Consider the following 144,179-nt stretch of genomic DNA (forward strand, 5'->3'; position numbering starts at 1 on the left):
CTGTCATCAAGGCAAAGGGTTGCTACTTTGAAGAATCTCAAAAAATATATATATATTTTGATGAGTACTTCATCTGAAGTTCTCATCCATTTGATTAAAATCTATATGTCCCCAACCCCAAAGTGCACTGAAGTGGACTGACAGTCAGAAATATTGGACAAAGAGGTAATCTCCGTCTGATTGAGTCAGTATGGAATATGTTGTGATACATCTCTGTCAAGGTAAAGAAGATAAATGATTACATGGCCTTCCCCCTGTCTTTCACTCTTGTGTAGTTTTATTCCTCCCACTCTATTTCCCGCTCCCATTTTCTCTCTTTTTTCAGAGAATCTCATCCTCTCTCCCTCTCTCATCCTCTTATCTCCCCTCTTCCTCTTTCCCTAACCCCTCCTTCATCACCCTTCTCTCCCTCTCCCTCCCTCCTCTTTTAGTCCCTCACCTCACCCTCTCCCTATCGCTCTGCCTCTCTCACCCCCACCCCTTTATCCCTCCCGACCCTCTCTCCTACCTCTTTCACCTTGATGTTTGTCAGGTCACCTCCCAACACCCTCTGTGTCTGTCCTGTTTGAACTCTGTCTGGGATAGATGCACTCTCTCCTCTACCACACTGTACTGAGGCTCTGTTCCAAGTGGCAGTCTATTCCCTATAAAGTGCACTACTTTGGACCACAGGCCTATGGGCCCTGGTCAAAAGAACGGTACTCTAAAGGGAAAAGACTGCCATTTAGTACACAGCCAGAGGATCAATCCACTGAACTGTGTAGATTTAACATAGTGGGACATCAGCCAGGATGCTTCAACTGTCAAAAATATAGAGAACAAAACAAACTCCCGGTTGCATTTGATCTTTTAAAAAAATATATCAGGCCCGGAAACCTTTACATGGCTATATTCGGAATCAAAGACTCTGTTTCAAGGATTTTAGCCCCTTCAGATCTTTAGACTTTGCTGTCTGTTCTTTGAAAGCTAATGTATGTGTCATGAGTAGGAATAGATTGCAGAGAAGGGAGGGTGGATGTTTGTTTACTTTGAAGAACTTGAAGATGGTTTAGACCTACCTATCTAATTTCTGCCAATTATTTCCACGATCTTGGAAATGTTCTCATGCCCAGTACGACAAATGTAGAAAGGTGTAACTTCATTAGTGTAAAGAGCTGGGGATTCCACCCAACACCACAGACACTCACCTTTGAACCTAAGGTGAAATTAGGCCAGACACCACAAAAAAAAGACAGGCTTACACAGATCAAGTGAATTTGATCAGGTTTTCGACAGGTTCCAGGGTGAACTCAATTGAGTCATCTCTCCTGCACTATAAAGATGTAGGATCTTTATTGGAACACTCTTTTGTCGATGAAAATGTTCTTGCAAACATGTGTGTATTTGAGGTTTAAAATGTCTGCTAAAGTTTGTAATTTTCACTTTATAATGTACAACTTGATTTGCACTAACGAAAAATGTATTAACCCCTACAACAAATGTCCATAATCCACATAATTGTTCACATTGCCAGTTGCTGCAGGATTGTTTTCCTGCTTTAGCAAACTGGCTCAAATTAAGATGCTACATCTGTAGAAGATGACCACCCCTCTGAATCACAAGGCGCTTGCACTTGTGACTCTGTACTGATATGGTAAATAAATTATATTTAACTCTAGAATGTTCCTGTGTTCCCGTGTGGCAAACGCATTACACATACAAATATGAAATGCTATGTGTTTCTAATTCAACATACCTTCATTGCATTTGTGTATTTTTTAAAATGTATTTCATTCCGTCAGAGAATTCCTCCAGAACGCCATATTTGTTTATGCATATACCCATTAGCTTTTTCAGAGGCAGCAACTATTCTTCCTGGGGTCCACAAAAAACACAAAACATGACAAGTAACAAAACACTCATACACTGATAGACAAGGACAGTAACACAAATTTAAAATACAATAATACACAAACTATACAACAACAAAAATATAATGATAATAATAAAACAAACAAAAATGATGTGTGTCTGGGTGTGTGTGTTTCTTTGTGTGTCTCCTCACAGTCCATGCCGTTCCATGAGATGTTTAATCTTTTTTTTAAGGTAATTTTTCTGTTTGCTTAAGTAATTGGAGATAGAAGGGAGTTCCATGTTATCACGACTCTGCGTTGCCATGAATTAGTTTGTCACGCCCTAACCATAGAGAGCCTTTATTCTCTATGTTGGTTAGGTCCGGGTGTGATTTAAGGGTGGGTTATCTAGGTGCATTATATTTCTACATTGGCCAAGTATGGTTCCAAATCAGAGGCAGCTGTTTATCGTTGTCTCTGATTGGGGATCATATTTAGGTAGCCATTTTCCCATTGTGCTTTGTGGGATCTTGTCTATATATAGTTGCCTGTGAGCTTTATAGAAGCATCACGGTTTGTTTTTGTTGTTTTGTTCTTTCAAGATTTCTATTCCACAATAAAGGATGGAAACATACCACTCTGCATCTTGGTCCACTCCTTATAACGATCGTGACATAGTTTTGGACTTGGGGATTAAAGAGACCCCTGGTGGCATGTCTTGTGGTGTATGTATGGGTGTCTGAGCTGAATGTTCTTTGATTATGCAGAGAATCTGGAATTTTCATTATAGTAATGCTTCTCATTAAACTATATATTGTACTGTCATTTTGTGGCTCTTGTCTCTGCATGGTGGAAAGAACAATATGCAGTTTAAGACCGCACAACCTCATTTTAGTTATGTCACTCTTTTGGGCTTGTGTAAGTGCTGTTGTATTAATGTGTTCATTCGGACTAGGAGATCAAGTCTTCTTATTGTCACTTAGAAATGGGTTCAAATACTATTTGAAATCGATTTAAATATACTGCTCAAAAATATAAACGCAACAATTTCAAAGATTTTACTGAGTTATAGTTCATATGAGGCAATCGGTCAATTGAAATGAATTCATTAGGCCCTAATCTATGAATTTCACATGACTGGGAATGCAGATATGCATCTGTTGGTCAAAGACACCTTAAAAAAAATGGGCCTCACATTGGGCCTCCAGGATCTCTTCATTTGTGGTATCTCTGTGCATTCAAATTGATATAGATAAAATGCAATTGTGTTCGTTTACCGTAGCTTATGCCTACCCATACCGTAACCCCACCGCCACCATGGGGCACTCTGTTCACAACGTTGACATCAGCAAACCCCTCATCCATACGATGCCATACAAGTGGTCTGCGGTTGTGAGGCCGCTTGGATGTTCTGCCAATTTTTCCCTCAAAACTTGAGATATTTGTGGCATTGTGTTGTGTGAAAAAACTGCACATTTTAGAGTGGCCTTTTTATTGTCCCCAGCACAAGGGGAACCTGTGTAATAATCATGCTGTTTAGTCAGCTTCTTGATATGCCACACCTCTCAGGTGGGTGGATTATCTTGGCAAAGGAGAAATGCTCACTAACAGGGATGTAAACAAATGTGTGCACAACATTTTAGAGAAATAAGCTTTTTGTGCATATGGAACATTTTGGGAATCTTTTATTTCAGGTTATGAAACATGGGACCAACACTTTACATGTTGCATTTACATTTTTCTTCAGTGTACTTGTGCTGGGCTTGATTGAGCTTGCCTTGCACAATGGAACCAATAGAATTGTTGGAAAAGTGCAAAGCCCACCAATCTGGCACTGTAGGCAGGCTATACCAAACACTAAATGTATTTGAAAGATTTCCAGGTAGGTCATTATGGGGCACCCATCATCCTCTGTTTCAAGCTGTCTGTCTGCACTACCTCATAAAAGCATCTTCCTGCCTGGGAACGTTTTGACAGCGCTTGGCGGGATATGATCCCCTTGGGAAGATGCACTAACTACACTCCCCCTCACTGTCTTTCCCAACAAGATCCCTCCCTCTGATCTCGATCACAGGATGTGTTTCAGGATTTTCTTCCAACCGATGGCTGATACCTCTGATATCATTTCACCTTAGTTGTATGGACAGTACAAACATTTTACACATATTCATATCTGTTTGGTGATGTAGTGTAAATTGTGGATTGTACATTTTTCTGTGTTTGCAATCATTACATCACCAAACAGTTGTTCCCAATCATATCAGATGGGAGCTGGTTTGTTTTAGGCCTAGGAGGCAATATAAGTGTCTTTAAGTTTTAAATCCTCTTAGCACTACTGGCTGAGTGGTTTTGGTGTGATCGTGTAACTAACTCCATCGGATTAGTATATGTCTTCCTCTTTCATAGACCTCCAGTTGTTACTGTCTGATGATGTGACGCCGCGAAACAGACAAAGGTCGGATTGTCCATCCCGCTGCCCCTGGTGTGGCTTAGGGTGCCAAAAATAGGAATTCACTCATCAAATTTGAGGCTAGATTGCAACAAAATCCCCTTCTATCGCTAGACATTTCTGACAGATGTAGTATATAAAAAAAAAAGCTACCCTGGCATCCAATCCTCACCAGGACTGGGTTCAAATGCTATTTGAAATCTTTCAAATACTTTGAATGTTTGCTCTAGCCTGCTTAGAGTGCCAGATGGGCAGGGTTTACTGTTTTGAGACTATTCTATTGGTCCATTAAGCCAGACAAGTTCAATAAAGCACAAATAAAGTATTTTAAATTATTTCAAGTATTATTTCAACCCAGGTCTGATCCTCACTCAACCATTAAGACTCTCTATGTGTAACAGGACCTTTGCTATTTCTTCCCGAGTGCTTTGTTTCAAGAGGTAAGGAACCTCTAATGTCCTTACAGATTAGGCCTTGATACTTGCAATGGTTATTTGGCACAGTCTAAAGCCTCCTCATTCAAATGGGACACTTCAAAAAGAAAGAAAAAGATTGTTTCCACTTGAAGGGGATTTGGAGTGTCCACCTCAGAAGCAGCGTAATGTCTGTAGGTTCAAATACCTACCAACGACCCATCTACAACCTCTGTGGTGTGGGACCCCAGTAAGGTCAGATCTCAAAAGAACACTGAGACTTTGAATTGTAGACTCTCATGTTACTTGGCTTCTGTTTTTCCAAGAAGAACCATATTTCAAATGAGTTGTACATATGCACGATGATACTCGAGCCTGATAGATAACTAAGCGGATTTGTGCAAATCAAGTCGGTTATAACTACTTTAAATCTTCTCCTATTAAGTGGCCATAAGTCATTGCCTACTGTTGAGGGAAGCAATTAAGCATGGAAAAAACATTTGACCTCTTTAACCCTTCTTTAACCTTGTAACCACCTTCTCTTAGCGGCTATTTTGAACTGTCCCAATGTTTATTACTGCTAATATACACACTTCCTCTCTGGTTGAGTGGGCGTTCGTGAACAGAACACCTTTGACCCAACCAAGGTAAATATGTTGTTCAACATTTAGAAACTGTTCAAGAAACACACCACACACCAGCCGACACCACCACAGTGCTTATGTCTCAGGCTGGTCTCTGATTACACTAACAGCCGCCCATCAACCACCCTCCCAGCCCCCACATACACTCCCCGTGGGGATAGCCACCTGTCCCAGTTGACTCCAGGGATCCCAGGATCCCCACGGCCTAACAGAAAGCTCTTTGTGCTGAAGATAAAATCCTCTTAGCAGCCTGTTACCGATAGGACTCAGAGGGCCTCTTCTGTTCAAAGAGGAAGTACAACGCCGTTTGTTCAATCTGCTGTCGTGAGTTTCTATGGTTTGGTTTTTACTTAACAAATACATGCTTTTCGGGGGCAATGCATTAAGGAATTGAAGTTGCTCTTGCTTAGCTATCATTGCTACTCAGTTCCACTTGAATGAATTTCTACATTTATAAATAACGGTGAACTGAGGTTAAAGAGCCAGGAGTCATTTGAATCACTTGCAGTTAAAGCCATTGAACCTCCCCTATGCCTGATTACTTTACCAGACACATAAAGTAGCTGCACTTCAACCTACATCCTTACACTGCCTTGACCTATTTATCATTGGTCCTTACCACAAGGCCGGATTGGACAATTGCAACTTTAACATTTTATACAACACATTGTAAATGTGTTTGATTTCTTATTACCTGAGGACACTGACCAAGCTCTATGACAATTTACAATGACGTCATCTGAAATGCACGCCAGATAGACAATGTTTGCTTCCCGAATGGCACCCTATTCCCTACAAAGTGCACTATATAGGGAATGGAGTGCCATTCGGGACACAGTCATTGCTATTAATTACATGCTGACCTAGCTGGCTGTGCATTGCAGCGACCAACAGGTGAGGTAATTGCAGTCAGGCAATCAGCAGTGACTGTTAATGATTATCTCTAGGCAGGCTAATCATTATGCATCCCACTGGTGGGCCACTCACTGACAGGGAGCTTGCTTGTCTGTTCATTGAGATTGATGTCTAACCCTTGCCACAGTCCTCATTTACTGTTGTCATTGGATAGAGAGACACATTGTGCAGCTGCGAAGACGGATAAAGACAAATTAGTTGTCAGATATGACGATGGTCATTGACGTGTGAATGCGTACATTCTTGTGTAGGTCTATCATTTGAGAATTTCTCTCCTGTCCTCAGAGTCAAAGTCTGTTAAGTATACACTGGTGTTGAAATCAATGGCATGTTGTCCCAATTGAACCTTGTAGAAGTTTATTTAATGTTGGTGAAAAACATTTGAAAGTAGCTCTCTCAGCTTTCACTGTATTTCCTCATTTAAATGATCTCTTTGAAACATCTCTTGTTAGTGTCTTCAGACTATCCCAAAAGAATAGCCAGAATGGGATGTCAGAAATCACACTAAGATATTCCCTTAGTGTTACTCTGAAAAAGGAAGCCTTCTATTGCCTGACGAAAGAATGAAGAATGCTGCTCATTCTCTGTGGATATGGGGGTTTTTCAAATGGTGCCGGAAGTCTTCCCGTCTGTAGCAGAGTAAATGTTTGTACAAATAAAAGTAATTCTGGCATAAGCACAGATTAGTAGCTGACAGTAGCCATTTGCTGGTGATGACTGAAGGAGAAAAAAGGCATGGGAAATCTCTGAATCTTGGCTAGCGTTGTCACGTGGCAGGAATTCCTCTAAAGCCCACCAGTGAAAACAGTAGGAGGATAGATTCCCATAACTAACTGGTTGGCTGAGGGACCTGTTTGTGGTCAGAAAAGGGCTATTGTCGGTAGCATTCTGGCTAAAATGTTAGCATTTACTGTGTTAGCCTTTACTTATTCAAATTTAAGCATTTAGCATTTTAGTGGAATACACAGTTATATTTTCAACCTCAATATTTTTCACTAAGGACTAATGTCTAATGTACAGAGCAGGGCAGATACAGTGCCTTCAGAAAGTATCCAGACCCCCATTTTTACGTGACAGCCTTATTCTAAAATGTATGAAATATATATAGGTGTGTACCTTTCCAAATCATGTCCAATCAATTGAATTTACCAAAGGCAGACTCCAATCATGTTGGAGAAACAGCTCAAGGATGATCAATGCAAACAGGATGCACTTGAGCTCAATTTCGAGTCTCATAGCAAAGGGTCTGAATACTTATGTAAATAGGATATTTCTGTTTTTATTTTTAACACATTTGCAAAATTTCTTTAAAAAAAAAGTATTTTCGCTTCGTCATTATGGAGTATTGTATGTAGATTGCTGACATTTCTTAATTTTATTTTGTATTTTAGAATAAGGCTGTAATTTTACAAAATGTGTAAAACAGTCAAGGGGTCTGAATACTTTCCGAAGGCACCCTATGCCAACCAGATATACCAACCAGTAACTAGCCTATTAGCAAAACTGGAACATTAAGGTAGATGGTTGGTGATTGATAACCATCAAACATCTAGTTAGGAAGTCACACACGTTCAAAAGAGCTGACTGAAAGGGACATGTTCTCCTATTGTATCAGGCTGTTTCACCTTAGTGGATTGAAATGGCATTGGAATGACATCTATTAAAATGCAAACAAACCTAGCCCCCAAGCAATGTTCCCTCTACTTTTTGTGGGGCACTGAGCAAATTTTAAGTCTTGTGAGCAGAAATTTGAACATTATGATCATTTTGTGCAACTTCCGGCACGCATTTACAGTGAACGCTGACATTGTACCCTTACAGTTTTAGACAGTAGCCAAAAGAGACTACCAACAAAACCAATGGTGTGAATCCCATAACATTTTCTTCAAAGAGGTAGGAGGTGAAGATCTCCTGCACAAGGATTGCCTCTCTTGCTGCGTTGTTGGACCCCATCCTTGAAACATCCTGCAGAGCAGCAGACTATTCCTCTGACACACGGCGGCAAGCTGCAGATCCCATCCTGGTCCTCGTGTCCATTCTCATGAAGTTATGCAGGACACAGGTAGCCTTCACACACCTGAATTCCTCCAGGCTCTGGTCACCCAACCTTGCAGTGCCCTACACCGTAACTGTAGGCAATCGTTTTGAAAGAATCTCCAGTTACAAGGTATCTGTAGGAATATGGAAGATAATGTCATTATTAGACTTTTTCATCACCAGGTCATTGTGGATTACTGAAGTATAATATCCCGTATAACAAATCATGATACGACACAAGTACCTGACCTATCCAGAATAGCCTTGTCACACCCTGATCTGTTTCACCTGTCCTTGTGCTTGTCTCCACCCCTCTCCAGGTGTCGCCCATCTTACATTTACATTTACATTTAAGTCATTTAGCAGACGCTCTTATCCAGAGCGACTTACTCCCCACTTATCCCCTGGATATTTATACCTGTATTTTCTGTCTGTGGCACTTCGTCTAGTTTGCAAAGTCAACCAGCGGTTTTCTCTCAGCTCCTGTTTTTCCCAGTCTCTCTTTTTCTCGTCCTCCTGGTTTTGACCCTTGTCTGTCCTGACTCTGAGCCCGCCTGCCTGCCACCCTGTACTGTTATGGACTCTGCCCTGGCTATGAACGCTTGCCTGTCCCCGACCTGCCTTTTGTCTATCCCTTGGATTATAATAAATACCAAAGCTCAAACCATCTGCATCTGGGTCTCGCCTTGTGTCGTGATAAGCCTACTCTCTCACTGACAGTTGGGGCTGCTCTCCTTTCACTCTCCTCCATGGTTGTTAGCTAGCTACCTACAAATGCATTTGGAGTTTGTTTTTTTACAGTGATGAATACATCAAGATAGCTAGCTAAAATGAAGTTAGGTAGCTGGTGATACATAATTTACTTAGGTAGCTGGTGATACTTAATTCACTTAGTTAGCTATCGATACATTATGTAAAGTTGGCTAGATAGCTAGATACCCAACAAGCTTGCTCATTTAGCAGCTAATTTGAGTTAGACTGCACTGTAGCTCGCTAGCTATACTTTTTTATGACTTTTTTTTACATTTTCCAAATATATTTTTTCTGACTTGAATAGGTTATCCCACCAGAGCGTTTTAGAGCATATTACTATTGAACTGTTTACCAATTTAATAACCAGACCTTCATACAAACTTTCTATGCTGAATTCTTGATGCACAATCGAACATCCTGCCATTTGCTGCCAACGGGGCAATTTACCGCTTGCTACTGAACATGCCCCGTCATGCATCTCTGCGCAGCATGGCATTTCTTCTGAGCGGCGGTACTTCTGCGCAGCAGAGTGAGCGGACGCACTTCCATTCACAGAAAACAACACATGGGAGGATTACCCGTTAATTGAATCACATCACCATTAATCATGAACTACATTGGCGATTATTTTGTACATACAGATTTTGATCCAGGCAAGTGTGGCATGCTGTGATGTTCTGTGAAGTGCACCAAAAAAATACTTAATCTTTATACAGCCTTTCTGTGGAGTGGGTCTGGGCACTTTGTTTTCAACGCTCTCAAATGTCAAAACAAAAGCCTTGGAGTAGACATATGTAGACAAATGTGGGTAGTGCTAAGATCATGAGAAAGCTTATCGTATCGATACTGTGTGTTAGCATAGCCGTGCGGGGATTTCTGTCAACAGTTCACTGTCTATGCATGTCAACACACAATGTGCTGACTACAGATTTCACAACAGGGACACTTGGGTAATAATGGTGTTTAAGTGAGAGCTCAGAAACCCATGTAGACCTGGCAGATCTTCTACGGAATCTAATCTGGCTATAAAATAGATATGTCATATATAGTATGCTTGTGAATGATCATCTATCATTGTTTCTTTGATAATTGCCTGTAGGACAGTAGTTAACATGAGCTATGAGCACATGTCAAAGCTATCGTTCCAATGAACAGGTTCATACATGTTTGATGGTAAAATGAAGAACATTTCAGTGAATGAAGACGCTCCCTCAGCAGTGTAGGATGCTTAATGCAGCCAAGAAAGACCTATCGAAAACGATTACCACAGTTGGGGCATTGCAAACCAGTGTCTTGTTCAGTAGGTACCAAATGGCAAGAAAGGTTTTGATATACTCCCTGAGCTATCTTTCATTTTCTGGTTCAAAATAAAACTATAGGGTCAAACCGAGCCAAGCCAGGACAAGCTGTAAAAGAACCAGCACAGTACAGTCCGGGTTGGCCCTATAGTGGCATAAGTGCAATATTTTGAAAGTACTGAACTGACCACACTTCAAAACCTGAAGACCTTTGCCTCAACGAGTAATGATCTGTACTTTAGACAGACGTTTGTCTGAGTTTTGTCTATGTTTATGTGCTTTAATGTGCCATTAATTATATCCATGTTTTTTGACGCACCAAACTGGACATTTTCTGTGGCCAGTTGCGAGGTTTGTGGCATGTCTCACATGCTTGTTCAAACACTTTAGCCTCTAGCACCATGGCATGATCTAAAACAGACTAAGGGATCCACGGCGTGAATATATTTCTGCGGTAATTATCGCCTGGAGACATGCAACGGCACCGGGCGACATTCCTCTCCCCACGGTGCAAAGGTGAAAGACAGCATTTGTGTCACAAAATGGCCACCATGAAATCCACTTCCAAGAAGAGATCAACAGAGTATGCTATTCTTAATCAGCAGCAGTATGTAACCTATACCTTCAATGTTTACTTCTGTATTTGGCTAAGTACATAATAGATTGGTACAGTGGCTAGGGCTCTATAAAATCTGTTATATTTTTTTACATGTCGTTTCTTCCCAAATTCCATTTTCTCCATTTTGTTTCTCCAGGTTTTGTTTTTTCCCGTTTTTTTTTCTTTCAAAATCACTTTTTTTTAATAATAGAAAGATAATACAATTAAATGTTCTGAGTCCACAACAATGCTTAAACCACATCAGGAGACCACTTTTGAGGTCCGGGAAAAAGTCTATACAATTTCTATATTTGGGTATAGTTACCCTTTAATTCAACTGTGCAACAGCCAGAGCAACCCATTATTACAGCTTGTTGTGAAATAGACATGAATTGCTTCTTGGAAATTTGTGACAGGCGCGCAAAAACGTTTACACTTTTTGTGTGCGGTACATTATTTTGTACATAGTGCATTTCAATCACAGATATAGGCAGTAGGTTACTTAAGACAGAAACCATCGGCAGGAGGTTGGTCAAGGAGGATGGGTGGGCATATATGAATGTCTACCAACTTGAAAGTTGTGTGTTCAAATCTCATCCTGGACAATTGTAACACATTTTCAACTACTTTTTAGCTACTTTGCAACGAATGCACAGCCGACTTGTATTTAACATTTAAGTGAGAAGGTTTTTGGGAAAGTCTTTCCATCTACCAGAAAACTGTTTTAATTACGTTAGCATCATCGCTAATGGATACACAAAGGGGTAGACAAACATGCACACACAGACAGGGGCATTCCTGTGCTGTTGCCTCTTCAGAAAGTTGAAGAAAAATGCTAATCACTGATGCATTTTGTTAACATGTTATGATAATCTTAAGGAAATTAATGCATTTTTCGAATAAGAGCAGTACATTTACTTGATTTCCTACTAAGTACTATAAAACAATTATAATGTTGAATGCTATTTGAATGGCTGGATTCCGTGATTCCATCCGCCCACGTTCTCCGCAACGCAGATTCTATAAGTGACAAAGTAAAACAGTACATATTCTGTCTCATACCTGGACATAACCCACAACCCTCTGCACAATAATACAACAAACTAAACACTCAATACCAGTGAGTCATCAAAGCCAAATAGCAGCCAAGGTTTATGGGGCTACATATTTAACGGAATTTGATAGGGAGTTAACGCTCATCTGGCAATGGGAGTGTAAACACATTTTCATGCCCCGTTGAGGAGGTTATATTGCACGTCACCTCTGTTTTAAAGGCATATGGCAGCTCTTACTAGTATGCATCCTAAATGGCACCCTATTCTCTACATAGTGCATTTCTATTACCTAAGTAGTTCTAAGAATGGAAAAGGGTGCCATTTGGGACATAACGCTACTGCTACCCCTCCAGCTTATGCTCGTAAGTCAAATGGGGAAAACTTCATTTAAAGTACTGCACACGCACAGCTACTATGAAACGCTGGTAGGTCATCGTACGCCAATACACAGTACAGCATTAGGATACAGTAGACTATTGTTAGCAAAAAAGTCCCTGTGGTTTGACACAATTTATGACAATGGCATTCATTTCTGTGGCCTCCATTACATCTGTGTTATCATATTTCTTAAATCTCATTGGCATATAACATAAAGCCAGAGTCAATTGAACATGTGCAACACCTTTGAACTTAGAGAGACATACGTATATATTTCAATAACATGTATAGCTGCTCCTTTGGAGTGTGGGAACCAGTCTGTTGTGGGTTGTTTTGACGTTTTATAGGTCCTTCTGAGTGCCCAACCTTTCAAGAATGTCCTGGAATTCCAGTGTGACACCTCAATAATCTTCTCTCTTTACCTTCTTATAACCATCACTGGAACACTGCTCGGCTGATAAGACAATAATAGCATGCCGGAAACGCTGTAAAAAAGCTAATGAGGGGTTTTGTTTGGGAAGCAACATTAGAGAGACAGATTTTTAGGACTCTTGGATCAAGCTATTGTTATGATGACGCAATTATTACATATTACACCATAGGTTTCATCTGGGAACTCCTTCAAGACTGTTGTAAAAACATTCCAGGTGAAGCTGGTTGAGAGAGTGCCAAGAGTGTGCAAAACTGTCATCAAGGTGGCTACTTTGAAGAAACTCAAATATAAAATATATTTTGATGTTTAACACTTTTTTGGTTACTACATGATTCCATGTGTTATTTCATGGTTTTGATGTCTTCACTATTATTCTACAATGTAGAAAATAGTTTAAAAAAATAAAGAAAACCCTTGAATGAGTGGGTGTGTCCAAACTTTTGACTGGTCCTGTAATTGAACCTCATTACAAGATGAAAGACAATGGCTGTTTTGACTGCCGTTGACAAATGCCCTTGCAATGACTGACAATAACATGGAACGGCAATGGTTATATGTAGTTTTAATACTTGAAGTTACTAACCCTAAAAAACCTATTTGTCTATACAGTTAGGGTTGGTTCACACTTCTTTATGTAAGGGATTTGAGTGTTTACATATTGACAAAGAAGCCTGCCCAAGCTATACCTGAACAGATATGGATAGACATTTAGATCAAAGCTTGAAGAAACCTCCTTGACTCCTTGCGTGACATATTCCTCAGAAGATATATCGTACTTGATGACGATACATATTGTAGGACCTAATCTGAATCCGAGTGCATTTCTATGAAATGGTTCAAAACATGCATAGCTTGTTAAAACCAAGCCTATTCTTCTCACTCAATCAATGGACTAGATTTTTCTTTTACATCCATGGCAGAGACATTTCAGTCAATAATGCAGTAAGTCTATTAGCAATCTGAAACACAAACATATGATAGACCCTAATAATGGAGAAGCTTGCGTCACTAAGTTAGGTCCCTTATGTAACACAATGTTCTATCTTTGATAAAGGGATAGCTCACCCAAATTACACCATTATGTATGTGGTTACTTGCCTAATACGCAATTCACAGTATATGAACCAGGAGAGACTGCAATCTACGGATGTATTTTATTTACCTAGCCACTGCCACTAATGAATGACATTTAGCCATTGATTGTTGAAGAGTGTAAGTTATAAATGCCTCATGAGCTTAGTTCAACTGTTTGACCAATGATGTATATAAACCCTGGAATGCTGATGCTACGTATTGGCCATTGACAGGCCTTGAAGCCGCCTGTCAGCCATATTGACACTCCACAGTAGGAGCAGTCCTCCAATGGAATTCAACAGTATTTCAATCAAATGTTTCAAGGACAAAATTACATGTATTTAAATATTTAGTTGTTGTAGTGGGGACAGTAAGATGAGTCATCTGCAAAATGTATACTTTTAGGAAAAAATGTTTTCATATATTTTTTCATTTTATTTAGCTCACATAATATAATTAAAAAGTATGTATTAAGGGTGTCTGTAATGTAATACATGTGGCAGAAACCAATGTAGACATTAATAAATGCATTTCTATAGCTTCCAAAATATGTTTTACAATGGTGGAGGAGTGCCAAGATGGAAGGCACGATGGACTCAACACGGTGCTATTATCAGTCATCTAGTGTATATCAATAATGGTGTCTTACTCCGTCAGAACCCAAAATATATATTTTTTCCCTACATTGTTTGAAAACAATGTAATTGTAACCAAACATTGTATAGCTTCCAAACATGGTTAAAACTACCATTTTGATGTCAGCGATGGTCAGTCCTTGCATCCACAGCTCTGTCTCTGAATTTGAGAGTCCGAATGCACTTTTTCATCCAATTGAATTGAAAAGGATCCTCAAAAGGCTCTCTTTCTAAAATGTTGCTTGGACCACCATTTGTTCGTAATTCGTTCCAATAGTGGTCCTTCTGTGGCTAGTGGTCCTTCTGTGGCTCAGTTGGTAGAGCATGGCGCTTGTAACGCCAGGGTAGTGGGTTCGATTCCCAGGACCACCCATACGTAGAATGTATGTACACATGACTGTAAGTCGCTTTGGATAAAAGCGTCAGCTAAATGGCATATATTATTTTTTATTATTTTATTATTATCCCAGGTATCCTATCTCAACGTATCGGTTAAACCCTGTCAGGTTGAAAAATGGTCCTTTACCAAGGTTAAGCAGCACATGTCGATATTGTGCTTAGCCTTGTGGTTTCCCTAACTTCAGCTCTGCAAACATACCGGCACTCGCTGTGTCTTTGCGTCTCTTTGCACAGGGATCATAAAAGGTTGACTTATCAGGCCGGCCTGATGTGACAAAATAAGTTGGAAACTCTAGTTAGAAAGAAAACATACTGTACCAAAAGTAGCATACAATGTGTGTATTTAAAGATAAACCCACCCTCCCTTCCAAGGAATAGCTACCTGACAAACCTACACTCATGAAAATCAGGGACTCATAGTATATGAAAATCAGTGACACTCCATTTAGTATGATAGGTTATGTTTGGTATGGTATGTATTCATTTGTGGATTTCCATCATCCATTTCATATGATGTTACAAATTATATTTCATATGATATGTAACAAATTGCAATTCAAGTTTCAAGTTTTTATTGTCACGTGCCGTGAAATGGTTTTACTGCTTGCTCTTTCCCAATAATGTAGTAATCAAATCAGTAGTACTATAAATACACTTAAAAAAGTCAATTAGAATGTCATGCCCTGATCTGTTTCACCTGTCGTGTGCTTGTCTCCACCCCCATTCAGGTGTTGGACATCTTCCCCGTTATCCCCTGGGAACCTATACATGAGTTCTCCGTTTGTCTGTCTGTCTTGTTTCGTCAAGCCTTCCAGCATTTTCCCCCCCTGTTCCTGTCTCTTGTTTGTTCCCGGTATTGACCATTTCTGCCCGCCCTGACCCTGAGCCTGCCTGCCGTTTTATGCCTTTTCCCCCCTACTCTGGATTACCGATCTCTGCTTGACCTCACCCTGAGCCTGCCATCCGGTACCTTTTCCCCACTACTCTGGATTACCGATCTCTGCTTGACCTCCCCCTGAGCCTGCCATCCGGTACCTTTTCCCCACTACTCTGGATTACCGATCTCTGCTTGACCTCACCCTGAGCCTGCCATCCGGTACCTTTTCCCCACTACTCTGGATTACCGATCTCTGCTTGACCTCACCCTGAGCCTGCCATCCGGTACCTTTTCCCCACTACTCTGGATTACCGACCTCTGCCTGACCTGACCCTGAGAATGCCTGCTGTCCTGTACCTTTACCCCACCATTCTGGATTATCGACCCCTGCCCGCCTTGACCAGTTGTTTGCCTGCCCCTGTTGCTGTAATAAACATAGTTACTTCAACACAGTCTGCATCTGGGTCTTACCTGAACCGTGATAGGACGAACTGGCCATGACTGACCCAGCAGACTTGTACCAGCTCCGCAACGTCATCCCATACCGAGGTGCCACCATTGGTAGGCACAAGGAGTTGCTTCGCGGTCTGATGGAAGGGATGCAGGCCATGGATTAACGTCACAACCGAGCATTGGACGCAATCTGAGAGCAATTCTGTGGATTGCCTACTAAGCAGTCTACCACAATGGTAACCTCCCAGCCCCACAGTAACCCGGCTGGTAGCAGACACAAACACACCTGATTCAACTCAAAGGGTCTGATGATTGGTTGACGAGTTGAAATAGGTGTGTTTGTCCGGGGCAACAATAAACTGTACTGTTGGGGGTACTCGAGGACCAGAGTTGGGAACCATTAGCCTACAGTATGACAGCACTAGCCTTATGGACATTTGCAATGCACCCCTTGACATTGTGCATCTGAAGCAGAGAATAGCTTAACTCACACATAGTTGAACAATATGTAAACAATATGTTCTCAATTTTAAAACGATACCGGTAGACAATGTATTGGATGTACATGATCTAGATTTTGTACATGCCTTGTGCTGAAATGTCTGGAAGCAGAGAATGATGGGATCCTTCACATCAAACATACACACAACTACTACCACCAAGTTCAATGCCAGATACAGTACTTTTCTCCCAGAAGGTGTGATAATAAAGATGGTTTTCCTAAGACGACCACAACAATTACATTGTCTATGCTGAATGTGTTTATTTAAATTGTAAAATAAAGAAAATAGTTGGGCTATAAGAAATACTTATTATAATGGGAAATTAATGATTAATGGGTCAGAGACACAGGAGGAATTTCAGTCCGGGACTCATAGCTACATGTGGCAAGTTCTCATTGGTCCGAATTGTCTATATATTGAGCCTGAAACAGGATACTTGGTATTTGGCCATCGTCCCTGTTTTATTGCAAGGAATTCAAATTGGTCACAGGAGACAAAGGGCTGCGAGACAAGGGTTTAACTCTGGACACATGAAAGGTGGGATGTATACGAAGGCTACGGGGCAACAGAAGACGAACAGCAGAGGGGCTAATGATTTTGGAGATGGGAAACAGGCAGGTAAACCGGGGAGAGAGTTTGTGGGATTCCACCCGGAGGGGCAGATGTTAGGCGTTGGTAAGGCCAAAGGGCATGACCAGGTACTCATTGAAGGCAGTCTTCTACTCGTCCCCTTTCCGTATCCGCACCAGTTGGTTGAAGTTCCGTAGGTCCAGCTTGAAGAACACTAATGCCCACTGGGGGGGGGGGCTTGAAAGCAGAGGAAATGAGAGGTAGCGGTTCTTCACCGTGATGTCATTGAGACCTCGATAGTCAATGCATTGGCGGTGGAGGCAGAAGGACGGATGAACCAGCAGCTAGGGTATCCTCAATGTAGGTCTCCATAGCCTTGGCCTAAGGACCCGACAGAGAGTACAGTCGTCCCCGGGGCGGAGTGGTGCCTGGGAGAAGATCAATCCCATGGTCGGTGCGGTGGCAACAAAGTGGCCCAAGCCTTACTGAACACCTCCCGGAGGTCCTGGTACTCCGCGAGAATGGCACAGAGGTCCGGGGCAACTTCCGAGGCCCCAGGAAGACATCCCGGGACAGGCTGCGCTGACTTCAGGCAATGTGCGTGGCAGAATGGACTCCAGCCCATAGTGCCACCGGCAGACCAGTCAATGAGGGGATTGTGTCGCTGGAGCCAGGAGAATCCCAATACTACAGGAACCTGAGGAGTCAATGAGCAGGAACTGGATCATCTCGCTGTGGTTCCCTGACACAAGTAGGTTGATGGGGGTGGTATTGTAGGTGACCCAGCCTATAGAGCACCCATCCAGTGCTCCAACGTCGATGGGAATGGAGAGGGGCTGAGTGGGGATATCCAGCTTGGAAGCCAGGGTAGCATCCATAAAGCTCTCATTGGCCCCAGAGTCGATGAGGACCCGGAGAGATTTTGACTGGTTCACCCACAGCAACATGGCATAAAAAGGGATGTGATTAGCTGGAGACAGCCTAGCTCTGCCCAGTTGCATGGGCTCAGGAAGAGGTGAATCGGCAGCCTTGGGAGACTCTCGGGGAAACTTGGGTTCTTCTTGGCAACGGAGCCGTCGGGGACGAGGCAGGTGGAATCCTTGGACGGGCGAGTGAAATCGAATCTCCTCTCCTTCCTTTGATCCTGTAGTCGCCCATCGATCCTAATGGTCAAGGCGATGAGCGAGTCAAGATCCGTCGGTAGTTCCCGGGCAGCAATCTCATCCTTTACTTCCTCCGAAAGTCCATGCAGGACCATATCAAACAGTGGCTCCGAGTTCCAGGCACTCTCAGCTGCCAACGTGTGGAAATTCACTGTGTAGACTGCCACATTGCAAGAGCTTTGCTGAAGCAACTTCCGGGCAGCCTCTCTCCTGGACAATGGATTATCGAAAATCTTCTTTACCTCTGCCACGAACTCCTCCAGACTGGAGCATATAGCCGAGTCTTGTTCCCAAACAAGCATACCCACCCTCGTCACACCCTGACCTGACCAAAATAATACATAAAACATAGAAAACTAAGGTCAGGGCATGACAGTACCCCCCTAAAGGTGCGGACTCCCAACCGCACCTCAGGGCGAGTGCGAGGAGCAGGGACAGGGCGTACTGGACACTGGAGGCGCAATGGAGGCCTGGTGCGTGGGTCCGGAACTGGTGGTACCGGGCTGGGGACACGCACCTCAGGGTGAGTGCGGGAAGGAGACACAGGACGTACTGGACTTTGGAGGCGCACTGGAGGCCTGGTGCGTGGTGCCGGAACTGGTGGTACCAGGCTGAGGACACGCACCTCTGGGCGAGTGCGAGGAGGAGGAACTGGACACACCGGGTTGTGAAAGTACACTGGAGACCTGGTGTGTATAGCCGGCATCAATTGTTCCGAAACTTTAACACGTTTCAGGATGAGTACGAGGAACTGACACAGGTGGCATCGGACAGCTAACACGCTCCTCAGGGCGAATGCCGTGCATACTACGCCAAATCAACTGCTCTCTCTCTTCACTCTCCTCCAATTTAACCTATTGCTACGAGCAATCCCGTATCCGGGATCGTAAGTATAGCCTCAAGCTCATTAGCATAATGCAACGTTATCTATTCATGAAAATCGCAAATGAAAAAAATATATTGGCTCTCAAGCTTAGCCTTTTTGTTAACAACACCGTCATCTCAGATTTTCAAAATATGCTTTTCAACCATAGCTAAACAAGCATTTGTGTAAGAGTATTGATAGCTAGCATAGCATTAAGCCTAGCATTCAGCAGGCAACATTTTCACAAAAGCAAGAAAAGCATTCAAATAAAATAATTTACCTTTGAAGAACTTCAGATGTTTTCAATGAGGAGACTCTCAGTTAGACAGCAAATGTTCAGTTTTTCCAAAACGATTATTTGTGTAGGAGAAATCGCTCCGTTTTGTTCATCACGTTTGGCTAAGAAAAAAACCCGAAAATTCAGTCATTATAACGCAGAACTTTTTTCCAAATAAACTATTTATGAAAATCGCAAATTAAATAAAATAAATATATTGGCTCACTAGCTTAGCCTTTTGTTAACAACACTGTCATCTCAGATTTTCATAATATGCTTTTCAACCATAGCTAAACAAGCATTTGTGTAAGAGTATTGATAGCTAGCATAGCATTAAGCCTAGCATTCAGCAGGCAACATTTTCACAAAAACAAGAAAAGCATTCAAATAAAATAATTTACCTTTGAAGAACTTCAGATGTTTTCAATGAGGAGACTCTCAGTTAGACAGCAAATGTTCAGTTTTTCCAAAAATATTATTTGTGTCGGAGAAACCGCTTCGTTTTGTTCATCACGTTTAGCTAAGACGAAAAAACGAAAATTCAGTCATTATAACGTCAAACTTTTTTCCAAATTAACTCCATAATATCGACAGAAACATGGCAAACGTTGTTTAGAATCAATCCTCAAGGTGTTTTTCACATATCTATTCGATGATATATCATTCGTGGAAGTTTGGTTTCTCCTCTAAACCACATGGAAAAATGCATGCAGCTGGAGATTACGCAATAATTTTGACGGGGGACATCAAGCGGACGGACACCTAGTAAATGTAGTCTCTTATGGTCAATCTTCCAATGATATGCCTTCAAATACGTCACAATGCTGCAGACACCTTGGGGAAACGACAGAAAGTGTAGGCTCAGTCCTTGCGCATTCACAGCCATATAAGGAGACATTGGAACAAAGCGCATTCAAAATCTGGGACATTTCCTGTTTGAAATTTCATCTTGGTTTCGCCTGTAGCATCAGTTCTGTGGCACTCACAGATAATATCTTTGCAGATTTGGAAACGTCAGAGTTTTTTCTTTCCAAAGCTGTCAATTATATGCATAGTCGAGCATCTATTCGTGACAAAATATCTTGTTTAAAACGGGAACGTTTTTCATCCAAAAATTTTAATAGCGCCCCCTAATGCATAACTGGTTTTAATCAACAACTCCCCGAAGGTCTCATAATCTCCCCTCCGTTCACTTTCCTCCAATCTGTCCAATAACTCCTCGACAATCTCTGACTCACCCCTCAACTTCGCCGACTGCTCCATGTGCCGCCCCCCAAATGTTTTTATTGGGGTTTCTGTGGCCTACCTCCCGGACGTCGTTGCTGTCCTCTCTTGCTCCTAGGTGACTCCTCAGCCTGCATTCAGGGTCCTGCTCCGTCCAAAATTTCTGCCCAGGTCCATTCCTCCTTGGCTGCAATCCCAATACCGGGATCGATATGACAACTACCAGTGAACTACCAGACAACTACCAAATTCAAACCACAGAAATCTCATAATTACAATTCCTAAAACATACATGTGTTTCATATCATTTTAAAGGTAATCTTGTTTTTAATCCCACCAAAGTGTCCGATTTCAAATAGGCTTTTCAGCGAAAGCACTACAAACGATTATGTTAGGTCTCCACCAAACCACAATAAGCACAGCCAGTTTCCAGCAAAATATAGCATTCACAAAAAACACAAATAAACATAAAATTAATCACTAACCTTGAATTATCTTCATCAGATGACACTCATAGTACTTCATGTTACACAATAAATGCATGTTTTGTTTGATAAAGTTCATATTTATATTAAAAAATCAGAGTTTACTTTGGCTTACTAGATTCACTAGTTCCAAAAACATCAAGTGATTTTGCATAGCCACATCATTTCAACATAAATACTCATCATAAATGTAGATGATAATACAAGTTATACACATGGAATTATAGATATACCTCTCCTTAATGCAACCGCTGTGTCAGATTTCAAAAACAGTTTACGGAAAAAGCAACACATGCAATAATCTGAGATGGCGCTCAGAACAGAAGCCAAATTAGCCGCCATGTTGCAGTCAACAGAAACCAGAAAATACATGATAAATGTTTCCTTACCTTTGATGAACTTCATTAGAATGCAGTCCTAGGAATCCCAGGTCAACAATAATTGCTTGATTTGTTCGAAAAAGTCTGTTATTTATGTCCAATTAGCTACTTTGGTGAGCGCGTTTGGTAAACAATTACAAAGTCACAAAGCGCGTCCACTATAACGTGATGAAATGTCCAAAAGTTCTGTAACAGTCAGTAGAAACATGTCAAACGATGTACTGAATCAATCTTTAGAATGTTGTTTACATATATCTTGAATAACGTTCCAACCGGAGAATTAGAATGACTTCAGATGAGGGGTGGAATGCAAGTCCTTCCCCTGTGAACGCGCTTAGTGAAAGCATGGTCCACTCATGGCTGTGGTGACCATTTCCTGTGTCATTCGACCCCCCTTCACATTAGAGTCATCAGACAAAGTTCTATTGACTGCTGTCATCTAGTGGAAGGCGTAGGAAGTGAAAACTCATCCATATCTCGCTGTAATTTCAATGAGAGCTTGGTTGAAAATCTCTCAGGGTTTGGCCTGTTGTATGAGTTCTGTTATACTCACAGACATAATTCAAACAGTTTTAGAAACTTCAGAGTGTTTTCTATCCAATACTAATAATAATATGCAAATATTAGCAACTATGACTGAGGAGCTGGCCGTTTACAATGGGCACCTTTTCATCCAAGCTACTCAATACTGCCCCTGCAGCCATAAAAAGTTAACACGCTGCTTGGTCCTTTTATGGTTTGGTGGGTTATTGTCTATGTGTAGTTGCATGTCAGCACTCGTTGTATTAGCTTCACATTTGTTTTGTTATTTTGTTAGTTTGTTTAGTGTTCTTCGTTAATTAAAGAAGATGTTTTCATATCACGCTGCGCCTTGGTCTCCTCACTATGACGAACGTGACAGTAACATATCATACTAATTACAGCATTACGGATTTTTGTTTACTATGCTACGTTTAGTCTATGAAACCAGGCTGACCTGACAGTTATCAGTTGTGAAATGAGGGGCCCATGGGAATGGGAGACTGCAGCTACATGGGGATGGAGTGATATTAGTACCAACAGAAATTGAATCTGAATGTAATCCTTGTGAATTTGTATTAAGAAATTGAATTTTCTTGTATATGAACCAAAGCTGTACATGTTTAACTGAAGCAAGGGGTGTGTCATCACAGGAATGGATGTGTTGCTGTAGGTAATATGATCTTCAGACATCTTGCTAAAACAGTGAACCATTACTGACTGAATGGATGTGTCATTTGAGATCATCCTGGTGGATAACTATTTTTCAATAGCACAAACCGAAAAGGGAGATTGTATCTTATGAAAGTTGGCGGAGAAACAAACACATTTTTCCATCGCCTGTCTATTTCCTTAACTGACTAAATGTGTATGTATGACACATTCAAAAATATAAAGCACTGCTTGATATATAAAGTATATATCCTTAAGAAACATGAGATAATAACAAGGTACAAGTGTGTGTTATTTATGTTGAGCACAACATTACACTGTCTCTTACACCCCACACTCCCTGACACACATGCTACATTTTTGTAACCCAGCTTCTTTTTTTCTAAAGCCACCTGTCTATTTTTTTAAATGTAAAACATTTTTTTCTGTCCTCTTGTTGATAGACCCCCCATCAATGAGAGTACATATGTTCTAAAAAAATGGCTACCTTTGCTGCCTAGAGTTTGACCAATAAAACACTTCAAACAGATTTTGGGCCTAAAGTGGTTTTACTGTGATGGGGGCAACTGATTGCCATTTTATCTGACACTTTATTTGGTTAGTCCTTTGGTAGATGCTGTACAGACTATCTACAGACTATCAGTAATATTTCAACTATCTACTAACCCTAATCCTAACCTTACCCTTATCCCCACTCCAATTTGCCTACCACCCCAATAGGTCCACAGACGACACAATCGCAATCACACTGCACACTGCCCTAACCCATCTGGACAAGAGGAATACCTATGTACGAATGCTGTTGATCGACTACAGCTCAGACTACAGACTACAGCTCAACACCATAGTACCCTCCAAACTTGTCATTAAGCTCGAGACCCTGGGTCGTTAAAGATTGTTAAACAGCCATCACTAACATTGAGTGGCTGCAGCCAACATACTGACTCAATCTCTAACCACTTTAATAATAAAACATTGGATGTAATAAATGTATCACTAGTCACTTTAAACTATGCCACTTTATATAATGCTTACATACCTTAAATTACTCATCTCATATGTATATACTGTACTCTACACCATCAACTGCATCTTGTCTATGCCGTTCAGCCATCGCTGATCCATATATATTTTTAAATGTACATATTCTTATTAATTCCTTTACACTTGTATGTTTAAGGTAGTTGTTGTGAAATTGTTAGATTACTTGTTAGATGTTACTGCATGGTCGGAACTAGAAGCAAAAAGCATTTCGCTACACTCGCATTAACATCTGCTAACCATGTGTATGTGACAAATAAAATTTGATTTGATTTAACTCTTATCCTAATCCTAATCCTATCCCTAACCTTAACCCTTACCCTAACTCTTATTTTAAACCTAACCTTAACCGTAACCTTAGCAAGCAAGTGCTAATCAACAGATAGTTTGGGAAGAAGTAAGGTCACATTTTATTTGAATAGTCCATCTGTAGATGCTCCACAGATGGTCATACTGTCAACAAGGTCTCATCTGAATCAGTGTCATTACTAACAACGAGCTCACTTGTTAATCGTATTACCTGTTTGTGTTGTGTTAAAGATTTATTGTTTTTACCCAATAAGCACCTGCATAGGCCTGTGCATGTTTCCCATTTTCAAACAAACCCACTTTGATGTGTAATATATATGTTGTACACGTGGCATGTTTGAAGATTATTTTATAGGTAGAAATCCAGATTGAAATACTATTCATGTTGAAGACAGAGATTTCATGCAAACATTGGTCCTGTTGCAACATAATGCTTTGTCAACACCTTAATGAAACACTAACCATCTCAAACAGAACCTGCCCAGACAACTCAGTATTTGACACACATGCGCACACGCACGCACGCACGCACGCACGCACACACACACACACACACACACACACACACACACACACACACACACACACACACACACACACACACACACACACACACACACACACACCCCTTAGCATTGTATTATATAAGAAAAAATATATTAGTACACATGGGAGGACTTGGGAGGGCTTTGTCTTTCTAAACAAATTTCCTCCAACCCACTATGTTTAGTAAACATAGGTTAGGGGACAAGGCCACACAGTGATGTTGTGGTTCATTTGGTTACCTCCCATCTCTATTTAACAGGCAAGAGACGTACATCTAGCAGAGCTGAAAGGGGGAATCTGGGATTCAAACAAGCTAATCAAATTATAAGTACATTTTTCAAGAATCAATGGCTATTCTGTATATAAAAGTCAAAAAATGTATGTACCAATCCCAGATCACCCCTTTAAACCATATCCCAAGTAGGAATAAGCTTTTGTAAAATCATGAATCATAGCATTTAATGTCCTTGTCAAGTATGGCTTTCACAACTGTGTTTGTTTATAATGATGCCTCACTGAGCCTGAAACATATTATATCATCTATGTTATTAGAATCAAAAATTAGGACACAAAGAAAGTGTATTTTACTCCTCTTCTTTCTTCGCTCTGTCTGGGTCGAAATGTGACACCGGGGTGGGAAAATGAGGACATGAACCCATAAAGAACTGTTTTGCAGGTGTACTGTCATGTAGTGTTATTTAGCCAGTGTAATGGGGTTCAGTGTACTGCTAAGGATTTTGTACTGAAGAAGAAACCGCCAACTTGTTTACCAATGACAGTCAATGTAGGCAACAGAAATGATAAGTACTCATAAATCCTCATTGTCTGACTTTATTAGTCATTGAATACATTCATTAAACAATGTTGATACTTACCTTGTCAAAAGCTTATCAAAGCATGGTGTAATAGGTACGTATGTCATCCAAAATGACTAGGTTCATGCACCATATGTCAACAGTCGTCACCTGAACTGTACACAGTTAGTCCTTTGTGTTGAGTGAGCAAGACCTTTTAGATAAAAAAATGTATGCCGACTTCAACAATACGAAGGATTGTGCAAGCACGTGCCTCCACTAATCTCTGAGACGGTACTTCATTAAGAGCACTGAGTAATAAACCCACAGGCAATATATAGGCACCGCGTAGGAAGGACAAACGATTGCTTCACCAGACAGGACGGTTGTTCAATGAACATGAACTGGGACATTTTCAGCTTCCAGGAATCATGTACCGATCCTTGCGACATGGGGCCATGCATTATCATGCTGAAACATGAGGTGATGGCGGTGGATGAATGCCAAGACAATGGGCCTCATTATTGTATCTCTGTGCATTCAAATTGCTATCGATAAAATTAAATTGTGTTTGTTGTCCGTAGCTTATGCCTGCCCATACCATAACTCCACCGCAACCATGGGGCACTCTGTTCAAAAGGTTGACATCAGCAAACCACTCTACCATCTGACGTCATACATGTGACATAAATACTCCTCAATTAAATCATCTGTCCGGGTAGTTGGTCTCAGATGAAGGCAGGTAATCCAGATGTGGAGGTCCTGGGCTGGCTTGCTTACATTTGGTCTGCTGTTGTGAGGCCGATTGGATGTAGTGCCAAATTCTCTAAAGCGACGTTAGAGACAGCTTATAGTAAAGAAATTAACATTAAATTGTCTGGCAACAGCACTGGTGAACATTTCTGCAGTCAGCATGCCAATTGCACGCTCCCTCAGAACTTGAGACATCTGTGACATTGTGTTGTGTGACAAAACTGCACATTTTGGAGTGGCCTTTTATTGCCCCCAGCACAAGGTGCACCTGTGTAATGGTCATAATGTTTAATCAGGTTCTTGATATGCCAGACTTGTCAGGTGAATGGATTATCTTGGCAAAGGAGCAATGCTCACTAACAGGAATGTAAACAAATTTGTGCATAACATTTAAGAGAAGTAATCAAATAAAAATCAAATCAAATTCATTCATAAAGCCCTTTTTACATTAGCCGATGTAACAAAGTGCTATACAGAAAACATCCTAAAACCCCAAACAGCAAGCAATGCAGATGTAACAAACTCCCTAGAAAGGCTGGGACCTAGGAAGAAACCTAGAGAGGAACAAGGCTCTGAGGGGTGGCCAGTCCTCTTCTGGCTGTTCCGGGTGGAGATTATAACAGTACACGGCCAAGATGTTCAAACGTTCATAGATGACTAGCAAGGTAAAATAATAATAATAATCATAGTGGTTGTAGAGGGTGCAACAGGTCAGCACCTCAGGAGTAAATGTCAGTTGGCTTTTCATAGCCGATCATTCAGAGTTAGAGACAGCAAGGGCGGTAGAGAGTCGAAAAACACCAGGTCTGGGACAAGGTAGTACGTCCGGTGAACAGATCAGGGTTCCATAGCTGCAGGCAGAACAGTTGAAACTGGAGCAGCAGCACGACCAGGTGGACTGGGGACAGCAAGGAGTCATCAGGCCAGGTAGTCCTGAGGCATGGTCCTAGGGCTGAGGTCCTCCGAGAGAAGAGAGACAGAGACAGCGAGAGAGAGAGAGAGTTAGAGGGAGCATACTTAAATTCACACAGGACACTGGATAAGACAGGAGAAATACTCCAGATATAACAGACTGACCCTAGCCCCCCGACACATAAACTACTGCAGCATTAATACTGGAGGCTGAGTCAGGAGAGGTCGGGAGACACTGTGACCTCGTCCGACAATACCCCCGGACAGGGCCAAACAGAAAGGATATAACCCCACCCACTTTGCCAAAGCACAGCCCCCACACCACTAGAGGAATGTCTTCAAAACCACAAACTTACTACCCTGAGACAAGGCCGAGTATAGCCCACAAAGATCTCCCACACGGCATGAACCCGAGGGGGGCACCAACCCGGACAGGAAGACCACGTCAGTGACTCAACCCACTCAAGTGACGCACCCCTCCTAAGGATGGCATGGAAGAGCACCAGTAAGCCAGTGACTCAGCCCCCGTAATAGGGTTAGAGGCAGAGAATCCCAGTGGAGAGAGAGGAACTGGCCAGGCAGAGACAGCAAGGGTGGTTCGTCGCTCCAGTGCCTTTCCGTTCACCTTCACATCCCTGGGCCAAACTGCACTCAATCATAGGACCTACTGAAGAGATGAGTCTTCAATAAAGACTTAAAGGTTGAGACCGAAACTGCGTCCCTTACATGGATAGGGAGACCATTCCATAAAAATGGATCTCTATAGGAGAAAGCCCAGACTCCAGCTGTTTGCTTAAAATGTATAGGAACAATAAGGAGGCCTGTGTCTTGTGACCATAGCGTACGTGTAGGTATGTAAGGCAGGACCAAATCGGAAAGATTAGGTAGGAGCAAGCCCATGTAATGCTTTGTAGGTTAGCAGTAAAACCTTGAAATCATCCCTAGCCTTAACAGGAAGCCAATGTAGAGAGGCTAGCACTGGAGTAATATGATCACATTTTTTGGTTCTAGTCAAGATTCTAGCAGCCGTGTTTAGCACTAACTGGAGTTAATTTAGTGCTTTATCTGGGTAGCCTGAAAGTAGAACATTGCAGATGTCTAACCTAGAAGTGACAAAAGCATGCATATATTTCTCTGCATCGTTTTTGGACAGAAAGGTTTAGATTTTTGCAATGTTACGTAGATGGAAAAAAGCTGTCCTTGAAACAAAAGAGAGATCAGGGCCCAGAGTAACGCCGAGGTCCTTCTCAGTTTTATTTGAGACGACTGTACAACCATCAAGACTAATTGTCAGATCCAACAGAAGATCTCTTTGTTTCTTGGGACCTAGAACTAGTATCTCTGTTTTGTCCGAGTTAAAAGTAAAAAATGTGCCACCATCCAATTCCTTATGTCTGAAACACAAGCTTCATGGGAGGGCAATTTTGGGGCTTCGCTATGTTTCATCGAAATGTACAGCTGTGTATTGTCTGCATAGCAGTGAAAGTTAACATTATGCTTCCGAATGAAATCACCAAGAGGTAAAATATATAGTGAAAACAATAGTGGTCCTAAAACGGAACCTTGAGGAACACCAACATTTACAGGAGAACAAACCATCCACAGAGACAAACTGATATCTTCCTGACAGAAAATATCTAAACCAGGCCAGAACTTGTCCGTGTAGACCAATTTGTGTTTCCAATCTTTCCAAAAGAATGTGGTGATCGATGGTATCAAAAGCAGCACTAAGGTCTTGGAGCATGAGGACAGATGCAGAGCCTTGGTCTGACGCCATTAAAAGGTAATTTACCACCTTCACAATTGCAGTCTCGGTGCTATGATGCCGTCTAAAACCACACTGAAGCATTTCGTATACATCGTTTGTCTTCAGGAAGTCTGTGAGTTGCTGCGCAACAGCATTTTAAAAATATTTTGAGAGGAATGGGAGATTCGATATTGGCCAATAGTTTTTTATGTTTTCTGGGTCAAGGTTTGGCTTTTTCAAGAGAGGCTTTATAACTGCCACATTAGTGAGTTTGGTACACATCTGGTGGATAGGGAGCCGTTTATTATGTTCAAAATAGGAGGGCCAAGCACATTAAGCAGCTCTTTCAGTAGTTTAGTTGGAATAGGGTCAAGTATGCAGGCTTGAAGCTTAGAGGCCATGACTATTTTCATCAATGTGTCAAAGAGATATAGTGTTAAAAAACTTGAGTATCTCCCTTGATACTAGCAGTGAAGTCCAGACTCAGGACAATTGAGCTTTGGAGAAATACGCAGATTTAAAGAGACCGTAATTTGCTTTCTAATGATCATGATATAAATGTGGAAAAATAGGATGATCGAGCAGCAGTGAAGGCTCTTCGATACTGCACAGCAGTGTCTTTCCAAGCTAGTCGGAAAACTTTCAGTTTGGTGTAGCACCATTTCCAGTTTTCTGGAAGCTTGCTTCGGGCCTCTGGTATTTTCTGTATACCAGGGAGCTAGTTTCTTATGACAAATCTTTTTTTTGTTTTCAAGGGTGCGACTGCATCTAGGGTATTACACAAGGTTAAATTGAGTTCCTCAGTTAGGTTGGTTAACCGATTTTTATACTCTGACTTCCTTGTGTAGGTGGAGGGAGTCTGGAAGAGCATCTAGGAATCTTTGGGTTGTCCGAGAATTTATAGCACGGCTATTGATGGTCCTTGGTTGGGGTCTGAGCAGATTATTTGTTGCAATTGCAAACGTAATAAAATGGTGGTCCGATAGTCCAAGATTATGAGGAAAAACATTAAGATCCACAAAATGTATTCCACGGGACAAAACTAGGTCCAGAGTATGACTGTGGCAGTGAGTAGGTCCGGAGACATGTTGGACAAAACCCACTGAGTCGATGATGCCTCTGTCTGTGGACTTTTCCATGTTAATATTAAAGTCACCAAAAATGTGAATATTATCTGCCATGACTACAAGGTCCGATAGGAATTCAGGGAACTTAGTGAGGAATGCTGTATATGGCCCAGGAGGCCTATAAACAGTAGCTATAAAAAGTGATTGAACAGGCTGCATAGATTTCATGACTAGAAGCTCAAAAGACAAAAACACTTTTTGTATATATGGAACATTTCCGGAATCGTTTATTTCAGCTCATGAGACCAAAACCTTACATATTGCGTTTATATATTTTTTCTGTATATGTTCGTTAGTTTGTCTGTTCATATATTAGAATGAACTATGGCTCAGTAAGCGATGACCTTTGACCCTTTGAAAGTGTCAACCCAGGAAGGTGTAACTTGATCAACCGGTTGGTAGACTGTCTCCCTCAGTGTAGCCTACACAATAAGGCCTTTTATGTAATGTAGAAGTCAGATCCATGCACAAGATAGAAACCGCTTCCTTGTGCATGAGTGCGCCCATCGTTTAATCTTTTCACACCATGTTTAGGCATTTGTTCAATCATCCATGTTCCTGTGTGCAAACATGTATCAGTGTTCCGAGTGGCAGGTTTTTTTTATACGTTACGACATTTTTGAGATCACGCAGACATGAAAATGTGCTTTGTATCAGAGTGGTGACTAGGGAGCCAGCACACTTACGCTCAGGTTTCAATGAAATTAGTGTCTCACGCTCTGCAAAAGTTATTTGTCTATTGTAGCAGGCAAGTAGCACTTTACTTGAAGCATGGTATAAGTTCCTATAAGAACCAGCGAGTGTTGCAGTATGATTCCTAACAACCTTCAAGTATAGTGTTTCCAGAATACCATTATGACGACAACATTTTAAAGTGAGGAAATGACTACACTACAGGAAACGGTAGAGGCACCATTTGTTATGGAGCTAAAGTTAATTGCCCTCTTGATTCATTGTCTGTACTGGCTTTTTCAACAACTAAATGCCATCAATTAAAAACTTTGGCTGCTTGTCAGCATAGACTGTGCTGATCCACTGTCTACCCCATCCACTTATTGGTTAACCAGATCAAATGTTATGCCGTTTTATATTTCTGAATGATACATTTAGCTCTCAAACAGGACAAAACAAACATAAATCTTGCTATGTTTGTTGACATGCTGACTGCACACTGCTGATCTTGATTTAATGTAGCCTCTCCAAACATTGAATTTAGCAACTAACATCTATAAGGATAGTTTTTCATAAGACTAAACACCGGGTGTGAAAACAGATTTGAAAACTGAACAGTATGTCTTTGCAGTCAATAAGACGACGTGGATGTCATAGGTCAATACTTGCTACATGAATGACTACTGTGTCATGACAAAAAATATTCTATCATTATGTTAATGCTCCTGACAACCTTATGTGAAGGCACCCTTCAGCTACAGGGTTCCCATGAAATGATTGAATTCCATAACCAAACTGCTGTAGCAATGGAAAGCATAGTTCTTTGTTCTCTATCCATTCCACCATCCCACCGCATGCCCTCGGTATTCCAGCTATGCAAGGAAATACTCATTACGTGGCAATAAACTGAAATGTCATGAGAAGGGGTGATGTAGCGTGAGATACCCTACCTTGGCATGTTAGTTGAGTCATCATGAACCACTTGTTGGCAGTGGCTGCTGGTTTCTGTTTGCTTAACCTCTCAATGACCAACGCATAGTCACACCACAACATGATACTGTAGTAGGTGTTTGAACAACTGGCAAACCCTGGCTTCACAACCAAAGACTAAAGCCCAGGGGTGGAAGCATTAGCCAGGGGTTGACGATTCTCTGTTGGGGGATATGTGGAAGTGACTATTGTTGTCAAAACACATCTTGTTTATAGTTTTGACCCTATTGTACCCTTCTAACTTCATTCCAAATTCAAACTTTGTCTGACTTTTCTGGATCATAAGTGGTCTCATGTCGAGATAAGTCTAGCTTAATATTCACATTGTCTAATCCTCCCTATTCACTTCTTGATGACACTGGATCTACACAAAAGATAGCACAGGGCTTGTACTCCTCAAGATTAGAGGTCTGAAAACACCTGACAGAACTAACTAATGAAATCTGACCTTGCTCAGCTAAGCGTAACCTGGTCGCCCGCATCTGATCTCACTTCTCAGGAACTAGCCCAGACAAGCCAATCCTCTCGTCAGCCAGCTCATGTTTCTTGAGTCTGGAGCGGTTAGGTAACTAACACACAACCCCACAGGCAATTAAAACAGCAGGTGCTTGGGATAGCTCAGCTGTCTATTGCATGTGTCGGGTTCTTGAGTTGTGGCACTGGGCTAACAGCTGTAGGCTACAATACTAGCTAGCAATACAGCGAGGAAAGGTCCTAATCATGCTGCAAATTTACACGTTTACACTATTGTCGCTTTGACTATTGTAATGTCAATGTGATGTATTGCACGTTTGTGTGGTGGTAAAGGCGATTGTTGAGGCCTTCAAATGTTCCTCGGACCAATAGTCTGATAATGTTGACAATTGGTCAAACCAGCTACATACTATATATCCACAAGGTTAAAGTTTGACATGGTCAAAAATGGCTTTGATTTATCTTTAGGTTGAAAATGTGAAAAGTCAGTGATGAAATGACACAAGTCATTACTTCCAGTCAGAACCTCATATTCCAGAATTTCTGATGTAATTTTAAGGCAGCATTGTTCTTTTTTTATGGTGCTATCTTTGTTTATGATTCCAAGATACAGAAGAACAAAATTGACAATAAAATTATTTGGATAGCAAAAAAGGGAAGTTTTCCCACTTGGATAGAGGCAATTGGCGATTGGAGTATTTGTTTACATTTGGCTGTTTTGAAAAAGGAAACATGTCACTTGGTTTTGTAGGAGATTACTTAGTTCAGGGTGTCTTGGGGTGGTTCTCCCATTGAATTCTGAGTCAGTAAGCACAGACAATGCCTTAGCTTAGCAATAGCATGACAGCAAACAACACACACACACAGACATCAACATCCACACTCATCTCCCAGCTCTAGCCACAGTAACAAGTCACACTTTTTGACACTCCAACACTGAAGAGAAAAACCCAGCCAGAGACCTCTTACAAAGGTTTCATCAGGGGTGCAACTTTGGTTTTAGAAGTGGGGGGGACATAACCTGGCAGGCAGTCTGGGGGTCCTCCCTCAGAATTTTTTAATTCTAACAATCTAATATGACCTGTTTGGGGTCAATTTTGGGTCACTTATTATAAATTTACATTTACATTTAAGTCATTTAGCAGACGCTCTTATCCAGAGCGACTTACAAATAAATAAGAATATAATACGTTTCTAAACACTTCTACATGCATATGGATGCTACCATGATTATGGATTATGGATTGTGAATAATGATGAGTGAAAAAGTTATAGACGCACACATATACCCCCGCATAAAATGCTAACCTCCCCTGTTATTGTAATGGTGCAATGTTAGCATGTCTTGGGGGTATGACATTTGTCAATCTAACTTTCTCACTCATCATTATTCACGATTTATTCAGGATTATCTGTAAGTGTTTAGAAACTTATTCTATTCTTATTTACAATAAAAGTGATTCCTAAATGACAATACATTATTTACCATGAATTGTTATTGGGCAAAATAATCTGAAACACAACCAAAACAGACAGCAAATGCACCCAAAAAATGTCTTGAGTCACAATCTTGATGTAGTCATTGCGTGCTATGAATGTGGGACCAAATACTTAACTTTTTACTATTCTCATACACATACAAGTGAATTTGTCCCAATACTTTTGCACCCCTAAATGGTAAAATGGAGGGGGGGGGTTATGTACAAAAAGTGCTCTAAAATTCTAAACGGTTCCCCCAATATGGATTAAAAAAAACTTCAAATTAAAGCTGACTGTCTGCACTTTAACTTCATACTCATTGTTTGATTTCAAATCCAAACGTTGAGTATAGGGGCAAAAGAAGAAAAAAATGCTTCATTGACCGAATAATTAAAGAGGACACTGTAATTCCTATCATAGGCTTAATAGCAATGTAGATATATTTTTAGTTGCACACAATATAGCTGGATTGCCCCATCCTGCCCCTAGGGGTCCACCGCCCTGCAGCGCCCCAACCAAACACACCTCACTCATCTTTAGGATCTTAGTGAAACATTCATTATTGGTTTCAGGTGTGTTAGGCCATGGCCAGAGTGACAACCAACAGTACAGCAGACTCCCAGGGCCAGGACTGAGCAGCCCAGCAGCTAGAGATTGCCTAAATAGGTATATCCCCTGACATGAGCATGACTTCAATACAGACTCCATTTGTCATAAAGCATTCCATATAAGGCACCCAGACCATATGAAAGTTGCACAGTACACTTTTAACCTTGTAATAAATACAATTTTGTGATACATAACTTGACATTTCTGACATCAATTTTGACGTGGGAGGATAACCAACCCTCCAATTAATGGCAATGCATTTCTTAGCTGCTATAAATGCTAGGTTACAGTTTTTCCTGATAAGTCTCCAGTATCAACATTTCCAGGCAAAGAAAAACAGGGAGAAGGGAGAATCTGTAGACATGCTGAGAAAAGAACATACTCTTTGTCAGAATTCATCCAGCCTTTACAAGACCATAACAAATGAAAATATGTTCCCTTTTGTGTTTTACACCTCCAGCAGAGGAATACAATTTCTGAGTGCCTGATATTCAGTTTGACTGGCATATAGTACGTTCTATGGATGGTCTTAAACTGCAGTAATTTATGTCTGAGATGATATGAACGTGACTGGGCATTCTAATATATCTGTATCCATTCATCATCAAGTCTCCCAGGTCACGTTGGTGTTTTACATGTTTTGTGTCATTTGTGTCATCAGGAAAATCCTCCATCAACCCTTGATACAGTTTGGAAATCTACTTTAGAGGTTTGTCAGACTGCCTTAATAAAGTACAGTAGTTTCAATCTTGGACGCTTCTGGCTTGTCCAGTGTTTGCCGCACAGAAATAATAGTGTTGCATCTGCAAATGTTCACCGTAGCGCCATAACAGACTGGTCTTCCCTGGTTGCCTGACCCTGCTGAGATGCCTGCTACCATCTGATCCTGCTCAGATGAGGCATGACAAAGAATTACCTTGGTGTACATTTAAACATTAAATGATCCAAGAATAACATTAATGGTTCAATAATTGAAATGACCATTATTCCCAGATCCCAAACTGTAGCCCGGCCATCAACTCAAGAGGGAGCTTTGTATCCATTCACTGGTTGTTATAATATACTGCAAAATTCACCTGAGCTCCGTAGACTGGTCTTCCCTGGCTGTCTGACCCTGCTGGGACACTGGTCACAATCTGATCCTGCGAAGACATGATGAGCATAGTGTTGTGTACTGACTGTGCACCAGCACAGTGAAGCCTGTGGAGCTGTTGTCAGTGTGAAAAGTAGGGAATTAGCTAGTGAAACTGAAAGCGCAATAACTTTATATTGCTATACTGACTCTAATAAAAACATCAGAATATCAGTCTTCAATTTCATTGTTTGATTCAGATCTAGTGTGATTGAGGCAAAACTTATGGCTAAAACTCACTAATGTTAGCCAACTTTTGGCTAGATCTAATGGTACACCAACTGGTGAAAACGAGTTGCTTTTACAACTTGTACGCTCTGTGCAGGTGTATGTGTGTTCCTAAATCCAGCCAGCTCATTACACCAAACAGCCTACCTGACCGCTCTGAGGCGTCCGCATGGTCCAAAAGCACAGATTCCTCTTTTTGTATCACAGTGCAATTATGAAACTTGGGTGGACAAAAATGCAATTTCAGAACATGGAGGGGGGGGTGGGGGGTCACATCCCTCCCGTCCCCAGCGAAAGATGCTGCCCTGGGTTTCACCCTTTCAACCGGTCTGCTTGACTTCCCATGGTAATTGAACACTTCTGTTTTTTTCTTTAAACTACTGTAGCTTAAGAAAAGGATTTCATGTGTAGGACCTCCCACAGACCACATGCTATACTGTGAAACAGCTGTCTGTGTGGACATCCTACAGTAAATTTAAACAGAGATCCTTTCTCTACTCTCACTCTGCAAAAGCTCCATAGAACCTGGGTTTGTTCATTTGGGCTCTGATCCAAAAATCTTTACATTTTGCAACAGAAAAGGAACATTCGTTTCACATTGGAAAGGTCTAGGTAGTCAATTTTCTTCCATTTGGTGCCTAAACAACATGACTAAGGATGAAGTAACTGTATTATGTATGACATTACTATCCTTTTGATATCTAAGAAAGTATCAGATTTTATATACTGTACATTTTCTGCTTAGATGTGTGGGTTTGGAGCCATTCCTTTTAATCTTACAGTAGGTATAGCCTCTAGCTAATAATATATCGGCTGCATAAGCCACATTCGCACCTCACATCCTCATAAATCCTGAATCCACATGATATATTAGTCAGATGTGCAGGTCTTGTGTGACGCCGTAAGCTTCCAATAACAACTACCGCTTGGTGGATATTCTCAATAGAATTACCTGTTAACTGTTACAAAAACAGTTAGACACAGTAATGAAAAGCCTATGGACTCTATGACATTACTTAAATAAAACCAATCAATAACTGGGGCTTGAAAGTAACTTTTATTAATTCAGCCTCTGAACAACTCAATACTGTGCTTGATGTACTTAACTAGGTACACATGTATTGTAATATAGGATCTTAATTTGATCACCCTGTTGCTGGAGAACTATCCTGCAATGCAGGACATTTTAAACATGTTGTGTATTTGAGGTTTAAAAAGGCTTCTGAAGTCTGTTATTTCCACTTGGAATCCCCTACAAAAATGTCCATAATTATAATCCCACATAGTAATTCACACTTCTTGTTGCTGCAGGATTATTTTCCTGCTGTCGCAAACTGGCTCAAATTAAGACCCTACATCTGTAAGAGTGACTGACGCCATGTTAAAAAGGGGATTCATTGTTGTGAAACTAGAACATGGGGTATCTAGCTAATGGTTTGAAATGAATTAGGAAGCTCCAACTTCCTGGAGAGTGACCGGGTGTACAGGCTTTTGTTCCAGCCCAACACAATTGATTCGGCTAATTGTTGTCCATACTGAAAACGGTCAACGGTTGATTATGTGAAACAGCTGTGCTAGTGCTAGGTTTGAGTAAAAGGCTGCAATAACTCTCCAGGTTGGAGACAGCTGAGATGGACCATATAAACTGGTTTCCTTCACCGACTATCATATTATGATAAAGTATGGTCATGGCAGACAATGACCATAAAAATAGGTAATACTTGAACGGTAAAATACTGTGAAACAATACTTCACATCTGCATTAGTAAAACTACACTACGTCTCATAGGCACCCTCTCCTTTCCCTGAGTGTGTGACCATGTACACACACTTAGATACTTGGTCTGTAGAACTTCTGACCATGAAACCAAAGCTTTTAAGATCATTTCACTCCTGAAAAGGTGGTTTGCGTCACAAACAAAACGTTATTCAAATGTTATTCAGTCTAGAGTCTAGACTTAAATACGACAGTGACTTCACTATAGAAGAGGATGGACAGCAGTTTACAGTAGCATAAGCTTTAAATAATGGTCTTATTCTACCAATATTTTTCAGATATTGCTTAAAAGGGCCCTTAACCCTAAATATCATAATAACACAGTCCATGTCTGAGCATAGAAAACTAGAGTATAAAAGATCTGAGCCACATTGTCCAGTGAATATTTCAGTCTACCTGCAGTAGCTTCTTGTAAGTCTTCTTGCGAAGGTTGCAAAATAAATGTACACATACCTGGTATTCAATCAATGCACCCACCCTGCTTGCGCGCAACAGCTAGCGTCTGCGTGGCCAGGCGCTAAAATAGAAGTTGGTTCTATTTGTCAAGCTTAACGCGCTGCAAGTCCTGCCTCTTTATCCTACGGTGTTTAGGAGCATATACCCACGTGGGTGATTGAAGGATTAACTGAGGTCCTCACTCCAGTCGGTTGTAGTAATGCACCGTAAAGTTTTTTGATAGATATTTTCGTATTTTAATTTGTACCCCTTTTTCTCCTCAATTTCGTGGTATCCAATTGTTTTTAGTAGCTACCATCTTGTCTCATCGCCACAACTCCCGTTCGGGCTCGGGAGAGACAAAGGTTGAAAGTCATGTGTCCTCCGATACACAACCCAACCAAGCCGCACTGCTTCTTAACACAGCGCGCATCCAACCCGGAAGCGAGCCGCACCAATGTTTCAGAGGAAACACTGTGCACCTGGCAACCTTGGTTAGCGCGCACTGCGCCCGGCCCGCCACAGGAGTCGCTGGAATGCACCGTAAAGTTGGTTGCCAACCACCATTTAAAGTCCAAAGAAGAAAAAGAAGCCTGAAGAAAGGAAGAGAGATGACGAGAAACTAATTTGGTTTACCGTTTTATCTGTCGGAGTAGAGGACCTTGTGCATTTCAGGTAAAATAACAACCCAATGTTTATATCCCGGGACAAATGAACTAGCAAGCTAGCTAGCTAAATTGCCATAAATGTTTAATACTATTTGACCTGTCCACAAATTAACATAATTGGTTCAGAGTTTTGATATTTCAACCTGTGTGTCCTGATCGCTTCTGGTGTGGGTGAACAAAATCAACTTGCGCGCGTCCGGTTTGGTCAGCATGTTAGAGTTTAGGAATGGGTGTGTTCACATTTCAATACATATACAGTATATTAGGGTGAGTGTGTGTCTACACCAAGGTATGAGTCTTTGTCTATGCGTGTAAGGTGAGGTGTGTGTGTGTGTCTAGGAGAGCACAGTGAGGGCAATTGTTCCCTTGGTCCTCTTCAGGATGCCCACGGCCTCCTCGTGGGTGACCCCCTCCAGACTCTGTCCGTTAACAGCCATAATCTGATCCCCCCGCTTCAGACGCCCGTCCTCTGACGCTGCCCCCTGGAGAACGGACACGCCAGGTTACCACACAGGTTACCACAATTACAACTGTCATAAATGTACATTCAAAAGGAATATATTTAATCGATATAACATACTAATACTGACTTGCTCTATGAAACATCATTTAGCAAAGAAAATTATATTTCCCCTAACCTTCCCAAACACGGTTTTCACATAAATGGGCAGGTCTCCATGTGGGCTTCCAAAGCCACCAACAATGCTGAAGCCCAGGCCATCTGGGCCCCTGGCCAGGGTAATGGTCTTATATTGAGGAGGTCTGTAGAACGGAGAGAAATGTTTCTCAGGCCTTGTACGGGTTTGACAGAAACAACAGGTGTGTGTGCATGTACATACCCCAGGTCGTCGTGGAAGATGCTAGTAGCAGTAAGGCTGGAGACTGAGAGTCCAGCAGCTGTCTGCTCCTGAGACGGGCCGGTCACTGTGGTATCACGCCCTGCTACCACCTGTTGGGTTTTGTTGTTGCAAGACAAATGACACATGAAAAGGTAATTTAGTTTAGTTTGTTCAGTTCATCAGCTCATTTTCGAGCACTGCAATATAGAACAATTTCATCATCAACATTTACAGACAACATGACGTAGATGACAGCAAGCACATAAAAGAAAACAGAGCTTTTTACATGCTCAAGCTACCGATAATGGATAATATATCAATTAAGGGTATCTCAATCTCCACAGTACGCACCCTTGGATACAAGACTATACTGATCTTTTAGCAACAATGCATATACAACGTATATATGAAAACCTCTACTTCATCAGTATACCTGTATTCACAGTTATCACTGATGAAGTAGAGGTTTTCAGAAATACGTTGTACTGTAAATGCATTACTGCTAAAATACCAGTACAATCTTACTGTAGTTGGAAAATGACGTTAATTAGTCTTTCACAGACCTGCAGCTCGATGGTGCCGGTGGCATTCTTCAGCAGGGTGACGGCCTGGCTGTGGCTCATACCCTCAGTAGCGGTCCCACAGATACTGATGATCATGTCACCGATCTGGAGGGGTCACAGGGTTAGAGGTTACAGCATGTGCTAACCCCTTGGTCACAATGTTTGTAATAACGGTACATATGGGTTGGAGACAGCAACTAATACTAAATCAATCCCTTAATCGTTCCCCAACCCCATAGCTCCTAGGAATAATGTAACAAAGATAAGACATTGTATTGTAAACTAACAAAGATGTATTTAAGGCATTGTAGTGTAAACTAACAAAGACGTATTGAAGGCATTGTAGTGTAAACTAACAGACGTATTTAAGGCATTGTAGTGTAAACTATCAAAGACATATTTAGGGCATTGTAGTGTAAACTAACAAAGACGTATTTAAAGCATTGTAGTGTAAACTAACAAAGACGTATTGAAGGCATTGTAGTGTAAACTAACAGACGTATTGAAGGCATTGTAGTGTAAACTAACAAAGACGTATTTAAGGCATTGTAGTGTAAACTAACAGACGTATTTAAGGCATTGTAGTGTAAACTAACAAAGACGTATTGAAGGCATTGTAGTGTAAACTAACAGACGTATTTAAGGCATTGTAGTGTAAACTAACAGACGTATTTAAGGCATTGTAGTGTAAACTAACAAAGACATATTTAAGGCATTGTAGTGTAAACTAACAAAGACGTATTGAAGGCATTGTAGTGTAAACTAACAGACGTATTTAAGGCATTGTAGTGTAAACTAACAAAGACATATTTAGGGCATTGTAGTGTAAACTAACAGACGTATTTAAGGCATTGTAGTGTAAACTAACAAAGACATATTTAAGGCATTGTAGTGTAAACTAACAAAGACGTATTGAAGGCATTGTAGTGTAAACTAACAGACGTATTTAAGGCATTGTAGTGTAAACTAACAAAGACGTATTGAAGGCATTGTAGTGTAAACTAACAGACATATTTAAGGCATTGTAGTGTAAACTAACAAAGACGTATTGAAGGCATTGTAGTGTAAACTAACAAAGACATATTTAGGGCATTGTAGTGTAAACTAACAAAGACATATTTAGGGCATTGTAGTGTAAACTAACAAAGACATATTTAGGGCATTGTAGTGTAAACTAACAAAGACGTATTGAAGGCATTGTAGTGTAAACTAACAAAGACGTATTTAAGGCATTGTAGTGTAAACTAACAAAGACATATTTAAGGCATTGTAGTGTAAACTAACAGACGTATTGAAGGCATTGTAGTGTAAACTAACAAAGACATATTTAGGGCATTGTAGTGTAAACTAACAAAGACATATTTAGGGCATTGTAGTGTAAACTAACAAAGACATATTTAGGGCATTGTAGTGTAAACTAACAAAGACATATTTAAGGCATTGTAGTGTAAACTAACAAAGACATATTTAAGGCATTGTAGTGTAAACTAACAGACGTATTGAAGGCATTGTAGTGTAAACTAACAAAGACATATTTAGGGCATTGTAGTGTAAACTAACAAAGACATATTTAAGGCATTGTAGTGTAAACTAACAAAGACATATTTAGGGCATTGTAGTGTAAACTAACAAAGACATATTTAGGGCATTGTAGTGTAAACTAACAAAGACATATTTAGGGCATTGTAGTGTAAACTAACAAAGACATATTTAGGGCATTGTAGTGTAAACTAACAAAGACATATTTAGGGCATTGTAGTGTAAACTAACAAAGACATATTTAGGGCATTGTAGTGTAAACTAACAAAGACATATTTAGGGCATTGTAGTGTAAACTAACAAAGACATATTTAGGGCATTGTAGTGTAAACTAACAAAGACATATTTAGGGCATTGTAGTGTAAACTAACAAAGACATATTTAGGGCATTGTAGTGTAAACTAACAGACATATTTAAGGCATTGTAGTGTAAACTAACAAAGACATATTTAGGGCATTGTAGTGTAAACCAGCAGACATATTTAAGGCATTGTAGTGTAAACTAACAAAGACATATTTAGGGCATTGTAGTGTAAACTAACAAAGACATATTTAAGGCATTGTAGTGTAAACTAACAGACGTATTTAAGGCATTGTAGTCTAAACTAACAAAGACGTATTGAAGGCATTGTAGTGTAAACTAACAAAGACATATTTAGGGCATTGTAGTGTAAACTAACAAAGACGTATTTAAGGCATTGTAGTGTAAACTAACAAAGACATATTTAGGGCATTGTAGTGTAAACTAACAAAGACGTATTTAAGGCATTGTAGTGTAAACTAACAAAGACATATTTAGGGCATTGTAGTGTAAACTAACAAAGACGTATTTAAGGCATTGTAGTGTAAACTAACAAAGACGTATTGAAGGCATTGTAGTGTAAACTAACAAAGACATATTTAGGGCATTGTAGTGTAAACTAACAAAGACATATTTAGGGCATTGTAGTGTAAACTAACAAAGACATATTTTGAAGGCATTGTAGTGTAAACTAACAAAGACATATTTAGGGCATTGTAGTGTAAACTAACAAAGACATATTTAGGGCATTGTAGTAAACTAACAAAGACATAAAGGCATTGTAGTGTAAACTAAAGACATATTTAGGGCATTGTAGTGTTAACAAAGACATATTTAAGGCATTGTAGTGTAAACTAACAAAGACATTTACGGCATTTAGTGTAAACTAACAAAGACATATTTAGGGCATTGTAGTGTAAACTAACAAAGACATATTTAAGGCATTGTAGTGTAAACTAACAAAGACATATTTAGGGCATTGTAGTGTAAACTAAAACTAACAAAGTGTAAACTAACAAAGACATATTTAGGCATTGTAGTGTAAACTAACAAAGACATATTTAAGGCATTGTAGTGTAAACTAACAAAGACATATTTAGGCATTGTAGTGTAAACTAACAAAGACATATTTAGGGCATTGTAGTGTAAACTAACAGGGCAAGTAAACTAACAAAGACATATTTAAGGCATTGTAGTGTAAACTAACAAAGACATATTTAGGGCATTGTAGTTTAAGGCATTGTAGTGTAAACTAACAGACATATTTGGGCATTGTAGTGTAAACTAACAGACATATTTAAGGCATTGTAGTGTAAACTAACAAAGACATATTTAAGGCATTGTAGTGTAAACTAACAGACATATTTAAGGCATTGTAGTGTAAACTAACAAAGACATATTTAAGGCATTGTAGTGTAAACTAAACAGATATTTAGGGCATTGTAGTGTAAACTAACAAAGACATATTTAGTGGGCATTGTAGTGTAAACTAACAAAGACATATTTAGGGCATTGTAGTGTAAACTAACATATTTAGACATAAACTAAACTAACAGACATATTTAGGGCATTGTAGTGTAAACTAAGACATATTTAGGGCATTGTAGTGTAAACTAACAAAGACATATTTAGGGCATTGTAGTGTAAACTAACAAAGACATATTTAGGGCATTGTAGTGTAAACTAACAGACATATTTAGGGCATTGTAGTGTAAACTAACAAAGACATATTTAGGGCATTGTAGTGTAAACTAACAGACATATTTAGGGCATTGTAGTGTAAACTAACAGACATATTTAGGGCAATGTAGTGTAAACTAACAGACATATTTAGGGCATTGTAGTGTAAACTAACAGACATATTTAGGGCAATGTAGTGTAAACTAACATACATATTTAGGGCATTGTAGTGTAAACTAACATACATATTTAGGGCATTGTAGTGTAAACTAACAGACCTATTTAGGGCATTGTAGTGTAAACTAACAGACATATTTAGGGCATTGTAGTAAACTAACAGTATTTAGGGCATATTGTAGTGTAAACTAACAGACATATTTAGGGCATTGTAGTGTAAACTAACAGACATATTTAGGGCATTGTAGTGTAAACTAACAGACATATTTAGGGCATTGTAGTGTAAACTAACAAAGACATATTTAGGGCATTGTAGTGTAAACTACAGACAAAGGCATTGTAGTGTTAGACATATTTAGGGCAGTGTAAACTGACATATTTAGTGTAAACTAACAAAGACATATTTAAGGCATTGTAGTGTAAACTAACAAAGACGTATTTAAGGCATTGTAGTGTAAACTAACAGACATATTTGGGCATTGTAGTGTAAACTAACAGACATATTTAAGGCATTGTAGTGTAAACTAACAAAGACATATTTAGGGCATTGTAGTGTAAACTAACAAAGATGTATTTAAGGCATTGTAGTGTAAACTAACAAAGACGTATTTAAGGCATTGTAGTGTAAACTAACAAAGACATATTTACGGCATTGTAGTGTAAACTAACAAAGACATATTTAGGGCATTGTAGTGTAAACTAACAAAGACATATTTAGGGCATTGTAATGTAAACTAACAGACATATTTAGAGCATTGTAGTGTAAACTAAGACATATTTAGGGCATTGTAGTGTAAACTAACAAAGACATATTTAGGGCATTGTAGTGTAAACTAACAAAGACATATTTAGGGCATTGTAGTGTAAACTAACAGACATATTTAGGGCATTGTAGTGTAAACTAACAGACATATTTAGGGCATTGTAGTGTAAACTAACAGACATATTTACGGCATTGTAGTGTAAACTAACAGACATATTTAGGGCATTGTAGTGTAAACTAACAGACATATTTAGGGCATTGTAGTGTAAACTAACAGACATATTTAGGGCATTGTAGTGTAAAACATAACATTGTAGTGTAAACTAACAGACATATTTAGGGCATTGTAGTGTAAACTAACAGACATATTTAGGGCATTGTAGTGTAAACTAACAGACATATTTAGGGCATTGTAGTGTAAACTAACAGACATATTTAGGGCATTGTAGTGTAAACTAACAGACATATTTAGGGCATTGTAGTGTAAACTAACAGACATATTTAGGGCATTGTAGTGTAAACTAACAGACATATTTAGGGCATTGTAGTGTAAACTAACAGACATATTTAGGGCATTGTAGTGTAAACTAACATACATATTTAGGGCATTGTAGTGTAAACTAACAGTCATATTTAGGGCATTGTAGTGTAAACTAACAAAGACATATTTAGGGCATTGTAGTGTAAACTAACAGTCATATTTAGGGCATTGTAGTGTAAACTAACAAAGACATATTTAGGGCATTGTAGTGTATGCCACTAGCTATTATTATTACTACTATGTGTTTTACTTTTATATTATTTCTCCATTTTCTTTCTCTCTGCATTGCTGGGAAGGGCCCTTGAGTAAGCATTTCACTGTTAGTCCACACCTAAAATTTGATTTGAAGGGGTTAACGGAAGGAAGATAGTGGTTTGTGCTGATAGAGAATAATGATCATGCATTACCGCTCATCAGCTGGCCTTCAGCCAGGAATCATAAAGCAATATTTTATAATAATACTGACTTAGTAATGATAAAATAAGAAAACTACTGATAAAGTTAATGTAGGCTAAATCTAACACAAGCAAACCATATCCAGTATTTCTAAACCACTGTGTTTCGCCTGTTTTAGTTCACCCATTCGTCTTGTTCTTTTGAAGGGATACCAACATAGATATTCTATTCAAGACATCCACACAGTCCCTCTATTCTGTTACATTTTATGGGCTCAGTGCAGTATAACTAGATTGATGGTCTCCAATGGCTTACTGCTCTACTATTGTCTGCTGCCAGCCTGTCTGTGGGGGCTACAATGGTCAGTTTGTCTGTCCTTCTGCAGGAGGCCATTGCTTTCAGCTGTAAAGGCCCTCGACACTAATAGAACCAACCTACGTGATGACTTGAGACTGACTACAGGCAGTATTTAGACTTGAGATAACATTTTCACGCAAAGATTGACCAGAGTTACATGCACAAATCTGAATAGCCCACTGTCCAAAATGAACCAGACACAAATAAATGAGGCATACACTTACTGTAAGTGTAAATATTCTAAAGTTGACTTAAACCTGACGTTTGTGCTTGCATTTGGTGAATTTGTACGAACTTTCATCAATACGATAAAACTCCTTGCTGTTTGATTATATGTAGCTCAAAACAAATCTCTTTCTCTCGTTTGGGTGAACATTTAGTGAATAGATTCCATGTGATTAGCGGAGTCGGACTTTCCTTGAGGGTCCTTGAAGTCAACAAACAACATAACCCATATTCTCTTGATCAGGTCTCTACGGCTGATGCTGTACCAACCCACCTTGAGTTTGTGTGTCTGGGCAGCGAGGCCGGTAGGGTTCATCATGGCGATGAAGATGGGCACATCGCCCAGGGGACTGCCCACTCCACCCGCAATACTGATGCCCAATGAATCAGTGAGACCCTATGAGGAAAGACATCCAATAACAAAAGTACTTCAAATTCACTATAATCACTATAATCAGTTGTAGTAAGTTACCTCACAAAGACAAATAAAATACATATTTAAATAGTGTAAAGTTGTTGGAGCCGTGGGGGGGGGGGATTCTAAGCTGACATATGGGATTATTATAAAATGGTCATGCTATGGATAATTTCATTATTTGATTTGGAATTTTGTCTTTAGGTATCAAATCAATTGAAAGAATTATTCGCTAAAGTATTGAATTTGGCCTTTACTAATATAGCCCTGAGAAACACACTGAATAAAACATTCATAAATGCCCCAAAAAATAGTTTAAAAAAAATAATCATAAGAAACAAAGTTTTGAAGTGTTTGTCCTATCTATGAGATATAAGAAAGCTCAGGAAATATGTTGTGTTTTTTACACATTATTTAACCCTTTTTTGGGTAGGCACAAAACTACCTTCAAACTGTACTTTTATTCATTTTTGTAAACAGGTGCTGGTTACCTTCCGACGAGTCCCCGGACACTTGTGGCGGTCATATTGCAAAATGGAGACTACCTGTTCTGAGTCTCCCCTTTCCATTGTGGTCATAATAGTTTTGTAGGTCAAACTGTTCAGACGTGTTCGTGAGAAGACCGATTTTCGGGATGTCTCAAGGTCTGACAAACAGCGCTCTAGCTCTGCAGATGCGGAAGTGCGATATCGGCGGATCGAGACGCATCCAACGTAAAAACAGATTCCTCTAGCTTAAACTGACAGCTTTTGATGGGGATTTTTTTTATTATGTGACTTAGATTGACACAAAACGGCATGTTGCATCAAGCTTAATACAAGGACAAGCTAAAAACAGATTTGTTTTTCGATATAATTATAAATATTATAAAAGAAAGCTGACCTTTGTGAATTCAACAATTCTGATCTCCTGGTGGTCCAGTGCTTTATAAAAGAGTAAACAAGAGAAAACAAGAGTAAACAGCCAAAATGAATCGACTCAAATGAGACCACGACATGACGGCTAGCTTTAGCTTTCCAAACAGCTAGATGTTTATCAACTAAAAAAGGTCTTAGACTCCTGACTTGTATGTTGTACGCTGTCACAGTCCATCTGGAGGCTACCAGAGGAGGCTGACAGCGAGTGAGGGGTCACCTTGCAGCTGCCCGTTTCACTTATCTACCCAAACACAAGGAAAAAGAAACGTGAAATGAATGACAAATTGCTCTCCTTTATCTGAACTATATTTTAGGACTAAGGACTACCACTAGGATATAGAGGAAGGAAGAGATCTAGGGAGTATTCAGTGAGCTGAAATATATTCAGATAGAACTGTAATGAATAGAGCTTACAAGGTGTCTACATGGGTCCTATCTGAACATTCTGTAACATTGCTCTCCTGAACAAGGCCCCAGGATATAATTAAGGTTCAGAAAACAAAATGGCAGCATACCTGACTGCTCTGTGAGAACCTTCTCTCAGAGTGGAAGGGTCCGGCTTTAAATCTGCCCACCTCCATCACTATGGGTCCCACACCACACTGCAAACACAAACATGTAAACATATAAATAGCTTTTCAACTAAACAAACCATCCAAAGAAGAGATGCTTGTGATGTATTCCACACCAACTGGTCAGAAAAGAGCCAATACAGCACTCATTATACATTTCCTTTTTAAATACATAAATTATCTATCCATATCAACAATTTTAATTTGAGACAACAAAAATCCAGCCTTGTCCCAAATATATCAAGACGGCGACAAAAGATGTGGGACCAGGCTTTATTTGACCCTGCTTCCCATGGTTCACCTTCAGCAGTGCAGCCACTGACTCCTGGGTGGCGTTTCTGACATCCTCCTTGTTGACGGACAGGATCTGGTCTCCCTGCATCAGCCTCCCGTCACCCTCCACCACGCCCCCTTTCACTATGTCCGACACAAACACCCCTGTGTCGTTCCTGTTGTGGATAGAAACAACACACGAGTTAACCAGGGTTTATGTTGCGTTAGTGTGAGTGCTTGGTCTCTGTGCATGTGTCTGTCATTTGTGTGTGAGCATTTTGCAGTTAGGATTCGATAGCGAATCAAATAACGTATTTTAAGTGGATCTTTTTTTGTGTTGTTCTAAAACGTTGTATTTAACTAATAGGCTCTCTCTGAGGACAATAAGGTATCTATCAATCTATCTAACAATCTATTAGGTAAAAATGCAAATCAAATGCCTGCCTCCTGCTGTGGTTCAGGTGTGGCGGTTCAGGATCTAGAGATATGTTAAGGAAAAGCAGGTTCCAAAGCAGGTAGGATGACCGAAATACACTGAAGGCAGACCCAGGTAAAAACAATCCAGGGTATATCTACCTTGGTGTATGTGGGACTTATCTATACATCTATCTACTAGGGCAAGGGCTGGGTATCTTTGGGATTTGTTTCTTTTCCGATACCAGTTCCTGCTCAGACTCTTCAATTCGGTACCGGTTCTAGAAGGTTTCCTTTTCCGTTTCCTATGTTGAATGAAGAACACATTTACATCTTTAAATGCCTAATCTTCCTCATTATATTCTCTTCATTTTCTTACTAGAACAAGTGTATATTAAAACAAGTGTTGGCTCCCCCCTGTCACCATTGATTTAACTAGTTTCTTAGCAAGTATAGCAACTAGTCAATACAATGACCAATGTTAATCACTGAGATGGGAAAGGTCAAACACCTTGACCCCCAATGCTAAATAACCTGTGGCATGCACACACACACCAAACAATCCCCGTCATCACTGCAGGCCTGACTCCTCAAATGTCTAATTGGTTCAGGCAAACAGGAGAAGCATGTTTCACACACACACACACACACACACATTGGTGGTTGCCTGAGGTTTCTCTGCTGGGGCCATTCCTGTGCTGTCTGTCTCCAGTGAGTTAGAGGGGGGCTAGAGGTCACACACCTCTGACACAATGTGTTGAGAGACCCCGAAGGCGTGTGTTGTTATCTACTGGGATAACACACTGAGGATGGCTCAGCATGACCTTATGTGACTCTGAATGAGTCAACACATTATTTCAACTATGTCCAATAATCTAATTGTGGTCTAAATAAAAATAAATACAAATACAAGTTGATTACTTGAAACAAGTGTATTAGTGCTAGGCTGGAACAAAAATGTGTCCCCCTCCGTGAATGGGACTAAGAACCATTGCGCGCTAGTAGGGTCGTAGTTCATCTGATGGGTTGCTGCTCCTCCTATGCACATCCCCTCGGGGACATTCTCCCCCTGCATGGATATTTACCCTGATCCCACCCCCAATGGACATTTATCATTGTTACAGTTGTAAATATGTATATATTATTAGCATTACTTTTTTTAATAGTTTCATTCACTTCTCTTTTTGTCATGCCCTGACCATAGAGAGCCCTCGGGGTCCTCTATGGTGTAATAGGTCAGAGCGTGACTAGGGGGGTTTTCTAGTTATTTTAGTTCTATGTTGGTGTGTTTGTATGGTTCCAATTGGAGGCAGCTGAATATCGTTGCCTCTAAATTGGGGATCATACTTAGTGTGGTCCTTTTCCCACCTGCGATGTGGGATATTGTTTGTGTTTAGTGTTATGTGCGCTACGAACTGTACTCTAGTTTATTTGTTTGAAGTTTCACCTCAATAAATATGTGGAACTCTACTCATGCTGCGCTTTGGTCCACTCATTATAACGAACGTGACACTTTTTGACCTGCACTGTTGGAGCTCCAAGCTTAAGAATGTCACTGTACCCTGCAATTACATCTGCAACCCTGTGCATGTGACAAATAAACTCATCTAATCATCCTAGAGAGCTTCTCTCCAACATCTTTACGGTGTGTACATTTTAGGACCCCTGTTTATGGTGTACATTTGAGGACATCCAAATGTACGGTGTACATTTTAGGACATCCCTGTTTACAATGTACATTTGAGGACATCCACATTTACTGTGTACATTTTAGGACATCCCTGTTTACGATGTACATTTTAGGCCATCCCTTAAATGTTTTCAGTCAAACGTCCCTATAAGACTTCTCGGTTCGAGTACCTTCTCCCCACGATGCTGAGGCCCAGGCCCTGGCCGGGCTTCTTGTTCAGCTCCACGGTAAAGGCATCCCACAGGTCCTCCTCCTTGTACTGGGCCTCATCCCTGAACACGCTCAGACGCACCCGCTGAGGGGTCTGCCGTAGCACGTTGATAGCTTCGTCGTGAGTGGCCACGCGCAGGTCAATGCCATTCACCTACGGAGATGGGGAGGGAGAGGGATTAGAGGGGAAGGAGAGATGTAAGAGGAAGGGATAGTGAGAGAGAAACAAACAGATCTGTCAATATAAAATGTGGCAGCAAGGGTACAATGGGTAGCATGTTATATTGTTCCTATTTATAGAAACACTGTAGGCCCAAACACATGGACAAACATGAATATTAGTGAAGAGTGTGAATAATGTAACATACAGGGTCAACAGCTAGCATACATGTCATGTCATACTTTAGTATAATTATACCTGTATTTTGAAAACCTTTTCTTATAATAACACCACAATGCACTTAGTTTAGAGAGACCTGCAAACTATCTTAAAGTAATGCTAGAGGTTTTGTACAATTTCAGCCAGTAGTGTTGAAAGTAGAACACACGAGCCAAAACGGGTCCCCGAAGATTGTGCACAACGTCATCCAGTCATATTATATGTTATGTTGCAAGTTATTATTATTTTTTTAACCTGCAATTCGTATGATATGTTACGAATTCCAATTTGTACAATATGTTCAGAATTTGTAAGTGTTTAAGATCCCGTTCAACCTCTAAGGATCCATATCAATGGGAAATAGCCCATTAGCGCTAGCATAGCCATGTATGGCTTTTCTCATAGCAGACTGAAATGGGTCGCTAATGACGTTGGTTCTGCTTGAGCCACAGAATGGGTGGCCACTCTCTCACCCTCCCCCTGACCCTATCATGAGCAGTGTGAATACTACAGCTTAGCTGGGGGGCCCAAAGTGAATTACTGAGGTGGGGCAATTAAGTCATAAGAGTATGTGTATATGTGTTGGTGTGTGTGTGCGTGCATGTATTGAAAGGGGGTGAGTGAGGTGCTTCCAGCCCCATTGACTGAGTTGCCATGACTAACGGCCCCAGTCACACCCCTAGTCTATAACAAAGCAAAGGGTAAAAGGGTGGAGAGCTAGGCTGGCTATTAAGATGTCATTCTATATGACGTCATCTATACATATAATGACTATATATACCATTCGTTATCTATATTTATATAATTTTAGATGTAACATTTGAACAATTCTTCTTCAGATTCTATGAACCAAATCCTATCTTAAGAGTCACAGTGACATGAATGCAGTGTTATACTAGAGTGTGAAATACGGGTCTATATGATCTAGGATCAGTTTAGCCTTTTATTTCATGAGGATGATGGTTACAGGGATAGGAGGGTGGAACTGATCCTAGATGATGAATGCAGGCCCTGTTACATTCCATTACCTCCAGGATCTGGTCCCCAGCCCAAAGTCTCCCATCCTTGGAGGCAGCTCCCTCCTCATAGACCTCGTGAATGATGATGGTCCCCTGGAGAAGGAGAAGAGAAAGAAGAGTGTGAGAAAGGGGGAAAAACAAGTGCTAAAATACGAGAGGTGTGTGGCACGGTAGGAGGGAACAAGGAAAAGAGAGAAGTGAAAAAATAGAAGGCGGAGGGAGGAACCAAGGTGAAACAGAGATGTGGTCAAATAGAGAAATGAAGAGAATAAAATGACAACATGAAGGAGTTCAGGAATACAAGAGAGATTCGAGACAGAGTGGAACAGGTTGACACTAGCTAGAGTCTGTGTGTGTAGGTGTCTATGGGGGGGCTCATTCTCAGGTCAAGGGTCACATTCCAGGATATTGTGAGGACTGACTGAGCACATGGGGGGAGAGGAGGAGCGGGGTGTGTGCGTGTGTGACAGACTGCATTATTTCCTATAGTCCTTTGCCATTCCACTGCTTCCACAGCTATTTCAGACCTGGGATAATACTGCCAGCTCTAAAAGCACACAGAACCAAAGACTTCTAAGTGGGTGGCATATCTTTTAAGTTTGTATCATTGTGTAATTAGTATTGGGAATTGGTCTTCTCATAATGTTAGTGGTTGAACTTTTACTTGTTTTATGTATTGTTATAAAATATAGAATTGGACAAAATCCCAGTGTAAATTCTGATTTAAAGCTTCAGAAAAATCTATGGAAAACTAACCCATATTCTTTGTCAGTACATGTCAGTTTGGAATCTGTTAATTGAGATCCAGCAACCGTTCTGTCATAGATTATTCAAAAATACACATTTTGTTATTATTCTACAATACAGGGGGACACTTCAAAAACCCACAGTCATCACAGAGCTACCCCTGGCACTCTGACCTACCAATAGAGTGTCACAGCCCCCCACGATGCTGAGGCCCAGGCCCGTGTGGCCTTTGGAGATGTCTATGGTGGTCTCACAGCCGGGGATGATGGGACAGGTCACAGGGTCAGAGGAGGCCAGAGTGCCAGGGGTGGACGAGCGACTTGAGCCTGATGAGAGAGTGGGAAATTGTTATGAAAATATCGAAGAAATGTTTACATTCTAGCCTGGTCCCAGATCTTTATGCTTGTAGCCAATTCCTCAGATTATTATTGGCATGCTATTCAATAAGGCAATGACAAAAAATATTCAGAGGAGTTGGCTTAAGCACCTATTAATTTGATGGCAGGCTAAAATCAGACTTGAATATATTAAGTCACTATACAACTAGAGGCTATATTAATACTATATTCGTATACTGTATCTGTTTCATTCTTCATTGTGTAAATCAGCATAAACTTATTGACTAACAATCACAGACGTGATTGGTTTGCCAAGTGATTGGTAATTGAAGTTGGGGGCACTTGCCCTATAAGCATATCACTCTGCTCTACCTAACTGAGTGAATCATGCTTTGTTCAGATTTAGAGTTATAACTTGCACCAATATTTAAAATCTTCAGCTAAGTTGTTTATGTTCAATAAACCAAAATGCTAATAATGTATGGCATGTCCTCCTGTCAACACATGGCAAGCTGTTTACTCACTCCTGATTGGCTCTGACTCAGGCTGGCCCAGGTTAGCCATGTAGATGCAAGGGATGCTGGTGGCCTGGTCAGTATAGTAGGGGGGGAGGGGCAATGACTCATTCGCGCAGATTGTCAACTTCACAGAGCCTTTGGCGTTCCCCAGTAGAGAGTGGACCTGAAACGTAGGTTAAAAAATACACAATTGCATAGTTCCCAACAGATGGTCTATCAGAGATGGGCAGAACTTCTGTTACATGTATTTGAAATATGTATTTAAATTACTCCTGAATATTTTGTCATTTGAATTACACTGGGCTGAATATACTCCAATGCATTTTGTATTTTCAAAACACAAAATATTTTTCTATACCATTTTTAAAATAATTTTTTATATAGCGGTTTACAGTTTGCGGCTACCCTTTAACCCCTGCATTGGTATCAGAAGTCTGATCACACTATGGTGTGATAAAAGAGTCTGCTAAATGAAGTAAACATGAATATATATGTAAACAATTGCAATTGAGTATTATTCTACTGAGCTCAGCCCCAAAACAATACCCAGTGTGCTTTGCAGTTAATTTTGGCATGTTCATTTTCACATATTCATTTAGCACACGCAGAATGACTTGCTTAACCAAGGTAGTTAAACACAACATATAACAGCCAGAGCAAGTAACATGTTTCTGTAACCATTACTAAGAATGGTGTTGCTGTTCGGGCCAGCTACAAAAGTATTATTGTATCTTAATACAAGTTTAGTTTGATATATTGATCTTTATGGTATTTTGCACATGTATTCAGTACATTTTGCCCATCCCTGTGGTCTATAAATGTCAAATTAACACACAACAAACTATGTAAAAATGTATGCATATGTTACAACAACAAAAAAGTTCAAATAAAGTAATTTAATAAACACTCAACAAACTAATCAAATTACTATCCATTAACCCTGGCCATAGGGTGTGTCTAAAATGTGCTGCAGAGGCAGATCTTACCCTCTCCACAGTGTAGCCCACCACTGGTTCATCCTCCACAGCCAGGAGTTTATCTCCAGATTTGATGCTGCCGTCCTGCATAGAGTAATACAGGACTGGTGCTAGAGAATGTTTTTCATCTTAAAATATCTCCATCCAATTAGCATGACATGTAGGATGTCCAATATTATTTTCTGTCCAGCATTGTTCTTTAAAACTGCTCCCGGACAGCTACAGGTTGCGCATGCTTTTGTTCCAACCCAGCACTTTATTGATTGAACTAATCATGGTCCTCTTAGTTTAAGTTAGTAGTTTCAGGTGTGTTAGCACTAGACTGGAACAACACTAGAACACTAGACTGGAACAAAAGTCTGCTCACCTTGTGGGTCCCCAGGACCAGGATTGAAGAAGAGTGCTATACAGGACACCTGTTTCAACCAGGAGAGTAAGACATACCTTTCCTGCTGGTCCTTTTTCAGTTATACTCTGAATCACCACCCCGTTCGTGGGGTCTTCCTCACTGAAAGTGATGCCGAATCCACCCTCCTCCTATGAGTTCAAAAGAGATAATGTACTTGAATTTTCTTCAATGCCCCCCTGTCAACCATAATTATAGACACAGTGAATCATGCACAATGACACATTAAACATGAACAACTCGAGCCATTGATAACCCGATACGTCACAATGCAAGAACGGTTTGTTTTGTAAATTGTGAGGCAGTTTGGAACATTATGGTTCTAAACTCAGCAAAAAAAAGAAACGGCCCCTTTTCAGGACTCTGTCTATCAAAGATAATTCGTAAAAATCCAAATATCTTCACAGATCTTCATTGTAATGGGTTTAAACACTGTTTTCCATGCTTCTTCAATGAACCATAAACAATGAATGAACAAGGACCTGTAGAACGGTCGTTAAGACACTAACAGCTTACAGACGGTAGGCAATTATGAAAACCTAGGAACACTAAAGAGGCCTTTCTACTGACTCTGAAAAACACAAAAGAAAGATGCCCAGGGTCCATGCTCATCTGCGTGAACGTGCCTAAGGTATGCTGCAAGGAGGCATGAGGAGTGCAGATGTGGCCAGGGCAATAAATTGCAATGTCCGTACTGTGAGACGCCTAAGACAGCGCTACAGGGAGACAGGACGGACAGCTGATCGTCCTTGCAGTGGCAGACTATGTGTAACAACACCTGCATGGGATCGGTACATAACAAGTAGAGCATGGCAACAACAACTGCCCGAGTTACACAGAGGTCTGTACTCTGGAGCCAGGATCAATTTGAAGGTGGAGGGTCCGTCATGGCTTGCGGTGAGTCACAGCATCACACACACACACACACACACACACACAAAATGACTAAAACCAAATCGAAATTGTGTAGAGTTAATAATGGACCTACATTCATACAGTTTCATGACTGTGTCCAGCTTGCTAATAATCATTTAAATTAAAGCTAGACAGTCAGGGCGCATCAGGGAAAAAACAATGGCCAGGGGACTATCTTTTGCTAATTTTGATGGCAAGGAAATATAATCAATTTTCATTACGTCCCGCCGGACCTCATTGAAGACCGAATGCGGCCCCCGGGGCAATATAGAAACAGGGTGGTACTACCTGAACTTGACCAATAAGAAACACTCATTTTAGTTTTCCATTGCAAAACGGTTTGCTAGGGTGTGCCCTAATGAACATGGCCCAGTTCTACTCAGCATCTTGAAACGGCATGATCATTTGTTCCTGGGGACTGAGAGGATGTAACAGAAAAGTATGTGTCTGGTATGTGCCCATTCCAGATGTTGACTTCACACCGTGATCCTCTAATAGACTATTATATAATAAACCATGTGGACAGACAGCTAGGTTGAGACTCCCAACCAGGTGTTTGGCTTGTCAGAAGACCCATTAAACTAGAATAGGTTCACATCCTCTTTAGTCTCTGTCCATCCTGCTCTCTCTCAGTTCCTAGGGTATATTACTGTCCTCCCTCTCTCATTTTCTTCCCTCCCTCTTGTAGCAGCAGAGTCAATTAGAATAGAGAATAGACTCCTTTTTCTCCCTCTTTCCCTCCCTCTCCCCACGAAGAGGTCTGAGCCTATGTTAACTAATAGCAGAGCAGCATGTGAGAGTCTCAAGGTAACTCACCTTCGGCAGAATGACGTGCTGCACATACTTGAACATGTCGACATCGATCGCCGAGGGTGCAATGGAAGTACATGTTTCCAGCTGTGGGAAAATGATTAATAAAGATTGAAAGAGTAGAACATAGAGCATTTTCAGTCATTGAGCTGCTTCATACCCTAAGGCCTTTTTCAATCAGAGAAACTAGCTATACATAGACAGGATGGCAGGGAGACCGTTTGTGAGTATGTGTCTGTCCGTGTTCCTGTGTGAGAAGGGACATATCATGTGTGTATGCATGTGACACGTTTACCTCCGTCTGGGGCTCCAGGGTGTCTCCATGTTCCCTCACTGGTCCTACAGCCATCTGGTTCAGAGCATCTGTGTTCCTGTCCACCAGTCATAACTCAAGAGTAAATCACTAGTCACTGCTTCAGGACACATCTTTCTGTCTGCCTGAGACCCATAGCTCATGAGTGGGTCGCAAATGGAACCCTATTCCCTATACAGTGCACTACTTTGGTCAGAAATAGTGAACAATGTAGGGAATAGGGTGCCATTTTGGGACGTATCCCGAGTCTGTGAACCACACAGTCTAATTGAGGCTGTCAGTTGAGTTAAGTAGAGTGTTTTCCTGCCCGCCTTATTTTGGTCAGATTTCTTTTGGCCTGTCATGAGTAGCTGGACCATTGGTTTTCCATGATCATGTGACCTTACCAGGAATAACGCAGGATACAATGGAAGGAGACATCTTGGAGTATCACGTTGCCTGTCTCCACTGATATCAATTTAGATCAGTCTTTTGTAACACCACAGCTCCCTCTACTGGGCTTTGTATGGTGATGTTATTAGGCTTAAAATGGTCCTCTGCTATTGAAGGGGCTCAGCTACAGAATCTGTACATTTTCTTTGTCCTTGTAAAGAGTTGGGATGAGTGATTATATTGATTTATGCAAGGCCGAAATGAGTTGAACTTGGTGGATCAGTTGAAAATATAATTGGTGGGGGATGGGAATAAAGACTGGTGATATATTTCCTTCTTCTCGTACACTACCTGATGAAAATGATCTTGACCTTTGACGGAGCGCTTTTGATGATGGAGGAGGCATTCTGGTGACTCCGCCCATACAGAATCTGCCCGTTGATCTGATAGGGTGCAGAAATGAACAATATGGAATTTGTTACTACTGTCTAACATACCACATTATTCAATTCAGCAACTGGCATTCGTTTTGCTTCCTTCTTGCAAACCTGACATCATATTGTGGAGATTGGATATCAAATCAGAGAGGAATAGCTAAATCGAGACATAATGTGATTTAGTACATAAAACCCAGTAATACCCACTAGGCACCAACTCCTGGTTAAAAACCACCCATCTATAGTGTCGGTGACTACTAAGTTACTAATCCAAGCTCCTTACCTCCAACAGTTCATCTCCAACCACAATGCGACCATCTTTGACGGCGGCGCCACAGGGGTCAATCCCGACCACAAACACGCTCAGGCGAGAGCGGTCGCGGTTGCCAGCCAGACTAAGGCCCAGGCCGGTCTTCCCCTTCTCCAGCTCAATCATGTGCAGCAGCCCCGGAAGGCTGCCGTAGCGCTGAATGATGCTCTCTGAAGAGAATAGTGGATAGATTGAAATGAGTCGAACCACTGAAACATCATACTGATGAATGTGAAATGATTGACTATATAACTGAATAGCTTTCTATGTAGTGTATGGCATAGATTTGAGCTGGATAGCTTTTCTTGACTTGCTATACTCATACAACCAAGCCATGAATGGAAACAACTGAAATTAAACAACTTTTAACAGAAATCATAGTCAGTGGTTCTAAACTAAAGGATCACATCAAAATGCAAAGTCATACTCAACACATCTCGCAATAGAGTCAAATATGTCATAATTTCAACTTACAAAGACACTGCCAAACCTAGGTCCTGACAGACAGGCCTCTCTCTCTATCTCTCAGTGGAATGACTAGTATTCAGAGACCATGTTGTTCTGGGCTGTGTGCCACAGACTGTACTGTACCATCACTCCTGTACTAATCGCCCTGACTCACCTCATCAATCTGATCCCCACAGGGCACACACACACACACACACACCAGGGGCCCAGCAGGGACTATACTGTCCATAATCAGAAGTGCCTGAGGCCCCATCCAGAAATCACCCCATGCCCTATCCCCTAGGCACTGCATTTGGAATAATTGGTATTCTATGATTGTGCTAGCCTAGTTCACTTGCCTTGGGAGCCTAGCAGCAAGACTTAGTGCTTGAAGTAGACTGAAATAGGTGCCTGTACCTATTTTGGGTGTGTCGGTGTGTTCCGGCCCAATTCATGCACTGGCAAGACAACGATTGCACAGATCAGGTCATGTTCAAAATGCAACGTGGAGGCCCTCTAGTGGCCGCTAGGTGGTAGCACATGGGAGTAGGCAAGCAAAGAGGGAGTTGGCAGAATCCACGGAAACAAACCCTAGTGCCTACCCACTAGGCAGTGGTACTTGGTATGGTAGTAGCTGCACATTGCTCATGATGAATTTGTAAGACTTTCACCTATCATATATATTCAGTTCTATTCAAGTGCCTAGGGAGTAGGGGCTAGGAGTTGTTTCTGCACTGGGTCCATCCATGGTCTTGTTCATTGTATAATGATCCATAATAACAATATGAGAACCCAGATAACATAATTAGGTAGCCAACTTCGGTCTAATGAGTGACCTTTCATGAAGAAGGAGGAAGTTGCCCTTATTGGTCGGTTTTGAGTGCCCCTGCCTATTGTGGCCAATGGTTAGGATTAAGGGGAGGGTAACTGTCCCTAGATCTGTTCATAAGAGTCAAACTTACTCCAGCTGTAGCCAAACTCATCCTCGTCTTCCACCTGGGCCTGTCTGTCGGGAATCTCTGTCAGGGTATCGGTGTCTGTCTCTCCGACGTGGGGAACCACGGGAAGCGAGAGGTGAGGAGTGGTGGACGATGTCTTTCCCGCTTCCCTCTTTAGTGGCTGCCACATCACAGAAGTATCAGTACAATACATTTGTAGTGAGGCAAAATGGCAGATAATCATTTTGTTTCAGCGTAGCAGGTTTAGCTGACCACAACCCAAAGCCGTACTGTTGAGTCGGTAAAGTACGTTTTAGTCACTCATCTGCAGGTGGACATTTCAAAATGGCGTCACCCGACTTTTTAGGCATGTGTTTTTAGTTCATATGACTAAACTGTTATTTGACTAAACTGCTGCAAGCAAAGCATTCCATTGATTCAAGTCAGAAGTGGTGTATTTTTAGATTACCTCAATATTCAAGTTTAATAACAAAATGTTCCTTACTGATAGAATTCAATTCAATCATTGTCCATCTGATAACACATTCAAATGGACACTTACCTTATGGAGCAAGTGAAACACAATTTCAAAATGTTGATACATTTAGGCAAATTAAAATGCATTTTGATTCAGAATCAAAACATTGCATATTTTTGCATGAGATTAAAATGGGCAAGTTTGTTCTATTTGTAACCAACAAAACACAAAAAAGAGAAAGATACTCAGATAGGTTTAGTGGAAATGTGTTAGGGCATCGTGTATGCATGTAAGGCCTGTCCAATATATGAGTCTCCACATATATTCCATAACACAACCGTACGAGCATACACGGAAATAGAAGGGGAAAAGCACGACAACACAAAGACCCACAAACCTTAAACGGAGTAGGAGTGAAAGGGTTAGTTGGGGAGAGGCGTAGGAATAGTCTACTGTGACTCTCAACCTCCTACAGGGAACAGAGAAGAGTCAGAGACTTTCAGTGAGACAGACAACAAAGGACTAGGACAACATTGTGAAACAAAGGGCAGAAACTTCACTCTACTGCTATGATGGAGAGTGTGAGTAAAGTGCTCGGTCTACTAAAAATCCTCATTTGATAAACTAAATAAGATTTATCCCAGGTGTCTCAAACTCGATTCCTGAAGGGTCATGTGTATTCAGTCACACATTTGCTGGTCATGATGGGACATGAACTTGACAGGTGAATAGTATAATGTACATGGATGTAAATCATTTTGGCATAAAAAGGGTGGACACAAAGCCCTGCGGGAATTTGGGTTGAGACTTCTACGACAATACAACATCAAGTTACAGGCATTGTCCCCTAAGGTTACAAAACCAGGGCCCAAACACTTCAAAATACTTTCCTTTGGTTTCAGTACAGTGGAACCAATGAAATAGTCCCAAAAGTGCAAACGCTGTGCTAAATCCAGTGCACCTGAAGTATTTGACATAGGTCTAAAGGTTGCAGAGAGACACTGACCTTGTCACTATTGCGCCGTGCCATGGCCGCCGCTCTCTCCTCGTTGGTGTCCGTGGTTGAGGACTGTCGTGTACAAGAGGGATGGAAACAGGAGAAATACACTGCTAGGGCATTGCCATCAAATGTCATAATCAGCAACGGCTGATGAGGCATCATACTGTATTTAATTGGTGAGGCTTGCATGGGACAAGTAAAAGCATCCAAATATATGAACAAAAACGTTTGTTTGAACGTTACAGAAAAAGTAGCCTGAGCGAAACTTCAATCGTTATTGTTTTTCTTCATGAGTCGTGGTTGTATGGGCTACAACAGATTATGGATTGCCCTTGGTCAAGCTGGGTACTGTATACACATTGGGGAAACTAAAACGATGATGTGTTCAGTGAGGTAGGCAGCCCGTTATCAATATTCCACCCAGGCCTGACCACCTCTCACCCAGAAGCTGATTTAATATATTCTGCCTGCCAACTAGAAACCACCACAGCAGCATGCAGTGAACCTTGTGGTTTGGGGTACGTGACATATGAGCTATTGTGCTATTTTAGTTTTCCCTGTTCCTTGACTCTTCCTCAGTTCGCAAAACGTTATGAGCTGGTATCCCAGGCAAACACAATCTATTCCTGGACTCAAATGCACGTTCAATGGAGTTTCTCCACTGAGCATGCTCTTGAGTTCATTAGTAGAATTAATCTGGGTCTGGGAAACTGGGCCAAAGAGATAATATTCTATACAAAGAGTACATTATACACTGTAGGATTGAACCCGCCACAAAAAGCAAACATTGAGCAGCAAAAGAAAGCAGTCTGCATGAAGGAAGATTGGACACTGGGTCTCTCTCTCTCACACACACGCACGCACGCACACACACACACACACACACACACACACACACACACACACACACACACACACACACACACACACACACACACACACACACACACACACACACACACACACACACACACACACACACACACACACACACTCTCTCTCTCTCTAACCTGAAGCGGAGAGGCAGGGGATAATAAGCAGGCAGAGGTTTGATTAGTGGGTCGTGGGTTGGATCCGGGGTGGGTGTTTAGCCGCAGAAGAAAGGGTAGGGGCGCCTTCTAAAAGCAACACGGGGGATCAACAGCAAGTCAAGGATACAGAAGTTTAATGAAATGAAGTGTGGAGGCAGAGCCCTGACAAAAATGTTACCAGGTGTCCAGGAAACAAGGGAATAGACAAGAAAATGTTCAAAAGGAAAAACACCTCTGGAGTCAAATTATTCAAAAATGAGTGACTGGTAATGAATGTCCTCTAGGAGACCCATTTTTTTACTTCAAGAAAATCAAAGTGGTGCTCTTTCTTAGAACCAAACAATAAATGTTTTAGAGAATCCTCAAGGCTGCTTTTGGATTATTCACTACTGACACAGAAGAGTAGAAGGCCTTAAAGGAGAACTGCTAGGAAGCATCATTACGATCTGTAGGTAGGTCCCAGTGGCACCGTTTAAAAGAGCAAGAGCAATACATACCTGCCCGTAGCAGTTAACCTTTGTAGCATATAACGTTTGATCTCTTTTTTCCCCCTGGATGCACTCAGATTCCAATTTTTATTTGGGTCTCTTTTTGCATGTTTCTGTTGCATGCACATACAGTAGTAGCCTATTAGAGAGTCTGAAAACTTCTGGATGGAGAGATAAAGCAGCATAGACTCTACTGACGGGCATAGAGAGAGATAGAGAGAGGAAGAAAGTCTTAGAAATAAACAGAGAGAGCGAGACAGAGCAAGAGATTACCTGGCACATGTGATAAGGTACGCATTTTAAAGTGTTGTATTTCTCTATGACTGGTGACGAAGCAGGGCTACAGTGGGACTCGGGCTGAGGAAGAGGTGCATGCTGGACTGGTTAGTTGAAGGTTAGTGGAAGGTTTCGGAAAATGTCTGGAAAGCTTCTACCATGCATGAAACTGAATGATTGTAAGTCGGACATCAAGATATGTTGGCTATTGCAAAGCTGGTTGCAATTTCAGTAGGATAGTTTGTCATGCTTTTGGAGCCTAATGGCGCTTTCAAACCAATGAAGATGATGCAGAAAACATACAGTCAGTCAAATGTTTTGAAGTTTCCGTTGAACTTTTAGAGAAATGAATCGTGCCAAGGAGTCTATCAACGAACTGAATAATGAGATATAGATAGCTACTGTAGTCTTTGTTGGATACAGGATGGTTAAGTAGCTTTTTGAAGTTAATGTTGTGTTAAATGGGATAATTCATGGTTTGAGATGAGGAAATAAAGTATTGTTGTTGAAAGACATTAGCCACTTAGCTAGCATGCCAACACAGGGAGCTAGCGTGCCAACACAGAGAGCTAGCATGCCAACACAGAGAGCTAGCGTGCCAACACAGAGAGCTAGAAGGCTCACCCTGGGCCTGTGGACGATACTCTGCACGAGGAACACGACAGGGTTTCCTGCCCTGCGGATGGCCTCCACAGCCTGCTCGTGACTGGCATCTCTCAAGTCCACGCCGTCCACCTGATACATTCCAAAGAAACAAACAAGTAATTCATAGTTTTTTACTGTGCAATAACCATTTTGCCATGTCAAAGTAAATACATTCTACTGTGAAATACAATAAACATTTTTACGGACAGAAGTGATACAACCTGGAATCGAACCAGGGACTGTAGTGATGCCTCATGCACTGAAATGCAGTTCCTTAGACTGCTGCGCCACTCGGGAGCCCTAATATTGATGGGTGTACCTCAACAACCCTGTCTCCTGTCTTCAGGGTTCCGTCGCGGCCGGCGGGGCTGTCCTCCAGGATGTGTTTGATGAAGATGCCCCGCATCACCTCGCCGTTGCTGAGGCGACTGCCCATTCCTCTGCCCCCCACGATGCTGATGCCAAGGGACTTGCCAGCTTCTTTTTTGAGCTCCACCCTGAAAGACGACATGCATTAGAAAATATATTTTAAAAATGGGGTTCTTTATTGTACCACTTCTTGGGACACAGCTGGCCAACTCCTGTTCTGGGGTTCTAATTTGATTTATTTGTACACAAAGTAAAAATAAAATGTGACATTGAAGGAAGGAAATGGCTTGTGTAAGAACCTATTGAATACAAATTCCGGAGAGAGCAACGTTACAGAAGGTTCAACAATTTAGATTGTAAATGATTATCTGTTGCATAAAATAAACGGGGCATTGTGTTGGGTCGGTAAATTAGGTAGACCTGATATGATTCTCTGTCTTTTAGATTAGGGAACTGTGTCAGGTGGCTCCATTTCTATTTGTGACATTCTAAATGTTGCAGCCCATTGAATTAGCCACAGCTATTAATAATCCTGGAGGGCCACAGTGTTTGCTGATTTCCTCTTGATTGTCATTGATTGGACGGAGAGTGTCACACACACTTGCATTCCCTCGCCTAAATCAGTCACTGATTAGAATCAGTAGACAGTGCAGAGCACCTCTCGAGGACAGGAGGTGAGGACACCGGTTTTGAACAATATTACAATCACAAAGCAGAACACAGACAGTGGGTAATGTGTGCAGGGTCTAGCCCAGTTCCAAAGTGGTATAACTAATGCCATGAACCTTGGCTTGACGTCCAAATCCGTGCTTATTGCTTATTTACCTAATCAGATTTTGTTTCCTTAACATTAGAGATGGAAAGAGGATATGTCCCCTATCTTTGCCATGATACATGCTTACAATTAAAATGAGCTCTTAGGAAGTCACATCCAGTTGACTACTTTAAAATAGTGAAAGCCTTCAATGGCGCTGCCCATGCTAAAACAGGCGTTGTGGAAAGGTCACCCTCTATCCAACTCTATGTTCGGGACCAAGCCAAAGTCAAACTTCCTACTCACTTCCTGGGCTGGTTCCAGTTACTGAAGGTGGCACTCTGTAGCTCACTCTCCTCTCCCTCTCCTTCCTCCCTCTCTGGGAGTTCTGGGATTTCTCTTCTGCAAAGAGACAAACAGAAAACAGCTGCCTTTGTAAACCATAGCTGGTCTGACAGTAATCGACTTGTTTTAGTACTGTCTGGAGTACAACAAAATAGTATTGCGAAAGTTACGTCTATGCTTAAAATCAAAAGCATGAGTTTAGTGAGGGCATCGTCATGAAAATACCTTTCTATAATGTATTACTTCTGTAAAGTTGTATAACACTTGAGCTTACTTTGGGGCCTGAGGAGCATCAGAGAAGATGTCATCTTTAGGCTGCTCCAGGCTGGCCTTGTACTCCTCCAGATACTCCATGGGAACATAGGTGATGCTGATCACACACACACACGCACACACAGACAGACACACACACACACACACCAATGAGCTTCGGCACACTCCTGATAACAACCTGGCCAAGATTTGTCATCATCACTGCAAATACCCCCAAATATATAACCTACCCATAAACATATGACACGAGAGTTCAACCTTGTGTGCAAAAGCATGTCAATATTCATCATTAGGAATGACATGAACGTTTAACAAAGCATTAGTGTGGAAGTGCCTGCATTCATACGCCACCTGGTATGACAGAAAGGGCACTTTTACAAAAGGACTTTTATTTATTCATAGACGTCTAATCTACATGCAGGAGCGCACCTGTTTTTCCTCCCCGTCCAAATTAACTGTGCGGCACAAGATTGCAGGAGGGGAAGGAATTAACTCTACATTTCTCTGGCAATGCATTCTGCCGATCATGAGCCCAAGGTGAGCCGTCAATGAATAATGGAGCAGACGTCCCCGCATAACTATCCAAAACAGATGTTTCCGTCGTTCATAATTGTCTGGGCCAATAAAGTTGGCTCGAATTGAGTGGCAGAATTCTCTCCAAAATATGTCATGGAGGTTTGAAGGGAACATCAATCGGAACACCACATTTACTGGAATAGAGGAGCAACTTTCCAAAATATGAAGAATTTAACGAAAAGGAAGCAGCAAAGAGCATATATCTGCTTTGGTAGGCCCAGTTTCAAGTAATTCATCGTGATTAGTTGATTCTAAAGCACACACACTTACACATTTGAGTGAAGATGACAGATCTAACAACGACGGCTTAATTCGTACTTCAACATTAGGACATGCAGACACTGAGGTACTCGAATCCCTGTTCATTCACACAGCAGTCCAAAAACAGATGGGAGGAACAAGTGGATTAGTGTGTGATAGAGCAAAAGTTCAAAAAGTGCCAAATGAATCGTTATCGCCACACAAATGGACCTGCAAGCCCCAGAGTCCCAGAAAACAATGTCAATGGAGTGTTAAGGGTGACGTTTTAATGGTTAGTGGTGCAGTCCAGTGAGAGATTTATCCAGATACGTTGACTGTGTGTTCGACCTGCGTTAACTTGACTATCTGTGCGCATGGACACCAATAGAAGCTTAGCTGCCACACCAAAGAAAATGGTTTGGAGATATATCTGTGTTGGTATTTGACAATATAAAAAATAATGTATTTTATTTATTTTTTATCTGCAAAGCGGTGATTAGCTTCAGTCACTTTGCTGTATGGCGCCAATAAGATTATCTGATTTGGAGAATTTTAATGGCCACAGATTTCAACATCATTTTACAATATTTTCTATTATTAATGAGTAAGAAGTAACAGTGAATTTGAATAGTTTGATCCTTTTAAAAATGTAACTGGTCAGACTAAGGTTTGTGTATGGTAGATATAATGTTTGTGTATGGTAGATATACTGTATGGTTGATTTAAGGTTTGTGTGTGTAGATATAAGGTTTGTGTATGGTAGATATACTGTATGGTTGATTTAAGGTTTGTGCAAGTAGATATACAGTATGGTTGATATACTGCATGTGTTTTAACTTCTAGATCTGGATAAAACTTCCAACCATGGACAGGCGATGAGGCTCATATGAGAATGGTGAGGTAGAGTGGACAGTGAGGAAACATATTAAAATGGCAGATTATGGTTGCACACCCGTGGGAGTTAGCAATACTCACACATAAAAGGGGCACAGATCGTCCTCTGGTGCACAAGCAGATCTAGAAGGTGAAGAGGATTTTATGGGCTAACATACTGTACTGAGAAGTTTAGAGTAGAGCAAGCAGGACTTGAGATACTGAAAATAATGGTGCCCCACACTTTAATGTAGCTTCCCTTGAATACATGGAGAAAATACAATTTAGGAAAGTGAAGGGCATTAGCGAGTTGTTCAAATTTCACCATTGAGCATCTATGCTAGGACAGTCCAGATGCTGTAGTCCAAAAGCATTTCTATAGTACTGAAAATCCTACATTAATGTATCCTACATAATTCAATTGGTGTTCGTCAGAAATATTAAATGTACAGTACCAGACCAAAGTTTGGACACACCTACTTATTCACCTACTTATTAGTTTTTTCTGTATTTTTACTATTTTGTACATTGTAGAATAATAGTAAAGACATCACAACTATGCAATAACATATATAGAATCATGTAGTAACCAAAAAAGTTTTAAACAAATAAAAAATGATTTCATATTTTAGATTCTTCAAAGTAGCCACTCTTTGCCTTGATGACAGCTTTGCACACTCTCGGCATTCTCTCAACCAGCTTCACCTGGAATGCTTTTCCAACAGTCTTGAAGGAGTTCTCACATATGCTGAGACACCAGTCTCAACGTCAACAGTGAAGAGGCGACTCCGGGATGCTGGCCTTCTAGGTAGAGTTCATCTGTCCAGTGTGTGTGTTATTTTGCCCATCTTAATCTTTTCTTTTTATTGGCCAGTCTGAGATATGGCTTTTACTTTGCAACTCTGCCTAGAAGGCCAGCATCCCGGAGTCGCCTCTTCACTGTTGACGTTGAAACTGGTGTTTTGTGAGTACTATTTAATGAAGCTGCCAGTTGAGTTTAAGACTTGTGATGCGTCTGTTTCTCAAACTAGACACTTCAATGTACTTGTCCTCTTGCTCAGTTGTGCACCAGGGCCTCCCACCCCTCTTTCTATTCTGGTTAGAGCCAGTTTGCACTGTTCTGTGAAGGAAGTAGTACACAGAATTGTACGAGATCTTCTGTTTCTTGGAAATTTCTCGCATGGAATAGCCTTCATTTCTCAGAACAAGAATAGTCTGACGAGTTTCAGAAGAAATGTCTTTGTTTCTGGCCATTTTGAGCCTGTAATCAAACGATGATTCTCCAGACACTCAACTAGTCTAAAGAAGGCCAGTTTTATTGCTTCTTTAATAAGCACAAAATATTTCAGCTGTGCTAACATAATTGCAAAAGGGTATTCTAATGATCAATTAGCCTTTTAAAATTATAAACTTGGATTAGCTAACATGCCATTGGAACACAGGAGTGATGGTTGCTGATTAATGGGCCTCTGTACGCCTATGTAAAAATCTGCAGTTTCCAGCCACAATAGTCATTTACAACATTAACAATGTCTACACTGTATTTCTGATTTTCTGATCAATTGTTATGATGTTATTTTAAACGGACAAAAATGTGTTTTTCTTTCAAAAACAAGAACATTTCTAAGTGACCCCAAACTTTTGAACGGTAGTGTATATTGATTTGTTTAACACTTTTTTGGTTACTACATGATTCCATGTGTTATTTCATAGTTTTGATGTCTTCACTATTATTCTACAATGTAGAAAACAGTAAAAAAATAAAGAAAACCGCTTGAATGAGTAGGTGTCTGGATAAGAGCGTCTGCTAAACGACTTAAATGTAAATGTGTCTCCAAACTTTTTACCAGTACTGTATACAGATGTAGGATCTTAATTTGATCACCCTGTTGCAGGAGAACTTTTCTGCAAGGCAGAACATGTCAAACTTGTAGTTTATTTGAGGTTTAAAAGGGTGTCGGAGGTTTGCAATTTCAAATTTGAAATTTCAGAGTTGATTTTCCCTCACGAGAAATGTATCAACCCCTGCAAAAATGTCCATTAATTACAATCCACATAATAATTCATTTCCTGTAGCTGCAGGAGTATCTCCCTGCTGTAGCAAACTGGCTCAAATTAAGATCCTACATATGAACATTCTATCATGCTTTGCATGGCACAATTTTTAGTGATATTAAGGTGGTATATGACTCACAACACTGGATTACAATGACCTTTCCTACTATCGACAATAAGTGCATTGTTAAAATTAAACTGAACTCCTCAACGACTCCACTGCATTATAATGTTTACTACACATTCATTGTCAGGTGTTGTTTCTGAGGTATGCATCTCAATTCAGTTCAATTAAATGTGTATTTGAATGGCTTTGGTTAGCTGTTGTGTGGGAGATGTACTAGGAGAAGATAATATTTCTACGAGAGGCGCAGAACAAATTACATTAATGGGATCATTTGGCACAATTTACTCAAATGCAAAACACTACGAAGCTTAACTCAATGCTTGACTTGATCATAATTGTACACATAGGCTGTAGAAAAAGCCACCAAATAATTTACATAACAAAAAAATTAAATTCCACATTTGATCAAGAGGCATTTAGTGTGATGTCAGGCACCATTTATCTGATTGTATAATAGTGTGTCTATGTAAAAATCCTCTGACTTTTACATTGTAACATTAAAAAAAAGTGTGTGTACATGTGTAGGGAATCTAGGGATAATACATTTGAGGTGAAATCTGCCATGTATGTACAGTTGAAGTCGTAGGTTTACATACACCTTAGCCAAATAAATGTAAATTCAGTTTCACAATTCCTGACATTTAATCCTAGTAAAAAATCCATGTCTTTGGTCAGTTAGGATCACCACTTTATTTTAAGAATGTGAAATGACAGAATAATAGTAGAGAGAAAGATTTATTTCAGCTTTTATTTCTTTCATCACATTCCCAGTGGGTCAGAAGTTTACATACACCCAATTAGTATTTTGGTAGCATTGCCTTTAAATTGTTTAACTTGGGTAGACTTCCACAAACTTCCCACAATAAGTTGGGTGAATTTATGGCCCATTCCTCCTGACAGAGCTGGTGTAACTGAGTCAGGTTTGTAGGCCTCCTTGCTCGCACACACTTTTTCAGATCTGCCCACGCATTTTCTATGGGATTGAGGTCAGGGCTTTGTGATGGCCACTCCAATTCCTTGACTTTGTTGTCCTTAAGCCATTTTGCAACAACTTTGGAAGTATGCTTGAGGACATTGTCCATTTGGAAGACCCATTTGCAACCAAGCTTTAACTTCCTGACTGATGTCTTGAGATGTTGCTTCAATATATCCACATACATTTTCCTTCCTCATGAAGCCATCTATTTTGCGAAGTGCACCAATCCCTCCTGCAGCAAAGCACCCCCACAACATGATGCTGCCACCCCCGTGCTTCACGGTTGTGATGGTGTTCTTCGGCCTGCAAGCTTCCCCCTTTTGCCTGCAAACATAACGATGGTCATTATGGCCAAACAGTTCTATTTTTGTTTCATCAGACCAGAGGACATTTCTCCAAAAAGTACAATCTTTTTTCCCATGTGCAGTTGCAAACTGTAGTCTGGCTTTTTTATGACTTCTTCCTTGCTGAGTGGCCTTTCAGGTTATGTCGCTAGAGGACTAGTTTTACTGTGGATATAGATACTTTTGTACCCGTTTCCTCCAGCATCTTCACAAGGTCCTTTGCAGTTGTTCTGGGATTGATTTGCACTTTTCACACCAGAACGCATCTCCTTTCTGAGTGGTATGACGGCTGTGTGGTCCCATGGTGTTGATACTTGCGTACTATTGTTTGTACAGATGAATGTGGTACCTTCAGGCGTTTGGAAATTTCTCCCAAGGATGAACCAGACTTGTGGAGGTCTACAATAATTTTTTCTGAGGTCTTGGCTAATTTCTTTATATTTTTTCCCCATGATGTCAAGCAAAGAGGCACTGAGTTTGAAGGTAGGCCTTGAGATACATTCACAGGTACACCTCCAATTGACTCAAATGATGTCAATTAGCCTATCAGAAGCTTCTAAAGCCATGACATCATTTTCTGGAATTTTCCGAGCTGTTTAAAGGCACAGTCAACTTAGTGTATGCAAACTCCTGACCCACTGGAATTGTGATACAGTGAATTATAAGTGAAATAATCTGCCTGTAAACAATTGTTGGTAAAATTACTTGTGTCATGCACAAAGTAGAAGTCCTAACAGACTTGCCAAAACTGTGATTTTTTAACAAGAAATTTGTGGAGAGGTTGAAAAACGAGTGTAAGTGTATGTACATTTCTGACTTCAACTGTATATGCTGTAGTTGGGATATTTTAACGAAGGCCTATAGTGAAACCATATATAACAGGTCTCCAAGGACAAGGTTCCAAAACACTGAACATAGTGCATAGCCCGGGTCCTTACCCCATGTCTGGCCCGATGAGGGAGTGTCTCCGGAGCATGGCGCGGGCCTGTGTATTGGTCAGGTTGGCCGTGGGCTCGCCGTTGATGGCCAGGATGAGGTCCCCCACCCCCAGACGGCCGTCTCGGCTGATGGAGCCTCCGTGGATGATGCTGCGGATGTGCATCCCCAAGCCATCCTTGACGGCGCTCACCGTCATTCCTGTAAGGTAGACACAAAGACAACATTCTCAAAGACCTGGAACCTATACGCAATACATTCCCCCACATTTATGTGTAATGTGTACAATCTTTAATCATGTGTTAATAATGTTGATGCGCTGGAGATCCACATAGATAATATCATATTTAATATCCAACAACCTTAACAGACCGAAAGACCATAATGCAACAGATATTGCATTATTTACATACAATTTTGAGTTGTAAAGAGGAATGATTTATTAAAAAGTGAATGCTGTTCTCTTCACAGCAATTTCTCATCAGGGCTGACATTTAGAAAAAGAAATATAGGAATATACAGCATATTGCCAAAGTATTAATACAAACCGAGACTGGAGTTGCCCTTGACAACCGTGATTGTCCTTTCAAAATTACTCCCAGTGGTTCCAATCTTGTCCCCTTCCTCTTTGGACTGCTTTACAGATGGCTCATCCCCCTTGAGAATGACGATTCAATAACAAGTATTCATTAATCACATTTTCTAATGGTACAAAATCCAAAATTGTGACAGAATGACATTGAGTTTAAATTAGAAAATATTTTCTATGGAGGAAGTTTTGGTACAAAATGTAAATAAAATAATTGTGACAGAATAAAATAGAGTTAATCTAAACAACCAGGGAGGTTACGTGGGAACGATTAGTAAAGGCCAGGGAATCAAACATACAAGGTAAGGAAGGGATTTATCTTAATTTTTTTTCTGTTATGCCATTACCTTCGGCATGTAATACCTAGAAATTAGATTCTAGTAAAAAGTTGAATGTTTAAAACTGTTAGACAAAACATACTAGCCATTATTCTCGTAAATCCAATTAATTTCACATTGGCCTGTGAAGTGTTGTACTGCATTTCAACATTTGTTAAACATAACTTGTTGCATTTCAAGTTCCTGATGACCAATTTACACATGATTGTTTGATTATGAGGCACATTTAATGACATTTGATGGAAAACCGACAGATGGCACAGCTCTTTAGATGAAGGCTGGTTTACCTTCATTAAGCATTCCATCTCCCCTATGTCTGCAACGGCCATGGTGGGCTCCACCGGAAAACGAAGAGACTGCATTTGCTCCCCCAAATCATTCAAACCGGGCTCGGGGTCAGTGTACGGACTGCACGAGTTCGACAGATCCGACGGCTCCAATTGGGTTAATTGATGCGCCAGGTACTGATCGGAGATAGCTAGTGTGTTGTTGTCAATCATTAGGGTGTGACTTCCAATACTCCTGGGCAGGGGGAAAGCGATGGGCTTCTCCTCCGGGGAAAAGGGTTCAGTGTCGTCTGCGAGGCAGGACAACGTCACGAAGGGATGTTCGGTCAACAAGTCCAGACGAGCACTCCGCTATGTAGGTAAAACAAACCAGACGAGCCAAAATGGAGGTTACACCTCGTTAGTTTCACAATCACCCAACTGGGGGAGTTTTCGTCTACCTCGGTCGCCGTTCTGCACTCCTCGTAATGAGCCATTGAAAAGCCATCAGTGACAGATGGGGAATAGCGATAATTACAGATGATCCTGTTTTAGAGTGTGCGATGCACCAAATATCTCTTTATTATCATCCTAGATATATTTCATGAGGCCCGGACTGTGCTGCAATGAATCTCTTCAGCGATTCCTTAAGCATCTGAGATGGCAATATAAAACTTGGAAAAAGAAATCCCTGGGAGAGCAAACTATTTGGAAGAACTGTAACAAGCAGGAATGCTGAGAGCAGGACTGAAGCACGCAACAGACCATTTAATTCTAATAGGGTAGTCATATCTTGTTACGGTGTAGTGCAGTATATAGGTAGATACTAATCTAAAAAACACTCAACCATTCATCCATAAGGAGTCTGGGGCCAGTACTCCAAGACAAAGCTCAACAACAAAAACAGGCAACATACAGTACATGCAAAGGGGTTAACAACAAAATAAACTTGTATCACTTCAATATAGCCGCCCGTTTGAAGAAGGTAAACAACTATAGATAGAAGTACATTAGAAGTACTGTGCTAACTTATTTTGATTACGTGAGGAGTTTTCTTAGTGAAAAAGGCAGCAGTTTGCAATTGCTCCAATGAAATTCAAATCAATGACATGACCATACCGATACTGCTTTTGCTTAGAAACAAGCTTTCTAAAATTGCTGACTGTAATGGCTTTAAAATTGACTTAGCTAGCCACAGTGCAAGTTTGTTGGCCTACCTTGGGTGTGGAGGACTGCAAGATCATCTGGTAGGACAGGTCAGCGCTGCAGGTGCTGCCATGGAGGGCAATCATGGATGCCTGGAATGTGTCATCCTCCTCGCCAGAGAAGCGATGCGCCAACACCCTCTCGTCGGTCAGGTCTACCTCATTGGAGTCAATCTGCATTAAAGAATGTCAATGTAGTGAATTGGATGGGGAATATGTCTCTCTATGCCATGGATGAGCTATCCAATCACAGATAGCTGTGTGGGTGCCATCAGAGCCATTTCAAAAGGATACATTGTTTTTAGTTGCTCAAATTTGATTAGAGTTACGAATTAAATTAAATTCCCTTGATATTTTAAAGGACGCATTTTAGAAGTCACAATGGTTACCATGTGTCTAATTTTGATTGGTTGTTTTTTTCCCTTGTCCCTCAATTTCATTGATTCGTTTGACTTGTCCCCAACGGCAACTAACCAATGCAGGCTCTGCCCAGAAAAGGTGGCCCTCTGCTGGCTCCTCCTCGCTCTCTTTAACCAGCAGAGCGTTGAATATAAAATAACAGATTCCCGAGAATGACGACGGACTGCCCTCTTCATTGTATGGCTGTGGAGACAGGGCTGCAAATGGAAAATATCCGGAAATTCTCAGAAAGAAACACATAGGAAATTCCCATCATTGTCTACAAATTCCAAGCCAAATTTGATTGGAGTTGTTAAAAGATTTAGTTGAGGTTGTTAATAGCGAAAGGAGTGTGAGTTTTATTGGTTTGATTTGGTCTCCATGGTTTGGTCTCTACTTTTGTAATAGTTTGGTGACAAGTTGTACTTGGTTATTTGATTTCCAAAGGACTTCAAAAGAGATAATTTCTTGGAGTTTGCCACAGATTGCTTTAAATGGGCCGTTTAATCTTGATTGTATCTAGCGCAATGCCCGGCGAGCGAGAGATATAGAGAAAAGAGGGAAAGATTGGAGAAGCTATTAGAGGCTTATACCAGTCAAACTCAATTTTGAGAAGCAATACAACAAAAATACCACCCCCCTCTCACTCAAAAACAAATACACATTCCAGGAGCTGCAGGAAAGCTCGATAACTCCACGGAGGCTTCACAAAAACAATGTAATCCACTGGACATGCAACAACCTTGACATCAGAGCCAGAACTTACTGTATGTTCTCATCATAATCTAATGGCAAGCCCAATAGAGAAATATAACTCTGAAGCTGAAAGAATGCAACCACAATTTTCACAGAAAGACTAGACAAGCAATCCCTCAGGTGGTGAATATGTTTGTGGGAAAACCCTTATTTTGACAGCTGCCTCAATGCATTTATGTACACGGACTCCAAGGCGGCTCAAAATGCAATAATAAAGCAATATGACACAAAAGGCAGAGATATTTGTGCTGCCCTATGCTGTTGCCAGGGAGCTTAGAGGTGAGTATGTCAGCATTAGCATGTAGCCTAACTCTACTGTCTCAGCATGAAAAATTCAAGACATCTGTAAGATGAGCCCTCATTATTGGGTGGCCACACACCGGAGAGAAAACGCACACAAATACTGAGCGCCCACACACACACAAACGCTCATATACAGTGAGCTCCAAAAGTATTGGGACAGTGACATGTTTTGTTGTTGTGACTCTGTACTCCAGCACTTTGGATTTGAGATGATACAATGACTACGAGGTTAAAGTGCAGACTGTCAACTTTAATTTGAGGGTATTTTCATCCTTATCAGGTAAACGGTTTAGAAATTACTGCACTTTGTGTACATATTCCCCGCATTTTAGGGGACCAAAAGTATTGGGACTAATTCACTTGTGTGTATTAAAGTAGTCAAAAAGTTTAGTATTTGGTCCCACATTCCTGGCACGCAATAATGACTTTCGTTCCCCTAAAATGAAGGGACTATGTCCAAAAAGTGATGTAATTTTAAACGGTTCACATGATATGGATGAAAATACACAAAAATTCAATCTGACAGTCTGCACTTTAACCTCGTAGTCATTGCATCATTTCAAATCCAAAGTGCTGGAGTACATAGCCAAAACAAGAACGGTCACTGTCCCAATACTTCTGGAGCTCACTGTACATATAAAACACGGACGCACGCACACACACACACACCTCACTAGTCCTCTCCATAGGACAGACCTCACAATAGGGGTTCCTTACAGGTAGTGGTTTGGCCACCCCAATGTGGACCGTGCCGATGTTAGCCCCCTTCAATGCCTGGACAGCGTCCTCCAGACTGGCGTTGTCCAGGTTGGTGCTGTTGACGAACATGAGCCGGTCGCCTGGCAATAGCCTGCCATCCTGTTCTGCCACTCCTTCAGACACCAGAGAGCGAATCACAATCACCGTCTTGGCAGGATCCATTGGGTCCTACGACAAGATCTGTGTCAGTGATGTCAATGGATGCACTCAACAGATAATCCATTATACCAACAAGGACGAAAATGTAGCATTCACTTTTATTTGGAGGATTTGTTTATTCTGAATGTTCTGTAAATCACAAGTTATTACTTTGAACAAAAACAAGAGTAAGCAACTTAGTTTCAATCTACATGGGAAAAAAAACAGCGCACTGCAGTATATTTAGTCACTTATGCTATTTGTTGAACTTCATTTCCAGGTGGGCAACGGCCCTAAAGCTCACGTGACCACTTCCTCCCAAAGTAAGAAGACAGGAACAACCCACAACAAAAGCGTATCATTCCTATGATAATCATTCCCATAAATCCAAATCAGAAATCTCACCTGGTAGTCCAAGATGCTGAATCCCAGTCCGCTCGCACCCTTCTCCAGCTCAATGTCCTGTATCTCCGTCTCCCACATGGCCAAAGGAGCTCCGAGTGTCTCATCCGTTACATTTTCCCTCGTCGCCACCCCCTCGGAACCTTCGAAAACCAGGAAACTGTCGAGGTCTCCCTGTATCTGCAGAGATAAACCCTCGATATCATCCCAGTGCACGCATTCCTCACCAACTCCGAGCCCATAGGCTGCTGGTATTCCACGAGTACCTTTTCATAAGATCTTTGGCAGCACATTAAAGGGAATCTTTGAATGCTAAGCAGAAGTGCTGTATGTTTTATTGTTTTTCCCTGAACTGAGGCATCTGATGAGCTGAGGAGAATTCCAAAATTAAAATGCAGGTTTCCTTTGTGTCCCTGGCTACTATTGCCTTATCTCATGTATTGTCACAGTACCGGAGGTATTACTTTACATGGATTGGTGTTAATAAAGAGTCAGCGTCCTTCCTAATCCTAAATCTTAATCCGTCATCATTGCCAATCTGGAGGCCCGGCAGAGCATTGGACAGACTGTGTTAAACTAATGGATGAGGGTGGAGGAGTGAAGTAGGAGGACTTACTGATGTTGATTCCCAAACAGCCATTCAATAACAAGGGGTGTGGGAAAACAGTGTTTACTGTATGCTACTGTATGTCCAACACCGACCAATTTGTGAAGGACTTTCTGGCTTTACCTCCAGTTTTCAAATCACTTCCTAAACAATTCACTTGCTAAAATGAACAAAGAATATGACTGAATTGAAATCTGCATTGACCCCAAACATGCATTGACCCCAAACATGCATTGACCCCAAAACATGCATGTTATATTGCATTATGTTTAGGCTAGTAAGCATTGACTCTGCTATGACAGTTACTGGAACACTGACAGTTCAAAAAATACAGTATGTAATAATGGTAATGTCAACAGCATCTAAAATAAAGAAAACATAAACAAAGAAAACACTTGAGTAAATGAGGGATAGAAAGTATATTTAAAGCAGGTGCTTCCACACAAGTGTGGTTCCTGATTTAATTGAGTAATTAAAACATCCCATCAGGATCAGGGTCATATATACAAATGCCCAGTTGCCCATTATTTTGGCTACCACGGCTAGAAGAAGAGATCTCAATGACTTTGAAAGAATGGTCTCAAAGCTGCATAGGGGGTTTAAAGTGTCAAATCAAATTGTATTTGTCACATGCGCCAAATACAACAGGTATAGTAGACCTTACAGTGAAATGCTTACTTACAAGCTATTAACCAACAATGCAGTTTTAAGAAAAATAAGTGCTAAGAATGTATTTACACAAATAAATTGAACGTAGAAAATAAATATACAAAAAATAAATAATTAAAGAGCAACAATAACATGACAGTAGCGAGGCTATATACAGGGGGTGCCAGTACAGAGTCAATGTGCGGGGGGCAAAGGTTAGTCGAGGTAATTGAGGTAATATTTTTTCTTTTCTTTTTTTATTTCACCTTTACTTAACCAGGTAGGCTAGTTGAGAACAAGTTCTCATTTACAACTGCGACCTGGCCAAGATAAAGCATAGCAGTGTGAACAGACAACACAGAGTTACACATGGAGTAAACAATTAACATGGAGGTAGAGGTAAAGTGACTGTGCATAGATAATAAACAAAGAGGAGCAGCAGTGTGAAAATGCGGCTGGGGGGGGTGAATGCAAATAGTCCGGGTAGCCATTTGATTCCCTTTTCAGGAGTCATATGGCTTTTCAGGAGTCATATGGCTTTTCAGGAGTCATATGGCTTTTCAGGAGTCATATGGCTTTTCGGGAGTCATATGGCTTTTCGGGAGTCATATGGCTTTTCGGGAGTCATATGGCTTTTCGGGAGTCATATGGCTTTTCGGGAGTCATATGGCTTTTCAGGAGTCAAAGAAGCTGTTAAGAAGCATTATGGCCCTAGACTTGGCACTCCGGTACTGCTTGCTGTGCGGTAGCAGAGAGAATGGTCCATGACTAAGGTGGCTGGTGTAGACATTTTTAGGGCTACTAACAATTGGATACCACTGACACCGCCTGATATAGAGGTCCTGGATGGCAGGAAGCTTGGCCCCAGTGATGTACAGGGCCGTACGCACTACCCTCTGTATTGCCTTGCGGTCCAAGGCAGAGCAGTTGCCATACCAGGTGGTGATGCAACCAGTCAGGATGCTCTCGATGGTGCAGCTGTAGAACTTTTTGACAGAATAATAGTAGAGAGAAAGATTTCAGCTTTTATTTCTTTCATCACATTCCCAGTGGGTCAGAAGTTTACATACACCCAATTAGTATTTTGGTAGCATTGCCTTTAAATTGTTTAACTTGGGTCAAATGTTTCAGGTAGCCTTCCACAAGCTTCCCACAATAAGTTGGGTGAATTTTGGCCCATTCCTCCTGACAGAGCTGGTGTAACTGAGTCAGGTTTGTAGGCCTCCTTGCTCGTACATGCTTTTTCAGTTCTGCCCACAGATTCTCTATGGGATTGAGGTCAGGGCTTTGTGATGGCCACTCCAATTCCTTGACTTTGTTGTCCTTAAGCCATTTTGCCACAAGTTTGGAAGTATGCTTGGGGACATTGTCCATTTAGAAGACCCATTTGCGACCAAGCTTTAACTTCCTGATGATGTCTTGATATGTTGCTTCAATATATCCACATAATCTTCCTTCCTCGTGATGCCATCTATTTTGTGAAGTGCATCAGTCCCTTCTGCAGCAAAGCACCCCCACAAAATGATGCTGCCACCCCCGTGCTTCACAGTTGGGATTGCAAGCTTCCCCCTTTTTCCTTCAAACATAACAATGGTCATGATGCTAAACAGTTATATTTTTGTTTCATCAGACCAGAGGACATTTCTCCAAAAAGTACAATTTTTGTCCCCATGTGCAGTTGCAAACCATAGTCTGGCTTTTTCATGGTGGTTTTGGAGCAGTGGCTTCCTCCTTGCCGAGCGGCCTTTCAGGTTATGTCGATATAGGACTGTGGATAAAGATATTTCGTACCGGTTTCCTCCAGCATCTTCAAAAGGTCCTTTACTGTTGTTCTGGGATTGATTTGCACTTTTCGCATCAAAGTATGTTCATCTCTAGGAGACAGAACGCATCTCCTTCCTGAGTGGTATGACGACTGCGTGGTCCCATGGTGTTTATACTTGTGTACTATTGTTTGTACAGATGAACGTGGTACCTTCAGGCGTTTGGAAATTGTGCCCAAGGATGAACCAAACTTGTGGAGGTCTACAATCATTTTTTCTGAGGTCTTGGTTGATTTCCCCATGATGTCAAGCAAAGAGGCACTGAGTTTGAAGGTAGGCCTTGAAATACATCCACATGTACACCTCCAATTGACTCAAATTATGTCAATTAGCCTATCAGAAGCTTCTAAAGCCATGACATAATTTTCTGGAATTGTCCAAGCTGTTTGAAGGCACAGTCAACTTAGTACATGCAAACTTCTGACCCACTGGAATTGTGAATTACTGTGAATTACTGTGAATTATAAGTGAAATAATCTGTCTGTAAACAATTATTGGAAAAATTACTTTTGTCATGCACAAAGTAGATGTCCTAACTGACTTGCCAAAACTATAGTTTTGTTGAGAGGTTGAAAAACAAGTTCCAAATGACTCCAACCTAAGTGTATGTACATTTCCGACTTCAACTGTATGGGTGTCTGAGCTGTAGGTTATTTGATTATGCAAACAATCTGGAATTGTCTGCAGTTAATCTCTCGTCAACACTCAACCAGGAAAGACTGCCATGTATGTTGTTATTGTTAGTTCTGTATGTGCAGTTAAGGGGAAAGTGTGCTGCTCTGCTTGGAGCCAGCTACAGCTTTGCTAGGTCTTTCTTTGCTGCACTTTACTATATTACTGGACAGTAATCAAGATGGGACAAGACCAGAGCCTGAATAACTAGTACAGTGAAGTAAAATGACTTGACCATGATAATTGACCATTCAATGTTATACCTAGGAGTGTAGCTTCCTCAACTTGCTCAATGGTCACACCCTTTATGCACAACTCCAGTTGAGGTTTAGGTCTTAGAGAAAGTTTTGAACCATATACAATGCTTTTAGTTTTAGATGTAATTAAGACCAGTTTGCTATTAATGACCCATTCTGATACTGAACATAACTTCCGATTTAGAAGGTCAGTGAGCTCACTCCCTTTGGGTGCTGTCATGTAGAGTGTGGAATCATAAGCATACATATTAATTCCAGCTTCATGTAAGACCAGTGGCAAATTATTTGGAAAAATATAAAAGAGTGAAAGGCCCAAGGCAACTGCCCTGAGGGACATCACACTGTACACATCTGATGTTAGAAAAGCTTCCATTGAAGAACACTCTCTGGGTTCTACCGGATAAATAACTCTCCAACCATGCAATGGCAAATAATGTAAATCCATAGCAGGTGAGTTTTTTCACGAACAACTTATGATCAAGAACATCAAAGCAGAGTGGGGAAGTACCTTCATTATAGGTTCAGTAGCAAATTCATCCAACCCCGGTTGGCCAGAATCCCTGTCACTCTTCAGGAGAGGGGCGGGCCTACAGCAGGCCATGTAGACACAGACAGGCAGCTCCTTCAGAATGCTCACCACTTCCTTGTGGGTCTCACCAATCAGGGATATTCCATTAACCTGAGAGGGGTGGGCACACACATCCAATGGTCAACACTTATGTTGAGTCACTCATGCCAGGATTCAATCCGATTAAAGGTTATAGGGCATTGCTGTTTTTAAAGGCAGTGTTCCCACGCTCGCAGAGATCCTATTCACGGTAAACTCCACATATATCCAAGGAATTTAGGCACTTTCAAATTTGATATCAGTGGTTGAAGAATTTGTGCACTAAGTAAGTTCCAGGCTAACGGTTGTTCATAATGTTCTCACTATTGGCGGTGTCCCTTACTTCGAGCAGTTCGTCCCCACTGTAGAGTTTCCCACAGCGTCCCACTGGCCCCTCCGGCAGGACGGAGCGGATGTAGTGGTGCCCGCTGTTGGCATCCAGACTGATTCCCAGACCACTGCTCTCACTGAACTTCTCCACTTGGGCAACCTGTCATGGGCACAACAGGTGGGCACAACTCAGTTGGCACAAAAATACTATGAAGCTTTTTCATAGTAAAAAAAAAAAAATGATGCCTTGGCACATCTTATGAAATTATCCTATAATTATCCTATTTTTTTTTTAACAAACAATATTTTTTATTTACAACACATACAATAATGTTTTTATTCTGCAACCAGTGCTTTTCCATCTATACAACAGCAATATATATAATGTGTAAAACAGGAAAAAGTACAACCATGTATCATTTAGTAGAGACAGGCTATGTTTGGGTGGATGTTACTTCTGTTAACTCACCACTACTTCCTTGCTGGGGCCGAGAGTCTCCTGCCACTTCTTCTTCAGCTCTAACTCCTCATCCTCTGTTAGCTTTGCTTCTTAAAAACATCAACATACCATACAATCAATGTAAAAAACATTAGGAACATTAGCTCTTTCCAGTACAGACTGACCAGGTGAATCCAGGTGAAACCTTTGATCCCTTATTGATGTCACCTGTTAAATCCACTGCAATCAGTGTAGATGAAGGGAAGGAGAGCGGTTAAATTAGTATTTTTAAGCATTGATACAATTCAGATGAACCCTACCGTTCAAAGGTTTGGGGTCACTTAGAAATGTCCTTGTATTTGAAAGTGGGAGGCCCCGGTGCACAACTGAGCAAGAGGACAAGTACATTAGTGTGTCTAGTTTGAGAAACAGATGACTCCAAAGTCCTCAACTGGCAGCTTCATTAAATAGTACCTGCAAAACACCGGTCTCAATGTCTTCTAGGCAGAGTTGCAAAGAATAAGCCATATCTCAGACTGGTCAATAAAAATAAAAGATTAAGATGGGCAAAAGAACACAGACTCTGGACAGAGGAACTCTGCCTAGAAGGCCAGCATCCCGGAGTCGCCTCTTCAATGTTGACTTTGAGACTGGTGTTTTGCGGGTACTATTTAATGAAGCTGCCAGTTGAGAAATTGTGAGGCGTCTGTTTCTCAAACTAGACACACTAATGTACTTGTCCACTTGCTCAGTTGTGCACCGGGGCCTCCCACTCCTCTTTCTATTCTGGTTAAAGCCCGTTTGCACTGTTCTGTGAAGGAAGTAGTACACAGCGTTGTACGAGATCTTCAGTTTCTTGGACATTTCTCGCATGAAATAGCCTTCATTTCTCAGAACAAGAATAGACTGACGAGTTTCAGAAGAAAGGTCTTTGTTTCTGGCCATTTTGAGCCTGTAATTGAACCCACAAATGCTGATGCTCCAAATACTCAACTAGTCTAAAGAAAGACAGTTGTATTGCTTCTTTAAGCAGACAACAGTTGTTTTCAGCTGTGCTAACACATTTGCAAAAGGTTTTTCTAATGATCAATTAGCCTTTTAAAATGATAATCTTGGATTAGCTAACACAACGTGCCATACGAACACAGGAGTGATGGTTTCTGATAATGGGCCTCTGTACATCTATGTAGATATTCCATTAAAAATAAAGCAGCCATTTCCAGTTACAATAGTCAATTCCAACATTAACAATGTCTACACTGTATTTCTGATCAATTTTATGTTATTTTAATGGAGAAAAAAAGTGCTTTTCTTTAATAAACAAGGACAATTCTAAGTGACCCCAAACTTTTGTACAGAGGGTGAATGGGCAAGATAAAAGATTTCCAGCCAACTTGACACAACTGTGGGAAGCATTGGAGTCAAGGTGTCAAAAGCTTGTTGGCCATGCCCCGAATTGATGCTAATCTGAGTGCAAAAGGGAAGGTGTTCCTAATGTTTTGTACACTCAGTGTAGACTTAAATAGAATGACGTATAAAGTACATTCAACCAACTACTATGTCCCATCTGATTGATTCAGACTCAATGAGTCACAGCGGTAGGCTACAGTTAGACAACTCCAAACGCACTACTTGATAGAGTTTAGGCTTTACTTTAAGAAGCACTTCAAAGGATCTTTCATTTACCCTTTAATGTGAAGAAAATCTATATATATATATATATATATATATATATATATATATATATATATATATATATTATGGAGAAAACATACAGATTATTATGTTCTACATGCACATTATATTTGAAATGTGTGGTAACACTTCATTTGGATAGTCCATCTGTAGATGCTCAACAAACTTATCAACAGGCGATCAAACCCGCGTCAACAACATTTTTGCTGAATTACAACAGGGGAAACATCTATAGACATGCATTAATAGTTTGTTGAGCATCTACAGATGCATTGGTTCAATTCTTTTGAAATGCACAGTAGCCTAAAACCAGTCCTCACAACAATAGCATACTTTAAACAGATTCCAATTCATTAGTTATACTTAGTAAAGGACCCCAGATAACAGGGGAGTGGATTCACTTACCGTCTCTGGTCTTCTCAGTTAACTGATCCTTCACGTTGGTGACATCAGATTCCTCACTCAATGCCTGGTACTGTTTCTTACCTGCACCAGGGTACACAATATATACACATCAATACACACATACACACTTGCAGAGCTCTTGGTTAAGTCATCTTGCTCCCAGCCCGAACATGGTGGTTATGATGGCATGGGTTGTGCATCGTGTCTTGTATGGTAAAGACACAAACACATCAGAGGTCTGCTTTAGTTAGTCCTGGTTCCAGCTCCGAACATGTCGTCACGGGTTGTGTTATTATGGGTAGTGTGTGTGAGTGTGCGCAAGTGTGTGTGTGTGTGAGCATGCACATGTGCGTTTGTACTTTCAGATTTATGTGTATTGTTGTGCTATTTCAATACACCCGCAATAACATCTGCTAAATATGTGTATGCGACCAATAAAATGTGACTTGATTTTGCAGTGCATTTTCCTACGCATATGTTTACTGGGGTTCGTATGAGGCTGGCCCAATTACAGGTTAAAGGAGTTCAGGGTTTCCTAAAGCAGGGCGGAGCGCACAGCCTTCTAAATCTGGAGCTGTGGTTGTGGTGAGAAGATACAAGTAGAGAGAAGCTTCACCATCCTTACGGAGATGGAGGCCATTAAAGTTAGGGCAATGTTTTGGTTATGTGTACTGTCCTCAAGTAGGCATAGCCCTGCAGCGTCACCAGGGATGTGATCACGGGCTGTATGTTTCAAGCTTCTCAGAATAGCAGTACTGATCTAAAATCAGTTCCTCTGTCCAGAGTCTGTGTTCTTTTGCCCATCTTAATATTTTATTTTTATTGACCAGTCTGAGATTTGGCTTTTTCTTTGCAACTCTGCCTAGAAGGCCAGCATTCCGGAGTTGCCTCTTCACAGATGACGTTAAGACTGGTGTTTTGCAGGTACTATTTAATGAAGCTGCCAGTTGAGGAATTGTGAGGTGTTGGTTTCTCAAACTAGACGCTAATGTACTTGTCCTCTTGCTCAGTTGTGCACAGGGGCCTCCCACTCCTCTTTCTATTCTGGTTAAAGCCAGTTTGCACTGTTCTGTGAAGGGAGTAGTACACAGCGTTGTACGAGATCTTCAGTTTCTTGGCAATTTCTCACCTGGAATAGCCTTCATTTCTCAGAACAATAATAGACTGACGAGTTTCAGAAGAAAAGTCTTTGTTTCTGGCCATTTTGAGCCTATAATCGAACTCACAAATGCTGATGCTCCAGATACTCAACTAGTCTAAATAAGGGCAGTTTTATTGCTTCTATAATCAGAACAACAGTTTTCAGCTGTGCTAACATAATTGCCAAAGAGTTTTCTAATGATCAGTTGGCCTTTTAAAATTATAAACTTGGATTAGCTAACACAACGTGCCATTGGAACACAGGAGTGATGGTTGCTGATAATGGGCCTCTGTACACCTATGTAGATGATCCATAAAAAATCTGCTGTTTCCAGCTACAATAGTCATTTACAACATTAACAATGTCTGCATTGTATTTCTGATCAATTTGATGTTATTTTTAAAAACAAGGACATTTCTAAGTGACCCAAAACTTTTGAACGGTAGTGTATATATGCACTGTGTTTTGCTTGAATATAGACCACTGTGATTGGAGGTATATGTGACTGTCAATCAAATATGCAGTTGTCATAGTCATGTTCATTAGGGCACGCCAAAACATTTTAAAACGCTTTGCAGCGGAAAACCCAATAGAGTGTGTTTTTTTTAATGGGACAAATCCAGGAAGTCCCTCCCTGTTTAAGTCAGTTTTCTTCCATTTCCTGCCTAATTTTTTTATTTTACCTTTATTTAACTAGGCAAGTCAGTTAAGAACAAATTCTTATTTTCAATGACGGCCTAGGAACAGTGGGTTAACTGCCTGTTCAGGGGCAGAACGACAGATTTGTACCTTGTCAGCTCGGGGGGGATCAAGAGGACAGCTCAGGGATTTGTACTTGCAACCTTCCGGTTACTAGTCCAACGCTCTAACCACTAGGCTACCCTGCCGCCCCTAATGAACTACAGGTACCTTGAGTGGTGGCGTCCACAACATCCGTCCTCTCCAGTGTCGTGTCTCTGCCCCCTGGGGTTGGTGAGACTACGATCACACTGGGCACCACAGCGGGTGGGATATCCTCTGGACGGAAGCCTCGCCTGATCAGCTTCAGGTGAACTGTCTGGCTCGTGTGTCTCAGCACCTCCACGGCCTGCTGGTTGGTGTAGCCCTGGATGTTAATACCGTCCACCTGCAGGGGGCGATCATTCATGTCATGATTATGGATACATCATGGAGTTGAATAGAGTGCTTAGAGTGCTCTCTGCATCTTTGTCATGTTGGCTTCTGTGACAGCATGGAAAGCGTCAATGAGATCTTTCTCCATACTTAAACAGCCTTTGTGGCACGTGAGTCATCTATCCAAGTCTATGGGATAAATTCTCAGGACAACACACAAATAGGAAAGCAAGATCACAGGCACACCCATACCAGGCACACCCATACACACAGAAATAGTACCACCCAATAGACAAACCTACATCACAACAAGAAAATAAATCATGATGGAAAATTTGCTCATGCTTCAAATCCATTAATTTATTCCGGATGTAACACAGAAAGGGTTTTGCATTAATAGTAAATGCTCAATTTAGGGTCATGACTAGAGTTGTGACGGTGATGACATTATGTCAGCTGGTGATTGTCAAGAAAATAACTGCCGGTCTCACGGTAATTGACTGTTAATGAATATGAAAAAAATGTTGCATTTCCTGTCTACAAGCCACTCATTCTTACCTTTGAAACATCAACATTTTTAAAAAGTATAATAAATCAATGTAATATAGCCTATACCATCCCAATAAATCCATAATATACTTTAGACAGGTCTAAAGAAACATGATATAAAGAAAATCTAGGGTCTAGGGTGGCAAAGGGTGGCTACCTTGAATAATTTTAAATATTAAATATACGTTGATTTGTTTAACACTTTTTTGGTTACTACATGATTCCATATGTGTTATTTCATGGTGTTGATGTCTTCACTATTATTCTACAATGTAGAATTTTTTTTAAATAAAGAAAAACCCTGGAATGAGTAGGTGTGCCCAATCTTTTGACTGGTACTGTATGTGTGAAATTTGTTTTGATTTAGAACGGACCGTTTTCATGCACCCGTCTCGAAAATAGCGAATGGAGGACGCTTTTCCTGTGGTTCATTTTCAATGCCAGCCATGTAAGCTATATTCCTGTTGTAAAGAGAAGCAATGTGCTTACATTTAGAAAAGTTGAGAAATAAATATAGTATGCCTAGCCTATAGAAAGCTGATGGGATAATACTATTTTTAATAGAGGCCATCACTCTGTTTTCTCACTCAATTGCATAGCCTATAGAAATGTTGCGCAACATGAGCTAATGGGCTCTCATTAAGTATTTGATTAGATTTTTGATTACATTTGCATTGATGTCAGAGTGATTAGAGGTACAATAGAACGTTGAGTACCAGGCAGTTATCAAGTTTGGTCGACTACTAATGACCATCAGCAGCATCAGAGCTTGGAGAAGCCTAATTACCGTGACTAAATGGTCACATGGAATTTGACTAAATTTACAATAACCAAAAAATACAACAACAAAACAAAAAGTTGAGGATGGTCTAAGACACTTACGGCTATGATCTGGTCCCCAACATGGATCCGGCCGTCTTGCTCCACCGCACTGTCTTTAGTTATACTTTTCACAAAAATACCAGAGGGCTCTGAAAATGTCAAAATAGACACAATGACCATGTGTGGATAACGTTCTTAAAACAAGCAGTATCCTTTATACAGTACAAGAGACACCCTTTAACTGTATCTGCAGTTTGAGTGTTCTAGAGAAGTCAGATTTCCCTAGAAGAGGCAGTGTCACTACATAGATCTTTGCTCCAGACATTCTATGGGACTCTTTAAAGTAAATTCCTTCCCACAAGTGGTTTCATTCCATCCCAAGCAGAGTGAATAAGTTAGAAAATAAATAAAACCAAACTATTTCCAGTAGTAAACAATGCTGCCAAGTCTTACCAGAATGTTTGTCCCCCACATAGCCGGCGATGGTGATTCCCAGACCCTGGGCGTTCTTGGTCAGCCCAACGTCAAACGCTTCGGCCTCCTCTTCCTCGTATCCCTGTGAAGAGACAGAGGAAGAGTGAGTCAGCTTCTACATTCTACAAAATGGCTGACAGAGAGCACAGTGGAGGGGGCGAGTCGCGGGTGCCGAATTCCCCCAATTCCACGTGCTGTTACCAATTTACCAAGAAGCATTCCTCACCTATGCATCAACTCTGTCAGCCAGATGAGTTATGTTATTTATTTGATGAATGTCAACTAAAAATTAATCAAGCAATGGGGTACTGATACTGTGTACAGAGAAGAATATACAATCTAGTTTGGGAGTGTGAGTCATGGAATGTTGATAAGGTTCATGGTTAATACTGCTTGATAATGGACAGCGAATTCCAGTTGTTAGCCTTTTGGAACATTGTGACCTCTGAGGCTGAGTCACAGATGATGTTACGTGTCACAAATTATTCTCATCGGATACCTATCTCTGAGGGGAAGAGAGCTGGAACAAAAGAGAGACAGAACCACATGCCCTTTATCCTAGTCATTAGTAAATATAACATTTTAAGGAAACAAACCTAATAAAACCACCTCATCTCTCCCCTACCCATCCACCCAAACAACCACCCACACAATTGTCATGTCGTACCTGTTGCTCTGTGACCGTGGGCAACACCATTGGGACGATGGCGTTCTCCTCTGGAGGGCCTCTGGTGATGACCAACTTCACTCGGTTACCACACTGCCTCAGGACCTGGACCAATCACAATACAACTGAGACCAGCATTTCACACTAAATACTGTACTTGTCACTTAGGGCTATACTGTATAGAACCATAGAAAAAGCAGGACAATGGGGATAAAATTGAGAAGTTTTTGTCAAGACTCAGTCAAATCTCAATGTTGTATGTCTAAAAGTCTCAGACAAGTCTCATTATCAGTAGTCAATTCAATACAAAACTCAGTACCTGAGCCACCTGCTCACTTCCCATGCCATATAGGTCAGTGTCCCCAATCTTGAGGATGTGGTCCCCACTGCGCAGATGCCCATCCTAAGTACAAGGTAGGAAAGTTGGTTATTACTAGTAGGTATGGCTTACAAAAACCAAGCTTCCTCACTGGGCACAGATGCCAGTTCAACATTGATTTTTTTATACAAATTTGGTTGAGATGTCAAGTAACGTGAATTCAACCAAACATGTCACCCTGACATTGGATTTAGGGAAATCCTTACGTTCAGGACGTTTTGCAAATCCAATCAGTTTTCCACGTTAATTCAACATCATCACATGGATTTTTGTTGTTGTTGTTGTTGAAATAACGTGTAACAAACATTGATTCAAACCATTTTTGACCCAGTTGGTTCCTGCTTGCAAATCCTCTAAATACCAATGTGTGGTGCATCCATGACATTGAAGTCACCTGATCAGCGATGCCTCCAGGCAGGATGGTTTTGACAATGACACCGGTGGTCTTTCCTCCCACAATGCCAAAGCCCAGGCCTGTCCCGTCGTTGACCAGCTCCATGGTCTCCACATGATTCCAGTGGGCCTAAGGAGGGACACAGAGAGCGCAGCGTCAGATACGGATCTCAAAACATTCACTACAGGACGGTTACTATATATAGGGTGTAACCCTCAGGGTAAAAGAGAGGTATGCCGTCCAAGGAGAACAACTAGGACTAATGAGGAAATGAAGAAACATCATTCCAGGAACCACCTGGGAGGATGTCAAGAAAACTACACATAACAGGGTGATAGAGATACATCGTTGAGGCTCTTTGTGCCACAAGGAGCGAGAAGGAATATGTTAAGTGCTCAAAGAAGGAATTTGAATATTGCTGTGTGTGTGCCCCAGTGAACTAACGTTATATAACCGTCTGTGTATAAGGGGTGCTTTTGTGTCTGTGTTCCTCATCACGCTAGAGAGGTCAGGCATTACGCTAGCTCCCCCAGGAATGTGAGACAATATAGTTTGTGTGTGTGTGTTTGTGTGTGTGTATACAGAATGTGAGTGTGCATGTGTGTGCTAATGTGTTTATATACGTGTATGCTTCCACAAGCTTCTGTGTGTGCACTCCCCTTACCGCACTGGAGTGGGCAGACAGGGTGCTGGCAGCGGAGGGGGTACGGGACACCACAGGGCTGGCCAGCTGAGGGATGGGTCCTCTGGCTATAGTGAGCTGCACGCACTCAGATGCTCTCTGCAGGATGCCTATGGCCTGCTGGTGGGTCACTGTCTGGTCCAGGGGTTGACCGTTGATGGCCAAGATCTGGTCTGACTCCTTCAGCTTCCCATCGCTGTGGGAACAGGAGGATTCTCGCGATAAAAAATATTCCCACAAGACATCAATTAAAGGGATAGTTCACCAAAATTACAGTATGGCATCCTGGTTGGTAAAATTCTAATAGTTCACTTAATTTCAGTTTATGTGACAAAACAAGCAAGTATAGTGTAGAGAATTATTGTAGCATCTAAACTGCTGTGAAATATATTTTCCATAATCACAAATAATGAAGCATAGATATAGCACAGATAGAACAGATCTACTGCTTCTTAAACTGTCTTTCAATGAGAATGAGAGATCTATAACAGACATTTGTAAGTGAATTAGGTCAGGTCGCTCAAAAAGTTACATATTGCAGCTGTAAGTGGTAACTTTTTAGTAGTTTTGTCCAATATGTAATTTTGGGTGAACTATCCCTTTAAATACTTATATTGTTAAGTTTTCATTGATGACTCGAGGTCAAACATAGTTCATTAGGACACGGCTTCAGTGCAACTAAATTCATTATTGAATAGTTGATTATCAAATGGGCTGTAAGGCTTAGAACTGAGGATAATCTCACAGTTGAAAAGATGCAGGTCGAAAAAGACAGTAGTCACCAACTATGGTCTTGGGGAGATGCAGGGTGGGCAGGCTTTTGTTCCAGACCAGTACTAACACATCAGATAATCAACTGTTGATTCAGCTGGAATGTGCAAAAACTGGGTTTCTGGTTTTAATGACTTCATTACAACCAGATTTGCCCAGCACAGGGTGGGCATGCATTTTGTTCCAGCCCATCACTAACACATTAGATAATCAACGGTTGACCCAGTAGGCAAAACTGGCGTTCTAGTTATAATGATGTCATTTCAACCAGATTTATCTGCTGGGGATGACCCTTGTTAACTTTCCCATACCAGTCGGCCACGCTCCCGGGCTGGATCTCCTGGATGAAGATGCCCAGCTCCCCGCGGTTCTCGCTCCTCAGGCCAACCACGCTGAAGCCCAGACCCCCAGACAGTGGCTTCACCAGCTCCATGCGCGTCACGTAGCGCCCCTAGAGACACACGCACGTACACACACACACACACACACAAATGTACCCATATAAATCACACACTCTCCACGTTAGCCCTCCTTCTTACCCCCCTCCCCCTCTCACAGCAGCAAAGTCACACACTCTCCCCTGAAGTCACTCAAGAGTGTACACTGAACACAGTGTACTGTAGTGTAGTGCGCACTTGTCTTTGAATGTCTTTGAATATTTAGCTAGATTGACCGGGAGTGTAACCAGACTTGCTTGTGATTATCAAGATACATTTCTGGAGATGTTTTACAGTCTAGGGATGTAGAGAAATAGTACCACCAACAACATATGAAACAAAAACAATCAACATTATAATGAAATATGTACCTCTTAATATATGTGAATCTATAAGAAAGTTACTTGTTGTGATGAAATAACGCAAAATGTATGAAATGCTTGCGTTTTATCCAAACGTGTCTTTACCTGAGCCATGGAGCGAATGATGTGCTCAAAATCCTCCGGCGATTGCTTCCCATTGACCTGCGTACTAGTGGAGGCTTCTGGGTAGGCAAGATGGCCACCATTGTCCTGGGCTGATGTGTAGCATTCACTCAGGTCATCGCAAAGTGTTGATGTGACACCACCCTGAAACCATCAATGGAAATACAGTCACGTGTTGCATTCAAGAATTCTAGGTTTTGCAACATATTGATATATTGTGTACTGTGTAAACTCAGTATTGTTTGTAAGAAAGAGCAGCTGCTAAAAGCTGTTGGCTGTTATAGTTTGAAGTGCTGTTTACTGAATTTGTTGCAGTTGTTCGATTGAAGTTAGAGAGACATGATCACAAACACTATAAGCAATTATTTGAAATCAAATGTATTCAATGTTGTGATGGTAGGAATTATACATCTTGCAAGAAACAGACTTAATCCACAAAATGACAGCTTTATTTTTGAATATATCAACACAAACCATGTTTACTCGTCACATTGTTACGCACATGCATTGAGTGAGTATCACTAATATCCCAAATAAGGCCACACAAGCCGATCCAATCAAGTTCTAACCAAAAACCTGCCATCACTGCTGTTAAAATAAACAAAGGCTAATTTTGTGAATTCCCTAAATCAAACTAAGTCTAGGAGCGGGGGAGGCAGGCCAGCTCGTTACCCAACCGTGATTAGCTGGATCTATAGCAGTCTAATCCTTCAGAGATAATAGCCTTTCAGCTGATCCAACAATGACTCTGCCACCAATGTAATATTTCCATCATAGCCATCTGGATGCCTTGATATGCTAGTCAATAACTGGGCTGCAACCACTGTGGTTTTGTGACTAATGGATTACATGAATTAGACAATGTGTAAAACTATGTTTTTGAATCTCATTTGCTTATTGGCTCTAATGTTTGTTTATGATTCGTTTGAATGTGATCCAAAAGGACTAGCGCATTGCTTCATGAGCACTTTGTTTGAAATATAGCATCCTCGGCTTCGGTTGCCCTTTTGAAATTGTGCTTGTGTGCTTAGCATATTGAAGAAGCATTTTTGACACTAGCTGACATATCATCCAGCCAGTAGCCTATGGTGAGGTTTTAGCCTTTGTAAAGAGAAAAACCCTGCAGGCTCGGCTAACTTAGCGTAGCGCTCAAGTTGCTGTCCCATACACAAGCTTTGTTAGCCAGCCGGGCTAAGAGGATTAAAGTTCCAGTTTGGTTCTTGCACATTTAAGAAATTGTTTCTGCCCCACTTCACACGGCGGCAGCCTCTCTCTTCTGCGAGCAGGCCCCGTCGCCATAGCGACACTGACAGTGCTAGGCTACTGGCAGGAGTAGACAGACAGACTATGTGTGGGTCTAGGCATTGACTGACAACAAAAACACCAACTACAGCTTTCCTACAAATTGGTTTCGCCTAAGGAAGCCAGAAAGTCTATTTGTATTGCAAAATCTCAGCTTAATCTTTGTTCCTCTAAATTTAATTTACATTATTTAATGTCTTCTTTGATTCGCTTTATCTATAAACATAGACTCCATTACTCATGTATTTTAGCTTAAAAACATTAGGTTGGAAGAGCAATAGTTTAGCATGCCAAACACACAGTTACCCATGCTATACGGTGTGGACTGGATTGCTACATTGTGCTAAGGAATGTGACACTGCTGAAATAAGCTATAAAGCACTGGCGCACAAAAAAATGCCTGCAAGGATTTTATAATCTGAATTCCTTTAGGGTTGAAAAAAAAAGAAGATGTAGCAGCCCCCCTGCCTCCCACTGCATAGCTCGCATATTTTCTGTCTCAAGCACTCACCCTGGCCCCTTCCCACAGTGACCTAACCAGAGCTCTTTCTTGGGCAAAAACAAATCTACATTTCTCATGGGCCCTGGATAAGCCGAGGAGGCCTTTTGGCTTTTCCTGGTATTGTCTGCTTATGGAACCTTATTAAAAGTGCCCAGATGAGCTCGGACTGCAATATGAGCACAGTAATACATGATTGGAGAGGGGGAAAAAAAGCTCAATCTGTCTGAAGCCCTAATAATTCAATTGGATTCAATGCAGACCAAATCAAGATTGAAATAGGTAGCAGTCATTTCTTTCATTCTAACTACCAGACATAATAATACTGTCGTATCAAAGACCATGCACGGTCAATCCTGAGTCTGAAGCTATGCCTTTAACACATGTATCTACAATGTGGACAAACACTTAAAGACACGTTAGGGAGTTGGGACCAGAGATGGGTTGAGGTTAAGTCTACGTTTACTTCATTGGGTCATGTTTATGACCCCCTGTAAGGGTTAGAGTGATGCCTATCCTAACCCTCATTCTGAAAGGGATAGTTTACTCAAAGTACAAACACAACCAAAGCATGGATTGCTGTCATACCTTGTCCATAGGCTGCTTAGAGGTTAATGCCAGACTCAGTAAGTGACAGTTTTGTCCTTTTGTTTAAATGTTATATTTTGTTTTGTCGGGTCAACAAACCAAAGCGAGGCAAGACGTCATAACATGCTCTAGATTCTAGGCTACCTGAGAGTTCATAAGCAGCTGCAGGGCCCTTTGATCCATATCAACCAGTAGGCCTATTTTAGTTACAAAGAGTATGTAGGCTGCTGTATAATAAAATAACAATTTACAAGTCAGCTATGAACGTAACAGCAGTAAAATTAAATTCTAATTTACATAGCTAGACAATATACTGCGGTGCAAGAACAGTGCCGGTATCGGCTTGATCGCATTCTTGCAGTGCAAAAACATTCCTGGAAAAGTCGACCCTTAGCAACTAGCTAGCCTATGTTTAATTGTAAAATACATTTGTAAACAAAACATCCAAGAGGAAAACAATTAGCCAGCTAACAACTCCAGCAAAGTTTGCAAGTGTAAAGTTTTTTTTTTAGTATGCAACTCCAGTGCAAATTTGGCCTTGTGTTTTAGCTTATTGTCATGCTGAAAGGTGAATTCATCTCTCAGCGTTTGATGGAAAGCAGGCTGAACCGAAAAAGTAAATTGCTGTGCCTGACACTTTTCACTCTGTCAATTAGATTAGTATTGTGGGATAACTACAATGTAGTTGATCCATCCTCAGTTTTCTCCTATTACAGCCATTACACTCTGTAGCTATTTTAATGTCACCATTGGCCTCATGGTGAAATCCCTGAGCAGTTTCCTTCCTCTGCGGCAGAGTTAGGAACGACGCCTGTATCTTTGAAGTGACTGGGTGTATTGATACACCATCCAAAGTGTAATTAATAACTTCACCAAGCTCAAAAGGGATATTCAATGTCTGCTTTTATTTTACCCATCTACCAATAGGTGCCCTTCTTTGTGAGGCATTGGAAAACCTCCCTGGAATTTGTGGTTGAATCTGTCCTTGAAAATCACTCAACTGAGGGACATTAAAGATAATTGTATGTGTGGGGTACAGAGATGAGGTAGTCATTCAAAAATCATGTTCAACACAATTAATACACACAGAGTGAGTCCATGCAACTCATTATGTGAATTTTTAGGCACATGTTTACTCCTGAACATATTTAGGCTTCAACTGTGACATTATGGGGTATTGTTTGTAGGCCAGCGACAAAAAATCTCAAATTAAACTATACTGAACAAAAACAAACGCAATAAGCAATAGTTTTAATGATATTACTGAGTTAAAGTTCTTTTAAGGAAATCAGTCAATTGAAATATATATATTAGCACCTAATCTATGGATTTCACATGGATGGGCCTGGGATGGCACCCACTGGGGAGCCAGGTCAAACAAAATGTGTTTTACCCCACAAAAGGGCTTTATTACAGACAGAAATACTCCTCAGTTTCATCAGCTGTCCGGGTGACTGCTCTCAGACGATCCCGCAGGTGAAGAAGTTGGATGTGGAGATCCTGGGCTGGCGTGGTTACATGTGGTCTGCGGTTGGACATACTGCCAAATTCTCTAAGGCGGTTTATGGTAGAGAAATTAACATTAAATTCTCTGGCAACAGGTCTGGTGGACATTCCTGCAGTCAGTATGCCAATTGCACGCTCCCTCAAAACTTGAGACATCTGTGGCATTGCATGACAAAACTGCACATTATAGAGCAGCCTTTTATTGTCCCCAGCACAAGGTGAACCTGTGTAATGATCATGCTGTTTTATCAGCTTCTTGACATGCCACACCTGTCAGGTGGATGGATTATCTTGGCAAAGGAGAAATACTAACAGGGATGAAAACACATGTGTACACAAAATGTAAGAGAAATAGGCTTTTTGAGCCTATGGAAAATGTTATTTCAGTTCATGAAATATGGGACCATCATGTTGCATTCATATTTTTGTTCAGTGTATTTTACATTCAGGCTGTAATGCAACAAAATATGGAAAAAGTCAAGGGGTGTGAATACTTTCTGAAGGCACTGTATATTTGATATTGTTCATCAAAGTTAGCTGACTAACTTAGTGATCCTACATCCCAACACCCAAGAAAAACCTGATCTTACCCACCTGGTCTTTGAGGAGCTGGACAGACTTCTGCAGGGCAAGAATCTGGTGGAACAGGGGGCTCTGGAGAACTGACTTGAGCAGGCTGAGCTTCTCCTCGGTGGGGACCTCCCCCCGGTCCTTCAGCTTGGCCTGGAGACGCTCCACTGCCTGCAAGGCACGCTGGGTATCTGCAAAAGTGTTGCATAGTCCAGTGACCGCATGGGGAGGCAGCCGCGTGGAGAAGAGAGGAAGAGAGGGATAGCCATCAGTATGAACATGCAGGGTGATCAACGCAAGTGTTGAAATTGTTTAGAAGTTGAGGTCAGCTAGATAGGAGGCTGACATGCCCCCTTTGACATCTCTAAAACATCCTGTAATTAAACATCCAAGTGTTCCTATTTTGTTGGCAGTGTTTATGTAGGATGGATTGCTGAGATATCAAAACATATTTATTTCACATGCACCGAATACAACAGGTGTAGACTTTACTGTGAAATGCTTGTTTGCGAGCCCTTCCCAACACAGGAGGTTGGTGGTACCTTAATTGGGGAGGACGGACCTGTAGTAATGGCCAGAGCAGAATGGTATCAAATACATGGTTGCTATTAGAGGTCGAACGATTAATTAGGGCCGATTTCATAACAATCGGAAATCGGTATTTTTGGACACCGATTTGGCCGATTTTTAAAAAATATATGTTTTTACGCCTTTATTTAACTAGGCAAGTCAGTTAAGAACACATTCTTATTTTCAATGACGGCCTAGCGGTGGGTTAACTGCCTTGTTCAGGGGCAGAATGACAGATTTTTACAGATTTTTACCAGCTCCGGGATTCTATCTTGCAACCTTACAGTTAACTAGTCCAACGCTCTAATCACCTGCCTCTCATTGCACTCCACGAGGAGCCTGCCTGTTACGCGAATGCAGTAAGTAGCCAAGGTAAGTTGCTAGCTAGCATTAAACTTATCTTATAAAAAACAATCAAATCATAATCACTAGTTAACTACACATGGGCGATGATATTACTAGTTTATCTAGCGTGTCCTGCGTTGCATATAATCGATGCAACGCTGGGGGATGATTTAACAAAAGCGCATTTGCGAAAAAAGCACAATCGTTGCACGACTGTACCTAACCATAAACACCCATGCCTTTCTTAAAATCAATACACAGAAGTATATATTTTAAAACCTGCATATTTAGCTAAAAGAAATCCAGGCAATATTAACCAGGTGAAATTGTGTCACTTCTCTTGTGTTCATTGCACGCAGAGTCAGGGTATATGCAACAGTTTGGGTAATTAGTAATTAATTAATGACATAACATTGAAGATTGTACAATGTAACAGGAATATTTAGACTTAGGATGCCACCTGTTAGATAAAATACCGAACGGTTGAGTATTTCACTGAAATAATAAACGTTTTGTTTTCGAAATGATAGTTTCCGGATTCGACCATATTAATGACCTAAGGCTCGTATTTCTGTGTGTTATTATGTTTTAATTAAGTCTATGATTTGATAGAGCAGTCTGACTGAGTGATGGTAGGCACCAGCAGGCTCGTAAGCATTCATTCAAACAGAACTTTTGTGCATTTTGCCAGCAGCTCGTTGCTGTGCTTCAAGCATTGAGCTGTTTATGACTTCAAGCCTATCAACTCCCGAGATGAGGCTGGTGTAACCGATGTGAAATGGCTAGCTAGTTAGCGGGGTGCGCGCTAATAGCGTTTCAAACGTCACTCGCTCTGAGACTTGTAGTTGTTCCCCTTGCTCTGCAAGGGCCGCGGCTTTTGTGGAGCGATGGATAACGCTGCTTCGAGGGTGGCTGTTGTCGATGTGTTCCTGGTTCAAGCCCAGGTAGGGGCGAGGAGAGGGACGGAAGCTATACTGTTACACTGGCAGTGCCTATAAGAACATCCAATAGTCAAAGGTATATGAAATACAAAATGGTATAGAGAGAAATAGTCCTATAAATACTATATTAACTACAACCTAAAACCTCTTACCTTGGAATATTGGAGTCTCATGTTAAAAGGAACCACCAACTTCCATATGTTCTCATGTTCTAAGCAAGGAACTTAAATGTTAGCTTTTTTTACATGGCACATACTGCACTTTTACAGCACTTTTACTTTCTTCTGCAACACTTTGTTTTTGCATTAATTAAAACAAATGGAACATTTTGCATTATTTATTTGATGCTAAATTGCTTTTTATTGGTGTATTATATATATATATATATATATATATATATATATATATATATATATATATATATAGTTATAATAAGTGTTCATTCAGTATTGTTGTAATTGTCATTATTACAAATAAAATTATTATTATTATTATTTTTTTTTTAAATCGGCCGATTAGTCGGTATCGACTTTTTTGGGTCCTCCAATAATCGGTATCGGCTTTGAAAAATCATAATCGGTCGACCTCTAGTTTCTGTGTGTTTGATGCCATTCCGTTTGCCTCATTCCAGCCATTATTATGAGCCGTCCTCCCCTCAGCAGCCTCCACTGCTTACCAAATATGCAATAAACAATAATAATAAAAAATACACTTTTTTTTTTTAGCTATATACAGGGAGTACCAGTACCAGCTCAATGTGAAGGGGTACAAGGTATTTGAGGTAGAAAAGTACATGAAGGGAGGGTCAAGTGACTAAGCTTCAGGATAAGACAATAATACGAATAAATAGAGAACAGAGTAGCAGCAGGCAGCATAGGATGAGTTTGAAAATGTACACTACCAGTCAAAAGTTTGGACACACCTTCTCATTCAAGGGTTTTTCTTTATTTTTACTATTTTCTACAATGTAGAATAATAGTGAAGACAACAAAACTAGGAAATAAAACATCAATGGTGTGTATATATAGTCTAGTGAGTGTGCGTAGGGTCAGTGCAAGATAGTTTGGGTACCATTCACTGACTATTTAGCAGTCTGGCTATTTAGCAGTTTTATGGCTTGGCGGTAGAAGCTGTCTCGGAGCCTGTTGTTCCGAGAGCCTGTTGTTCCGAGAGCCAATGCTTCAGTACCATCTGCCAAATGGTAGCAGAGTGAACAGTCTGTGGCTGGATTTTTTGGCAATTTTTCTGGCCTTCCCCTGACACCACCTGATATAGAGGTCCTGGATGGCAAAGAGCTCAGCCCGTACTAGACTGTCTGCACCACTCTCTGTAGCGCTTTGCGGTCCAGGGCGGTGCATTTGCAATACCAAGCAGTGATACAGCCAGTCAAGATGCTCTCGATTGCGCAGCTGTGTAACGTTCTGGAAGATCGTTTCAGTCGCCTGAGGAGGAAGAGTGGCTGCTGTGCCCTCTTCACTAATGTGAGGGTGCTTAGTCCTCAGTGATGTGGAGGTCAACGAATGTGAAGCTCTCGACCAGCTCCACGACAGCGATGTGGATGGGAGCGTGCTCTTCCCTCTTTCTCCTGTAGCCCACAATCAGCTCCTTGGTCTTACTGATGTTGAGGGAGAGGTTGTTGTCAAGGCACCACACTGCTAAGTCTCGGACCTCCTCCCTGTAGGCTGTCTCATTACCATTGTCGTCAGCAAAGTTGATGGTGTTGGAATCGTGTGCGGGCCACGCATTCATGGGTGAAAGGGAGTACAGGAGGTGACTAAGAATACAACCCTGAGGGGCAGAGTGTTGAAGGAATGAGTGTTGAAGGAATGTCTATTATACAATTGACTTCAAAAGTCTTATCTACTGTAAGTAACACATGCTCCTGTTGACACACGGAACCAAACATGCTTTCTAATGTGTGAAGCACTATGTGAATGATTCATGGGGGGAGCGAAAGAGACCACCCTGAGGCTTAGCTTAACTTCCATTCAACATGATGTTCTCTTTCAGAATAACAATGATTTGCTGTTAGCTTTGGCTCGGCCGAGAGACACACAGGTCCGGACTGGGCAACCGGAGAAAAAAGGTCCTCCACAGTTTGCTTGCTCGACCCTGCATAAGCTCTTCTCGCCTCCTCAAAGCGGCTTGTTAGCCAAGGATGGGTTTGACGTCCTCCGGTCGAGGAGGACGGGGCAATTTCCAAAGCCTGTGGACTGTGACTAACACCTAATAGGGCGTGCACGAGTTCTAAAGCACTGTTCGTTCTGAGAGCAAGCCCACCTCTTTGTGCAGAGACAGTAAACAAACCAATAACACGAGAGTCTCGACAGACACATTCCTCTGTTAACGGCATGTACCTTCTGGGGTACTTTGTTGTTTTCGTAGAAGAGTGTTCGGGCGTGCATAACAAGGATTCTCCTCAGGGTCTGTGTTTGTTAGAGAAATAGGGTGATTTTACAATAACTGAGGCCTAGTCTGGATTTTTTTATGGGAGATGGGGAGCAACATTATCTAAATAAATAATAACATCAATTTAATTCACTCTCTTCATCAAAACATTATCACCTCTCCCTGTTTTCATGTTGTGAGACCTTGGACAACACTAGCAATCAACACTTTTCTAACACACATTGACTGATCACTTACCCATTGTCTCAATCATGTCTTTTATTCCTGGTAGATGTGATAGCTGCCTATCAACCGATGAGTGCTACTCTTCACGTAGTCATGGCCTGCAAAAAAATACATATGTGTTACTCACCCTCCATATAAGCACCCCCTATTTGACGTTTGACCACATGAATATGACATCAACATGAAACCATTACGAGTGTTGTTGCAATGCTACTTTTGTCAATCATTATCACATAGGCTACTTAAGTCATTCAGTGTTTATATCCAAGTACACTCTGACCAGTGTGTTCTTAAAGGCTGACAGACAATTAAAACATCTCAGCAGCCTACTCTCTGAATTGTCATACTTCACAGGACATAATATAAAATACACATTTTTATGCTGAATAATTGTTTTATTCAAAAGATGAGAGCTGCTACACTACAGAACAAAGGTTTCGTGCAGGTGCTACAATACTACTAGAAGAAGTAGGTATTTACTAGGCACATGCAGGTTGATGGGGCCTTTGTATTTGACTAATGCTCTTATTCAGGGATTAACATCTGTCAATTGCCATTCCTGGGACCTTAACTGACATTGGCAATGGCTTTGTGACATGTATGTCACCGCCAGTCATCTGTGTGGCCTTGGCAAAGTCATTTACTATGCACGTTAGGCCAAACAGGCAGGTGTTCTGCTTCTATGCTCAGTCGCCGAATCAATAGGCATATCACATCTCAGTTACTGTAAATCAAGTATCCACTAATACATGAAGAAATTAGTTGTGTGTTACTATAACAAGGCACAGTGATGCTTTTCAAACTGAAAGGTTAAGTGATGCAGATGAAGTCCATGTTCTAAATGTGGATGAAATGTCTTCCTTTTATATTGGGACATTTTTTATACATCAAAAGGTACATCGATATACAAATACCTGGAAGTTAAATATTGCATATTTAGTTGGAGTACAGTAAATCATCTTACTAACTGCTCTGTAACCTTGTCATACTCACTCCAGTCAAACCACGCAAGCACTGATAGAAAATGGTTTCTTTAATTGCATTTATCCGTTATCAATGAGAAGTGGTATGGGGAGGATCTTAATTATTTAATTTTCTTCAATCTTATATTAGCTCAATCATTAGGTGCAGGTGCATATGCTGAAGAGCTGATTCTCATGGCATTATCAGCCATAGAATAGCCTATGTGCTGCCATCCTGTTAGAAGGTAACAGATTATTTTATTACAATGGTTAAATTGGATTTTCATTGTGTTCAATGGTGTTATTTGCCCCCTTAGTGGCGCTTTCTGGTACTTAGAAAGACGACGCAAACAGGAAGTACAGAATTTGTTTTGCACGTATAGAAACTGCTACAAACAACGCTACGGTGCAGGTCTTTCAATGTAGTTATTTCTTGTCACGCTTCAGCCTTGGAAAAATATTTGTTTGTAAGTCCGATTCAAGCATTTAGCTAATGATGATAATCTTTTTATTGATAGAGTTGCTTACATATCAATGTTGGTTGCATTTACTCACAAATTGCAATGCCTTTAATGTATGTCGTTAGCTGTATTACTTTGCTCATGCGTCATGCAAACGAATTGTAAAATATACAATACTGTAGTTTTGTTACTGTTTCTAGTGTAATATGATTTGTTATTCTACATAGATGGTTATACATTATTAGAGTAATGAAAGGAGCCAATTACCATATGGTTAACAATTAGCTATATGGTTTGGCATCATGCCAGATGCATGGTACCTTAGCGCGTGCTTTGTATTTATGCAACTTCAAATGTTTAATGTACAGCTACAGTATGTCGGTGTGAATTGAACACTAAAGTATATTCTTTTCTGTATTTTGCAGTTTCACAACATAAACGTTTTCAATATATTAATTCAAGAAAAGTCACACCTTGGGAGTTTTATTGAAGACTTAGTTGTTAGCTATCTGTCTAGTTTTGCATGGGAACGCAACTCAAGGGCAGAATAGCCTATATGCCTATCAGTAGGCTATATTTACAGCAAATGTCTATAAACTTACAGACAATAGCCATTTTTGTCACCCAATATAAAAACGAGTTTGAAACCAAAATAGAAACAACTTCAGACTTTATTTCGGGTCTATCACTTGGTTTGGACAAACAGATTGACTAGTCAATAGAATAATGGTTTCTTGAAGTTTTTTTCTAGGGATCCCAGCTAGAAAATTTGGTCTTTGTAGTTGTGGGAACATACGTTTTTGGTTTCCAATTGGTTCTGGGAACGAAGCCATGTTTCCTGACCGGAAAAAGGGAAACGTTCTGAGAACTTAAGCAAAGATTTCAATGGAAACAAGCACTCATTAAGATAAGGTGTGGCAAATTAGTGGGAGTGGCCAACTCACCTGAACACACTTAACAAGATCGAGAATAGAGTTTTGTTGACGCTGAGAACGGAATGTATCGGTTTTTAAATAACATTCTTACAACGTTACTGTTTTCTTATGTTTTTTATGTAACGTTTTCTTAATGTTCTCAGATCATGACTAAATATAACCATGAGGAAACCTGCAGAAATGTTATGCTGAAGTATTGAAATTCCCACAGATGAACATTGTTTATTAAGGTTCTATGACTCAGTCATACAATACGCTTTCAGTTTTTGTTGTCATAGGCTACCTGGTTAAAATACATGGGCAACGATGAGCTGGGTCAACATTAGCCTACTACATCTAGCTGCATACTGAACTTACATCCTTTCAGGGGAACAAAGTATGAATTTATGGTTGGGTCAGAATTGGCGTTATAATCATTGGCCAGTACGGAGAATTAAGTAAAATCCACAAGTCAAAATCCCTAACTCCATCCATGGCTAATTTAGGAAAGAGCCTATTTTAGCTAGCTATCCATCAAAGGAAAACAACACAACAAGAGAAAAAAAACTAGATTTGTTGAATATCATTTGATGTTTTGCTCTAGATGTGATGTGATTAGTGTGAAGCCGAAGCCAAATTCAAAACAGGCTTCCATTGAAACTTTTTTTTTGGTGTGCCAGGACCATTCACAGTTGAGCTCACTCAGTTTAGCTCAAAGCTGATTGGCTATTATATTATAGTTTTTTTTAATCAAGGGTGGACAAATGCTCTCTGGCTTCCCTTGCATGCAATGCTACAGGCTGCAACAATCTCATGGGCTACACATACAGAGAGGCGCTGTTTCGCTCGCTCAGATGCTTTCTCTGGAGAGATGCATTCAGCCTCTTGTGAATTTAAGGACAATTATGAAAACACAGAGCTGAAAGATAAATTGTATATATTTTTTTTCTTGGTAATTTTTTGGGGGGAAGCATGGCTTCCCATGGCCTCCATCAATACACGCCACTGGCTCTTACCAAGCTCTAAGAAACGTTATGTGCTAGCTGGGATAGTTCTACCTATGGATCCATAACACCACTATAGCATAGTTTTCGTTCACCGCTCACTCAAGGCATATTTAACAAACTGAAATGTGTTTGTACAAGTGTCGGCACGGTCTGTTTATACGTTTCCATAGTATTATTTAAAATCTAGCCTCGCCTCGGCAACAGAAGGCAATGAATACAATCCGCTTTTCTCAACTCCCCCTCCTTCTCCATCTCTTCTTCAGGATACTGAATCAACAGGTATTCGACATTATCAGAGACGCCAAAGAAGTTGTATAACGTTGTGACAACGTAATGAAACCGACCAAGTGCTTGAAACATTCAGACAAAACTATAAACATATAATATAGACTATGGGAGAGAAAATGCAGATGTCGTTGGAAACATTAACCGCGCCAGCGTCAGAAAACGTAGCCTTTACAATAGCAACACTGTTGCTCAAAATCCAACTCGGAATTCAGCGTTACGTATGTATCGGAAAAGCTTATTAACTTTTATCTTGCCAAATGCAATGAAAGGACTATTATAGGAACGAAGGAAACTTACACAGGCGTTGACCCTTGGCTGGCGGCTTACACAGGACGTGTCCTGTTGTACTCCGGCTAACGGCGCATAGACTGGGCTTAAAGATGGGGCGTATTGTAACTCGATATTCTATAGACATTTGCAGCAACAGCGTCACCGAGAGCTGAGATCGAGACCAGCTATGGGAGAGACGGTGGAAGTTTATTGGGAGGTCACAAGCGCCGCTTGGTGGATACCATGACAACTAGGCCTAAAGTGCAGCCTGCTGTTCTGCATCTCAATCATCTCAAGTATTGCACTCAGACAGACTTGATTTGTGATTTATTTCATATGTATTGGGCAATTTTATAAGGGGGTGTATTTTTATAATCATGGGTATTGCAAAAGGCATGTCTGCTATTACATACATTCAAATACCATGCATAAAAAGTATAATGGGTATTGGGGGCGGGAGTAGGCAGAACATGCAATGCAATGTAACTTAATAACACAGACTTTCACAATGTTGCAGGTAACATCAATGCTTGAAGAAATGTTCCCTGGCAAGAATGAGAATGATAAACAATAGATAAGACTTGCACCCCCATTCTTATCTATTTGTCAAAACATAGATAACACATCTTTATCTTTCCATCTGTCCTTCACATTGTGAAGTTCTGATCTCCTGTGTTATTCTGATTACTCACAGCGCAGGGGTCCTGAAACCTATTCAAGCTGATGCAGAATTGTTTCTCAATATACTTCAGTATGTATGCCTATCAATAAAGTCAGTGATCCCAATCATTAAGAAATAACTCCTTAAAGGGGAAATCCGCTGTTGCTACAGTCCTTTTTGGACTAATAAATTAATGATATAGAGTACCAGTCAAAGTTCGAACACACCTACTCATTCAAGGGTTTTTCTTTATTTTTTACTATTTTCTACATTGAAGAATAATAGTGAAGACATCAAAACTATGAAATGACACATGGAATGATGTGGTAACCAAAACATGTTTTATATTTGAGATTCTTCAAAGTAGCCACCCTTTGCCTTGATGCTTTGCACACTCTTGGCATTCTCTCAACCAGCTTCATGAGGTAGTCACCTAGAATGCATTTCAATTAACAGGTGTGCCTTGTTAAAAGTTCATTTTAATGTGTTTGAGCCAATCAGTTGTTCTGCTACATGGTAGGGGTGGTATACAGAAGAGAACAGCTAAAATAAGCAAAGAGAAAAACGAGAGTCCATCATTACTTTAATACATGAAGATCAGTCAATGTGGAACATTTCAGTCGCAAAAACCATTGAGCGCTATGATGAAACTGGCTCTCATGGGGACAGCCATAGGAAAGGAAGACCCAGAGTTACCTCTGCTGCAGAGGATAAGTTCATTAGAGTTACCAGCCTCAGAAATTGCAGCCCAAATAAAAGCTTCACAGAGTTCAAATAACAGACACTGCTCAACATCAACTGTTCAGAGGAGACTGCATGAATCAGGCCTTCATGGTTGAATTGCTGCAAAGAAACCACAACTAAAGGACACCAATAATAAGAAGAGACTTGCTTGGGCCAAGAAACATGAGCAATGGACATTAGGCCGGTGTAATTCTGTCCTTTGGTCTGATGAGTCCAAATATCAGATTTTTGGTTCCAACTACCGTGTCTTTGTGAGACGCAGAGTAGGTGAACGAATGATCTCTGCATGTGTGCTTCCCACCGTGAAGCATGGAGGAAGATGTGTGATGTTGGTGGGGTGCTTTCCTGGTGACCCTGTCTGTGAAACCATCTGGTTTGCACTTAGTGGGACCATCATTTGTTTTTCAACAGGACAATGACCCAACACACCTCCAGGCTGTGTAAGGGCAATTTGACCAAGAATGAGTGTGAGGATCAAATAAAATACAATTTTATTGGTCACATACACATGGTTGGTTATTGTTATTGCGAGTGTAGTGAAATGCTTATGCTTCTAGATCCGACAGTGCAGCAGTATCTAGCAGGTAACATCCAACAATTCCACAACACAACCTAATATCTAACAAATTCCACAACAAAACCTAATACACACAATCTAGTTAAGGAATGGAATATGAATATGTAAGTATAAAATACAGTGTCAAGAAAAAGTATGTGAACCCTTTCGATTGGGCATCAAATTTGATCTGATCGTCATCTAAGTCACAACAATAGATAAACATAGTGTTCTTAAAACTAATAACACACAAATGATTGTATTTTTCTTGTCTGTATTGAACACATAATTTAAACGTGGCATGACCTCAAGAGAGCAGTTCACACCAGACATCCCAAGAATATTGCTGAACTGAAACAGTTTTGTAAAGAGGAATGGTCCAAAATTCCTCCTGACCGTTGTGTAGGTCTGTTCCGTAACCACAGAAAACGTTTGGTTGAGATTATTGCTGCCAAAGTAGGGTCAACCAGTTATTAAATCTAAGGGTTCACATACTTATTCCACCCGGCACTGAATGTTTACACGGTGTGTTCAATAAAGACATGAAACATATAATTGTTTGTGTGTTATTACTTCAAGCATACTGTGTTTGTCTATTGTTGTGACCTAGATGAAGATCAGATCAAATTGTATGACCAATTTATGCAGAATTCAAGGTATTTCCAAAGGGTTCACATACTGTATATGGATGAGCAGTGACAGAGCAGCTAAGAAGCTGTAAGGTTCTGCTTTTATTTTCTTAGTCAACCTTGTGTTCTTTATCTTTGTGTTCTTGAATGTAGCCCTGTTTCTTTGTATTCTGGAACGTAGCCCTGTTTCTTTGTGTTCTGGAACATAGCCGTGTCTTTCCTTTTTGTTCATTGATTTCACCTGTGTTCGTTTCTCATCAGCTCCCTATTTAGTTCAATTCTTTCTTCTTTCTCCCTATTTTGTTTGCTTGTGAGGTATTGTTTGTTTTTGAATGCCTACCTGTGTTTGACCATTGCCTGCCTGTGACCACAATTCCTGCCTTCTGCGAAGGCTTAAGAAACATCTGCCACGCTCGGCGCGTGAATGTACACTTTTTTCGACCCCCTTTTCATTACAGATGCAATAGATAATAAAGAATAGAGAGTGAAGGATACATTATATACATATGAGATGAGTAATGCGAGATATGTAAACATGATTAAAGTGTCTAGTGTTCCATTTATTAAAGTGGCCAATGATATCAAGTCTGTAAGTAGGCAGTCACTTCTCTGTGCTAGTGGTGGTTCTTCTGGATGGAAGCGGGGTGAACAGGTGGTGGCTCGGGTGGTTATTGTCCTTGATGATCTTTTTTGCCTTCCTGTGACAACAGGTGTTGTAGGTGTCCTGGAGGGCAGGTAATTTTCCCCAGTGATGCGTTGTGCAGACCGCACATGATCATCTAGTTTGTTTTTCTGACATTGAATGAGAGGTTATTTTTCAGACACCACACCCTAAGGTGCCTCCCCTCCTCCCTGTAGGCTGTCTGGTCATTGTTGGTAATCAAGCCTACTACTGTTGTGTCGTCTGCAAACTTGATGATGGAATTGGAGGCGTGCATGGCCACGCAGTTGTGGGTGAACAGGGAGTACAGGAGGCTGAGAACTTGTGACGCTAGACCCAAATTGAAGTGGGTCTAGGGTGACAGGTAGGGTGAAGGTTATATGATCCTTGACTAGTCTCACAAAGCACTTCATGATGACAAAAGTGAGTGCTACGGGGCAATAGTCACTTAGTTCAGTTATCTTAGCTGTCTTGGGAACAGAAACAATGGTGGCCATCTTGAAGCATGTGGGGACAGCAGACTGCGATAGGGATTGATTAAATATGTCCATAAACACACCAGCCAGCTGGTCTGCGCATTCTCTGAGGATGAGCCGAGGGATGCCGTCTGGGCAGACAGCCTTTCGAGGGTTAACACATTTAAATGTTTTACTCACGTTGGCCACGAAGGAGGAGAGCCCACAGTCTTTGGTAGTGGGCAGCGTCGGTGGAACTGTATTGTTCTCAAAGCTTGCTTCCAAAGTTGTCTGGAAGCAAGACATCGATGTCCGCGATGGTGCTGGTTTTCTTTTTGTAATCCGTGATTGTCTGTAGACCCTGCCACATACATCTCGTGTTTGGGCCATTGAATTGAGACTCCACTTTGTTTCTATACTGACACTTTGCTTGTTTGATTGCCTTATGGTGGGAATAACTACACTGTTTGTATTTGGCCATATTTCCATTCGCCTTGCCATGATTAAATGCGGTGGTATGTGCTTCCAGTTTTGCACGAATGCTGCCATCAATCCATGGTTTCTGGTTAGGGAAAGTTTTAATAGTCTCAGTGGGTACAACATCTCCCATACACTTCCTTATAAACTCACTCACCAAGTCAGTGTATATGTCAATGTTATTATCTGAGGCTACCCGGAACATATCCCAGTCCACGTGATTGAAGCAATCTTGAAGTGTGGAATCCGATTGTTCAGACCAGCGTTGGATAGACCTAAGCAGGGGGTCTTCCTGTTTTAGTTTCTACCTATAGGAGGGGAGCAACAAGATGGAGTCATAGTCAGATTTTCCAAAGGAGGGCGAGGGAGGGCCTTGTATGCATCACGGAAGTTAGAGTAGCAATGGCCGAGCATGCTACTCGCTCGTGTTTAGCAATCGATATGCTGATAGAATTTAGGGAGCCTTTTTCTCAAATTAGCCTTGTTAAAATCCCCAGCTACAATAAATGCAGCCTCAGGATATATGGTTTCCAGTTTACATAAAGTCCAGTGAAGTTCCTGATGGCCATCTTGGTATCCTCTTGCGGGGGGATATACACGGCTGCAGTTGCGGATTTAGGTATAGGCGACATGGGGGCGGCACGGGGTGACCGCACCAAAAAAATGAATGGTGACATTTGCGAGATCAGTTTTCTATATCTCATTTGCACATCACATCAATGATATCATGTCACCGTGTGGGACTAACCTTGTCGGAGTGGGAGCCCTGATTCTAGTTTGTGAGCCTGGCAGGCTACTGCCTGGGTAGGTTTCCCACTCAGAAGTACAAGATGGAGAGGGGGGCGGGGGTTGGTTGACCTCAGTTCTCCCCACTGGATGCCCGAGGTAGGGGGTGCGGGGGAATCAAATAGCGCACCTCTAACTTTGTACAGTACTAATGTGATTTTAAAATCAGTCACACTATGAAATGCTACCAAATTAACCACAATTCATTCATAATACTGTGAAAATATAGTTTGACAGAAATATTGTTGCATTTTTTCTGGTTTGTGCGAAATCTTTAAGAATAATATAAAACCAGTCTGCACACCACCAAGGTGAATTGGTTTAGTCTTGACTCTTGGTTGACAGTGTTGGGGGATGGGCAATGTATTGATGTTCGAGTGCCAAATCAACACAAATGTGTTTATTTTTGTCTTTGACACTTCTTTTTGATATTTGAGTCTTGTCTTTGTATGTATTTTTATATTTATATAGTTTGAAATGTTATGAATATTTATTTGTGTTGTTCCAAAAGTCTGAATAAAAATTACAGTTATCGCAGAATGGTGCTTTTTTTGTTGGTGGGGGGGGGGGACTGCCACTGCACGGCTGGGACGATAACCGAGGAGATAATACGGTCGGCATTTGATTGTGAGGAATTCTAGGTAAGGTGAACAAAAGGACTCAAGTTCCTGTATGTTGTTAAAATTACACCATGAGTAGTTAATCATAAAACATACACCCCCGGCCTTTTTCTTACGGGAGAGACGTTTATTCCTGTCGCTGCGATGCACTGAAAATCCTATTGGCTGTATGGACTCTGACAGCATGTCCCCACCTCGCCATGTTTCCGGGAAACAGAGTATGTTAAAATCCCAGAACTCTCTTTGGAAAGCAACTCTTGTCCTGATTTCGTCAACCTTGTTAACTAGGGACTGGACATTAGCGAGTAATATACTCGGAAGTGGTGGGTGGTGTGTGCGCATCCGAAGCCTCACCAGAAGACCGCTCCGGCACCCTCTTCTCTGGAGGTGTTGTTTTGGGTCAGCCTTCAAATGCCCTGGGAGGTGCAGACAAAGGATCAGCTTTGGGAAAGTCATATTCCTGGTCGTAGTGCTGGTGGGCTGATAAGTTGACATCTATCTGATTTCCAAAATATCTTCCGGGTTGTATGTAAAACACTTAGAGTTTTCTGGGCTAAAAATGTAAGAAATAAAACATATAAAAAACAAAATACTGCACAGTTTCCTAAGGACTAGAAGCAAAGTTGCCATCTCTATCGGCGCCATCTTGCTACATCAGATGACCTGGCCTCCACAGTCTTTGGAACTATAATAAAGTGCACTTGACAATACACCATCCTGACAGCTTTCCAATTGATTGATATAATCTCAGCAAAAAAATACACTTTTTCAGGACCCTGTCTTTCAAAGATAATTAGTAAAAATCCAAATAACTTCACAGATCTTCATTGCAAAGTGTTTAAACACTGTTTCCCATGCTTGCTCAATGACCCATAAACAATTAATGAACACGCACCTGTGGAACGGTTGACACTAACAGCTTACAGACGGTAGGCAATTAAGGTCACAGTTATGAAAGCTTAGTACACTGAAGAGGCCTTTCTACTGACTGAAAAACACCCAAAAGAAAGATCCCCAGGGTCCCTGCTCATCTGCGTGAACGTGTCTTAGGCATGCTGCAAGGAGGCATGAGGACTGCAGATGTGGCCAGGGAAATAAATTGCAATGTCCGTACTGTGAGACGCCTAAGACAGTGATACAGGGAGACACGACGGACAGCTGATCGTCCTCACAATGGCAGACCACGTGTAACAACACCTGCACAGGATTGGTACATCCGAACATCACACCTGCGGGACAGGTACAGGATGGCTACGACAACTGCCCGAGTTACACCAGGAACGCACAATCCCTCCATCAGTGCTCAGACTGTCCGCAATAGGCTGAGAGAGACTGGACTGAGGGCTTGTAGGCCTGTTGTAAGGCAGATCCTCACCAGACATCACCGGCAACAACGTCGCCTATGGGCACAAACCCACCATCGCAGGACCAGACAGGACTGGCAAAAAGTGCTCTTCACTAATGAGTCGCGGTTTTGTCTTACGTGGGGTGATGGTCGGATTCGCATTTATCGTCGAAGGAATGAGCGTTACACCGAGGCCTGTACTCTGGAGCGGGATCCATTTGGAGGTGGAGGGTCCGTCATGGTCTGGGGCGGTGTGTCACAACATCATCGGCCAAAGCTTGTTGTCATTGCAGGCAATCTCAACGCTGTGTGTTACAGGGAAGACATACTCCTCCCTCATGTGATACCCTTCCTGCAGGCTCATCCTGACATGACAATGCAACCAGCCAAACTGCTTGTTCTGTGCGTGATTTCCTGCAAGACATGAATGTCAGTGTTCTGCCATGGCCAGCAAAGAGCCCGGATCTCAATCCCATTAAGCACGTTTGGGACCTGTTGGATCGGAGGGTGAGGGCTAGGGCCGTTCCCCACAGAAATGTCCAAGAACTTGCAACGTGCCTTGGGGGAAGAGTGAGGTAGCATCTCACAGCAAGAACTGGCAAATCTGGTGCAGTCCATGAGGAGGAGCGGCACTGCAGTACTTAATGCAGCTGGTGGCCACACCAGATTCTGATTGTTACCTTAGATTTTGACCCCCCCTTTGTTCAGGGACACATTATTCCATTTCTGTTAGTCACATGTCTGTGGAACTAGTTCAGTTTATTTACACATGTTAAGTCTCCTGAGAATAAACGCCGTTGACAGTGAGGACGTTTCTTTTTTTGCTGAGTTTATATTTATTTGCACTAATTAGACCTAGATCACAAAATGTTCTCTGATATTGATCAACAATGTTTACATTCCCCAACATACATAATCATGGAGATGGATGTATATCAGTTCCTTGACACAATGAAATGTGGAATTCTACAGCATCATGTGTCCAATACTAGTAAAATAAATGATAGAGAATGTTCTGGATAAAATGATATCACATGTTGATCTCCACCAATCTCTATGCCCCGGATTGAACCGTGAGTTCTAATTATTGATGCTAGGGGTTTTGTGGCTGATGAAAATAAATAACTAGACAAAGGTCCCTGTTTTGTCCCTCTTGATAACTTAAATGATTCAGAGATCTTCTCTTTCTTTTTAAGTAGGGTGATTGTAGCCAAACAGAATGACCGGGGAAGTACATTTTTCTCTAGAGCTGCTGTGATCATAATTAACATAGACTTTGGTAATTTGGGACGATGTCCCGTTTTGTAGATTATTGATGGCCTCCAACAATTCACCTGAGGTTATGTTAATATCCAAGTGTATTTATTTTAGTTTACTTTAAAATTTGTAAAACGATCTGAAAGGAAATTGTATCTTCCTTTAAACTTTTGTTTTTGGATTAATACAGTTTGTGATAAAAAATGTTAAGACAGAGTTGATTTCAGAAGGATCCATTGTTATGTATCAATTCTGTATACTTCCGGCCCGTCCTTGGACACTGTGCTATCTAACCTCCAAACGAGCTTCAATGCCATACAGCACTCCTTCCGTGGCCTCCAACTGCTCTTAAACGCTAGTAAAACCAAATGCATGCTTTTCAACCGTTCACTACCTGCACACGCACGCCCGACTAGCATCACCACCCTGGATGGTTCCGACCTTCCGGCGCCGACAGAGATGGCCGCCTCGCTTCGCGTTCCTAGGAAACTATGCAGTTTTTTGTTTTTTTACGTGTTATTTCTTACATTAGTACCCCAGGTCATCTTAAGTTTCATTACATACAGTCGAGAAGAACTACTGAATATAAGATCAGCGTCAACTCACCATCAGTACGACCGAGAATATGTTTTTCGCAACGCGGATCCTGTGTTCTGCCTTTCAACCAGGACAACGGAATGGATCCCATGCAGCGACCCAAAAAAACGACTCCGAAAAAAAACAAGGCGGTCTTCTGGTCAGACTCCGGAGACGGGCACACCGTGCACCACTCCCTAGCATTCTTCTTGCCAATGTCCAGTCTCTTGACAACAAGGTTGATGAAATCTGAGCAAGGGTAGCATTCCAGAGGGACATCAGAGACTGTAACGTTCTTTACTTCACGGAAACATGGCTCACTGGAGAGACGCTATCCGAGGCGGTGCAGCCAACGGGTTTCTCCACGCATCGCGCCGACAGAAACAAACATCTTTCTGGTAAGAAGAGGGGCGGGGGCGTATGCCTTATGGCTAACGAGACATGGTGTGATGAAAGAAACATACAGGAACTCAAATCCTTCTGTTCACCTGATTTAGAATTCCTCACAATCAAATGTAGGCCGCATTATCTACCAAGAGAATTCTCTTCGATTATAATCACAGCCGTATATCTCCCCCCCCAAAGCAGACACATCGATGGCTCTGAACGAACTTTATTTAACTCTTTGCAAACTGGAAACCATTTATCCGGAGGCTGCATTCATTGCAGCTGGGGATTTTAACAAGGCTAATCTGAAAACAAGACTCCCTAAATTTGATCAGCATATCGATTGCACAACCAGGGGTGGAAAAACCTTGGATCATTGTTACTCTAACTTCCGCAACGCATATAAGGCCCTGCCCCGCCCCCCTTTCGGAAAAGCTGACCATTACTCCATTTTGGGAGCAAGACCAGGATGTCTTGCTCCCAGGCAGACTAAATAACTTTTTTGCCCGCTTTGAGGACAATACAGTGCCACTGTCACGGCCTGCAACGAAAACATGCGGTCTCTCCTTCACTGCAGCCGAGGTGAGTAAGACATTTAAACGTGTTAACCCTCGCAAGGCTGCAGGCCCAGACGGCATCCCCAGCCTCGCCCTCAGAGCATGCGCAGACCAGCTGGCCGGTGTGTTTACGGACATATTCAATCAATCCCTATACCAGTCTGCTGTTCCCACATGCTTCAAGAGGGCCACCATTGTTCCTGTTCCCAAGAAAGCTAAGGCAACTGAGCTAAACGACTACCGCCCCATAGCACTCACTTCCGTCATCATGAAGTGCTTTGAGAGACTAGTCAAGGACCATATCACCTCCACCCTACCTGACACCCTAGACCCACTCCAATTTGCTTACCGCCCAAATAGGTCCACAGACGATGCAATCTCAACCACACTGCACACTGCCCTAACCCATCTGGACAAGAGGAATACGTGAGAATGCTGTTCATCGACTACAGCTCGGCATTCAACACCATAGTACCCTCCAAGCTCGTCATCAAGCTCGAGACCCTGGGTCTCGACCCCGCCCTGTGCAACTGGGTACTGGACTTCCTGACGGGCCGCCCCCAGGTGGTGAGGGTAGGCAACAACATCTCCTCCCCGCTGATCCTCAACACTGGGGCCCCACAAGGGTGCGTTCTGAGCCCTCTCCTGTACTCCCTGTTCACCCACGACTGCGTGGCCACGCACGCCTCCAACTCAATCATCAAGTTTGCGGACGACACAACAGTGGTAGGCTTGATTACCAACAACGACGAGACGACCTACAGGGAGGAGGTGAGGGCCCTCGGAGTGTGGTGACAGGAAAATAACCTCACACTCAACGTCAACAAAACTAAGGAGATGATTGTGGACTTCAGGAAACAGCAGAGGGAACACCCCCTATCCACATCGATGGAACAGTAGTGGAGAGGGTAGCAAGTTTTAAGTTCCTCGGCATACACATCACAGACAAACTGAATTGGTCCACTCACACAGACAGCATCTTGAAGAAGGCGCAGCAGCGCCTCTTCAACCTCAGGAGGCTGAAGAAATTCGGCTTGTCACCAAAAGCACTCACAAACTTCTACAGATGCACAATCGAGAGCATCCTGGCGGGCTGTATCACCGCCTGGTACGGCAACTGCTCCGCCCTCAACCGTAAGGCTCTCCAGAGTGTAGTGAGGTCTGCACAACGCATCACCGGGGGCAAAATACCTGCCCTCCAGGACACCTACACCACCCGATGTTACAGAAAGGCCATAAAGATCATCAAGGACATCAACCACCCGAGCCACTGCCTGTTCACCCCGCTATCATCCAGAAGGCGAGGTCAGTACAGGTGCATCAAAGCTGGGACCGAGAGACTAAAAAACAGCTTCTATCTCAAGGCCATCAGACTGTTAAACAGCCACCACTAACATTGAGTGGCTGATGCCAACACACTGACACTGACACTGACTCAACTCCAGCCACTTTAATAATGGGAATTGATGGGAAATTATGTCAATATATCACTAGCCACTTTAAACAATGCTACCTTATATAATGTTACTTACCCTACATTATTCATCTCATATGCATACGTATATACTGTACTCTATATCATCAACTGCATCCTTATGTAATACATGTATCACTAGCCACTTTAACTATGCCACTTTGTTTACATACTCATCTCATATATATATACTGTACTCGATACCATCTACTGTATCTTGCCTATGCTGCTCTGTACCATCACTCATTCATATATCCTTATGTACATATTCTTTATCCCCTTACACTGTGTATAAGACGGTAGTTTTGGAATTGTTAGTTAGATTACTTGTTGGTTATTACTGCATTGTTGGAACTAGAAGCACAAGCATTTCGCTACACTCGCATTAACATCTGCTAACCATGTGTATGTGACAAATAAAATTTGATTTGAGTATAAGTACCTAGGTGTCTGGCTAGACTGTAAACTCTCCTTCCAGGCTCATATCAAACATGTCCAATCTAAAATCAAATCTAGAGTCAGCTTTCTATTCCGCAACAAAGCCTCCTTCACTCACGCCGCCAAACTTACCCTAGTAAAACTGACTATCCTACTGATCCTCGACTTCGGCGATGTCATCTACAAAATAGCTTCCAACACTCTACTCAGCAAACTGGATGCAGTTTATCACAGTGCCATCCGTTTTGTTACTAAAGCACCTTATACCACCCACCACTGCGACCTGTATGCTCTAGTCGGCTGGCCCTCGCTACATATTCGTCGCCAGACCCACTGGCTCCAGGTCATCTACAAGTCCATGCTAGGTAAAGCTCCGCCTTATCTCAGTTCACTGGTCACGATGGCAACACCCACCCGTAGCACGCGCTCCAGCAGGTGTATCTCACTGATCATCCCTAAAGCCAACACCTCATTTGGCCGCCTTTCGCTGAAGTTGGAGACTTTTATCTCCCTCACCAACTTCAAACATCTGCTATCTGAGCAGCTAACCGATCGCTGCAGCTGTACATAGTCTATCGGTAAATAGCCCACCCAATTTTACCTACCTCATCCCCATACTGTTTATATTTATTTACTTTTCTGCTTTTTTGCACACCAATATCTCTACCTGTACATGACCATCTGATCATTTATCACTCCAGCGTTAATCTGCAAAATTGTAATTATTCGCCAACCTCCTCATGCCTTTTGCACACAATGTATATAGACTCTTTTTTTTCTACTGTGTTATTGACTTGTTAATTGTTTACTCCATGTGTAACTCTGTGTTGTCTGTTCACACTGCTATGCTTTATCTTGGCCAGGTCGCAGTTGCAAATGAGAACTTGTTCTCAACTAGCCTACCTGGTTATATAAAGGTGAAATAAAATAAAATAAAAATTGGGGTTTGAATGCTATGGATGGTACGTTCCTCTTCCTCTTTCTTAATTTGCCAATCTTTCTTCATTTGCCAATTTTCCCTGCACATTCACCTTTCTCTACATATTGTTGCTTGGATTTCATGGCAGAAATCTGATTTCATGCAGATCAGGTGTTTATTGTGTTATATTCAAGCTTCAACTGTTGAAGGGCTTTAGCGTTTCTATTTAAACTGTGTTTTTCTGGATTTTATGTTGTAGTATTTCTCCTTCTTTATGGGTTTTAAGAGTATTCGATGCTTTTCAATGAGAACATTTTTGGAATTGGAATGTGGTTTACTTTCTGAATGAACTGGAATTAAAACGGGATTGACCCCAACCCTGCTGTCAATATTACTTGCCTGTTTGATATTCAACAATGTCATATCTCCCTCTGACATTCATTGAGTTGACATTCAGCTTTAAACAAGGACGTGCCATTTCAAGTGATACACCACATTGCAAATTGATTATGAAATTCTGACTCACTGAGAGCACAGGCGTAAATTGATCTGTCCGCGTGGTGTTATGTTAGCCTTCCAGTGTTAGGGTGGGTGTTGCAGTGAAGAGGCAGGCATCATGATGTTCGTGAAGTGTAATGCCTTGAGTGAGGGCTTTTATTAGTGGAGAAGATAATGGCGCCACACTTACCTATACACTCTGTAACACATATTTACAACAAAAATAACAAAAAGGAAAACATTCTCAGAAAAATGGATGAACAATCAAGCCTCAATCACACCTGCTAGAGCATCCAGTATAACAACTGTACACCCCCATCTCTCATGCAGAGGAATTACAGGCTTTAAATAGGATACCTGGGATACCCTCAACATGGACTATTCCATTTTAGACCAATCATCAATTAATAGTCTTCCGTAGGCATGAAATCACCATTCACACATTCAGGTAATACAATCTCAATGACTAAATACTGTATATAGCCTGCATTTCAATAGTAGTGTTTAACTACGCATAGAACATGTAATAGACTGGCAAACCCTACTCTCCCCCTTGGGATTTAGTAACATTACATTAGGCCTACCCAAAAACACAGGATAATTGGCGTTCCCAAACATTGCTCCGGTTGACACAGCAGAAACAACAAACATTTCACCTAGTCAATCATGAGGATTCAAAGGTGATTTCTAACCCTTTCTAAATCTAGAAATAGCAAACTCAATACCCAAACCTTTGACAATCGGCACGATATGATAAAGCTGAACCGTTTTGCATGTGAAACCAAGGACTGTCTAGTCTGGCTGACTGCAAACTCGAAGTCTTGCTGACTTCAGAGTCTGAAAAGGCAACTTGATGTTTTTAGGTTTGAAGCTTTGATAATAAAGGGAGCAGTGCTTTTTTAAAACTGATTTGGTTCTTCTCTGTCTCACTCAAACAGCCCGTTCCAACACAACTGTTGGATTTTCAAATCCAAAGAAGAAGAGTTCTCAACCCCGCAGGAAAAAAATAACGTTTAAGAGAAGCAATCAAAGCTTAAGCCAATTTTTCAGCGAATATATTGCACCAACAAACTGGCTCCGGTCCAGACCAGCGTGTCACAGCTCTCGGCAACATTGACAATCTAACACTAACCATGTTTCCATTCAACCATTGTTATGCAAGTAAAGTAGACTGGCTACCTGTTGGATAACAGTATGGTTGTCGGTAGGCCTAAACATACGTGAGACCATCAGAATGTAGGGCTAAGCAAACTTGATAATTATACAAGGTTCGATTGCTCTTGCTCAAAAGCCTACTATTGTAACGGCTCTCTTCTATCTCCTCCTCTGACGAAGAGGTGGAACAAGGATCGGACCAAAATGCAGCGTGATAATGATTCATTATATATTTTAATGAAGGAAAAACTATACATACAGAAATTACAAAAATAATGAAATTAAATAATGACAACCGAAACAGCCCTATCTGGTGAAAACACAAAGACAGGATCAATCACCCACGAAACACTCAAAGAATATGGCTGCCTAAATATGGTTCCCAATCAGAGACAACGATAATCACCTGACTCTGATTGAGAACCGCCTCAGGCAGCCATAGACTACGTAGACACCCCACAAAACCCCAAGACAAAAACACACTACAATAACCCATGTCACACCCTGGCCTGAACGAAATAAATGAATAATAAACATAATATATTTCGACCAGGGCGTGACAACTATCAAGTAGTGAGAAGGTTACCCATGGGAGTGGCACAAAGACCTAACAATTACAACTAGGTTCACTATCTTGACACTGATGTTGAAAATCGAGAAATAAAACAACCCTTTGTAAATAATGCAAAACAACTGCACATTCACACATTTTAACACAATAAGCAGAGGACAACTAAGCTTTAAGTTGCTTCAGCACTTTAAGCATTCAGCACTATTAAAGTGTCAACATTCCACGATGAAATAAAATCCTCTGCTTACTTGCTTGCAAGCATGAATGAATGGGAATGTCTGCTACTTTACTTGATTTGCTTCATGTCCCCATAAGCTTTAATTTTCCTAAACAGCTTTATATTTGGAATAGTTTCTGGGCGGCATGTTGAGTTTGTGCATTGAGCTTTTATGGTTCCATGTATCACTTTATGATGTTCAATTATTATGACTACAGTATGTCTCAGATGCTTAACTGTCTGTGTTGGGTAAACCCCACTGTTGGCAGCTGTATTTGTCAGTAACACACACACACACACACACACACACACACACACACACACACACACACACACACACACACACACACACACACACACACACACACACACACACACACACACACACACACACACACACACACACACACACACACACACACACACACACACACACACACACACAGAGAATTATACATTGTCCAGTAACTCAATGGCCGTGTTTGCAAGTAATAAGAAATTGAAATGTGCCTCTGTCTATTCAATAATGACTCAATAATGGTATCCTCCACCAATGTGTCTCACTATTGTGAATCGAGTCACAGAAGCTCCATAGAATCACCATAGCACATAAGGCTGCAAGTGTGCCAGAGGCGGACTGAGTTAGTTACATGATGCAGGACGCATGCCTCTCTTTCCCTCTCAATCTCTCCTGCAATTGGCACCCTATTCCCTATTTACTGCACCACTTCTGACCAGTGCCCATAGCTCTCTGTTCAATAGTAGTGTACTATAGAATATAGGGCGCCATTTGGGACGCAGACTTATATGCTATGGTGTAACATGCAACCTATACTATTAAACTGTCTTGGTCTAATTTGTGTCTCTGACATGTGTGATAATGCAAGATCTCAGACTGTGGTTATTTCCATAAATGGTATGATATCCACATAATTGTGCTTGGAATATGTTGTTGTGGAGGCAGTTTTCATGTACTGTTTAATGCAGTCAAGATGGCAGCAGTATATTATATACAGTATATAGCCATACAGAACCTAGCTAGCTACCAGGGTTCTCAAGCACTGGTACAGTAATGACATGCAGCTTTGGTCAGTGCACTTCCTGCAGAAATCCATTTGCATCGGGGGTGCATTGCAAGCAGTGCTGGCTAGAGATAACACTTCATCTTTTCAAATGGAAGCCCCGTTGAAAAATGAACCACTGCCTGCCTGCAGTGCACTAGATCAAGGTGTCCCAGTATACTTAAAAGGAATGTGCTTCACTATCAAGGTCTACACAACACGATATTCAAACATTTGTATGTGATATAGAGCGCTTTTGGTGATTGATTTTGAAACAATACTTTAAAAAAATACATATTTACATGTATTTAGTCCTAAACATTTCAGTATAACATTTAAGATATGCAGACCTGCCATTTAACATACATTCATTAATTTAATAATTGATACATTATTTAATTAATTCATAATCTGTGTCAGTACATTTTCCAGTTTGAAAACATTCTCAATCAAACATCAACTATTTATTAACCCAGAGCTTTATAAGGTGAAAACTAATCATTTTAACTAAGCTTATACCTTATTTATGTTTATTATTATTTGGGGAGGAGGGGGAGATCAGCTTTAATATTGCAGATCGATTGTAGAGTTACCTCTGCTGCAGAGGATATGTTCATTAGAGTTACCAGCCTCATATATTGCAGCCCATCTGGTAAGCGCTTAGTGGGACTATCATTTGTTTTTCAACGGGACAATGACCCAACACACCTCCAGGCTGTGTAAAGGCTAGATGGCCAAGAAGGAGAGTGATGGAGTGCTGCATCAGATGACCTGGCCTCCCCAATCCCCCGACCTCAACCAAATTGAGATGGTTGGACCGCAGAGTGAAGGAAAAGCAGCCAACAAGTGCTCAGCATATGTGGGAATTCCTTCAAGACTGTTGGAAAAGCATTCCAGATGAAGCTGGTTGAGAGAATACCAAGAGTGTGCAACGCTGTCATCAAGGCAAAGGGTGACTACTTTGAAGAATCTCAAACATAAAATATATTTTGATTTGTTAAACTCTTTTTTGATAACTACATGATTCCATATGTGTTACTTCATAGTTTTGATGTCTTCACTATTATTCTACAATGGAGAAAATAGTAAAAATAAAGAAAAACCCTTGAATCAGTAGGTGTGTCCAAACTTTTGACTGGTATTTATATATCTACACATATACCTCTCTCATCTATTTCTGATGTCCCTCCTCTACCCTCAACCTCTCTCATCTATTTCTGATGCCCTTCCTCTACCCTCACCTCTCATCTATTTCTGATGTCCTGCCTCTACCCTCAACCTCTCTCATCTATTTCTGATGTCCTTCCTCTACCCCCAACCTCTCTCATCTATTTCTGATGTCCTTCCTCTACCCTCAACCTCTCATCGATTTCTGATGTCCTTCCTCTACCCTCAACCTCTCTCATCTATTTCTGATGTCCTTCCTCTACCCTCAACCTCTCTCATCTATTTCTGATGTCCTTCCTCTACCCTCAACCTCTCTCATCTATTTCTGATGTCCTTCCTCTACCCTCAACCTCTCTCATCTATTTCTGATGTCCATCTACCCTCAACCTCTCTCATCTATTTCTGATGTCCTTCCTCTACCCTCAACCTCTCTCATCTATTTCTGATGTCCATCCAGTCTCTATTTGCCATATATGTTTTAACTGTGCTGTTTCACAAAAGTTCTGAACCTACAGTATATACATTTTACAGACACAGTATATTTTACATGAGTTATCTTGCTGCTATTAGTCCCACCTTTTAGCTCCATTCAACCCCTCCCATCTATCTCTTCTATTTGCCATATGATTTTCAACTGTGCTGTGATGTGTCACAAAAGTTCTGAACCTTTCCATTCTCATAGTTTCTACAGATGGTAAATGAAAGATTTTTTTCTGTTGCTAAAAGTATTATTATATTATTGATCGATTGACTATGACTTTTCAAACCACCCAGTAGTGCTATCTGCAGCATTAGTCATTCTTGGACCCGTGACCAAAAACAAGCTACATATGGACAGTACCAAAATAAATGATCTCATAATGTCTCTTTGCAGGAAAACCTGCAGAGCTGGGAAGGTTGTATCCCCCATACATATATATAACATTATATTGGTTGCAATAATTTTGTATAATAATTTAAATGGAAAAACTATACGGTTTGAATCCGGAGTCGTTTTGCGTATCAGTTCACAAACCATGGAATCAGTACATCGAAAATCTCTTTCCAACTATTTTTCAATCTATATGGCACAGCTGTTAATTATTTGGTACTTGAATGAAAGTGGTACACTTATATACAGTGTTTCTAGCAGCGAGCAGCTGACAGTTAATTCATTTTCACATGTCCACAGCCTTACCAAGCAATTATTGAGAGGTATGTTACTCATAAATATTTCGATTCAGGCCTACAAGCACAGACCTATATTACATATTACAAATGTAATATGACTTTCACTTGACAGTCAAACACGCATGACACAGGTAGAGGCGTAGGTAGTTGGTTGCATTTTTATCCCATGTTTACTGCTAGGTGGAGCCCGAGTATATTGTGTGAGCGACAATCCAGATCCGAGTTTTGCGTCTCGCCGTTCTCGCATTCTACCTTGAGTCAAAGACCGCATTTCTCCCAGGCAGTGCTCCGAAATTGGTTTGTCATATGCGCAGAGAGCAAAGCCTTGGAAGCAAAAAATATATCGAGTTCTTTGCCGTGGAGATTTTCAAACAAGACACATTTATTTGGCATAGCCTACTATTTTTTTTGCGCTAATGTGTTTTGCCTTTGAGCTTTTACTTTCGGACGTGATGTAGTAGTTACTGCACAAGAGGACGTGTTGTGCGCCACTTCTTTTGAGGGACTGTCATCTGGATACACAAGGAGACCGTTCTTTCTCCAGCAATATCGACAGTACACGGATCATACAGACATGTCCAGCTCCTCTAGCCTACTATCGGACTTCTGAGAAAATATAAGCGGAGTTATTCGAAATTATTATTTGGAATCGCCCTTCTTTTCCCTCGACCCTCTGAGGAGACTGATCTGTGCGCAAGGACGATATCAATTGTGTTAAGAAAATAAGTGTGAACAATTGTATTACTCACACTTTCAATGGGAGGACTATTTGAAGGGTATAATCGTTTCACCAGTGTCTTCTAAAACACGGTAAGAATATTATGCTAATTCGTAGGCTATACGATTTTGCCTGCATCTTCATCTATATTTTGGTTCGCATATCCACTTCAATTAGCCTACTTGCAGTTTCTCGTATATACAATATTTGCCTGTGTTGGATGAAATGTGTAGGCTAATGAGTTATACGCTGTTATATTTAAGACTTAATTTTTAAGTAAACTTGGCGACGGTGTGTCACGGTTGGTATTCATTGGTTACGCAGTTTGCAATTAATTGCCTTGTCAAGATATCAATAGTTTCTAGTGTCAGTTGCGGTGATTTAAAGAGCGTCACTTAATGAGCGCGTCCTTGCTGCTCTATCCAAATTAGGGAACCAATGTAGTTTGTTGTATGGTTTATTATAAAGGGAATGGTTGGCACTATGCACCGGCAACGTGCGTCTGTCCGTTTCTCTATTCACAACCCAGCTTTCAGAAGATGTTAAAATAATGCGTTACTTAGTCCAGTATGAAGTTGGTGATGAATGAAGTTTATGTAGGGTACCCTTAAACAGTTCACAGTCCGTTTTACAATGGGTGCTTGAAACGGTGGTTGTATTACAATAGGATGTTCAAGGGAAAACTGTGTATAGAGTCACGGATGAACGGCAATATCTGGAATAGAATGAAAATGGATGTTTTTCCACATGTATAATGTTGTCCATTTTGAGTGCCACCATGCAAGTTATGGGAAAACGGACGCACTAACAGACCTGAGGGGACCATCTGCATCGCACGATAAATTAAATATAGGCTTGCATGAGCCTCCAGAATTGGTTAGTTGTATGTTTTAATCTCATTCCTTTGCACACAAGACTGCCATATCTGCGACACCCCAGTAGTCCATTGACGTAGGCCATACGCGTTCACACTTATTTACTCATTTAATGTTTTGCTATCTATATACAGTTTTTTTCATAAAGTATTCACACCCTTTGACTTATTCCGCATTTAGTTGTTTTACAAAGTTGGATTCAAATGGATTTAATTGTCATTTATTTTTGTCAACGATTCTACACAATGTACTCTGATATCAAAGTCGAAGAAAAAAATCTAACGTTTGTAAAAAAAATAAAAAAAATGAAAAATACAACACTATCTTGATTAGATAAGTATTCAACCCCCGGAATCAATACATGTTAGAATCACCTTTGGCAGCAATTACAGCTGCATGTCTTTGTGGGTGAGTCTTGAAGAGCTTTCCACATCTGACTTGTGTAACATTTGCCCATTATTATTTTACAAATTCTTCAAGCTCTGTCAAGTTGATTGTTGATCATTGCTTGACAACCATTTTCAGGTCTTGCCATAGATTCTCAAGCAGATTTAAGTCAAAACTGTAACTCGGCTACTCAGGAACATTCACTATGTTATTGGTAAGCAACTCTAGTGTAGATTTTGCATTGTGTTTTAGGTTGTCTTGCTGAAAGGTGAATTCATCTCCCAGTGTCTGGTGGAAGGCAGACAGAACTAGGTTTTCTTTTAGGATTTTGCCTTTGCTTAGTTATATTCCGTTTGACTTTTTATCCTGCAAAACTCCCCAGTTCTTAACAAATACAAGCATACACATAACATGATTCCACCACCACTATGCTTGAAAATATGAAGAGTGATACTAAGTAATATGTTTGGGGCAAATCCAGTACAACACTTTGTATTCAGGACAAAGAATGAATTGCTTTGCCACATTTTTTGCAGTATTACTTTAGTGCCTTGTTGCAAACAGGATGATTGTTTTGCAATATTCTGATTTGCTACAGGCTTCATTATTTTTATTATGTCATTTAGGTTAGTATTCTGAAGTAATTACAATGTTCCATCCACCCATTAAGTGTTCTCCCATCACAGCCATTAAACTCTAACTGTTTTAAAGTCACGGTTGACCTCATGATGGAATCCCTGAGTGGCCTGTATCTTTTGTAGTGACTGGGTGTGTATTGATAAATCATTTGTATGATACATTTGAATTTATTAGAACTTTTCAACTTCTCTTCTGTCACATTTCAATATACATCTGCTATTTTGTCCTCAATGCCATTTTAGATATTAAAGGGAATGGATTAACGTGTGTGTGTGTGTGTGTGTGTGTGTGTGTGTGTGTGTGTGTGTGTGTGTGTGTGTGTGTGTGTGTGTGTGTGTGTGTGTGTGTGTGTGTGTGTGTGTGTGTGTGTGTGTGTGTGTGTGTGTGTGTGTGTGTGTGTGTGTGTGTGTGTGTGTGTGTGTGTGACATAAAACATTCCAAATAGGATCAGAGTCTGCAACATTCATTTATTTGTCAAGGTTTTGAATCCTTCTGGGCAGTTCCTCACCAAGGTTTAGTAGGCTTACTACCGAACACTTGTTTGTCTCTGACTTTCCATCTCATCCTCTGTGAAGTGCTCTCAAGGTGGTGACACGTGATTACAGCCATATCTTCAGTGTGGTGGGTGTACGGGTAAACATGCCCATGACACAACCTAAACGAGCCATCTACCTCAGACGGTGAAGACCTTGACATCCTCCCCCTAGAGGAATAACGAGAGGACAGTTCATGCTTTGCTTTTCTTGTCTAATTGGATGTCAACCTGTAGTTTACTTTCAGTGCATCTTGTCTTTGCTCATCCAATGCCACGTCGTTCTTCATAATATTTGCTCCACAGCTGTGGGCAGTGTCCCAATGGTGTATGTCTGACAGATATCACTTTTGACTATATTGCTAGATGCTGACCTCACCTTTTCTCTTGTTGTGGTGCAGTACCATTGCAGTGCATTCTGGATGGCTGGCCTAATTCGTTTTAGCCAACCGCTTATGCAGTAAAGTGAATATGTCTGGAAAATTGATAATCCTGGTAGCAAGAGTTGCTCTATCTGGAAATGACCTTTTACTGCCAGAATATCAAGAAAAAGGAGAGGGTAGATGATGAAGAGGGAGGTGTATATAGCACCTCATAGCTGGTGCAGGGATCTACCTGTGTGCCATCTGGCTTGTGAAAACAATCAGTGGTAACCTTACCCTACAGTCATTACTGCTTTAGGTGTTCTAAGGTCTAGTAGGTGTTTTTTCTTCTCATGAAATCACACTTTATTCGTTGTGGGCTGGAATTCAATCAAACTGGGCCATACTGTACGTATAGATGAATGTTCTGATCAAATCAAACTGCTTATTGTTTTAGATATCTAGGCTTAAATGATCAAAAGTGGAACAAATAATTTAATTGGGTTTAATAAGCAGTTGTTTGAATCAATGACACGGTGGATGGTTATCAATGTTTAATTCTTGCAAGGTGGTCCCACCTGTGTTTACAAGCCAGGCAGATAGCTTTTAATCTGGTGCATTGCCAACGTTAAATAGCTTTTTTACTGTTTAGCATGGCATTTGCTTATGAATGGTTCGTGAAGCATTATAAAGGTCCTTATAAAGGGTTTGTGAAGGCACACAACACTCCCTTATACCTCCAGTCTGTTTCGTAGCTGGGAGATGTTTATTGAGTACATAGTTTTCACCTAGTAACATTCGTTGTCAATCTGTAAAATGAATGTGTATTGTGTTCTTGTCACTGATTATTATTTTTTTCTTCAAGGTTTCTTTCCCTCTATTGTTTTGTTGTCTTGACAAATATGTTTTTCCTGAGACGTTTCTCTGACACTTGTCATTGATTATTATTCTTCTTCTTCAAGGTTTCTTTCCCTCTATTGTTTTGTTGTCTTGACAAATATATTTTTCCTGAGACGTTTGTCTGACAAAAGCATAACCAATGGTAATATTTCTTAACCTGGCTGACATAGTGAGCTCCAAAAGAATTACGACAGTGACAAGTGTTTTGGCTCTGTAGTCCTTCACTTTGTATTTGAAATGATACAGATAGATTATTTACCATTCATTTCTAATGGGAACACAACCAAAACAAACAGCAAATGCATCCAACAAATTTGTCACAAGCTTGATGTAGTAGTCATTGCGTGCTATGAATATTTGACCAAATATATTATAGTGGCTTGGAAATAAATGCCATTTTGAAAGGAGGCAAATGGTTAGTAGGAAAAACCTTTTGTCGTTTTGATGTCGCCAGATTGACTTTAGATGCAGTGTAACATTATCTAGCTAGCTACGATTGAGAGTAGACCGTTAGCATGTTAGCATTGCTTGCAATGTACGTTAGCATTGCTTGCTATTTTTGACGAATTTTGCTAGCTAATGACGACATTTCCATCTGTCTAAACTTGGAATTTGACGACATGATTATGATGGCAAAGTTGTTTCCAACTACATATTTGCCTACTTTAGAGATGTCCTCATATTTCCAGGACACTGTTGTGTAATTTAGACTAAACAGTCGTTAGCTTCCGTCCAGAATGATTGGGCTTATCACGACTTTTGGGCACCACTATGACACCGCCGGCAGAGGGCGGCTTGAGAACGTTCATAACAATGGCATGACGCGACTGAGTGACAGAGGTGCAAACTATGAATGGCTCCTGCCATCTCCACTTGAGCTGTGGGGCAGTGAAATGTGGAGGTCTTTATTCAGCATTGTCTCTCTGTATAATGACTGTGTGTGTGTGTGTGTGTGTGTGTGTGTGTGTGTGTGTATTACTCTCATGATTTAAGCCATCCCTTCTATACGCTACCCCACATTCCAGCTAATGGCGTAAATGTTTTATGATACGGGATAATTTGGTGCCCTCAGTAAAAACACTGGTTTCATCAAAACCAATCCTAACTACTTCCATAAAGGCCACCATTTCATTCTCAGAGGCTGTGCTGTTTTACTTTTTCCGTTTTATTATAAAAAAAAATGTTTCCCTAAAGTCTATTCGATATATGTGATTTGATTTAGCTTTTTGGACATTGGTATCAAATTTGCCAGTACAGTATGACTCGACATGATCTCTTCAATTCCCTTAATCAGGTTAACTGTATACGATTGAGGTCGACCGATTAATCGGCATGGCCAGTTAATTAGGGACGATTTCAAGTTTTCATAACAATCGGTAATCGGCATTTTTGGATGCCGATTATGGCCGATTACAGTGCAATCCACGAGGAAACTGCGTGGCAGGCTGACCACCTGTTACGCTTGTGCAGCAAGGAGCCAAGGTAAGTTGCTAGCTAGCATTAAATGTATCTTATAAAAAACAATCAATCTTCACATAATCACTAGTTAACTACACATGGTTGACGATATTACTAGGTTAACTAGCTTGTCCTGCGTTGCATAAATTAACAGGCACCGCATTTATTATATCATCGAATCACAGCCTACTTTGCTAAACGGGTGGCGATTTAACAAAAGAGCATTCGCGAAAAAAGCACATTCGTTGCACCAATGTTCCTAACCATAAACATCAATGCCTTTCTTAAAATCAATATTCAAGTATATTTTTTTAATACTGCATATTTAGTTAGCAGGCAATAATAACTAGGGAAATTGTGTCACATCTCTTGCGTTCAGTGTAAACAGAGTCAGGGTATATGCAACAGTTGTTTTGCCACCTGGCCCGTCGCAAGCTGTGTAAAGACCCTTTCTTCCTAACAAAGACCGTAATTAATTTGCCAGAATTTTACATAATTATGACATAACATTGAAGGTTGTGCAATGTAACAGCAATATTTAGACTTAGGGTTGCCACCTGTTCGATAACATACAGAACGGTTCTGTATTTCATTGAAAGAATAAACGTTTTGTTTTCAAAATTATAGTTCCCGTATTTGACCATATTAATGGCCTAATGCTCGTATTTCTGTGTGTTTTTATTATAATGAAGTCCATGATTTGATAGAGCAGTCTGAGCGGTGGTAGGCAGCAGCAGGCTCATAAGCATTCATTCAAACGGCACTTTCCTGAGTTTGCCAACAGCTCGTCGCAATGCTTGAAGCACAGCGCTGGTTTATGACTTCAAGCCTATCATCTCCTGAGATTAGGCTGGCAATACTATAGTGCCTATAAGAACATCTAATAGTCAAAGGTATATGAAATACAAATGGTATAGAGAGAAATAGTCCTATAAATTCCTATAATAACTACAAACTAAAATGACTTAACTGGAAATATTGAAGACTCATGTTAAAAAGAACCACCAGGAACTTAAACGTTAGCTTTTTTACATGGCACATATTGCACTTTCTTCTCCAACACTTTGTTTTTGCATTATTTAAACCAAACTGAACATGTTTCATTATTTATTTGAGACTAAATAGATTTTTATTTATGTATTATATTAAGATAAAATGAGTGTTAATTCAGTATTGTTGTAATTGTCATTATTACAAATATATATATCTTTTTTTTTTGGTCCTCCAGTAATCGGAATCAGTATCTGCGTGGAAAAATTATAATCAGTCGACCTCAAATATAAGGTATGACTTCATCGCTCCTCTACTGTAGGTGAAGGCTTTTACAGGAGTTAAATGTACAGGCCTTATATCGATTTGAATACCGTAAAACTTCAATTAAATGCAGTCTGAAATAGCTGTCGGTCCCTTTTAATAGCCGGGCAATGGCACATATTTCAGCAAATAAACACCTGTTTCAAACAAATGCTGGTTCTAAAGGAGTTGTTTACGAGTTTACCATGAATTGCCATGAATTGTTTACAATGTTTAATGTTTGATTGGTTACATTTTGACATTACTGAGTTATTTCAATTATGGCAATCATCAGTTTTGGCTGCTAGCTAGCAGTTCTCAGCTGTTCACTGGCAAGCACAAAAATAATCAAGAACTTCGGGAGTACAGGCAGTCAACCAATTGTTCCTAGGCCGTCATTGAAAATAAGAATTTGTTCTGAACTGACTTGCCTAGTTAAATAAAGGTAAAATAAAAATATATATAAAAAATAAAAAGTACAGACCTTAAGAAATCATCATATCATAGCCCTCTAGTGGTGAAAGTAAGAACTACCGAAATTGTAAAAGGGGAATAATAGTCACTGAAGTTATATATAGAGAAATACTAAGACAAAAGAAATGTGACGGTGTGTAAATGTTAACACAGTGCATGAAGTGAAGAAATTGATTAAAATACTGGAATTAAACAATTAACTATGCAAATGAGAAAAATGTGTGCATTAAGGAAATAGATGCCGGGTTCAAATAGAAGCACGTCTCTCAGCATCTCTTTTTTTTCAGTGATTTTAAGCAAATAAAGCCTCAGCTATTAATTGAAGTTTTACGGTAGTTTACCCAAGGCTAGTGGCTATGGAGGGCATTTTAGATACCTGTAAATTACAGTACACACACACAAGGCAGACAGCACAGTAGAAGTTCAAACCGAAAGTACCTGTGACTCACTCCGTTGAGAAATGGAAACCATCTCTATCAACAGATTCATAAGGAAATGCATCAGTGATGTTGTTCCCACAGTGAAGGTTTGCTGCTTCCCCAATCAAAAGCCCTGAATTAACACAGAGGTTTGCGCTAAACTGTGCAAGATGGCACCATATATATTTTTTGTTAGTTTATTTGCTTTGTTTGTAACGTATTTTTTTACTTGTTTTGTACGTTGCCGCTACCGTCTCTTATGACCAAAAATAACTATTGAACATCACGGCTGCGATGACTCACCACGGACTGGCAGAATCTTTTGTTTCCTTTAACATGTCCGATGAGGCCCGACGCAAACGATATACTGCTTTCTCGGGAACAGGCCCACATCCCCGTGATTTGCGTGAAGAGGAGGCGGAGAAAAAGGGTCTGTAGGGCGGGCTGCCTTCTGAGAATTAATTGGCGATCGAATAAACCCCCACTTCTTCCATTCTGCTAGCAAATGTGCAATCTTTGGACAATAAAATAGATGACCTACGTAGAAGATTAAACTACCAATAGGACATTCAAAACTGTAAAATCTTATGCTTCACGGTGACGTGGCTGAATGACGACACTATCAACATACAGCTGGCTGGTTATATGCTGTACAGGCAGGGTAGACCAGCAGCGTCTGGTAAAACAAGGGGTGTAGGACTATGTATTTTTGTAAATAACAGGTGGAGCACGATATATAAGGAAGTCTTGAGCTGATGCTCGTCTGAGGTAGTGTGGTCTACAGCTTGTCATGAGATACTCTATCTACCTAGAGAGTTTTCATCTGTATTTTTCGTAGCTGTTTTACGTACCACCACAAAGACAGCATTGAATGAGCTGTATTCTGCCATAAGCAAACAAGAAAACACTCACCCAGAGGTGGAGCTCCTAGTAGCCGGCGACTTTGATGCAGGAAAACTTAAATCTGTTTTACCAAATTTCTATCAGTATGTTAAATGTGCAACCAGAGGAAAAAAACTCAGATCAATAAAAAAAGTGGTCAGATGAAGCAGATGCTAAGCTACAGGACTGTTTCTCTAGCACAGACTGGAATACGTTCCGGGATTCCTCCAATAGCATTGAGGAGTACACCACGTCAGTCATTGCCTTCACCAATAAGTGCATCGACGACGTCCCCACAGTGACCATACGCACATGCCATGGATTACAGGCAACATCCGCACTGAGCTAAAGGCTAGAGCTGCTGCTTTCAAGGAGCGGGACTCTAATCCGGAAGCTTATAAGAAATCTCAATATGCCCTCCTTCAAACCATCAAAGGCAAAGTGTCAATACTGCACAAAGATCTAATCATACTACACCGGCTTGGACGCTTGTCAGATGTGGCAGGGCTTGCAAACCATTAGACTACAAAGGGAAGCACGGCAGACGGCTGCCCAGTGACACAAGACTACCAGACGAGCTAAACTACTTATATGCTTGCTTCGAGGCAAGTAACACTGAAACATGCATGAGCACACCAGCTGTTCTGGACGACTGTGATCACGCTCTCCGCAGCCGATGTGGGTAAGACCTTTTAAACAGGTTAAATTCACAAGGCCGCAGGGCCAGATGGATTACCAGGACGTGTATTGCGAGCATGCGTTGACCAACTGGAAAGAGTCTCCACTTCCAACCTCTCCCTGTCTGAGACTGTAATACCAACATGTTTTAAGCAGACCACCATAGTGCCTGTGCCCAAGAATACGAAGGTAAGCGACCAGTAGCACTTACGTTTGTAGCCATAAAGTGCTTCAAAAGGCTGGTCATGGCTCACATCAACACCATTATCCCAGAAACCCGAGACCCACTCCAATTTGCATACTGCCCCAACAGATCCACAGATGATAATCTCTATTGCACTCCACACTGCCCTTTCCCACCTGGACAAAAGGAACACCTACGTGAGAGTGACATTCATTGACTACAGCTCAGCGTTCAACACCATAGTGCCCTCAAAGCTCATCAATTTTTTTCTTTGCCACCTTCTCCTCCCTCCTGAATCCTCCTCCCCCCTCCTCCCTCTCTGCAGATGACTTCGTCAACCATTTTGAAAAGAAGGTCGACGACATCCGATCCTCGTTTGCTAAGTCAAACGACACCGCTGGTTCTGCTCACACTGCCCTACCCTGTGCTCTGACCTCTTTCTCCCCTCTCTCTCCAGATGAAATCTTGCGTCTTGTGACGGCCGGCCGCCCAACAACCTGCCCGCTTGACCCTATCCCCTCCTCTCTTCTCCAGACCATTTCCGGAGACCTTCTCCCTTACCTCACCTCGCTCATCAACTCATCCCTGACCGCTGGCTACGTCCCTTCCGTCTTCAAGAGAGCGAGAGTTGCACCCCTTCTGAAAAAACCTACACTCGATCCCTCCAATGTCAACAACTACAGACCAGTATCCCTTCTTTCTTTTCTCTGTCCTTGGCCAGCTCTCCCGCTATCTCTCTCAGAATGACCTTCTTGATCCAAATCAGTCAGGTTTCAAGACTAGTCATTCAACTGAGACTGCTCTTCTCTGTATCACGGAGGCGCTCCGCACTGCTAAAGCTAACTCTCTCTCCTCTGCTCTCATCCTTCTAGACCTATCGGCTGCCTTCGATATTGTGAACCATCAGATCCTCCTCTCCACCCTCTCCGAGTTGGGCATCTCCGGCGCGGCCCACGCAAGATTGCGTCCTACCTGACAGGTCGCTCCTACCAGGTGGCGTGGCGAGAATCTGTCTCCTCACCACGCGCTCTCACCACTGGTGTCCCCCAGGGCTCTGTTCTAGGCCCTCTCCTATTCTCGCTATACACCAAGTCACTTGGCTCTGTCATAACCTCACATGGTCTCTCCTATCATTGCTATGCAGATGACACACAATTAATCTTCTCCTTTCCCCCTTCTGATGACCAGGTGGCGAATCGCATCTCTGCATGTCTGGCAGACATATCAGTGTGGATGACGGATCACCACCTCAAGCTGAACCTCGGCAAGACGGAGCTGCTCTTCCTCCCGGGAAGGACTGCCCATTCCATGATCTCGCCATCACGGTTGACAACTCCATTGTGTCCTCCTCCCAGAGCGCTAAGAACCTTGGCGTGATCCTGGACAACACTCTGTCGTTCTCAACTAACATCAAGGCGGTGGCCCGTTCCTGTAGGTTCATGCTCTACAACATCCGCAGAGTACGACCCTGCCTCACACAGGAAGCGGCGCAGGTCCTAATCCAGGCACTTGTCATCTCCCGTCTGGATTACTGCAACTCGCTGTTGGCTGGGCTCCCTGCCTGTGCCATTAAACCCCTACAACTCATCCAGAACGCCGCAGCCCGTCTGGTGTTCAACCTTCCCAAGTTCTCTCACGTCACCCCGCTCCTCCGCTCTCTCCACTGGCTTCCAGTTGAAGCTCGCATCCGCTACAAGACCATGGTGCTTGCCTACGGAGCTGTGAGGGGAACGGCACCTCAGTACCTCCAGGCTCTGATCAGGCCCTACACCCAAACAAGGGCACTGCGTTCATCCACCTCTGGCCTGCTCGCCTCCCTACCACTGAGGAAGTACAGTTCCCGCTCAGCCCAGTCAAAACTGTTCGCTGCTCTGGCCCCCAATGGTGGAACAAACTCCTCACGACGCCAGGACAGCGGAGTCAATCACCACCTTCCGGAGACACCTGAAACCCCACCTCTTTAAGGAATACCTAGGATAGGATAAAGTAATCCTTCTCACCCCCTTAAAATATTTAGATGCACTATTGTAAAGTGGCTGTTCCACTGGATGTCATAAGGTGAATGCACCAATTTGTAAGTCGCTCTGGATAAGAGCGTCTGCTAAATGACTTAAATGTAAATGTAAATGTAATCAATAAGCTAAAGACCCTGGACTAAACACCTCCCTCTGCAACTCTGTCCTGGACCTCCTGACGGGCGGCCCCACAGGTGGTAAGGGTAGATAACAACACATCCGCCACGCTGATCCTCAACACCTGCGTGCTCAGTCCCCTCCTGTAATCCTTGTTCACTCATGACTGCATGGCCAGGCACAACACCAACAACATCATTAAGTTTGCTGATGACATAAGTGGTAGGCCGGATCACCGACAACGACGAGACAGCCTATAGGGAGGAGGTCATAGACCTGGCCATGTGGTGTCAGGTCAACAACCTCTCCCTTAATGTGATCAAGACAAAGGAGATGATTGTGGACTACAGGAAACAGAGGACTGAGCACGCCCCCATTATCATCGTCAGAGCTGCAGTGGAGCAGGTTGAGAGCTTCAAGTTCCTTGGTGTCCACATCACCAACAAACTAACGTAGTCCAAGCACACCAAGGGAGTCGAAAAGGGCACGACAAAACCTATTCTCCCTCAGGAGAAACTATTTGGCATGGGTCCTCAGATCCTCAATAGGTTCTACAGCTGCACCATCGAGAGCATCCTGATTGGTTGCAACACTGCCTGGTATGGCAAATTCTCGACCTCCGATCGCAAGGCACTACAGAGGGTAGTGCGAACGGCCCAGTCCATCACTGGGGCCAAGCTTCCTGCCATCCAGGACCTCTATACCAGGCGGTGTCAGACTCCAGCCACCCTAGTCATAGATTGTTAGACCACACGGCAAGCGGTACCGGAGCACCAAGTTTAGGTACAAAAGGCTTCTAAACAGCTTCTATCCCCAAGCCATAAGACTCCTGAACGTGGTCCTTCTGTAGCTCAGTTGGTAGAGCATGGCGCTTGTAACGCCAGGGAAGTGGGTTCAATCCCCGGGACCACCCATACGTAGAATGTATGCACACATGACTGTAAGTCGCTTTGGATAAAAGCGTCTGCTAAATGGCATATATTATTATTATTATCTAATCAAATGGGTACTTGCAGACTATTTGCATTGCCCCCCATTTTTACACAGCTGCTACTCTCTGTTGTTATCATCTATGCCTAGTCACTTTACTAACTCTACCTACATGCACATATTACCTCAATTAACCGGTGCCCCCGCACATTGACTCTGTACCGGGACCCCCACTGTATATAGTCTCGATTTCTTATTTTACTGCTGCTCTTTAATTACTTGTTACTTATTTATTATCTGTATTTTATTTAAACTGTATTGTCTGTTTGGGGCTCGTAAGTAAGCATTTCACTGTAAGGTCAACCTGTTGTATTCGGTGCATGTGACTAATAGCATTTGATTTGAAACTAAGACAGAGCTACCGCAGACAAAGCTGAGTCTACGCCCGAGGACAGGAACAAGTACACAAAGTTCCGCTACAACCTCCACAGTGATGATACGAGCAAAAGGACAATATAGGAATAAGGTGGAATCATACTACACAGGCTCCGCCGCATGTGGCCGAGGCTACAGTCCAGAAGATCCAGCCATTATCTGCCCAACGATGCCTCTCTTCCAGATGAACTCGATGCATTTATTGAACGCGTCGACAATAACATTGTGTGTGTGGGACCCGACCGATCCAGAGGACTGGGTGATTTTTGCTCTCCGAGGCTGTTCTAGGGTCTGTTTTCAGAGCATGCGCAGATCAGCTGGCTGGCATATTCAGTCATTTTCAACCTCTCCTTGTCAAAGTCTGTAATCCCCATGTTTTAAAATGACTAATAATTCCTGTTCCCAAGAACTCTTCATGCCAATGACTACTGCCCTGTGGTGCTCACATCTGTAATCATGAAGGGCTTTGAAAGGCTGGTAATGGCCCACATCGCCATCATTCCAGACACCGTAGACCCACTCCAATTTGCATACAGCCCGACCGATTCATAGACGATGCAATCTCAATTGCACTCTACTCTGCCCTCACCCACCTAGATAATAATCATATCTATGTGAATAGGCACCAGCTCAGCATTCAACATCCAATGTCCCCACCATGCTCGTCACCAACCTTAGGACCCTGGGACTGAACACCTCTCTCTGCTACTGGATCCTGGACTTCCTGAGGGGCCGACCCCAGGTCATGAGGGTAGGCAACATTACCTCTGCCATGCCGACCCTCAACAGTCCCTGTTCACCCGAGATTGCGTGGCCACACACGACTCCAACGCCATCGTCACGTTTTCTGACAACATGACAGTGGTAGGCCTGATCACCGGCGACGATGAGACAACGACAGGGAGGAGGTCAGTGACCTGGCCATGTGGTGACGGGACAACAACCTCTCCCTCCAACGTCAGTAAGACCAAGGAGCTGATCTTGGACTACATGAAATCGGCAGTCAATGCCCAAATCACTACAGACTTAAAAATGGTCCAGTCACACGCACAAGTTGTGAAAAAAGCACGACAGCGCCTCTCCCCCGCCCCCCAGGAGGTTGAAAAGGTTTGGCATGGACCCACAAATCCTCAAAGTTCTACAGCTGCACCACTGAGAGCATCTTGACTGGCTGCATCACTGCTTGGTATTTAAACACCTCCCTTGATCACATGGTGCTACAGAGGGTGGTGCGGAGAGCCCAGTACATCACTGGGGCCGAGCTCCCTGCCATCCAGGACCTTTAAATCAGGCAGTGTGAAAGAAAGGCCCGGATAATCGTTAGACTCCAGCCATCCAGGCCATAGACTATTCTCTCTGCAAGCGGAATCGGTGCATCAAGTCTGACACCAACAGGCTCCTGAACAGCTTCTATCCCCAAGCCATAAGACTGCTAAATATCTAACAGAATGGCTACACAGAGTTTTTTTTGTATTTTATGTCTATTTTTGCACCGTCTCTATGCACACTCACGCACACTGACACTCCAACACACACAAATCTACACACACACATACACACACACACACACACACACACACACACACGCACACATACAATCTTTATTTATGCTGCTAATGACTAGTCACCTTACTCCTATACATATCTACCTGTATCACTCCAGTGTCCCTGCACATTGTAAATATGCTATTGGAACTGATCATATTATTTGTTGTTGTACCTTATGTTATTTTAATGCTACATTTTATATCGATTACTGCATTTTGGGGTTTGGAGCTTCCAAGAATGGCATTTCAGTGTACTTTTATCTTCCCCTTGCTACAGGCTAGGCATTCCTTCTTTTCAGATCTCCAATGAGTCGATAGCTTTAGGGCGAGGGGATTTATCTAAATAGGAGTAGTCTTCGAACTAAGACAATGGAAGCTTTCTATACATCACATTCAACGCTAAAACAATGTTGCTGCTTGAAGTACAGGGCTTGGGTTAAATGTGGAAGATACATTTCGGTTGAACGCATTCAGATGTACAACTTTCCTTTTACAGTCAGGTAAGCTATTAAGTAGGTTGAACCTTGAACTGGGCTTATCAGTAACTGGTGGAATATCTACCCAATTTTATTTCCCCTTGCCTTTGTGGGTGCTGAACATAGCTCATGTAACACTATGTGCAGCGTATTACTCAGGTACATATACAAATTGGATTCGGGAGTGAAATTAATATTAATACGCCTGCGTGTACAATCATCTGTTCTGGAATCAAAAGCCATTTGTTCATTGTGGCTTCTGTACCGACTGCCTTCTGTCTCCATGTACATTGTGTTTAATGAGGGGAAATGAGTTTCTTTATCCAATCCAGAAAAACAATTACAGGAAGGGAGGAGAAGCCAGCAGCACCTGGTAATTGTGTTTTTTTCACCCCCTCCCTTTCAAACGCTTTCCAGACAAACCAAAATAACACTTACGTCACACCAAATTTGGTTGGAATTTTCAGCCAATTTTGTCGTTGCCAAAGTTGGTGTTGGAATAGATTTTTGGTTTGCTGGATGGCTTGAGGGGCTAAATGAATGATTGATGACTTGGGCATGTAAAAATTGGCCTTGCATCCCTACAGATTGTATGCGGCTGCCGTTTGCATTGTTGGAGATATGTGATTCTACCTAGAATAAAAGGCTTTAGAAATGGTAGTGTCGCATCAATCATATATTTCCTGGATACAAATAGCCAGGTTTGGCTAAAACCTTGCATACCATTAAGTAGAATATGACAGAATTACAGATGTCAAGGAAACAACAGTTAGACTACTTGCTCTGACACTCACTATTATAGTAAACAAAAACTGAAACTAGTTAAATGAAGGACAACAGGCTTAAGCTTAGTTTCTTTGACTGCAAAACTAACTAAAATAAAAGTTTTTGTTGTTTTTGGGCAAAAATCAAATGGGTTCTTTTATAAAGCTTTTTTCTTATGGCGTTTTCGAGCTTCTGAATCTGGTGGGTAAATGCTGCCAGTAGATGGCAACGTTTTAAATAGGCCTAGCTTGTGCATCACTATCAGTAGCTAATAGGGAAGAAATCCGAGGGCAAGTGTGAACCATATACTGGTGGGTTGTTTAGCAATAAAACCGACACGTGCGCAACTATGGGGCAAAACAGACGGGGTTGGCTTGGATTCAGCTTAGAGAACGTGAACTATATTTCATCTCCAATGTTTCTTGAAAACAAATGCGTTTGCACTATGAGCACTTGTCGTCTCAAATTCTGTACATTGTTACAGTTGTAAGTTAGCTAGCTAGCAAATGTTTCCCTTATTAGCAAAGAAATTACATGAGTCAACACCTCACAACAAAACATTATCAAGAACAAGATAAAACTAGCTGAAATGATCCATTTACGATTCCCGACATGGCAGCATCTTGTAATTGTTGCTATCTATCTGGCCATCCAGAATCACAACAATAGCCTTCTGCCCCATTGAATCGCGTGCATCGTTTTTGTGGCGTTGTCAGCCAACCTGTCTATAGGCGTGAACAATGGCGGCAGCAAAAGTTAAAGCCCCGTATGGGATTGTTTTGAGGACATTGCTGGAAAGGAGAAAAGCAAATCTGGTGTCAGCAGATGGCAGCGTGTGTGGAACAGTGAGAACCCAACTAACCTCAAAGTTCATCTGAACAGCGCACACAGATAATCATACAAACAATTTCAGATGAATACAAAGTGAGACATCCACCAACTATTAGTAGGTACATGTCAGGACAACCAACTTCAGCATGAAAAGAGTAGAAACATGGCAAACTAATTCAAGTGTATGTATGAATGAATGAATGAATAAATAAAAAGCACTGGTTAATTTATTCATCCAGTCTGGCAAGTCCACAGGACTGTGCGATGAGCCAAATGTAAAAATCCTGGCACTGTCAGAATAAACAGGTTGATTTCTTACAAGTGGATATAGACACCTATACAGTTGAGATTCTGAAAGAGGTATAAATAACTTACACTGTGTGGCAAAAAAGGACTGACTGCTTCGTTTTTGTGGGCATATCAGTCTGCTTCTATCAACCGTCCTCCAACGAGGCACAGCATGTGTTGCTCAACCTACATCAGATTTATCATGCACACACCGGAGAGGTATTTGACTGCACATTTTGATGCATGGGACATACCAAAGGGAGAAGATCTTACTTGTTGTAACTGACAATGTGGCAAAAACAATCACAGCTATCAAGCTATTACAGAACAGGCAAGAGAATACCCATAATCAACAACCAGAGCTGGCCATAGCTTTAAACGGTGCGACAGAAATGTCAATCTGAGTCGGACGCCGATTATCCTTTTAAAACCAAGTCGCATTAAAATTGATTCCTAATTTACACCTAACCAAACCTATGACCTGACCCATCACCATGTTTTACTGCCCCCCTGTGGCGTGAAGTGATGTCACAAAAACAAACGCATATGGCTACTTTCTGACCCTAACACTAAAAACTGAAACTAAATAATATTTAAAAAAATATATATATATATTTTTTATAAAACTCAAACTCAATGTGAACTAAATCAAGCCTGAACGAACTGAGACCAAAGAAATAGGGGGGGAAATGAACAGAAAAGCACAAAACTATAACTTTGACACACACATACATGCAGTACTAGTCTGAAGTTCAGACACATCTACTCATTCAAGGGTTTTTCTTTCTTTTTTTTCTATTTTCTACATTGTAGAATAATAGTGAAGACAAACTATGAAATGACACATGAAATGATGTAGTAACCAAAAAATGTTTTATATTTGAGATTCTTCAAAGTAGCCACCCTTTGGCTTGACAGCTTTGCTTTGAAGAATGTCAAATATAAAATATTTTGATTTGTTTCATACTTTTTTGGTTACTACAGGATTCCATATGTGTTATTTCATAGTTTTGATGTCTTCCCTATTATTTTACAAAAACATTCTGTAACAAAAAACCTTGAATGAGTAGATGTCCAAACTTTTGACTGGTACTGTACACACACACACAAACCAGAAAAGACCCTGCTGTCAGTGTGAGGGCCTTGGCTTTCTAGCTCTCCAGGAGAGGAGTGATTATGCTGTTGTCACGAACAGGCCCGTAGCCCGTAACAAAGAGGGAGCGAATGTGGCGATAAGGAATAATAAATATTTTTGTCATTCCTTAACTGAGGTAACCTATATACTCTTTAACAATGGTGTGTGTGTAGTGTAAGTGAGTGGTTGCGTGTATAGAGGTGATAATGAGAGGTGATAAGTGTTGAAAGGTGCCAAAGTAAGCAAACAAAAACGCCCCCAAAAATTGCCACAACCAAAATTAAACAGTGTGTCTGCATGGAGATAGTCTCCTCAATGAAAGGGGAAAAGGTGTATTTATCCCGGGACACACCCGGGACCAGGTGTGTCCCATTTTACTGACGACGCTCCCAACTCCGCCCACCGTCTTCCCCATTATTAAGGAAGCTGCGAATTTTCGCAGCTTTTTGTTACAAATCGCGCAACATTTCAGCGCCCTGCTACTCATGCCAGGAATATAGTATATGCATATGATTAGTATGTGTGGATAGAAAACACTCAGACGTTTCTAAAACTGGTTAAAACACGACTGTGACTATAACAGAACGTGCGTTTCATCGAAAAGTGCAGGAAAATCTGATCACTGAAAATGGAAAAATATATCCATGCGCAACTTCAACCAATTGTTATAAATGACCCACATTAAATGGAACCGAGGTTGCAATACCTACAGCTTCCACACGATGTCAACAGTCTTGTCATTTGCCTACTATTTTTTTCTTGGTCAAACAGACACAGGGCAGAGCAGTTCTTCCGGTCTCCGACCTGATATTTTGGTTGAGATTTACCCGGACATTATTTCCAGACGCACAGCTATAGAATATAATTCGCCTCATGATCAATTTGATCGCTTATTAACGTTTACTAATACCTAAAGTTGCATTACAAAAGTATTTCGAAGTGTTTTGTGAAAGTTTATCGTCAACTTTTTTAATTTAAAAAAATGACGTTACGTTAAAAAACACAATTTTTTTAGTTGATCACACACTCTTCATAGATCGATATCTAGGCTATATATGGACCGATTTAATAAAAAAAAGACCTAATAGTGATTATGGGACATCTAGGAGTGCCAACAAAGAAGATGGTCAAAGGTAATGATTGTTTTATATTTTATTTGTGCGGTTTGTGTAGCGCCGACTATGCTAATTATTTTGTTTACGTCCCCTGCGGGTCTTTTGGGGTGTTACATGCTATCAGATAATAGCTTCTCATGCTTTCGCCGAAAAGCATTTTACAAATCTGACTTGGTGGATAGATTCACAACGAGTGTAGCTTTAATTCACTACCTTGAATGTGTATTTTAATGAAAGTTTAATGACAGTTTGAGTTTTATCAAAAACTATAGGTGGCGCTCTGAAACTTCGCTGAGTGATGTTCCTGCCAGGGAACTGTATTCTGCTACATTCTTAAGAAGTTAAGGAAAACGAGTGCAAAAAGAGAATTTGTCAGCCTGAGTGGGAGGGTCGTCACACTGTTAAGATTAGACAGGCTGGTCTGCCAGGGCCGTCTGTGGTAGGAATGTGTCAAAAGAAGAAAAGAAAGGCTGAAAATGAAAGAATCACGGCTGTGGAAAGTAAAGGTCCTTGTGGCACGCCTCACTCAACACGTTGGGTCTCCAGGGCTACAAAGAGCTAGGGCAGAGAGGTTGTGGCGAAAAGCTTTTCAACAACAGAGCAAATTAATCCGTATTGATGGACGCTACGTGATACAAAACATAAGAGCCATTTAAGGCCCAAGGTTTGCTTTCAGAAAGTGACACAAGGCATATTTGACTCTTGTAGCTGCGGCTTTATATAGAAGGCTGGAAATTGCAAGGTCACAGTAGTGAGATGACCGGGGTTATAGTGGTACAAGTTAACAAGTTAAGTGCTTCTGCATCAATGGTTGGCTCCGTACAAAATATTGAACTGAAAAGATTGAGCTTTTAAAGGTTTTGAGCTTTTAATTTTTTTTTTAAGTACACACAGACAGACAATCACACACACTCACTCATGAGCTGCCCTGTGAGGCATGTAGTGTTTCTTAAATTTTAATCTTCTATGTAGCGCTCATTGTCAGACAGGGAGGAGAATTTGCCACACACACAATGACAGGAATGTGTGTGAGCCGGGTGGGAGGGTGTGGGTGAAGACGTACATTCATCCTGCCGTCCCACTCATTCGCTAACCCATCCATTGTTTCCTCTAATAGCTCCATTATTCCTCCTCATAATGATGGGCATTATCAAATTAATTCCAGCTACTTTCTCTTTGCAGAGTTTGCCCCTAAATGCGGTCAGGAAAAGGGGAGCGAGGCTAGGGGCTAATGGAACGCTTTTCAGCGGGATGGAATTGTGGGGGATTTCGTGCCCATCCAATGAGTCTGCGGTGTTTTGAAAAGAGCAGCTTGTGAGAAGCTGAAGTCATGGAATAGTCATAGCCGCTTCCAATAGGCTTGTCAACCAGACAATGTGTTGGAAACTTATGGGTTCGAGTCAGAGAGAGAGAGAGAGAAACTGCCCCCTTCCACTCTGGGAAAGTAGGGAATGTGACCATCATGGACCATAAAATCACTCTAAATCAACTTGACCCCCATTGATTAGATGACTCTTACAATGAAACCTGCTATGCTCTTGTGGTCCATCCGGTAAATACGGGAAACAATACACATAAAAAGAGCCTGTCCGCCCTCTTACCCGAGTTCCAGTGCCACGTCACATTAATTCAAGTAATATATGCATTCAATTTGAATAAAAGCCTGTGAGGGTGGCGAGAGTAGAGCTCAATCGTGTGGCGTGCGCTCAGCACCAGCCAGCATGACCAATGCCCCCCCCAGTCAAATTTCTTTGCT

The 144,179-nt window shown here is 41.3% G+C and overlaps 2 protein-coding genes and 2 long non-coding RNA genes across 12 annotated transcripts in view; 1 reads left to right on the forward strand and 3 right to left on the reverse strand.

Moving 5' to 3' along the window:
• Positions 1–6,593: 6,593 nt before the first annotated feature.
• On the reverse strand, positions 6,594–11,015 carry LOC127916035 (uncharacterized). Its single transcript, XR_008093219.1, has 2 exons — positions 9,413–11,015; positions 6,594–8,424 (listed from the first exon to the last, which is right to left on the reverse strand). It is a non-coding gene; the product is annotated as an uncharacterized LOC127916035 (long non-coding RNA).
• Positions 11,016–25,612: 14,597 nt separating this feature from the next.
• Positions 25,613–32,122, reverse strand: LOC127916036 (uncharacterized). The gene is made up of 2 exons (XR_008093220.1): positions 31,753–32,122; positions 25,613–27,296 (listed from the first exon to the last, which is right to left on the reverse strand). It is a non-coding gene; the product is annotated as an uncharacterized LOC127916036 (long non-coding RNA).
• A 4,630-nt stretch (positions 32,123–36,752) lies between these two features.
• LOC118368774 (multiple PDZ domain protein) lies at positions 36,753–104,774 on the reverse strand. Of its 6 annotated transcripts, none has more exons than XM_052497223.1 (50): positions 104,615–104,774; positions 100,698–100,783; positions 96,220–96,386; positions 91,713–91,874; positions 91,120–91,259; positions 90,020–90,233; positions 89,356–89,484; positions 88,902–88,985; positions 88,583–88,687; positions 87,895–87,997; positions 87,502–87,590; positions 85,867–86,083; positions 83,817–83,897; positions 81,747–81,823; positions 81,291–81,437; positions 80,849–81,019; positions 76,337–76,513; positions 75,752–75,961; positions 73,589–73,750; positions 72,393–72,743; positions 71,727–71,835; positions 71,181–71,379; positions 66,843–66,884; positions 65,053–65,148; positions 64,740–64,835; positions 63,630–63,807; positions 63,290–63,400; positions 60,877–60,939; positions 60,268–60,339; positions 59,417–59,573; positions 57,981–58,177; positions 57,612–57,703; positions 56,871–56,946; positions 56,582–56,662; positions 54,889–54,981; positions 54,454–54,528; positions 53,474–53,630; positions 52,789–52,937; positions 51,874–51,957; positions 50,427–50,620; positions 48,812–48,871; positions 48,181–48,328; positions 47,823–47,909; positions 47,455–47,548; positions 47,273–47,313; positions 46,250–46,372; positions 39,997–40,101; positions 39,434–39,543; positions 39,233–39,356; positions 36,753–39,076 (listed from the first exon to the last, which is right to left on the reverse strand). In XM_052497223.1, the coding sequence occupies exons 2-50, from the start codon at positions 100,711–100,713 to the stop codon at positions 38,930–38,932; spliced, it is 6,162 nt and encodes a 2,053-aa protein (XP_052353183.1). In that variant the 5' UTR covers positions 100,714–100,783; positions 104,615–104,774; the 3' UTR covers positions 36,753–38,929. The 6 variants fall into 6 exon arrangements, with proteins under 6 accessions (XP_052353183.1, XP_052353182.1, XP_052353186.1 ...); XM_052497222.1 differs by having other exon boundaries at positions 81,747–81,826; XM_052497226.1 differs by lacking the exon at positions 72,393–72,743 and having other exon boundaries at positions 81,747–81,826.
• An 18,465-nt stretch (positions 104,775–123,239) lies between these two features.
• Positions 123,240–144,179, forward strand: part of LOC118368775 (adhesion G protein-coupled receptor L3) — a 362,805-nt gene continuing 341,865 nt past the window's right edge. For all 4 annotated transcript variants that reach the window (XM_052497230.1, XM_052497228.1, XM_052497229.1 and 1 more), the window contains exon 1: positions 123,240–123,778. The gene's annotated coding sequence lies outside the window, so the exon portion shown is untranslated. The remainder of the gene's footprint in view (positions 123,779–144,179) is intronic.

Source organism: Oncorhynchus keta, chromosome 35 (assembly GCF_023373465.1).
Source record: "Oncorhynchus keta strain PuntledgeMale-10-30-2019 chromosome 35, Oket_V2, whole genome shotgun sequence".
Classification (NCBI taxonomy): Eukaryota; Metazoa; Chordata; class Actinopteri; order Salmoniformes; family Salmonidae; genus Oncorhynchus; species Oncorhynchus keta.

Excerpts from the sequence above, each read along its gene's own strand:
- LOC118368774 (XM_052497222.1), bottom strand. Across the intron at positions 90,234-91,119 it reads CCCGGGAGCGTGGCCGACTG|CGATGGGAAGCTGAAGGAGT; the intron begins GTATGGGAAAGT and ends CTGTTCCCACAG. Across the intron at positions 58,178-59,416 it reads TGAGTTTGGCTACAGCTGGA|AGAGCATCATTCAGCGCTAC; the intron begins GTAAGTTTGACT and ends TATTCTCTTCAG.